Genomic DNA, 144,170 nt, shown 5'->3' on the forward strand with positions numbered 1-144,170 from the left:
ATTACAAACAATAACCATCAACAAACACATCATACGTCTTGGTGAAACTTTGGTTTCCCTGGCATAAAACATTTCTACTACAAAATATACCTTCACGAATCTTATTAATTCTAACAACACCCATTAGAACCACCCCGACCGGCAATGCTGAGCTCATCCAACGCGATTGATCTAACTTGCCAGCGCTGTTTGAAGGTATTCGTATTAGAGGAGGAAAACTTACTGGCTTAAAGTGTTTGTGTCGATACTCGATTGATGTGATAAAACAGTTTCGATTCAGGTTCAATATCCAACCAGCCAGTATTCAGAACAGAACACAGACAGACATTTCCACGGTTGGCTCTGTTGTCTGATGGTGGGTCGTGTCAATACGTTTTTGTTTCAATTATAAAATGAGTCGTTAAGGATTACAGTAATACAGAGATGCACGTGCTCAAAAGATACTTTTGCGAAAAGGCGCACCAAAGTTTGCGCCGGGAGAAGCATACGTCTTTGTCAGGCATATTTATGTATGTTTCCTTGTAATTTAACATTCTCTACAGTAGTTTTGCCTTTGTAGCATTCAGTGAGTAAGGTAAATTATATTTGCAGTATTTGTTTAAAGGAAGTAGTAAAGGTAACATGATATAAATGAATGAGCGAGCACTTGGGCTCGAGCTCACGGACATCGGCTCAGGAAGCAATTGACTTGCAAACTGAGCTCTATCACAAGCCCATTACCGTGCTATTGATGATCATTTAATATGTTGGTACACCAAGGATTCAAACTTGTGTTAGACTCACTCAACCCTGTCCGATTCTAAAACTTCAAAATAGTTGATCCGTGCTCGAACAAAAGTTAATTATGTGGTGAAAATGCTTCTTAAAAACTACTACCTGCTCATTTTCAACACCTGTAATTTTTCTTCTAATCTTCTTCTATCCATCTATAGTTTTCAAATCTTGAAATGTTCTCCCTATGAGAACATAACATTCACCGATAAGGCCGTAAACATTAATTTCAAAACAAAAATCACGGTGGGGGGGCGGCTAGGGTCTAACGGGTAAAAAAAACACCATTTTCACGAATTTTTTTTTGAGCTATCGTTCAAACAAATGTATTCAAATTTTTTGCATTATACAGAGCATTGTTAAAAGAACATTTAGTATTTTTTTTCGTAGAAAAATATTGAAAAAATGAGCCGGTGACGGAGCACTTTCGAGGATGCCTTTTAGAAAACAGGATTTGCGGTGGACACTGTATCTCATCACAGAATCATCTGAAGTCAAAAAATCAGAGCAAAATATTTTTAATTGGTTGGTCCGAAGTCTACATGTGGTGAACACGTATACTCCGGACGGACGTGTTCACCACATGTAGACTTCGGACCAACCAGATTTCATTGTATAGGTTAAGGTAGTGCCACCTCTATCCCGGTACTACTTCTCCTAAATAATGAAATGTTGCAGGGTAAAGTATGGTGTACGTTAATAAGTTTCCTCGCAAAAATGCTCTTTCGCTCTTTTCAACATCTGTAAATTTTCTCTTCACTTCTCTATTCATCTTTATCAATTTCAGAACTACTTTTCACCGATATGCCGAAAAAATAAATTTACAAAATGAATTAACTGTGGTTAACTTATCTTAAAAATCATAAACTATCTGTTGACTAATTTTTGCCATATTAGTTCTCATTTCACAGTTTGTTAGTATCAGACAAAGAAAATTCTAAACGTTTGTCTAATACCCTAGAATCATTTGTTAGGTAAATACAGTATTTTCAGTCCTTTTTAAAAAATAATTACTGGATAAATACTAGTCATTGGACAGATATTAATTTCTTGAGAACCAATGATCAAGATCCATTCAGAAGATAAATATATCTTTTTGGACTCTAGGGATCAATTATACCCATAACATACATTATTGAAAACTTCTTCTTAAAAAAAAAATGAAAGTTTACTATTGCTTGGAAATATGGCTCTATGAAGTTCATACTGTACTCTAACGATTGACATATTGGAATGAATATTTATATCACATTTTTTTCATGTGAGAAACATTTTAAAGTAATAAAAAGATGTGGCCACCCTAGTTGCTTACATAATCGAACCGTCAGCAGCAATCATCATCAAGGAGAAAATTTGGCGGTCTTCAATCATCAAAATGATTATTTAAACAATAGCCTTTGTACCACACTTTTTTTTGTAAATTCTTTATTTGAAACGGCTCGTACCTTTAGGCTTTAAGGAGCCAAACTCGTTTTGTTTGATTACAATTGTGTGCTTATATCTAGTTCACTTTTAAAGAAAAAAGAAGATAGGGAAATATGAAAATAAAAAGAATTATAGACAAAGATCAATAGCTTTTAGGAAAAGGTATATTTCAAACATGTAGTCCAAGTCTATGACCGCCAGCACATCTCTCACTGGAACATAGGGTGGTTTTCCTCGGGCCCGAAGGGATTCTATCAAATTCGTTCTGGCGACAAGATGGACCTCGCACGACCAAACAATATGCTCGATGTCGTGGTAACCTTGGCCGCAACTACACACATTGCTGCCAGCAATATTCAAACGATAGAGTACCGCGTCTAAGGAATAATGATTGGACATGAGACGGGAAAATATACGAATAAAATCTCGACTCAGGTCCAATCTATTAAACCATGGTTAAGGCTTACCCTTGGGATAATCGAGTGCAGCCACCGACCCAACTCATCCTCGTCCAGGGGCGGTCCTAGAGTTGGCTTTTTGGGGGGGGGGGGGGGGGTGATTTTCCAAAATTTCAGAAATCAGTCGATGAGAAGCATCGTAAATATCTGGTGAAAAAATGTTTATTTTGAGAAACAGAGTGAAGGATGGAGGAGGGTGGGGGGTAGTTTGCAGTTGCAAATAAGACTTGTATTTTGTAGGTTTTTAAACTTTTAGGTTTGTAATTTGAAAAATTTGAAATTATAGAAAAATAGTGAAAACTTTTATCAAATTTCCTCAATATACTCATTTTGATACCCTTTTATAAAACAATCTGCGAATCTAAGATGTTCACTGCGAAAAAGTGTTGATAAAAAGATAACTTTCGTAATTTTTACATTTAGTAGTTTAAAAATTATAACTTTAAGAATTCTTTAAGGAATTTTCCGATATAAATGTCATTTCATAAATGAAAATTAAACATACATTTTCGTAGAAGAAAATGTAAAAACAAAAATTTTCAAGTTATCCACAATATTATTACTGAGAATCTTCATATCAGGGTAAGACCCTGAAAAGTGTTTGTTAATAATTGCTATGAATTAAAAACTGAATATTAAATTATTTTTCTGAAGTATTTATTATCGAATTATTACTAATTCTTGCTCGAATTCCTCATTTTTTAAATATAAATTTAATTCTAAAATAAGAACATCAAAATCATATTCTTAGGTATGAAGCTGGAACTGAATCAAAAGAAAAAGTAACTCATTTGCAACGAATTATTTATGAGAAAAGTGAAAAATCGTATGTTTTCTTCATGCTCTCAATATTTTCAAACTTTTTCAAAATGTTTATCTATATATATAAAAATGAATTTCTGTCTGTCTGTCTGTCTGTCTGTCTGTCTGTCTGTTCCCTATAGACTCGGAATCTACTGAACCGATTTGCGTGAAACTTGACAGGTGGAGGTATTGGAGGCAGGAGAAGGTTCCTATTGTGGTTTGAGACCCCTCCCTCTCTTATGAAGGGGGGGGAGGGGCCTCCCAAACAAAAGACAATTTTTTGCATAACTCGAGAACCAATCAAATAAATGGTATCAAATTTGGCATGTGATGGTATTTGGGTACGAGGAATTTTTCTACGAATATTTGGTACCCCTCCCTCCTCTCAGTGAGGTAATAGGAAGGGGGGAAGGGGGTCTACCTTACAATTTTTCATATATCTCGAAAACTTATCAAGATATTGGAATCAAATGGGAAGGTATTTTGATACGAAAAATATTTCAATGATTATTTGAAATTGACCCCTCCCTCTTTCCAATAGAAAGGGGGAGGGGCCTCTTTTATATTTTTTACATAAATAAAAAACTAATAAAGCAAATGGAACCAAATTTGGCATGGGAGGGTATGTGGATATGAAAAATATTTCTATGATTATTTGAGAGTACTCCCTCTTTCCAGTGAGGAGATATAAAGGGGGGAGGGGCCTCTCTTATATTTTTTTAAATAACTCAAAAACTAATTAAGCAAATGGAACCAAATTTGGCATGGGCGGTAATTTGGGAACGTGTTATGTTCTAATGATTATTTGATACCTCTTCCTTCTTCCAGCGGGGTGAAATGAAAGAGGGAGGGGAGTTTCATACACTTTTCCCTGCATAACTCGAGAACTACAACAGCTAATGGAACCAAATTTGGCTTGGAACGATATTTGGGTAGGAGAAATGCTTCTATGAATATTTGGTATCCCTTACTCCTTCGAAGAGGTGGATGAAAAAGGGGAGGAGAGGTATCCCTTACAATCTTCAGTATAACTGGAGAGCTAATCGAGCAAATGGAAACATATTTGGCATGTGAGGGTATTTGGATACGAGAAATGTTTCTATTATAAATGTTAGCCTCACCTTTTTATCAGCGGAAAGATATAAAGGGGGAAAGAGGGCTTCCATACAAATTTTTTTTATAACTCTAGAATTAATCGAGCAGATGTTATCAAATTTGGTATCATAAAGTATTTTAATTTGCAAAATACTTTCATGAATATTATGTTCTCCTCCCTCATTCAATAAGGAGAACTTTCTTTCAAGTTTATGCATTACTCAAGAATTTACTACGCAAATAAAACCAAATTTGGCATGGGATGATATGTATTTAAATACTAGAAATTTTTCTGTGTGGAACAATTCCTTTCTTGCAGTAGGAGGATAGAATTGGGAATATAGAAAGGGAATAGGCAAGCATATATTTAACTCTTTTTTTGCCAAATCCGAAAAATGGACAAAACTTAACATGGAAAATTATTTTGGTATGATTCTATGATTATCTGGCACACCTTCCAGTGAGTAGGTAAATAGGAGGAGGGAGGTGAGCCCAATACAACACAGCTTAAAAACTTATCAACCAATAGAACTATATATGATATAAGAGGATTTTTGGGCTCGAAAAAATGGGTATGATTATTTAAGACTACGACCTCCATTCATCAGGGGATGATGGGAAGGACAGGGAGGCTCTCTTATCAGTTTTTAGCATAAACTCCAGAATAAATCAAGCAAAAACCACCTTATTTTATAAAATTAGATTGTTTGCGTAAGATTAATTTGAGACCCTCCTTTTTCAAGGCGAAGCTTAAAGAGACAGAATAAAATTATCAGAACTTATAGATCAAGATTCAGAAAATTAGTTTAAGTCATCTTTGAATTGCAATTCATGGCAAATTATAATCTGATACAAAATAATGCCAATAAAACAATAAAAATTTGAATAATTTCCGAAAATATCATATGTTTTTGAAAGGTGTAGCAAAGCACACCGGGTCAGCTAGTATAAAATAAAAACATATTAAATAAAGAGTTAATTTCTGAAATTTAATACTATTTAAATATTTCAGTGAAAATTCATAATGAATTGCAATTGAAATAACCAAACTTTCAGATTCAGAGTGGATTTTTTAACCTAAACTATTTTGCTGGATATCTACTCAACATTTTAAATATAATTGTGTAGATGAGCTCAAAACAGCGATATAATTGGGGTGAATCTTGAAATCCAGCCTTGTTGGTCAAAAATTTGAAAAATGTCTTCCGAATGTTCAACTTGAGCGATTGCCTTGTTTCCAAGAAAATAGTCAGGCATGACGGAATAGTCACCTGGGGAAAGTTAAAACATTGTCAAGCTTTTGGAGCCTATGCTTTAAAAACTAATTTTGGAAATAAATTTCTTAACTCAATTTCAGATTTTATCCATAACCTCTAGTTTTAGAAGTTGTATTTTCAGTATTTTTCGAAAATTGATTTGATATCATTAGAAATGTACCGAAAAGTGCGAACGGCTGAATAACGACTATTGGCCCTTTTCAAGTATTCGGTGAAACGAATATTCTGAACATGAAAAATCGTAAATAAGCTTAAAATCTGTTCAAAAGCACCGTCTGCATCACCTAATCTTTTGCAAAAATACCATTGTGAGTAATATATTTAAAGTGATGACAGGATTGATGAAAATATATTTCACTTTTTGCGTAGAAATCAAACAATTGCTCTTTCAGCTTTTGAGCAAAAGTACTAACCAAAGTAGGTGAAAACCCAATTTTTTTTGTGCTTTCTATAGAATTTGAAGCATAATTGATAACAAGTTTCAACCAATAATCTAATTTTCACAATTTTAATGTAATTTTGTATTACCATAAAATCCCCATGATTGAATTTTATTTTTATAATTGAAATCATAATTTATCGTAACCATTTCTTATTTAATTAATTTAATTTTGAAAGATTTAAATTAATTTTAAAACAATTGAACATTATCAAATTTGTTTAATTGTGATAACAGCTCGAAATGTATGAGGCCCTTCGAGCCAAATGGGTATAAGAGCATAAATGCTAATAAAATACGTTAAGTATCACAGTAAATAAGCTTTGAAAAGAAAAATAAATGATTTATTTAAAAAAAAGAAAGAAACTTATTTTGAGAAAACACATTTTTAGTTTTGATGTGTTTGGCCATTTTACATATATTTATCTAAAATTTTTATTTCTTTTTCAAATGTAAAGGTATGTAAACTACAATTCTAAATATCTGAAAAGTTACCAAATATAGTTTGAGTTATGAAGAATCGTTTTATATTAATAAATCAAAATCGATCATTTTTGTTGCGTCGAGGAAAATACAATAAGGACTCATTTTTTTCAAAAACGTTCCAAAATAAGAAATTATTAAAAAAAAATTCTGAAATTGTAATGTATCTTTCTTGCTTAAATTGTCTATACAGTTTCGTTATCTTGAATTCATAAAAAAAAATGACTTAAGAGAATCTCAAATTGGGATGCATTCTGTATAAATCGGAGCTTGCAATTAAAAATAAACCAAGAAATGGAAATGTAGATTTAGATGTAGGCAACAAAAATCGAATCTGTCTAGGTGAAGGGGGGTAAGGGTTGCCAAATGTCAACACTTGTGCACGGAGAGGGAGAAGGGGGTAAAAATCTCATTTTTCTGCCCACGTGGTATCTGAACGGCCCCAAAGGCAATTTAGCATTCAAAGCTCAAGTCTTTTTTTACTTCTAAAAAGGATCGAGATATGTTTATCCATCAAACAATGAGACAAATCGATCTGCCATAACTCGTTAGATAATAAAGTTATGTTCGAAACAAGTTTGCAGGTATTTATTGAACATATCGGCTATTTGGTGAACATTATCAAAAAATGATCAAACTACAGCTAAAGTTTTAACGAAGTAAGACTGAAAAAAATATTTTTAACTAAATACTTAAAAAGCGAAAACAACTCATTAAATACAACGTGTCAGTTTAGCGCTACGTCGTTTGATGACAGGGATACGCATGAAATTAAATTGCATGTTTCGCATGATCCCAAACTTTTTGCCGATACACCATACCGAGGGGTGAGCCCAAACTTTTGATCGATAACTTAAGTAGCTATTTTACAGGGTGGCTAGCGAACCGGGAAAACCGGGAAAACCGGGAATAACTTTGGAATTTCATCACGTCACCGGGAAACCGGGAAAAAACCGGGAATTTCGGCACCTCACCGGGAAAATTGACATTTTTGAAATTTTTCACGATGTTTCAAAAATATTTTTAGAATTATTTCAGAATTTAAGAGTATTTTTGAGAGTCTCGATATAGATTTATTTTATAAACGCTTATTTTCGTTCATTAGTAAAATAAGTTTTTATGTTATCACTTTTTTAACTTATTGCGGAGAAATAAGAGTTATCTCATTTTAACTAATTGCGGAGAAATATGAGTTATCTCACTTTTTCGCTCTCCGCAAGTGTGCTACACTTACGAGCATAACTCAAATGATATTAATTTAATAATGAAACTATTATCGACAAAACTAAACACAAAACTGAACTTTTTTTTTCTCTCTTAAAGAGGTTTCAAACTTAACCAGGTTCTCTTTCATAGAAGGTCAGCAACATACAAATTATTTAAAGTGATCTAGAAATTCAACTATTCAGTATGTATTTGATAAAAATCCACCTGACACCAGTTGATGCATCAGTTTGAAGTTTTCTGAGTAAGTTTCGGCTGTCGGCTGTACCAGTTTCAGTTTCGACGTAAAGTTATTCAGTGTTCGATATACATATTTTATAAAATTATTTTATGCCAAAAGCAAATAGTTTATCAGCGTGAGACGTTTTTAAGCAGAGTGAATTTTTAATTAATTCTACGTTTAGCTGTTGCTTAAAATTTCCGAAATCTAAGGTCTTAACCTTGATAAAAAATAAAATCTTACACTCAAACAATTAAACCTCAGCCCTGTCTTATACACGATTTCTATATTTTCACGAATCTTTAGTTCAAATGACTATTACTATAGTTATTCATTGTTTTGTTTTAAAAAATCATTTTTTTCAAAAGCATGTCTTTGGATTTGAACAAAAAAATATAACTGGATTTAGAAAATAATTAAATTTTTTCCTGCAATCTGATGATTTTCAAGTTTTGTAAGACAAATCCTCATTCAAGTTGTTTTTATAGTATGTTTCGATGTATTGTTAACATATTTTCATTCAAATTATACTTTTTTTCTACCTAGAACTCTATAGAAATTCTACAAAATTTATATTGGCCGAAAAGTACTACATTATAGTTTCAAGATCAATTTATCCGGACTTTTTTTTATAAAATTTTTGAAATTGTTGAGCAAATCAACGAATAGATGCCCAGTTCGTAAGATTTGTTAAAAAAAAAAAAATTTAAATTTGAAACCTGTTAATTTGAAACGAAAAGACATAAATAATTTTTGGATACAATTATTAGAAATTTGAAGCCTTTTCTATTGATTTTTTTATTCATAATGATTTTAAATAAAAAACGGCTATAATAAATATCGGAAAAATCATCATTTATAACCGGGAAAAAACCTGGGAAAAACCGGGAAATACTTTGGAATTTCAAAACGAAAAATCGCTAGCAACCCTGATTTTATCTGTTCGCACTTTGCAAATTTCTAGCACAAAATTTAAAAAAATGTTTGTTTTGACATTTATGAAAAGAGATTCAAATGCAATTCGAATTTTTGAATTTGGTCCACCCAACTCTGAACTGATCGAGAAGAAATATAAAGTGCGATTTTTTGGAAATTTTCCACTTTTACGCCATATTTAGGTCATATTAAGTTAACATATAAGTTTTTCCAAAAACATACGAAAAAGGCTTTGATCATCGACTTTAGAATGAGATCAAAAGAAATGCAATATGTCATAAGATGACTGAGATATGACCAAACAATTTTTTTGTTTTTGAGGGGGTGATCCCAAACTTATGGTCGGTAGCGTATACGATCAGCAAATTATAATTCAACGCTATAAGTACCTCAACAAAAGTTATTTGGTACAATTAATTCCAGGGAATTGCAGGTTACAGCTATTTTAGTTTGGCGGACCGACTTTTTTTCAAGTTTAAGCTATTAAGTGATTAATAAATTCTTTTATTGAAAAAACACCCCCACGGAGTGGAAAAATTTGAGAATTCGAAAGTACACCTACTAAGAAAAGTTCTTAGTTTTTATATAAAATCCAGCGTTTGCGAGTATTTCGTAACGGTTTTTTGCCGCTTGGGGGGGGTGATCACCCCGATCACCCCCCCCCATAGGACCGCGCCTGTCCTCGTCCCATTTGCGCTGCCAGTTGACAAGAGAGTTTCTTCGAACTAAAAAGTAGAATTCGTTGAAGGCGATTTCACTTTGGTACGTGTCGCCTTCCATCGCCCCCACCTTTGCCAGAGAGTCTGCCTTCTCATTACCCTATATTTGTACCACACTTTGCTTGTATAAATTTTTTGGCCTTCTGCCAAGCACATTGAGAAGAGGAGTTTTAATAAAGTTTGGACTATCGTGCATGTCACATCTTTTCACCACATCCGAAAGTTATAAAGATCTTCAAATCACATTTTGTTAAGTTTTTCAACATTTTTTAGATCAGAAACCACTGGACCAAATTCTACAGAATTTGTTTTGTAGAGTTACCGAAAAAGTTGTGTTGAATTGTGTAGGTTTCACGGTTTCATCATAAAATTCATAACACTTGTGTTGTGCTTCTTTGCGTAACGAGATATCTCGTATTTGGTACTTTTCTCAATGTTTTGGTATTTTTGTTGTTTTCTTTTTATTTACTAATAGGTATTGGTAAACCTTTTTTAATTAGAAACTGAAGCCATACAGAGCTGCCAAATATTCGGTAAATATTACGGTTGAGGTTACATTTTAAAAGCAAAAATTTATATCAAAGCATGAAAATATTCATAATGTTACAGTGTTTCTCATACATTGGTACCCACAACACAGGGCTGGAAAACAGAAAAATTGAAAAAAAAAATAGCTCAAATGTCAAATCAGTCTGATTAAATCACCGTTGAGTGAGAAGGTAACCAATTTTGTTTGCTGAAAATAACCATTATAGAAACTCTTTTAGGTCTTAAAGAAAGTTTTTAATTGAACAGGTTTGTGAATTTTCTAAAACTGAGCATTCCTAAAACCGTATGATCGATCTCGGTACTATTAGTCACCCTGATGCGATACTTAAACGCCCTAAAGTATAGTATCCAGCAGACCCATTTAACCTTTGCCATAATGTTGCCAAGTTGTTTGTTCTATTGTTAAGTGTGTGTAATGTTTTTTAATTCGCGGGAAAAGTTAAGATTTTAAATGGGGACGAAATAAAATTTCTCTTTCTGCTTTTTGCGAAACAACAAGTGTATTTTGTTCTTCCGAAATGGTCCACCACAACACCATAGTTTTGTTGATTTTGTTTGGCTCCGGCATAAATTTGTATCTTAAACGATTACAACTCTTTTCGAAAACTGCTCAGTTTTTTGTCGAAAAGTTAAAAAAAAAATGCCGCAGTGAATTTCTATTTGATTCACCCAGCCCACAACATGTGGTAACTGGTAGCTCGAACTACCATAACTAAATTGAACACTGGAAACCTTGACAAGGCTTGGCTACTGGACCTAGAAACACATCAGGGTATACTCAATGCTGCCCTTGGAGCATTCCCATACCACAACTGGTATTTTGCTCCTGACTCTCCTGAAAATGTTTTTGGATGCCATGACAATGTTCCAATCCAAAACAGTCGAAATAAAAGACCAAAAAAAAAGAGAAAAAAAAAGAACGTAGATCGTAGTGAAAATAGAAAAAAAAAACCCAAAAGGGAATACAAACAGGTTAACTTTCAATCTTTGAAAAACAATGCATTTGAAAGAGGCTCCTTTTCTTTCCGTCTTGTATCAATAATTAAAAATCTGTGAAGCCGTAAGGATAATTAATTCTTATCATTGATCATTAATGATCATTAGACTAGTTCACTTTTCGGCTTCTTTCGCTGATCACAATGCCACTTACAGGGTTTGATCCTCATCCGTTTTCATGTACTCTGGCCAATGTCTAGCTCATTTTAGTAAGTTTCCAGTGTGCGCTAGGAGGAAAAAAAAATTCTTGGAAATTATCGAAAATGTGCTCTAGAAAGCTTTTATTACACCCAAAATAATTTAGAAATTATTTCTACGGTATTTTTCACGTAAACTAAGATTTTGATGAATTATATCGATTCTACGTGAATTTTGTAGTAACCCCAGTGTAACAAGGACGCCCCGGTAGCAACTTCTTTATTTCCACATAACTGACTCATGAATTTCACGTAAAGTCTAAGTGGATGATTTCTAATCCGTTTTGTGCATTTTTCTCCAGCGTGTGGTGGTAAATTCAAATCAGAATATGGAATTGTGGTCCGTCAGCTTTGTTCCATTTTGTGAAATTTTTTGAAGCCGTTGTGACTGTTGTCATCATGATCGGATATTCAACTGTTTAAGGTTTGTCGGATTGGTAAGTGATAAAACTCTTAATTGCAATCCGCTAATTTTTGTTTTTCTAATTTCATTTTTCTGATAGCAATGGCTCTGGATACAAGTGCTTTTCCGTTGGAACTGAAGATGACCTTTCGTTCTTTGGTGGGTCTGTTCGAATAAGAGGTTCAACGGAAAACCATTTACGGAACAACAGACAAGGTAAAATATATTTTATTCAAATAATATTTTTTATTATTAATGTATACTTTTCAATTTTTACAGGATTTAAAAAAGAAAGCTGCGTTGTAGGATGTCTAAAAATAAGTGTTTCCTATACTTAAAAAGTGTAGTGTTAAGATGTGCAAAGGTAGTAAAATAAAGTTTATTCACAACATTTAGCTTTTTTTAATCATTATGAAAAAAAAAACAAAACAGGAAAAAAACATCCTTACTTTCATTCGGATATTAAAAACATTTCTCGTGGCTATCATAAACAATCCGCGTTGAACTGACAAAAAATTCACGTAAAATGTATGTGCGTTCCATGAAGCATAGGGACGCGTTTCTTATAGGGACGCGTTCACATATCGATTTCGTAGCATCTACGTGAAAATCAATTGGATAAAAATGTTATTTTGAGTGTATATAATATGAAATGAAAAGCAGTCTTATAATCTGCGCCTCCTAAGCCAATCTGTCTTGCTACCAGAGGCCGAATCAGAAACAGTTTTTCGTAGCAGCAACCATAAACATCCGCGCTCTTTGTGCTAACTCCACCAACTACGCCATTGTCGTGATTTTACGATTTTTACGAATCTCAATTCAGAGATTCACTCAAACACGTCTGCAATGACTAACTTTGTTTTGTTTGTTTTGACTAATGTTGTCAAAAACTATTCAAACAAAAATTTTACTGTTACCAAGTGCACACATAATATTTTTGAAGCATTTTGATGATATCACAGGACGGACTCGATTCTACGTAGACTCGGTTATCCGGTGTCTCGATTATCCGTGATTCGATTGTCCGTGTATTTTGACTCGATTATCCGTTCAATTTTTTTTCAATTTCTTTAACGTTGAAAATCAATTAAAAACGATTGATTTTGGAAAAGTGTTAATATCTGTTCCATCAATTTTTGTTGAATTGATATAAGTCGCCCCTGATAAACACCAGCGGAATATCGTCCTCGTCGTTGAAACCGGATTTTCTGAGAAGCAATTTTCCTAATTTCTTAATGGAAGATCTTAAAAAATACAACTTTGATGTTAATATGCTAAAAATTTTCGAAAATTTCTCCAGGACGAATCAGAAAACGTTGCACCAGTTTCTACCGATAATCAGATTTTATCACCTGAATGAATATGTATGAATGTATGATCCATCGGCTGGAGTGGAGCAATGCTGTGAGATTTGAGGGCATCAAAGATGTTGAACCGGAGGACTGGTTCCAGCATAGATGTGTCCATGTGTGATAAGAGTTACTCCAATCCGTAGACGGGACAAAATTCTCCGGTTGTTGGAGCCTGTCGTGTCGATTCCAGTTAGAGTTGAACTTTTGATTCGCCTTAGAAAGCAGGATCTGTTACTCCGCCAAGAAGCCTCATGCCAGCATGCAGCTCAGTTGAACCTCACCCATGGTTTGATGTCTTTGCCGGGGATGTCACTGGATGGTTCGTCGGTGTTTGTTCTTCCCAGGTTAGCTAATTGGTCGGTGGTGTTATTTCCGGTAATTCCGGCTTAACCGGGAATCCAGCAGAACGGTATGTTATCCTGCTGCCCACCCAATGCACAGTGGGGATTTTTGATCAAAAAAAGGTACCTATTTCTGTGACGATCGCCTAAACTGTTCTAAATTTTGGAAAACTATCATTTCTTATGCAAAAAAACACGAGGAATCGAATGGTCTACACCGCTTTCTGATAAAATGACACTTAAGGTCTCATTTTGCCCGATTTCCCCTATTTTTTTGGGTGCAAAGTTATAATTCCGATTGTAGCCATCTACCTTGCAACCAAAAAGTCATACAAACCATACTTATTTATGTAAAAATGTCAGCTGAATCGATTGGTGTACTCCACTTTTTGTTTCTACTACGACAAGTGGCTCATTTTGCCTCTTTTCCCCTAAATTTAAGATTTTTTTCAAAGAAATGCCGTCAAACAAAGTGTAATCCAACAGTTTTTCATCATGAATGATCATTTTTGGTACATTTATTCATATTCTAGCTAATCGCGTCACTTTTTTGTACTAGAATGAATATAAATGGCAAAATATCCCCAACCTCCCCTAGCTTTTTTAAATTTATGCATAAATTTCACTGTAACAATTAAGCGATTCACATACCAAATGCAAAAACCAAATGATTTAGTGTAAAATTTGTCGCTGAATCGAGTGGTGTACACTGCTTAGTGCTCAGCTTACGAGAATAACCGCAATCACCCCGATTTCCCCTAAAATCGAGCGATATGTGAAAAAAAAAATCATTATAACAAATGACAATGCATCATAAAATGCACAAAAATGATTGAATCAAGTGTAGAACTTATTGCTGAATCGAATGATGTACACCGCTTAGCGTTCAGTTGATGAGAAGAGCCTTAATCACCCCGATTTCCCCTAAATTCATTAAATTTCTTGGAAAAATACATTGTTACAAACGAGAATTTAATTTAACAGATACAAAAAACATTGAATCGTGTGTAAAACTTATTGATGAATCAAATGATGTACACCGCTATGGTGAAGTTGACGAGAAGAGTCACAACCACCCCAATTTCCCCTAAGTTCATATAATTTCTTCGAGAAAAAAATGTAACACACAAGTGAATTTGAGTTTTACTGTCGACTCGATGAGAAGAGCCTCATCATGTTTAAACCAATATCAATTATTAATTCAACAAAATATTTTTCAAATTTAGGGGAAAAGGGGGTGATCCAGGCTTTTTTCTTCATCTTAACGTTCAGCAGTGTAAATCTTTCTGTTCAACAATTAGTTTTTCACATGGTTCAGTTATTTCTGTGCACTTTCTGATGCATTCTCAAAAGTTACAAGATTTTTTTTCTTAAATTGCAAGTATTTAGGGGAAATTGAGTCAAATAGGACATTATTCATCAACAGAATTTAAGCGGTGTCCATTATTTTATTCAACAGTTAGTTTCACATATGATTTAATGTTTTGTACCTTTTTCGATGCTTTCTCATTTGTTACTACGATTTTTTGGTTCATATTGTATGAGTTTATGAATGAATTTAAGATAAATTGGGGAAAATAAGACTTTTCTTGTCAACTCAGTGCTAAGCGGTGTTCTTCATTCGATTCAGCGATAAGTTATCCACTTAATTCAATGTTTTTCTCATATGTTCATTTGCATTTTCGTTTGTTACAATGTTTTTTCCAAGAAACTGCATAAAGTTAGGGGAAATTGGGGTGGTTGTGACTCTTCTCGTCAACTTCACGCTTAGCGGTGTACATCATTTGATTCAGCAATAAGTTTTACACCCGATTAGGGGAAATCGGGGTGATTGCGGCCTTTCTCGTAAGCTGAGCACTAAGCGGTGTACACCACTCGATTCAGCGACAAACTTTACACTAAATCACTTGGTTTTTGCATTTGGTATGTGAAACGCTCGATTGTTACAGTGAAATTTATGCATAAATTTAAAAAAGCTAGGGGAGGTTGGGGATATTTAGCCATTTATATTCATTCTAGTACAAAAAAAGTAACGCGATTAGCTAGAATATGAATAAATCTACCAAAAATGATCATTCATGATGAAAAATTGTTGGATTACACTTTGTTTGACGGCATTTCTTTGAAAAAAATCTTAAATTTAGGGGAAAAGAGGCAAAATGAGCCACTTGTCATAGTAGAAACAAAAATTGGAGTACACCAATCGATTCAGCTGACATTTTTACATAAATAAGTATGGTTTGTATGACTTTTTGGTTGCAAGGTAGATGGCTACAATCGGAATTATAACTTTACACCCAAAAAAATAGGGGAAATCGGGCAAAATGAGACGTTAAGAGTAATTTTATCAGAAAGCGGTGTAGACCATTCGATTCCTTGTGTTTTTTTACATAAAGAATGGTTGTTTTTTCATGCAAGGCGTTCTTGCCTGAATTGGGTACCCTTTTTGGCTCGAAAATCCCCACTGTGCAATGTTTGGATGAGGGGTGGCGCATTGTTGTAAGGATGCTGGCAGAATCGGTGAAGATCACGTTCTTTTGATTGCTAGAGAGACACTCATCAACCGCAACTGCTAAAGCGTTACCTGATTGAAAAGCTTCGAAGTAACTATCCGCTGTGAGTTTTTCCTCGAATGTCCAGTCAATCGAGAGGGGACTTTGGGGCCAAGACTTGTCGGTGATTCTAGGCAGCTGTAATGGAGTGGCATACATGCATGTAATCTTGAAATGTATAACATAAGTTGCACTCTAAATCCCCATCTTAACATATTGTCTAGTATGAGCTTTCGCCACGATCTGTCAAAAGCTTTTGATGAGTTCAATACTGCTAAGTTAAAATGCTGCCGCTAGTTAAATGGCGAATGGATGATCGATTCTAGCTTAGAAAAATAGGTCTCATTGCCCTTGCCGCTTCGATATTGGTTTAAAAGTCCTCTTTTCCTAATTCAGTGATAAATTGTCCACCTGTCTACTGTTAGCTTTACCTGGCGCTTTTGGGATAGGAACGATCAAACTAGTTTTCCATTGCTGAGGTATTATGACAGTCTGCCAGATATTGTTATCGTTATCGAGGAAAGTGAGTTTAGCTGTGATAGATAAGTTCTTAAGAAGACGATAACCGATTTGGTCAAGGCTAGCAAATTTTCCATGACTTTTGTTCAGGGCCCATTTTAATTCGGAACATCTGTGACATCAAAGCTTAGTTCAGTGGCTTCAGCTGAGGCTTTTAGTTTTTGAAACTGTTTAGAGCATTCACTGGTGGCAGATGTTTCGTAAATGTATTTGGCAAAACACTCAAAGACTATTTCAGGTTGGTTGGTGAAATTACTGTCGATCTCTAAGAGTAAAAAGTCGAATCTTTAGCGCTAGGCTCCTCTTAATCAAGTCTAATAGAGCTAAAATTTTACACAGGCCAGTTTGTTGAGCCACCAGTGAATAGATGGAAGGCTCGAAATAAACAGATCGCAAGCGACTATAACTGGAAATTTAAAAAAGTCTTGAATTAACGTACATGGCAACCGTCAAAAAGGTTGATATAACGAGTTCAAAATCCGGTTCCTATTGATACACAATAGGAAGTTGCAAAAAAAAGTTTAAAATTTTTAAATCAGTTGACTCAATAAGTGACACTAGAAAATCAATATTAGACACGCATCAGCAGCTGGGGGGCAAATTTATCGAGTTTATCGTAGTCCATACATTCGATGCACCGCGTTTGACCGGTTTTGTCGAACATACACACTTTCCTGGGTGATGTTCGTGGAGCCTCCCCGTCATCAGTCGGCTTGCTGGTTGGAGCATACCCATTGAAGTAGTTGTGTATAGTTTGTGTATTCGTCCTCCAGGCCGGCGGCGACCATGGAGCCGGTTTGTCGTCATTGGAAATGTAAATGTGTGCTGGTGTGGTTTGGATATCGTCCAGCCCCATACAGTTTGCATATTGTATTGAATTGGATATGGTTTTCCTTACTAACACCGAAGCATAAACCACCCTACGTACTACACTGAACTGTTCGTCGTTAGTTCTGTCTGGATGGCCTCCCAACGGCCGACGAAGGTGGAAAGTGTTGTTGATCGCGCGCTTTCATGCCGCTCGCTCGTTAGTTTGTTGGGTGGGTTGGCTGACTCAGTTCTCCGGGAGACTAGTTCAGTTTTAAGTCGACATTTGGTTCGTTCGTTCGCAGTTTGTTGGAGAGCTCTGCCGGGTGTTTCGTTTTTTTTCCGTTCGTTGGACCGTTGTGTTAGTAGTCAACTGTTTTATGTTGGCCCGGTATCAGGCGTAAAGTTTTTCCCCGTGTTTTTTTTCCACACTCAAAGGTTATCCGTACGGTATTGTTTTCGCAATGCGTTTTCCCTTTATCGAAGGTTCTTACTTTCCACCCTCGCGTTTTACGTGGTTATTGGTTGCAGGCAATTTGGCAGCGCATTGATTGAACAGCTGCTGCTCTGTGGTCGCGAGTGGGGTTTTGATATTGTGGTGTTTATGCAAAGTGTTCATATGACAACGATTCGTTGACTACGTCGAGTCAGTTTGATAGCGTATTTTCTGGACGTTCAAAAATACAGGTGGGAATCGTGACCTGGCTTAGAACGGATTGTGAAGTGTTTGCTGTAGAAATTTGAATATGCTATCTTTACATGAGTATTGATTCAAACGTATCGTGCAAGGCGCAGAAGAGTTCCAAGTTTTATTTTTGAAGTGAGATAAAAGAAAAAATCAAATCCAGGAATGATAAACCTCACAGAGTTCTAACAAGTGTTTGTGATTGCACCGATATTGGATCTAATTGATGAGCTTGAGGGTGATTGCCACATTTCTAAAAAAACAACCTAACAAACTCGAGAAAGCGTCGTCGAATAGTAAGTCTGCGGGCATATCGCACAAAAAAGGGTGCAACAGGAAAAGGTGTACCGTAAACAGCAAAACAAAAATAGTTAACTACAACGATTAAAACTTGAGGTAAGACTTGTGGTGACAATTTAATTTTTTTTACCAAGAGGGAAATGTTCACTGGGGGGAAAATAGAACGGTGGCAAGACTTGTTCGAACAATTTGCAGCAAACCCCATCGTTCGTTCGTTTGCCGGAGACAGTAATTACGCGAGCGCCCTTTACCCGAAGTGTATGTAAGGTAGTTAGTAGCTACCTATTAAAAAGTGCTAGTAGTGCACTTCGTCATCCGTGCCACCTGGCGCCTTGTAAATGACTAGAATGCGATTTCGCAAGGTTGGCCTCGTAACGCTCATTGTTGGTTATACACCACAAAACGAATGTTGTTGTCATACATATATTATTTTTTGCCTTATGCTGTTGTGGTTATGCATTTTGCTTCATTTATTTTTCTATGAATAGGGCTTTGTTTAAATAACGTTAAAGAAAATTGGTTCATGTTCACTACTCATAATAATCTATTGAGAAACTACAATATTTCCTGTATGACGGAAATGTAGGCTATTTTCAACAAATTTTTCTCTCGTAATCAGTGAGTACTAATTCAGAAAGCTATGCTTGTTTAGGCTCATACTTATGATACGTACACAGGCAGATCTTGTCAGCATACCGGTAAATAGTAAAAATACATTTATTGTTTACACTATAACTAACCAGTTAAAATTAATATCAACATAAAACTACACAATTCTTGAAACACTTCAAATTCGTCTTAGGAACACGTTCCTTGAGACGTTGAAATCGGAATGTTCGGAAAACCGATTAAATTTTTTAGAATGCCGATAAAAGCGCTGTTAGCCCCGTAATTGTTCACACGATTAGTAAAGTAGAGCTGCAGGTTTTGGTTTCGTTATCCTCGGAGTCGTACGCTGAGAGGCCTTTAACGCCTTTAACAGTTCGGGGCAGTCGATTATAGATGTGAAAAGGTCCGCGACAACTAGAGCACGAGTAGCATTTCGGCGAACTTGGAGCGTATCTAAGCCTATGAGACGGCAGCGCTTTTCATAGCTTAAACGAAACGGATCTTGCCAGTAAAGGTGTCGTAGAGCATATTGCAAGAAGCGCCGCTGGATAGTCTCGATTCTTTCAGCTCCGTTCTGGTAGGAAGGGAACCAAACAGCTGAAGCAGATTCGAGAATACGTCTTTGAAGTCTTTGGCCATACGAAACAAGAATCCCAGGCTTCGAGAAGCTTTGTCAATAACATAATTCGTATGAGTCTTGAACTCCAGCCGTCGGTTGAGAATAACGCCCAGATCGTTGATGTGGTTCACCCGGATGACGGTTTCGTCTCCAAGGGAAGAGCATGAAGAGGGTGCCGCACCAGCGGTGAACTGCTGTTGCAGGAAGTTGATGTCGTCTTGGCCGTTTATGGTGTGAAAAAGTTTCAGGTCATCGTCATAAGCGAGCTTTGTACCGCCGAGGAGCGAGAGTACATCGTTAAAATAGATCACGAAAATGATCGGTCCTAAATGACTTCCTTGGGGCACTTCTGAAGAGGCAATGAACTGCCTAGAAAAGGATTCACCAGTACGAACGGATAGCATTCGTCCCATTAAGTAGCTCCGAAACCACTCCAGTAGAAAACCACGGAAGCCTAAACGTTCGAGTTTTGTGATTGCAATATCGTGGTTCACCTTATCGAACGCCGCAGAGAGATCTGTGTAAATGGCGTCAGTTTGAGTTTTCATTGCAAAGCTGTCCTGTACGAACGATGTAAAACTCAGTAGGTTTGTAGTCGTGGATCGTTTTGGCATGAACCCGTGCTGATCGTTGGAGGAGTGATGCTTGCAAAATGAGAAAATTGGATCCAAAACAACCAATTCAAACGTCCTACATGTGTCGCTGTCAAGAAACATGTAGGACGGAAGCCCTGGTTCTATCCGTTGATTTTTTACGTGCTTCCAAAAAGATTTCGGGTGGGTCTCGAAATTCCTTTGTAACCGATTTAGATAATTTAGAATGCTACGCTTACTGACTTTTTTATAAACAGAGTTTAATTTGCGGTATTCTCTCTTAGTGTAAGGAGATTTGTGCTTGTTGTGGTCTCAAAGTGCACGTTTCTTGGCCGTCTTCAGTCGCCGAAGTTCCCAGGGAGCCCGCAGTTTTGAAGCTACCATACGTTTTGGTACATGGAGAACAATAATTTAGTTGAGAATGTTTGAAAATGTCTCAGCAGCTGCGTTTGGATCAGAAGGATCGAGCTCAACTTCCCATTCGATGGACTCAAGGAAGAGGGAGATAGTTTCAAAATCCACGTTCTTAATCTTGATAGAAGGATGCCGTTCTCTACACGGGAGCATTAGCCTTGCGGCATCGAAAGAGCCGACTAAAGCCGGATGATTTGGAACAGCTTTCACAAGGGGATCGGGAACTAAGTCACTCGTCGGAATCCTGAAACCTTCGTTAACGAAACAGAGCATACGTCCGTTTTCATTTTCGATATTATTTATCTGACGTAAAGTCGCTGTATTTAGGGCGTTTAAGTATACACTTGAAGATGCCTAGAACGCTGAGCGCACAATGTTTGGGAACAGAAAACCACTTCGGGAGGAGCCGAAGTCCGGGCATGTTGAAGTCGCCGATGACGAGTGTGTCATCCTCAGGAGAACAAAAAAAGCTGACTTTAGACTTTAGGCACGTACTCTACGCATAGATAGAGTTTCCGATTACCGAGATCAATGCGGGTCCAAAGAAGCTCCAGATCGTCCCAGGAAACGTCTTCGATAATCAAAGCCGGGAGTTTAGATCTAACGGCAAGTAACACTCCAACACCAGTAGATTTTTTGTTGAAGGGGGCTACGATCGCAACGAAACACTGCATAATCTGGACCAACAATCTGACTGGAGAGGATACGGTCATTAAGCCATGTTTCGGTAAAGGCAATGATATCGTAGCAGGAGCACGAAGTAGCAAGCAAATAATCGATCAGGCAGGAATTGACACCTCATATGTTCTGGTTGAAAATGCTGATAGAGTAGTCTGACTCAGATGCAGTACCGGAAAAAAGATCGCTGGAAAGGCAGATTCTATCACGCAGAAAAGAACTGTCTATGATATCCTATTTGCCTGATAGCGCAAGCTGTAGAACTCCTTCGCCACATACAAACTTAGAGCTGGGAAGACTGTTGACGCTGGCAGGAAGCAGCGCGACTGAGTCGAAGGGCTCCGAGGTCTCCCAAGGGCTCAGATCTATGCGTCCTGGTGTCGGAACCCGGGAACCATTTGAGGCACTTGTAGACGAAATATGTTGGTTGACTTCGTAGGATCTGCGGTTAGGTGAAAATTTATCACACTACGAGAATGTTCTAGAGGAAAATGAATACTTGCCTGGATGAGTAGGCTAGAGGACCTCATCGCCGCATTCGATGAATTTACTATTCATCTTATCTTGGCTCACTGTGAAAAATTGAACGCAGAGACGTCTGGAACCAGGAGAGGAGGATTCGTGGAAAACAGTACCATACGTTTCCATTAGAATGAAAAAGTTTAAGTTTCCTCCTGGATGGAAATGTGGTATTTCCACACAGAAATTCGAAATTAAGCACAAACAATATTTTTTTCTTTAATTGAGATTTTTTTAGTTATTTCAGCATATTGTCAATCTGAGTTTCTCATCGAATTACTGTTCTAAATTTTAGATTTCTGCATGCCATAATGTCTGGTCAATATTGACCTTGGTTATAGCGCCATTACTCGCTCTTGAAATACTTAATTGTAAAAAAAATGTTTTTTTTCAGAAATATTTGAACATTTTATCATTTTAAAATCAATAAAACACTGAATGGGCATATGTGATTAAAAACAGTCGGTAATTGCAAAAAACTTACTTGAATTGTTTGACTGAATAGTTAGATCAGTTCACACGATTCCTCAAAAAGAAATTTGACAAATTTCCCACTGCAGCTCAGCAAATGCGAGAAATGACCTTTGTTTGAAATGAAATTGCATGAGGCTTCTTTCTCCAAAAATATTGTTTCACTTTTATTTTGTCAGTGGAATTTGTTTCTCGACACTGTTAATCATTTCAACAACCGGAATCTCGTTCAGACATAAAGTTGACACCGGTCCTTGTAAGACAGAATATTTTCACAACATTCGGTTCGGTTCACTGCAATTAATGATCGACACCATTTCCACAACAATTTTCCTCTTTTGAGCTTTCAATCTTTGAGAAATCAAATCAATTTCTTCCCATTTGAGAACATTTTTCGCAGCACGAAAAAAAAACAAGTGTTGACGCTTCAGCACACGCCTACTCTTCTTCGATTCTGTATAGTATTTACCAAGGGGGGTACATAGAAGGTGATACGATCTCTCACATTTTAGAACCAGCCATGTTGATTGCTTCGTTGCGTTTGTTTACCTTTGATCCATAGGATAGTTGAGATCTAAGCTTGCCTTCCCTTTTTAGCACACTGCTCATTTGTAAACAAAGATAACGAGCATCACCCCACTTCACCGCGCTCTCCACGCCTACTTACTGTAAAAGTCAGAGAACCTAGTAGTTCAATGACCTTGGTATTTACTATCTTGTTGTGTCAAAATATTTTTTGAAACCAATTTTGATGGAAAATTGTTCGAGTTGTGTCATGTTGATTTTGTATGAATTTTGTAGCTCTCTGTCATCAATTTTCATGTCATTCTGCCAGTTCATACGTAATAGTTTTACAAAAAAAACTCCTCCATTTTTATTTATAAGATACTGAGATTTATCAAAGTCGATTGTAAAGTTTTGGACTCTATTTTACCAAGCTGTGAAAAAAAAGTTCTTAGATTTCTTAGTTTTATTAGTTATCATACTCAATACGCTTAGGGCTTGTGATATAGCTCAGTTGGCAAGTCTGTTGTCTCCTGAGCCGATGTCCACGAGTTCGAGCCCAAGAGTAAACATCGAACACAGTTGTACCGGATAAGTTTTTCAATAACGATCCGCCAACTGTAACGTTAATAAAGTCGCGAATGCCATAAAGATGGTAAAACGACTATAATCGAAACAAAAAAAAAAAAATACTCAATACGCGGCTTCAAATATTAAAACGCTCCTTGAAGCCGCTCAGTCGTCTGCAGGAAACTTTCCAGTTGACCGAAAAAAAAAAACGTTGGCGTTTTCTGAACCCTACTTAAGTTCCTCTTAAAAGCCGCGTAACAACTTTCAAAAGAGTGAAACCTGCGACAAGAAGGCAAAATAAGGGTTTTACTTTACCTTTAATCGTCGATTGGCAAAACGCCAACAGGGAGTAGAAGCACAAACATGAAATAAAAGTGGGCGCGCGTGGATGCAGCAAATAATCCAAAATGTTCAAACAAAACAAAAACAAGATGTGCTAAGTTGGAGCGAGAAACCCGAAAACAAAAACATCTGCTCTGGTTAAAGCTTTTGCTTATTTTCATCTGCTCGCTAAGTTTGTAACGAATTCAAGGTCCGATGAAAAGCCGGTCCGGCCCCAGGCTCGCATCCTTTCCTGTCCTTTCCCCAAGGCTCGTTGCGTGGCAGGCAAGCCAATCAAAACGGCGCACTGCATTCTTGGTCGTTTAGCCAGTTGCAATTTAAACCCGTTTATTGATTTATCTGTGGGTTGTTTCGCTTATTTTTCCTACGGTTTCAATTCGTTAAAGAGGTTCTTAATCATGCTTCGAGCTATTTTATGGTGCATTTCCGATTACCTTTTAATCAACGTAGGGGACAAAAATGAATGTTGCAACACAATCTGATTTTAAATTAGAGTTTCTTGAAATATTTTCAGGAAAATTAGTGGATGAGTACGATCTTTAAAAAACGAACACACACATATAGGATCTCAGTGAAACTTTATGTTTTTTGACGAGATCTAAATTATACCTATGACTTAAGCGTACATCTTTCAAGGATATAATGGCTAGCATCTGTTACTGTTACTGTTAAATCATTAACAGTAGCCAGTGGACAATAACTGTTAGAAGTGTTAACAAGTATTGAAGAATTTTGGACCTACTATAACGCCTTATGGAATGCATGTCTGCTTTGAGAACCTATAAATTTTTTGAAACAATCCGACAATCCTCATATCAACAAGATGGACAACTATCAGAAGTCAAATTTTGACCACATTTTTTTCTCTCATGTCATGTAGTTTTTATCAACTCTTTGAGATCGCTTTTCCATCAAAAAAACGAACACCGGCAGTCGTGAATCACGAGCCACCTCAACTCGGAGTGACCTTGACGGACAAGAGAGGTTATTATTCGGGGGGAGCTACCGGACTACTCTCGTTCATGTTGTGCGCGATTTGATCATGCTCGTTTTTATGTAGGTAGTCGTTTCCACATGCATTGTTGTTTCCTTGAGTAATAAAGTGACTTCTCCCATGTCATATCGGAAGTTCATTGTTGGGGTTTTGCCTGCTAACTTGAGCTTAGACTGAACGATGATCAAACAAACTAACCAAACTAGAGCTTTTCGAAGTGTTGGCCAAATCTGGAACATTACTGAGATAGATGGGCAATAGACATATGTCCTTACTTGTTACTGTTTAGCTGATATTTTCGAAAGATTTACATTTTAATGAGGAAACTTATTGAACTATTTCACTGATTAACATTTTAACATATTCGGAAGAAACGGTAGACAGAAGCAATGGCCAAAATACGCGCAATCAGAATCTTTGATGAGGACCAAACACATATTTTACTTCCAAAATTTGATGTGCAAAAAACTGTGGAAAAATGTATTTAACTTGGTTCTCGGATATATTGTCTCTGAATCCTCAAACCGGTATTTTCGTCAACATCAGCGCCGGCGACATTCCATGTTGGCCAAACATCTATCATATATCCTTTAGGTACACAAATAACACACGACGTATTACAGGACACGACACTTTACGTTCTTACTAACGGAAAAAAAGGAACTAAAATTACCTTTTTGTCGACCGGTTTCGGGCTCGATGTTGCCCATCTACAGGACGATGTCCGACTGATTCCGCAGAAGAAAAACACTAACACAGCATCATACTATCACGTAGTATTTGTCGAAGAGGGGTTGGTTTTTATACATTTTTGTTTGCCAAGTTGAAAAGCGGCGAAATGATAGGCGCGTCATCCTCGTTCATTAAAGGCCTCTCTGAAGTCGTGATGTACATCGATTCCCAGGCATTTAAATGTGACGCTTTTCGAACACATTTTTTGAATTTCACCTTTTCCCAATCTATGGAATGGTTGAATTCTGATGCATGGGCGGCTACACTGGATTCGTTGGATCTGTTGTTTTCTACGGCGTTTTTATGCTCCTTTATCCGTGTTTTAAATTTGCGCCTTGTTTGGCCAATATAGACCGCCGGGCAGGCCTCGCAAGGTATCTCGTAGATACCAGATCTTTCCTCCGGAGGCACCTTATCCTTTAGTGAAACCAAACAATCTTTTAGGGTGTTGGAACTTTTGTAAGCCACTTTCAAACCGTGGTTGGAGAGGATCTTCCGAATGCCATTGGTCAGTGGTGGGTGGAACGGCAAACTGACCCTTTGGGATTCTTCCTTTTCTGGTTTGAAAGTGGTGGCATTACTTCGGAACCTTTTTCTTTCGTGTTTGCGTAGGATTTTATACACGAATTTTTCGTCATAACCGTTCAGATTGGCCGCCAATAAAATCCTTTCTTTTTCGCTTTCAAACTCACTGTTTTCCATCGGTATGTTGAACAAACGGTGTGCCATTGAATGAAACGCAGCTTGTTTTTGTGCACCAAAATGATTTGAATCTACCGTTATGTAGCGATCGGTTGATGTCGATTTTCGGTAATTTCACCGTGCTATCATCTTTTCTGGAGATGAGCAGGTCGAGAAAAGGGAGTTTTCCATCCACTTCTTTTTCGACGGTGAATTTGATCGAGCTGTGTTGGCTATTCAAGAGCTCAAGAGTTTGTGGGAGATATCGTTCTTTAACTGTGGCGAAGATATCGTCGACGTAGCGCCACCAAACTCGGGGGAAAAGTTTTTCCCTTTTTTCGAGATCGCCTTCAAAATCGCTCATGAACAGCTCAGCGAGCAAAGGGGAAAGTTTGCTTCCCATACTGAGGCCAAAGGTTTGCTTGAAGAATCTCCCCCGGAATATGAAATAGTTTTGGTTCATACATACCTCAGCTATGGTCACGTACGCTTCTATACAATTAGAACGTAGAAAACAACAGATCCAACGAATCCAGTGTAGCCGCCCATGCATCAGAATTCAACCATTCCATAGATTGGGAAAAGGTGAAATTCAAAAAATGTGTTCGAAAAGCGTCACATTTAAATGCCTGGGAATCGATGTACATCACGACTTCAGAGAGGCCTTTAATGAACGAGGATGACGCGCCTATCATTTCGCCGCTTTTCAACTTGGCAAACAAAAATGTATAAAAACCAACCCCTCTTCGACAAATACTACGTGATAGTATGATGCTGTGTTAGTGTTTTTCTTCTGCGGAATCAGTCGGACATCGTCCTGTAGATGGGCAACATCGAGCCCGAAACCGGTCGACAAAAAGGTAATTTTAGTTCCTTTTTTTCCGTTAGTAAGAACGTAAAGTGTCGTGTCCTGTAATACGTCGTGTGTTATTTGTGTAGTTAAAAGTTCTTACGTTGGCACAAACCACTAAAATGAGTATCCTTTAGGTGTCGGAAACAAACAAAAGAAAGGGTTGCCGCTTGCCGAGGTATTACCCCAACCTGTATACACATCTCAGGTGGCGATGGAAATCCCGTGCTAAGTGTTAGTAAAAGTTTTTTTTTTGTAAACATTGTAACCATGCCAATTCGTGACGTCAGTTGCATTTTCGAACAAACAACCATCATCGCTGTACCAGCGGAAACTAGAGAAAAAAACCTTTGTCAACTGCTGTTTACGATTCTCGCCTAGGATACATAAACATCCTGGCAAGTGACGTAGGCTTTGTTTACCTTTTTACTTTTTGAATAACGAGTTCTGTAATAGTGTGCGTTCATCACCTTCTTTGTACCACATTGGTATTACCCCATGAGGGTTCAGAAAAGCAAGCGAGGTATTCTACTCTACAATCAATATCTTAAATTCTTAATCAAATTTTGATCATTGAGTTAGGTTATTCATGAGTTAAGATTGTTAGACAATGCCAAAACCTCGAAAACTAATCCCGGGTTATGAATTCTGCTTCAGTTAATCAATTTTTTTTTGCTTGTTGATAGAAATTTGTTTCTCAAAATTAAATTTTTAAATAAGATTATACTCATTTCAGAGGTTCTAGTTCGTTATTATCAAAATCTTAATTGCATTTCAGTTTTAATATTTCGGATTCTGTATCCAGTTTGGGATTTTTGATTTTTGTTTTGAATCATCATATAAAATTGAAATCAAAAGCTGTTTTGTAATCGATCAAATTTAGTTTTGCATTTCATTCAAAATCTTAGGTTTTGTTTGATTTTTAATCAAAGTTTATAAACTAAATTCTTCAAAATCCCATTTTTTTTAAGTTAAAAATTATTTCGTTTGCAAAATCCAAACATTATAAAGCTTCAAACTGGCGATTCAGAATTGAAAACTTGAATCAGATTCATATTTTTAAATTCACATTTTTCTGAATTTGCAAGTCGTATGGAAGTTATAATAAAATAATAAATGCTGATTGAAACCCAAAACATCAGAAATAAATTTATAGGTTCATGGTTGAGAGTCTAAAACAAATACCAATTCTTGGCTTGTAATGGAAATGCTGATTTGGAATAAAAATTAAGGAATAGTTTTTTTTATTTCTTTTTCAGAAATCTCATTGAAATTCGAAAACAACTCTAAAATTCAAATTCTGAGTACAGGTGCAGAATGAAGGTTTAGAATGAATATTCAAAATGTACATTCAGATTCAGCGTTGATGAGTTTCACAATCAAAATTAAATTATCAAAATGACTTTTTCGCTGGGGAATTTATCTTGTAAGAGATCGAAAGAGAGATTTCGAAAAGAGTTTTCAAAATATCAAATTCTTCATCAAGTCATTTTGAAAACATAATTCAGCTAAAAATTACAAATTTAATGTAAAATTCGAGTTAGTTTTGTCATTTGTTTAGGAAAATGCGATTTAGATTTTTCTTAAAATCATCCACAGGTTTTCATTGAGGAATTGATTTTTGATGAAAAATATTTTCTGTTATTTTCCTAGAAACAAATTGCAGGAAATTACATATTTTTGTGTATTGTTTAACATTACAGTTGCAGTTTTTTCACAAGACAAATTTCTAAAAGTTGGAATGAGTTTACAAGAAAAATATTAAACCATAAAATTTCAATCTTTTACTTTTACTTTAAAAAAACTTATTTTTTTTTTTAAAGGTTTCTTTAAAAAAAAACTTTTTCTATGCTTAAACCAAATGAGAAGCTAGGTTCTTTTTTATTTTTATTATTCGTTCATTGATTAAGCAAAAATATCGTAGTAAGAAATTGGTCACAAAACGAAATTGAAATTCCGATTTCTCCGATTTCTTTTGAAAAGCGTTTTGAGGCACCCCTAAATCAAGTTGTACAAAAAGAAAAAATCCGAAAAAATGTAAATTGTATTTTTGGTCCGACCTATAATATTATACCATCTATAGAACTTTTCCAAAACTTCCGCTGAGCTTTATCTTTCAACAATCTCTCTGCAAAATTTCAATAATAGGATTTGCGTCGTTTCTTTGATATTGCAGTTCGAGTTGCTTTTGGACTTCGATTATTCGTACAATAACTGTATTTCAGGTCATACATATTTTAAAAAGCTCAAATTTAGCGAAATAATAGTGCGACGGTTGATCTATCCTACGCAGAAAGTTCGAACAAAAATATCATCAGTGGAGAGTTAAGGAAGATCAAAGTTGAAATTACAGTGCGTGTTCGGAAGGGACTTTCTTACGATCTGTGCTCCGTGAAATCATCGCTTCAAACACGAGTATGCGAAACAATTTCAGTATATATTACATCTCAAACTGTATGGATTATGAATTCGTTGAGAATAAAAATTTTGTCAATGGATATAACAGATGATGGATGATGGATATAAGAAATGATCAGTGTTTTGTGCAGAAAATTTGATATTTTGATCCCTAAAGAAGGGGTTTTAAATATCGAAACCTAGGACTGATATGAATTTAGTGAGAAACTGGACTGATTTACCGATGATAAATTCAACAACACGTATGTATACCGTCGAAAACTCAACATCAAAAATGGAAATTACCTTATTGACCTCTAACTCAGAAAATTATGTCATAAACATCACGTTATTTTTTCAATAGCTTTAGTCATGTAAATAGTGATATACCTACATGATTTTTTTTTAGATTTGAAAATTGCTTATTGTACATAACTTTCTTTAAAATCTTTTACAGTACGTTGAGATCAAAAATTCACACTTATACACACAAATACACAGACATCGTCAGAACGTAGAGCTAATTCGAAAGGTACCTATAAAGGTGTATGTCTAAGACCCGTAATTAATGATCTCCAAAACCGATCGATAACTATATCTCTCTGTAAAAATGGCAAAAAACATTATTTTGAGACTAATTGTGGTCATGTTTTTTACAACCTCCTGGCAACTTGACGTTTCCCATACAAATCGCGTGTGCCAGTTTTTTCTGGTTCTCTGGTTCTGTCAAACCGAAAATCAAGCAACTTAACATGTCGCATTTTCTTTTGGTTGATTCAATAAATGAAAAAAAAAAACGTTACGAATTTGAAGTTTATAGCTTACCCAGCCAACAATTTGGTAGGTATATCAAAAGATATACGTACGTCTATGTCGACACAAATCATCGTACATGACGTTAGAAAAAAGCATATACCTACCAAAAGTGGAGGCAATATACGTACATGTTTTCGTTATTTTCAGGTTTACGACATCGACAACATCATATGTGATGTCATTTACGATGTTAGAAATACTTTGGTACTTTATGTCGCATTGGCGTCGTTTTGTACGTTACATTCAAGGATTCGATTCATGCGCATTTACGATGATGGGAGGATTGACAGTTCCATCCACACTTTTTACGACTTGAAGCGATATGATGATAAATTGGCGATTTAAGTCACCCTTAATGCGAGGTGTGTTGAACTCTTGTACGACTTGAAGCAATCTGACGATGAATTGGCGATCTAAGTCACCCTTTATGCGAGGTGTGCCGAAATCTTGTACGACTTGAAGCAATATTGTTTATTGTCGATATAGATGTACGTATATCTTTTGATATACCTACCAAATTGTTGGCTGGGATCTGTCGATGGATTGGCGATTTAAGTCACCTTTTATGCGAGATGTTTTGTACTCTTGTATGACTCGAAGCAATCTGACGATGGAATGTCGATTTATGTCACCCTTATGCGAGATGTGTTGCAGTCTTATACGATGTTCAGAGATTTGAACATCGATTGACAACTTAAGTCGCATTTTATAAGATGTTTGTTGTAAGCTTGTACGATATGATGCAATTTGACATTTGATGGACTCTATAAACGATATTTTATGTGAGTTGGGATGTACTCATGTACGATTTGTATCATAAAACGATTTTGCGGACCATTTTATGTAGCATGTTATGTGTAATATTGTGATTGAAATACGATGCTAGGAAGAAATAAAATTAATTGATGATTTTAACTGATTTTTATTATAACTAACATTGAAACTACATATATTTTCGTAGGTACCGCAACCGGGCATTGTCCCGCTCGCTACTTTCTTAACTGCCACCGCCTCCATGCCTCACTCAGGATCTTTGACGCCTTTTTCTATCGGGTTTACAGCGGAAATTGCCGGGCCACAATTCTGTCCGTGAGCCTAGTAGGGGAGAGTAATCCTGTTATTTTTTAAAGGAAAATGTTAGTGAGGTTTCTGTCCAACGTTGTTTTTCCAAAACTTACCTTTGTCATTTCATTTCATCCGTTTGCTTGTTTGCTTAAGTCGTCAACTTTCACAAAACTCAAATGCTGATACAAAATTGCAAGCACGATCGCAAAATTTCAATATCAAGTTTTAATATCCTGATGAGATGTGGGCGAACGTTAAGTATCTGTTAATACGAATCTGATTTGATCGCATTAAATATATATATATATATATATATCGTGGGTAAAGTGACCGATTATACGATTATAATTATACTTGTTATAATATTTGTAGCTATATCGGAAAGACACGGTGTTAATTTGTCTACTAATGTGACATTCAGTAAACATACAACGTGATACGAAGATGATGCTTACGTAGTATTCTTTACGAATTTATTCGAAGTCATTTACGATTTCGATTCGAAAGTAATTTGTGTACCAATAAAATGCTTCTTAAGAAATCTTATGCGATCGTTATAAGATTTCATTTGACATCGGTGGAACTAAATACGACTTCATCCAACATATCGTAACTAAGTCGTATTTCATTGGGATGTTGCCTCTTCTACGATGAATGAACGATATGGTCGAATGGTAAGTGTACATATCTTCGATTCCGATTTGAGTTGCATCTATATACGAGTTCGACGATGATTTCTTTTACGATTTCATGTTGGCTGGGTAGTTTTATGTAAATTTTATCTGTTTTCAAATGTTCAGTCCAAATAAACTAATAGGACGTCAATTTGTGTGTTCTTCATTAGGTTTAAAACTTGTGAACTGATCAAAATATTTGTCTGATATCCGGTAGTTTTTTGGGACAAGTATCCCCCACCGAAACGATAGAGGGCAATCGTCGTCAACACATGTAAAAAACAACGTCACCACGACAATCATCAAGTAATTTTCATAACTGCGATGCATAAGAATACTTTGGAATGACAAAAAAGTCACATTATAGCAAAACTTTAACCGTTAAATGGACAAATTGTCCCTATACAAGAAGTAAATAGATAGAATATTGAATGAAAATAATAATTTCGGTTGAACATTCTTTCCTGCATTCGAAAGTTATGAATTTGCCTGTTTCGCACCATATTTGATGATATGCCCTTTCCATGTTATGACTCGAAAAGTATGTAAACAAGCGGTACACATGCGACATCTGCGATTTTCAAACAGGCACACGAAACTCGGCCAAACTGTCAAGTTGCCAGGGGGTTGGTTTTTTACATTCGATGACAAAGAACAGAACTGGTGCTGATAGCTTTAAGTTGGTGCTAAAATTTCTATCAATCCGCATTACTTAGCTATCAACAATAATAGGTAATATGAGAAATTTAAATATTTTTGACCATGTGTTACATGTTTTTGTCTGAATGGCACCTGTTTGTTCCCTTATTTCTCGTTCAGAAAAATGTGTTTCAAAACAAGCCATGTGGTGATTGCTCGATCAGTACCAGTTTGTTCGACGAAATGGGATATCAATTTGCGATCGAGGCAATAATATAACCGCAAAATGTGATTCTTTTCGCAATGTGTCGCGAATTGGTCGACAAACCAACGACCGCCGCCGCGAGTCATCTTTGCTGAAGCCCTGACTATGCTAAATAAGTGTAATATCTCCCCCAGAACCGCGACTCGATCACATTTTGCAGCCCCACGGCTTCCCGAAAGCCAGTCAATATCTTTCGCCTCAAACCGAGACCTACTTGTTGAGCTTATATCCGTTCGTTCAGATAGAGAAGGTAGTTTGGTTTCGAATCAGGTGACTTTGTGGATTGGATTGCACACAGATTGCTGCTGCAAACAAGATTCTGTTGCACCAGCCAGGTCTCACAAAGGCTTCGATCTTCAATCTTGTACCGATCATCCCACACACGCGCTAGCTGTATTCCATCTTTTATAGAGACGCTTTGTCACTGAGTAGGACACTGGCTTTGGATTCGAGACTTCCAACCGTGTCAACTTTGTAGTTTATTGCATTGAAAAAAAGGTTTTTTTAACTCTTAACTGATCGAGTTGATGTAGTAAAACTTCTATGGTCTGAGGATGAATATCCGCCTTCACGTTTTTAACATTTCTTCATTATAAAGCCAAGATTAAAAAAACATATTCTGTACAATTATTCTCATCAATTGATGTATTCAATTCAGTTTCGTGAGTACTTAAATGCTATCTATTCTACGGATTTGATACTAGAGATAACCCATATAAAACTGTTAACTGTACGTCAACTGAAAACGCCTGTTTCTAGGCAACCGATAAATTTTGGATGCAAAAAATCAATATCAGATAAAATGATGTGCCATTTGAAAATAACATGATAACCTTAACTATCCTTCAATTGGCAATTCTACCCTAGCACAGCTAGAAGATGAAAAAAAAGACTTCAGATGAAGCTGGACGTGCTGATGGCTGCTCGAAATTGAACTGTGATGTTGTTGCCGGATTAAAGTGGGTTTCCCGATCAGGCCGAACGGATGTCGGTATTGAGACAGATTAAAATAATTACCACTCTTAAACGAGAAGTTCGTGCATTTTTGCGCTTTGTATCGGCAGCCATAAACAGCAAGATGACCAACAAAGGTGGAGCGAGTAAAAAATATGTCTACCTCAAACAACGGACCTGAACGGTCCGAATCTTTGGCATCATCTCATTCGTTGGTTGTTGGTATGATCTTGTTGATTGTTTTCTTGAGCAATCTAGTGTACGTACAATGAGAAGAAAAACTGAGGAAGGGTTTTTTTTATGATGTCTCCAACTTGCTGAGCTAGGTGTGTTTCTTGATGAGTCAAGGGCAATCATCCACGGAACACAAGTCTTTAGACTGGCAACGAACAAAGAGTTAGGCTCCTTCTAAGTACCTACGTTTATTTAATGTGTTGAAAAACACCACCTATCTGAAGCAAAAAACCACGCAATAATTAGAATAATTATAGTCGACCAATCTATAAAGGGCTTAATGCTCACCCTTTTGTTTGAAAACGGTATATCATAAAATATTAGGATTGATTTGGAATCACTGTTAGGACTCTCTATCAAACTCACTCAAACGTTACCCGAAAAGCTGCTGTTAGTTTCTCACGAAAAATTCATTTAGGTACCTATTCCTTCCCGTGTAAATTGACAAAAACTACACAATTTGAAATGCTTTTCTCGAGCTCAAGCGCAACTGACAGTTTGCAGTTAAAGAGTCAAACGTAGTCCAATCGATTTCACCTGTTTGAAAATTCGTCGTTCAATGTGTTTTTCCCCTTTTTCGGTCAATACTATTTGCACCGTTTTGAAGATTTACGGTTTGTGATGATGTACTTGAAAATTTTTGAACTTAAGTCGAAATAAACTCAGTACTTCAATTCTCAAACTAAAGGGTGATACGGTCAAAATTTTGTCAAGGGAAAACGCGTATAAATCGGTGAAATCGTTTATTTAAAAAATCAAATTAAATTTCTTTTTCAAGTTTAATTAGTATAAAATTCAGGAAAAATATTCAGTTAGGCTTCCGCTTTTCCAAATCCGAATTGCCGGGCCTTACGCTTAACCCCTGCCATCAGATTTTGTACAGCCACCTTGTCCACCTTCTTCGCCGCAGAAAGCCAGTTTGCCTGGAACTGCTGCTCGTCCTTAGCAGTTTTTTTGGTCTTCTTTAGGTTCCGCTTGACAATAGCCCAGTATTTCTCAATTGAGCGGAGCTCTGGCGAGTTGGGAGGGTTCTTGTCCTTGGGAACCACCTGCACGTTGTTGGCGGCGTACCACTCCATGGCCTTTTTACCGTAATGGCAAGATGCCAAATCCGGCCTAAACAGTACGGAACAACCGTATTTCTTCAGAAAAGGCAGTAGACGTTTATTCAAATACTCTTTCACGTAAATTTCTTGGTTGACTGTCCCGGAAGCTATGAAAATGCTGCTTTTCAAGCCACAGGTACCAGATATTTCTTCGCGAACTTTGACAGTTTCATGTGCTTGAAAATATCTGCTACCTTTCCACTTCCTTTTGGCCGTATAAAACTTCTGTCCCGGAAGCTGCTTGTAGTCGACTTTGACGTAGGTTTCGTCGTCCATTACCACGCAGTCAAACTTCGTCAGCATCGTCGTGTACAGCCTCCGGGATCGCGCTTTGGCCGTCGTATTTTGTTTATCATCGCGATTTGGAGTCACTACCTTCTTGTAAGTCGATAGTCCGGCTCGTTTTTTGGCTCGATGCACGGTTGTGTAGAGAATAATAAGACAAAAATAAATACTAATTTATATTCATGAACAAACCTATTCCAGTTCACGATGTTAAACATGATTAGGTAAATCGAAATAAGCGTTTGATAGAAAGAGAGAAATGCTCTCTTCGTTTAATCACGATAGAGTAGGGAACATGGAAAATTGAACGGGATTCTGTTAAGTACTTTTGGCTCGAACGGTTGTGTATGAGTTTGTTTTATTAAATTTAAAAGAAATTCACTACAGGTTGTAGACGAAACACCCAGCTTATTTGCTGCATCTCGGAGAGAGAGGTTAGGGTTTCGCTTGAAACTACTGGCAACTCTCTTTGTCGTCTCAGCGGCTTCCGGTTTTCGATTTCCCCCCGATTCGGACTTCCTGGCTGTCGACAAACGTTCCCCAAACTCTTTAATTACATTTGTAACGGTTGATTTGGCAACTTTTAATGATTTGCGTGCGAGTAGCTCGGATTTTTGCGATGCGCGAGCAAAATTTTGAAACGCTGCTCTTCTTCCTTGGACGGCATTTTGATAACTAAAGAGTGAATTCCAAAATCAAAATAGAAGCAACATTCTACACACACAAACACTTTCAAAATGAGGGGTGTTCAGGTTTTTTAAATGCAAAATTGAAAGAAATACGTCAAGTTGATATTGACCAAATTTTGAGAGTATCACCCTTTATTGACACATTTCTCAGCTTATAAACTGCATATCCACGGAACTAGAGGTGTTATTCAAGATCTGTCAAAAGATTCGATTTCAGGACGCCAAAATCTACCAAATCAATCATTAAAACATAATTAAAACGCTGTTTCATATAAATTAGTTTTATTTCATATTTATTCGTTTTTGAAATGGTAAGACGTTTTTTATTCAAAAAACTTTTTCAAATGTTTAAAAAAAGTTATCTTTGTATTTTGTTTTAACTTTAAAATATATCTACCAAAATCTATAGGTTTATCTAACTATTAAATCTGCGCTTGAAAATTCATAAACGTTCACTTATTTTTATTAAAGCGAATTTCAAAAATGAACTTTTTTAGATGTTTATTTTAATAACTGGAATAAATCTATATATATATAAATGAATTTCTGTCTGTCTGTCTGTCTGTTCCCTATAGACTCAGAAACTACTGAACCTATTCACGTGAAACTTAGCAGGTGGGGGTATTGGAGGCCGGAGAAGGTTTCTATCATAGTTTGGGACCCCTCCCCCTAACAGGAAGGGGGGAGGGGCCTCCCAAACAAAAGACATTTTTTTGCATAACTCGAAAACCAATCAAGCAAATGCTATCAAATTTGGCATGGGGTGGTATTTGGGAACGGGAAATATTTTAATAAATATTAGGTACCCCTCTCTCTTTTCAGTGGGGTAATAGGAATGGGGGGAGGGGGGTTACCTTAGAATTTTTCATATAACTCGAAAATTAATCAAGATATTGGAACCAAATTTGGCATGGGTAGATATTTGGATACGAAAAATATTTCTATGATTATTTGAAACACCTCCCTCTTTCCAGTAGGGAGATATAAAGGGGGGAGGGCCCTTTTTTTAATTTTTTACATAACTCAAAAACTAATTAAGCAAATGGAACCAAATTTGGCAAGGGCAGATATTTGAGAACGTGACATGTTCTAATGATTGTTTGAGACCCCTTCCTTCTTCCAGTGGGGAGAAAGGAAAGAGGATAGGAAGTTTTATACAATATTTATTGCATAACTCAAGAACTACAACAGCAAATCGAACCAAATTTGTCATGGAACGATATTTGGGTACGAGAAATGCTTCTATAAATATTTGGTATCCCTAACTTCTTCAAAAAGGTGGATGAAAAGGGGGAGAAGAGGTCTCCCTTACAATTTTCAGTATAACTGGAGAGCTGATCGAGCAAATTGAACCATATTTTGCATGTGAGGAATTTATATACGAGAAATGTGTCTACTATAAATTGAAGCTCCACCTTTTTTCAGCGGAAAGATATAAAGGGGGAAATGGGAACTTCCATACAATTATTTGCATAACTCGAGAGTTAATAGAGGATATGAAATAAAATATGACATCAAAAAGTATTTGATTACAAAAAATACTTTTATGAATAATAAGTTCTCACTTCTCCATTCAATGGGGAGACATAAGGGGGGATGGTACTTCCTTTCAAGTTTATGCATAACTCAAGAACTTACAACGCAAATGAAACCAAATTTGGTATGGGATGGTATTTCAATACGAGAAATTTTTCTATGCCAAACAAATTTCTTTCTTGCAGTGGGATGATAGAATAGGGAATAACGGAAGGGAAGAGGAAAGCTTACATTTAACTTTTTTTTACAAAATCCGAGAAATGGACAAAACTTAACATGGAAAATCATTATGGTATGATTCTATGATTATCTGACAAAACATCCTCCTTCCAGTGAGTAGGTACATAGGAGGAGGGACTGAGCCCAATACAATTTTGTTAGCATAAGTTCTCAAATTATGCTAACGAAGCCAACAAATGGAAACAAATATGGCATGGAAAGGTACTTGGTTACGAGATATTTTTCTACGATTGTTATAGACCCTTACGCTTTACAGTGTAGAAAGGAGAAGAAAGGAGGGGGTTCTATATAAATTTAAATCAAGAACAAATCAAGCAAAAACATCCATATTTTATAAGTTGGATTGTTTGCGTACGATTAATTTGAGACCCTCCTTTTAAGGGCGAAGCTTAAAGAAATAGATTAAAATTATCAGATCTTTAACACAAATTTAAAGATCAAGATTCAGAATATTAGTTTAAGTTATTTTTGTGTTGCAATTCGAAACTCCAGCTGCAGCTCTCATTTAATAGCGGTTGCATATGAATTATATTATAATTTTATTTAAAATTATGCCAACAAAACAATGAAAATTTGAATTAATTTTGAAAATATCATTCGATTTTGAAAGGTGTAGCAAAGCACACCGGGTCAGCTAGTTCAATATAAAAAAATAATTTTGAACATTCAAAATTAAATATTTCATTCTTTTTATCAAATTATCTTCGACTTTGATTACTGGCAGTAAAAATTAAATTGATTTATCTTTTCACCAAAATCAATTCAATCGTTAACTATGAGTTTGAATAATTTCTCTCAAGTTCAAAATGGAAATTTATTTCCTAATCGAAAATTCACATTTTCAATCGTGATTAAATATTTTTTAAATTTGAGACATTACATAAAATTTTTCTATCAAACCTTCAATTGAAAATGAACAAAAGAAATGATAACTAAGATGTTTAATAATTAATTACCAATTCTTATCATTTTGCCTAACAATTTTAAATCATGGATAATTTTTAACCTGATCTAAAATTTTTCTCTGAATTTAGATTTAATTTCTTGTTATTTTTGATGTTATTAGATTTTGTGTATTCTATTTCTGTGCACTGATTCTTATGTCCGAAGCTTTAAATTCTAGTTTTATTCAAAATGTTAATTGGGATTCGATTTCTAGTGATTTGGAAGTATTGGTTTCACATTTGTAAAATAGACTGCTTAAAATTTTATTTTAAGCAAATTTCTAGTTCAGAATAAGGAACATCATTTAGAATAATTTTTCAATGACTAACCTGATCTACGTTCATTTTTTTCGGTTGAATGAAATGTTCCAACAGAAATAATTAAGTGATAAGTATATTGTGAAAACGTATAAAATAAAAGCTGAACTCATGGAAATATTTAAAAAAAAGTGCTTTAATATATGTAGTGAACCTACTTGGCCGAACAATTATTCTGAATCAAAGCAATCGAAATGGTTGCATTAAAGAGAATCTTTCGATTGCTTTGATTCAGACAAATTTGTGAATTATTTGAATTTTTTAATTTTATTTTCATTCGCTAGTTGCTTTGCTAGTATCGGACCATCGACCGTAGCACGAATAGTCAAAAAAACCGACTAGACCGCACGTAATGCTACACAGCAAAAAAAGTGTTGTGACATTACATCAAAAACGTGCACATAACTTGAGTCGCAAATGCTACACAGAAAGAAAAATGTAATCTTACATTGCACGTTTTCACATCATCGCCACGAAAAATATGAAAAAGAGTATAACATTTTAAGGCTAAGATGAACTTTACATGTCACCGCATGCGAAATTCAGCGTCAACGTCAGTTTGCCAATTCTTTTTTTGTTTTCGTTCCTATTGGATTCCCGACGAAGGCGAGCTTCATCAATTAGCTTGCAATTTCATGTAAAACTTAGCGTTCGCAACGTTCGACCGTATTTTGTTGTACCTGCTCTTGTGCTGTTCGCTTCTGTTCGAATCGAGGTGGTGCATGCTGAGTTTTAAAGCAAGTAAGTAAAAAATAAAACTTAATACCCTTCTAATTATTGTGGTATATCAAAAGGTCAATTTTATTTGTTCCAGAAAAAATACCACTTGAATTCAACGAAAGCTCGGGCTACCCCAAGTGCATGACAACTTATTTTCCTACCAGCGTGTCAATTTCCGTTGCCGTCGTCAGGGGAACAGCACCAAAAAAAACTGGTATTCGTGAAAATTTATTGAATACCAATTTTTCTTGTTAGGATCAAATAAAATGTATGTGTAAGATATTAAAATTTCTTATCGACAAATATCGATGCTTTTCTTATTGGATAAACAACCATACCAAAAAGAATTATTGGAAATGCAAGTTTACAGTAAACAAATCAGTTGAAGACGATGGGAAGTTTACATGAATTAAGCCGTATTGATACATGTAAATACCCGATTCCCTTCTACCCATGCAGTTGCATGTAATGTTACAAGGATTTTTCTAACTGTGTACCTAATATTACATCATTTTGATGTTCAGTCAAAGGATGTAAAAAATTACACAAACTCGATGTCTCGCAGTAGACAAACTCAACCATTCCAGCTGATTTGTGAAAAGCTTCGGATGTTATTTAAAATCATTATTTTGGATGTTTGAATGAGAACTATCGACACAATTCATAATTTATTCTAATTTGCTTGGTCATAGGATTTAAATTTACCACTTAAAAGCTAAGCAAAGCATGAATTAAAAATGAAGCCCGGAATGAAAATAAACAAAGAATTTATTGATAGTGGAGATTACAGATTTATTTCTGGTTTAAACCATTGAAAGACAATTCTTTAGGACACTTTAAACACATTTGACTTCACTAACGCTTCGTCAGCCGGCTATTAGAGCAAAACCAGGAAAGAATTGTCGTCATCTATACGATGACCGTATCACAATATAGAACTCTTTTTTTTTAATCCGGACACAGGGCAACACTCTCTGCGTTCAAGCTTTTGCTATTCTGACGATGAGCTGGAACAGTTTTTTTCCAAAACAGATACTGGCGCTCCGCTCACAAGTTATTGAACTATTTGAATCGACGTCTATAGCTTGAAATTCAATACAGGTTTTTCTCCTTACGATATTCTAATTAAATACAAGCTCCAAACCATTATCGTATCGCTGTTGTCGTTGTCTTTCTGTAAAATATACTGAAAATGGAGAAAAACAGAAATTCACAAGTAGCAATAAGTTTGCTTAGCTTTTTATAAATTTTGATATAACTTACTTGCAAAACAGATTCTCCGAAGCTCAACATTCCGTTTCAAACATTTTGATGTGAAATTTTCTCTAAATATCAATTGCTACAAACATTGACTACTTGATGTAATATTTCATAACCGGTTGTGATATTACACTGCATGACGTGTTCATATCGTGTACATCCTTACGATGCAATATTATTACGAAAATCGTGAATAATACGTTAGTTGACCTACATCCTCATAAATTACATCGGTCTGCGTTACATTTTTTTTGCTGTGTACAATACCGAGAACCGCATCCATCGATAAATGTGTCTCGGTTGTATTTGAAACTTTCCTGAGCGATCACATTTCATCTTTTTGTTCGTTCGTACTGCAAGTTTCCGCTTGTGGGACGAACCACGCTAAATAGGCCTACTATTGTGTGGTGGTTGCTACAATTCTATCCGCTATCAACCACTGCAAGGTAGTAGGCCCGTGAGGAACAAAACGATGAAATGTGATGAAAAGTTTTTCATCCGTTCCGCTCATTTTCAACATCTTTCATCTTATTCTAATCTTCTATCCGTCTATATCCTTTCAATTCTTGAATATTCTTTCTCAAAGAATATACAATTTTCACCGATATAGCCGATCAAATAATTTCATAAAACAAATTTACGGTTATTAATTCTTCATTTCGAAAACTTATTTGAAAACTTTATCACATGTTAAATACTTGAAATCAATAAATTTATCCTTACCCCCGTTGCAGTTTTTTTTATAATTAAATTGTAAGTATTTAAAAAAAAGTAAACCTTTGAATCTATGAACAATCGGATCACTGCAGCCAAGATTACCAAAAACACACAAATTTTGAACAAAGTTTCAGTAACGTATATATATATTTTTTTAATTTTTATTTAGAGTTTATCATCGTTGATTTAGTTTTATTATTTATTATATTACTACTTTACTATGTTATGTTTAATGTTAAAGCTTTTCTTTGCCGAAAAAGTTATAAATATTTTTCTTATGTTAATATGTTCAAATCATTCACTTTAACATCATCCAACATATTCATTTAAGCTTGATATGGACTTTAAATTTTTTTGAAACGATATTTTTCAACGCGTTAAAATTGATATAAAGTCGAACCATGTTAGAAGAGCTTGCGATTTAGAAGAAAATCCATGTACTTATTGGTAATCAGAAATAGTGCTTACTTTTTTTTAACTGTGATTAGTTAGGTCCAAAAAATGTTTAAATGACAATAGAATAGACATTTTCAATGAAAAAATCATCACAATTCTCTCGATGAAACCATTTGCGCATTCATTATTCGTGAAAGTGTCGGTCCTCCATGGACTTATAAGAAGAAGCTGAATGCTAAACGGGTTTAATTAAGACCTCTTCGAATGGAATCCGAGTCACTAACTGCATTCGGCTAAGCTGGCCGGTGGCGGCCGTTTAGCAGATCGTCAATGACGTCTGGTTCTTCTTAGATTCCGCACAAGCAGCTATCGCTAGGTGCCTCGGAACACTTACCATGCTCAACGTATTGGTCAAGTTTTAATGGTTAAAAGTTCAAATAACTGATGACTGAATTATACACTTGAAGTGTCAAATAGAGAACTGCAATTGACCATTAGGTTGCAGCAAGCAAACAACAACTCTCACTCACTGGTTTTATCCGGCAAATCCAAATATGGCAGCACAACACCGGATGGCATTGCCCGATTTGCCGATAGAAAGGGAGTTTCGATTCTGCGATGATTCACCAACTTCGCCGTTGGTGTGTCGTCGTCGATGATGATTAAGTTGATTTATTATTTTTATTATTTAGTAAATTTAAGTTGCCGACTTAATGTGGTTCCAATTTTGTAAAAGAATAACGAACGGTAGTTAGACAAACTTCATAAGATCATTGTTGAGAGCGTCTCTCGAGATTGGATGTTACTATCGACGAATAAACCAAACAAGGTTTAACGTTTTATTCGCTGACTACCTTGGCCTGGCTGTCGGTTTCGATGATTCGTTGTTTTTTAACGATCACTTGCCGGAGTACCAGAAGGGAATCCCATAAAGAAAACTAACGATGTTCGTACATTTCGTTTCGTAGGCGTGAAAGTGACCTACTTGAATTCACCAAGCTGCTTGTCCGGAGAAAAAAACAGTTTAAGTAGAGAACAGCTAGCCAAAGCCTTAAACTGGTTGTCGAAAGCTGAGTTAGTTTTGAGATTTTTTCCATTGAAAAATCATCGAAATCCACTTTTTGCCAAAAAATATCGGGATCTTTACATTGTTTCTGAGCAAACATCCGTAAACACTTCAAAAATTTACAACCGAATTCAAGAGGACATTCAAACCAATAAACTTGTTAAAATTATCGATGATAAAATCAATTATGACTGGGCATTGCACAGTGGGCAAGCAACCATGAGTTGTCATCGAGGGCTCGTTTCACTACGCCGCACTTAGAACTTATCATCTTCTAAGTGATGTAAGCAAATAGTTTCACGTTCCATGAGGCACTAGAAGTGTGAGAGCGAATCTGAGATGATTTTCGTTACTTTTTCTACCATATCACACCTTTTTTTTTGCTCAAACTGAAATCTCTAAAAAAAAGAAACAGTTGGGCAGAAGCAATCAAAAAATCATGGGCGTATTCTTGCCAGAGAGGCTCTTCCAGCAAACTTTCAATCCAAACAACAACAGCACCATATGGAAATTTCAACTTAATGATGATGGCACCAGCAACAACCACAATAACAATAATGATATTGTTAACGATGTGCTCCGGTAAACTTGGCTACCACATGAATGCATGCATCTCTAGTTCTACAAAACCCGAACCGGTGTGTGGTGCGGTATTGCTGAAATATTATACCAATAGGCTAGCAGCTAGGAGGAGCAGAATTCATCATCATCGTCTAACCAAATGGCAAAAGTTCTGTTATGGCTGCTCATCAACTGGAAATGAAAAGAAATAACACAAAATAAGTCGGTATAAAGTGAAATGTGAGATGGAGGAATAGCTCCACGGATTGATCGCGTTAATGGAAGATATGCTTGAAGCTATAGGTATGTGATTTATTGTTCGAGTTCAGTCAAGCATTTCTGAAAATGATGTTTGAAACGCCCAATGACCTGGGAGAGTGTTTATAGTCGAATCATTATATTCCTTTTTTATTTGGTTTTTTTTTTCAGTATAATTGGAACTAATCCATACAATGTTCGTTTGGTTTCTAAGAAAATAACTGTTTCAACTTAGACCTAAAATTTGGATTTTTCAATAATCTACATATGATTGTTTGTTATATGATTTTAATCGCCGTAATTTTGTATGATTATAATTTTATTGGATTTTTGGTTTATCATCGCGATTGTTTATACTTCGAAGTTATCGAAGTATGGACAACTGGTAATTTGTTTTGATTATTTTTTAAAACTCACCGAAAAACGTCGATAACTTCGAAGTATGATTATAATTTTAATGGCATGTGCGGCGGAATGAAAACTAGAGAGAGTTTTTTTTTTTATAGAAATTTGAAAGAAAGGTGGATAGACAGGCATTAGTGCGCCAATAGGAGAAAGCTTGATAGGTGTTGAAATTTTAGGCTAGAGGGCATTTTGATGAAAAGCTCCCATGAATTGCTCCCGCCTTTGCTCTACACTAGCTAACTATACATGAGAAACTCAGAAAGAGAATTTCCATGTATAGCGAGCCCAGTGGTTTGAGAGCGTGTTTTTACGCACACTTCAAACGAGCAAAAACGTAGCAACCCATGGGCCTACTGAGCTTTTCTTATGCGAAAACAGTTCTAGCGACGTGGCCATTTTTTCAAATTCGCTGCGAATAGTTGCTACTTGTCGATTTTTTCGCATTTCACATTTTATCTATTCCGCGTTCTTACTTTGTGTGTTCTTACTTGTGAAATGTGAAAAAATCGACAAGTAGCAACTATTCGCAGCGAATCTGAAAAAATGGCAACGTCGCTAGAACTGTTTTCGCATAAGGAAAGCTCAGTAGGCCCATGGGTTACTACATTTTTGCTCGTTTGAAGTGTGCGTAAAAACACGCTCTCAAACCACTGGGCTCGCTATACATGGGAATTCTCTTTCTGAGTTTCTCATGTATAGTTAGCTAGTGTAGAGCAAAGGCGGGAGCAATTCATGGGAGCTTTTCATCAAAATGCCCTGTAGCCTAAAATTTCAACACCTATCAAGCTTTCTCCTATTGGCGCACTAATGCCTGTCTATGCACCTTCCTTTCAAATTTCTATAAAAAAAAAACTCTCTCTAGTTTGAATTCCGCCGCACATGCCATTAAAATTATAATCAATAATCTACATATGTCCAACAACTTTTAAACTTTCACGAGATAGATACAGTACCGTTCATAATTGTATAGAAATATAAAGCAGTTCTATCGATGTGATCAAAAGCTACGCGAGGTACAGTATTTCAGGCATGAACCTAAAAATGCGATTTCTATAGAATTTTGGACGATTCATGAGAACAATTTCTTTTCCATCCATAAATCAGTCAAAAAAATGTCTGACAAAAGCAATACAGAAAAGAAAAAATGGAATAAATGATTCATTCGTGTTTTGAAATCAGAATCTAACGATATTGATTTTAAAAAAAAAACGAACACAAACACTTACAGGATCTCAATGAAACTTGATGGTGCCTCGAAGAGATTCCTTTTTCTTAACTCTAAGCGTACATCTTTCGAGGATATGATGGCTAGCATCCTACAAATGCTAAAACCACCAACCCACAGAAAGTGTACTATGTATGCCGAGACCGGGATTCGATCTCATACCCGCTGGCTTGAAACTTGAAAGCTATCCTCTACGCCACGGGCTGCAGCAAACTTCAAAAACTGAGTTTTTGAATAGATTCACTGGTTGGTGAACTTAAAATAGGATTGAAATTCTATAGAAATCGCATTTTTAGGTTCATGTCTGAAATATTGTACCTCTCGTAACTTTATCGATAGAACTGATCAAAAATTTCAGACATGCTAACTTTGTGTTTCAGCAATCACTCTGCAAAATTTCAATAAAAAGCGTAACGTAGTTTTTGAGATATTGCAGTTTGAATTGTAAAACGCCAAAAAGTCCGATTCTCGTAGAATAACTGTATCTCAATCCACATAAATTTTAGAAAGCTCAAATTCTAAAAAAAAAATCATCAGAGTTGTAGAAGTTCATTCAGTCGAATTGGCAGTGCGCATGCTTTCAATTTCTATACCTACAATTATGAACGGTACTGTATGTTGAGAAGTGGAGACTATATTTTGATAGCATTCCAAAACATAGTAGATAGACTGCTAATGGGGTACGACTGATATTACCATTTATATTAATAGAAGCTAGCTCTTAATTGACACTCGGGTCAAAAAGATGAAATCGACAGATAAATTAATGACTGTTTGTTAACGTGGTGTGAAATATCCATATGAACTAGAATCACAATTCTGGAGTTGAAATAGTTCCTTATTTTACTTCAAAACATCATGCTTAGTTACTTAGAGCAAGTTCACTGGTGTTGGGAAAAAGTGGTAGAAATTTTGATATTTGAAAAATTCTACCATTCAAAAATGTTTTCAAGATCTTTGGACGTTGTGTTTTTTTACAGTACTGTTTCTATCTCAGCCGTATGTGATAGAAATATTGCTTTTTTTTGCATCACAGCATGCGAAAATACAACACCTGTTGTAAAAAAAACTTGGAGGTCACCGATCTTGAAAATGTTTTTGCTTGGTAAAGTTTTCAAAATGTGCTAAAAGTGAAAAAATTTCTACCACTTTTTCCCAACACCATTGAACTTACTCTAAGGCAGTGGTGAGCAACCTTTTGAACCCACGGGCCAATTCAAATTTGAAACCTTGTCGGCGGGCCGCACTTAGAATAACATTTTGTTTTATAATTAGCAGAGCTTCGCGTCATTTTTTATAACTACAAATATTTGGCGAAATAAAATCTGAAAAAGGAAAGATAAAACGAATTTATATGTTCAAAAACAGAAATTCAACACGACTTTATAAATACCCGATAAGGAAAAGGTACATCACTAAATCTTTGTCATTTTTAAATTCTCTCAATTTTTTAATAATGCTTCTTTATGAACATTCATTCTTACAATATTCTTGTTGAAATCGATGGTACTATTCGTCATCACTTTCATTCAAAAATCTTCAGGAACTTACCACAGTGATAAGTAAGAGTGTGAAAAATACATATTTGATGCGTTGGTCGTTGAATCGCTACTTGACTTTCTGTGATTTTTTTTTTCACAATTCGAACGTGTCCTTAAGGCCTAGATTTTTTTCCGTTGAAAATAAGATCTTTAAATTGATGTTCTGCATTGGATCATTGCTTTGGGATGTTGAGCAAGGTCGTCGAAATCACAGAAAAATGTTCAGTTTTAAATATTTCAAGCAACTTTCAAAACTACCTTCTTGATTCTTAAATTTTTATCCAGATTTTTATAATTTTTAACCTTATTTAGATATCATTGGGATAGGATTTCTAAAGCTACATTACGACTTTGGTAATGTGGAATACGAATCATAAGTGACGTTACTCAATTTATCGATGTTTGTTATTAGTTTTCTATCAAATTTCTGAAAAAAAAAACCACATCAGAGATAATTATCAAAGACCTTTTAGGACGAATCACAGAATTTCAGATATCTATTGCTTTAATCAAGAACTTATAATTTTTTTTACAAAGCTACCGATGATGCTGGCTGATTCATGTTGATAAAAAATCTGAAATCGTTCACCCAATTTTTGTTATTAAACTTTCGAAATTTTCTTCAATATTCAGAAATCAAAAAAATATTTCTCAAGGTTTTAATTTTAATTTCTTACCAGTAACAGAACAAACCTTTTTGCCGAATTTGATAGAATAATTTCAAATAATATTTCAGCTAAGCATAATTTTTATCATACAACGTTATTTACGCTTGGAACGAAAATAATGGCTGCACTAACGAACTTCGAAATTCCTTTGATCATGTGAGCTTCCGTTTTTTTTGCTTTTCCGACTCACTTTAATGGTTTTTTTTTCAAAGCATTAGGAGTTCAATAATTAGGAAAAATGTATCATGAGTAAAGAAATAACTCCAATATAACTTTATGCCAATAAAGAATATCGCATTTATGCCTTGAACAGAACATAATAAATGCTTGAAATGCCAGAAAAAAAGTTAACAATCTGAATGATTGTGGGGCAAAAGCAGATAAGTGCATATTTGATCAAGTCATATAAAGTTTCCCAACAGTCCATTGTAGAAAAAAGTTAAGGTATAAAAATTTGAAAAAAGCTTCGCGGGCCGCACAAAAGGGTCTCGCGGGCCGCGGGTTGCTCACCCCTGCTCTAAGGTATAAAACCTCCTCATCACTTCTTTATTCGAATGTTATTTTTTAAATTTTTTTTTCGATGATGTTGCTACGATGTTTCTACAATTTTCTTTTTCGTTTTGATGTTTTTCAAGACACGAATGCCACAAAGTTGTTAAAGTGCCATTAATAACCATAAACTTTTGATATGGGAGTCTCTGTTGTCTCCTGAGCCGATGTCCGCGAGTTCGAGACCAAAAAAAAGTAATGATGCAAAATTAAAGATTTCACAGGAATTCATTGAGGTTCCCCTGAAAAATTGTTTTATTTGGATGCACCCGAATAAAGTTACAAACAAGGCGCAAAACTTCCAATAGCGTCATATTGACACTCAAGAACTGATGAGGGTTAAGCACATCAGATTCATCAGATCCTCCATTTTACCTGTATGATAAAAGAATGAACAACAGGTCAACGACCTAAAGGCATGACACCGTTTAGCTCTCTTGATTATTGGATGAGGTTAGTATTGATCCGGTGGCGTTTATTAGTACCAAAACGAAAAACTGAAAATTTGACCCAAAAATTTTGAAGTGCCATAAATATTTAATAAACCACCGGATTTTCACGCTCGACATGGTCCAACTCGAACAACCAACTGCCACAATTCAATCCAATCCGATTCCGATACGATTCACCGTTTCCCTCGGTGAATAATTCATTGAACTGCTGGATTTTGTTTGCTCATCCGAATTGTTTCTTTATCTTTGACATAAATACCTAGTCCGGACTAGCAGCAGCAGCAACAGCAGCAGCATATCGGTGGTATTTAGGTGTAGGATTCAACCATGCGTACGTTCGTATCTGCTCTACAACATAGTCTAGGTCGGGGATAACCCCATTATTCGGAGACGACTGGCTTAACGCCCCCGCTCTCTTGGGCTTTTGAATGGTTGAAATATGAGAATGGGCATCTGGAATTTTATTTTCTCAGCTGGAAACCCATACCTAACATATGGTTTGGGATTGGTAAATGGTTGTGGGAGAGACCATTTGGCGCCTGTGTGTTTTAAAATTTATTTCATTGATGGTTGTAGCCTAGAGGCTCATGAAGTCTCAGTTAGAAAGCTAACATTGTCAGATCAGAAGGTATCGGAAGTGTTCGTTCGCTGCTTTTCAAGAATTTGATTTTTGAGTTCAAAGTTTTAGACTGTTCCATATATTTAAACGATTTTCACAATACACAAACCCAAAAACTAATTTTTTTATACATTTCTCTTTCTTTTTCAGAAATCGTCTACGCCGACCAGTAGTAAATCTACCAGCTTTTCATTAAAAACCCTACCAAGAACAGCCTTGTGTAACGTGCTCAATTTCTAGTAAATACCAAAAGTGTTATCTTTCTTGGGAATCCGGTTTAACTGGCTTAACGATTCTGACCAACAACGGTGGTCACGAGTGATATTTAAAGGTTGGAGATAGTGAAACGAAAATGATATAAATTTATCGGAAGAAAATGCCAAAAACATCAATGATAAATTGTGTGACCGAACAAAAGACAGCTCAATCCCGCCAAATCCATGACACGTAAAAGATAAAATTAAGTGATATAATTTATTTGCGGGCTTGGTCAGCAAAGTGTTTCCCTTGTTTTGTGTCCGGCATAAGTGGCAGTAGTGATAAGCGCCCGACAGCCTAACAATGTCGGACATTTGTGATTTCGAGTGGTCAAATAACCGCTTCCGGCACAAACTCACCATCTCGGAGCTGAAGGGCTACAACAAAAATGAAAGCACAGACCGAAGCCGGGCATTGATAGCCCTCAAGGAGCTCATCGGAGCCAGTATGGATTATGCGCTCAAAGACAAGTCCTGTTTCCAGGACGATGAGTTCCTGTTCCGGTTCCTGTACGCCCGGAAGTTCAACGTGGACGACGCCTTCCAGTTGATCATAAATTATCACGCGTACCGGCAGAAAAACAGTGCCCTGCTGCAACGACTCTCCGTCCTAGACGAAAACATTCAGCTGGCCCTGCGGGATGGCTTTCCGGGAGTTTTGCCAAATCGGGACCGGCGGGGCCGGAAAGTGTTGGTGTTTTTGGCAGCCAACTGGGACTATTCCAGCTATTCGTTGGTCACGGTATATAGGGCGCTGCTGCTGTCGCTGGAAAAGCTGCTGGAAGATAAGCAGAATCAGGCCAACGGATTTGTGGTGATTGTGGACTGGACTAATTTCAGTTTTCGACAATCATCAAACCTGAACCCGAAAGTGCTGAAGCTGATGATAGAGGGATTACAAGTGAGTATTTTTTTTACGTTCATGTTGCTTCAATGATTCTGTTTTTTCGTTTGGGAATTAAGGGGAATCTTTAAGTTTTTAAGCTTTGATTTTATAACTATAATTTTACAAGAGTCATGGAATATTGATTGTAAAAATGACTTTTCTGTTCAGTCACATTTATTTTTAATCGAAATTGATCAATTTATTTTGAAGAGACTGATAGAGATTGCTAAGTCATAGAATTTCAACATATTGAAGAACAAATGTGAGGTATAACAATTTCTGCTTTACGTTTTTCGTTACACTGCGCACAACTACCATAAAACTTTAAATTTATTTATCAAATAATATCATTAGAAATACAATTATATGAAAGCTGCATATTTTGTCAAAAAAAGCCTCGGCGAATCGGGGAGATATCTCGTTGTGTGTTTTTCGAGGTTCTAAATGTGATAATTTACTAATTTTTTTTTTCTTAAATTTCCATTCATGACATATGGTTTGGAAACTAAAAACTTTGTTTACTTTAAATGAAGTTTTTAATCAACTAAAATTGAGCTGAAATAGTGAATTTTTATTATTCTAATAAGAATAGTTACGATCTTTGTTCGAAAACGTCGTTTCGCCATTTTTCAATTTTCAGACGCCACCAAAATTATAATAAATTATTTTTCTTCATGAGTAGATAGAGAACATTAGTCAATTCCAAGAAGTTATAATTTATGAAAATATGTTAAGTAGTTCAGACACATCCAGAATAGTAATCCGGATCTATATGACCCTAACCGGCTTATTGACCTTTTTTTTGCTGGGTGACACTGGTACCCCTATTTAAACACGTACGTGTCGCCACTTCATCCATATTCGGGTGACGGGTGTATTTCCTGGGAGGCCCCGTCACATCAAAAAGCATGTGACGCTCTCTCACTCAAGTTAGCCGCTCAGTTTAGCCACACGTTACAAATCGTGGAGTTCTCCCTGGTTACTTTCTTGCTCCGAGATTTTCTTTAAGCCCGGCAAGTAAAACAACCTAAATGAGCGTGGCGACGAACTTGTTAAAATCTAAAAAGGAAAAATTGTATAGCTTCTCATTTTAAGAAAAGTCCCCGTTAATTTCACGAATGCTTTCTCTTTAGTATAAGTTTAGGGGGACCCAGGGTAATCATTGCAGAAGTTTTCCTGCATATTGTGAGCTGAATTTTTTTTTTCAAACCTGGCAAAATCTGGGCGTTGCACAGTGGTTCAAATCCCCAAAAAGCCGGAAAAAGGCCCATTTTCAAGTCAGCAACAACCAAAGTTGTTGTATTGGAATCGAATCTCCAATATTCTAGAAACGTTATGATGTATTCAGATATGTTTTAGGACTTTAATACAACTTCTATGAAACAAACATGAACGACAACTTAAACACAAAGAATTAAAAATAGGATTTTTCATTCTCAGCCCAAAACAACTTAAAAAAGCATATAAATCTCTAAAAATATATAAATGTTTATACCGAAGTGATGAATTATAATCTTATTCACAGTTTGGAGATAAAAAAGTTCCTTAATATCATGAACTAATAAAGTTTCGCTTGATTGAAAACCCAAAATTAGATGGCAATAAATTTTCGATTTACAGTTACAAACGCTTGTATTTTAAAAACTATCCATTTGATCGAAAAACTTTCTATGGAGGAAATGAAGGTGTTAATATGACATTTAATATAAAAATATAAAAAAAAAATATTTATCAATGATTTCAAGAAATAATCTTACTTTTTCATAAAATCGCTTTTTTATCTTTGCACACTTGTGTCAGTCATGTATTGATCTATTATTTTTACCACAGAAGTAAAACCTTTGCAAAATCATGATATTTTACACAAACTCATCTGGAAGAAGCATTTGGAATCTGGTTGGAACCTTTTCATGAGTAGGCATCTCGAGAAATTTAATCTCTTAAATCCGGCTTTAACATGAATTTCTTCGTCCATCAGGAAACATCTGTCGCATTGCTTAAAAAACCGGTTGCACATATTGCAATCTAAGGAACTGTTCACTATTAGTTATTTACTTGGTGTCTACTAGTCAGATAACACTTTTTGAATGACGGAAATGGATTAATTGCATTATTTAAGGGGTCTGTATTCAGTTATCCCCGAAAACCATAGACTTTTTACCATATTTAAGATCAAGGGTTCCATTCCGATGCTTGATTTGAACTTCGAGTGGATTCTAGAGTGGCTCCTTATACTTCTTAACCATTCGGTCCAAAAAAGAATCAGAAAAAAATCAACAGTTTATGAGTTTTCAAGTCGACAATGAAGAATTTTCGAGGCGAAAAATGCGCAAAAGGCGCAAATTTGTGCAAAATTATTTTTACCATGTTTTTTTGCCTCGTAAATATCTCAAACACACATTAACTTAAAAATCTAGAAAAAAAATAGGCAAGATAGTCCTTTTCATAACCAACACAACGCTGCTAAAGTTTTGCATATCCGAGCTCTAATAACGTAGCTATCACCGAAATAAAGTGCCCGGATACTAAATGATCATAGCCTTATCATTGAGTGGAACGCTGTTTGGTTTAAAAATGCAAATTTTAAAGTATTTAGACAGAGTAAACCAAGCATTGTTTGCTTCGATACATATGCAAATTCACCTTAAAACATCAGTTTTAATATTTGTTCAACCAACCTACAGGCATTTAGGAGCCCACACTTAATTTTAACAAAAATATTCATTATTAACTGAAAAATATTCAATTTCCCAGTATAAAGCTCAAACCCCGTTTTAGCAATTATTGAAAAAAATAACAAATTTTGAAAAACAATCTAATTTATTATTTTTTCCAACTTTTCGTCTATAATCTTTAACAAAATAGCTCTTTAATAATTTTTTCCAACTTTTTTTGATTTTGAACCACTGTGCGTTGATTTTGAGTTTTTCAACACAATACTAATTTTTTTATCGTAACACGCCAGCCGCGTTCAAATCGTTTTTCAAACTTAAAAAAATGTACCGTAAACTCGGGGAGCTTTGATCAGGGGGGTAACTTTGATCAACATAAAATTTTTGCAGATAATCATCATTAACTAAGTATAAAGTTAAAATATCTGAAAACGTTTTATTACCTTTGAAAGCCTATAAATTGAGTTACCAAAGCTAAATTTTGTTTTTATTAGGAGATTTTTAATGTTGCCTAAAATGTAATTTTAAAATCTCAAAATATATGATTTTTTTTAAGGTTCACACACAAACATCTCTCCTGATCAAATTTAAGCATTTATGAGCAAATGGGTTGTTTAATGTGAAATTTCAACTTTTTTCCTGATTTAGGTATAGTTTAAGTGTTATTTTTATGGTCATTTGATGATAATTTTTGGATGTTGAAAAAAAACAGTCATTTTCCATGAAAAAGCCCGTATAGAAAAAATGCCTAAAAACCCTATCGAATGGTTAAGTTTGAAGAAAACAAGAACATGGGAACAGTGCGAGAACTCAGGGAATTGTATGAAGGTAAAATTTCATTTGTTTTTGAGGCTAAAAAATATTGAAAAATGTTTATAATTTTGCCCCTAAATGTATGCAGCAACATTGTCAATCTTTTGAGTATATTTGTTTTTGAAAGAAAACGTTGAAAAATTCAATTGAGTCCAAACAAAAAATTACTGTTATCGATGTTTTAAGCCTTCTTTGCTAAATGGTATCAAAACAATAAATTTAAAGATGTTGAGATACGACAAAACCATAGTGATCAAAGTTACCCCGAAACTCGAAGTCTGGTTTTGTTACAAACATTTAATTATTACCACCAATGACGTTTGAATTAACTGCAATCAATGCTCAAATACTGCTCAGCTCAGTAAGTGTTTTAAAGCTTTTAGGTGCTACAAAAAAGCAACTCCTTCCAAAATATTCAAAAATGAATAAAAAAAAGTGATCAAAGTTGAATCAAAGCAATCGAAAGATTCCTTTTAATTCAACCATGGTAACCAAAAGTTCCCCATTTTACGGTATATAGAGAAAGCTAGCTAAAATAAACTGATCTTTGAATGCTACAATTGCATTTGGATACAAATTGGAATTGTGATTTTTTTTTTCAAATTGATGCTTATATTTGTTTTCTGCAGATGAAGAACACATGTTCATCTTATTTCGGTTATTTCAATGCGTCCCTGAAATTATTAAATTATTATTATTATTTTAGGCCAATTTGAATATTAATTTTTTTTTAAATAATGTGAAAAATACTAGCAAAATACGTATTTTTTACAATATTCTAGCAATCGAGCCAGACTGTGGTTTACTTTACTTGTCCACTTTTTTTTTTTGAAAAAACCGAGTATGTTAAAAAGAACTGGAATGCTTACCAAACAATAAAATATAGGTACATGATTTCGGGATACTTCTGTTTTAAAATTATTCTCTGCTGGAGTGAACATCCAAAATTCAGCTTATCATCGACTATTCCCAAATTTTTTTTACATAAAAACAATCTCTTAGTTGAATTGCGAATTTAGTTGAGTGATTCATTAAATATAAATATTTCTATGTTTTTTTTATCGTTTTTATCGTTGTCCAGGTTTAAAAATAATCAAATAAATGAAGATTTTGAAGTTTGGTGTTGTCTTCAATTTCATGGTTTTTCTGACTTTTGAGAACTCGAGATCCTTATTTAAGGTACTAGACTTTACTAATCTGATTTTTTCTATAATTATTGATTCTGTGTTTAAGAAAATGTTTTGAATTGTAACTTTTGTCGCATTCAGAAGCAAATTTTGACAAAAATATCTGTTTTTAATATTTGATCTGGTTAGAATCATATTTTGTTAATTTAGAACAGTTATCCATGTTGAATTTTCATATTGTTAACAAATTATATGGAAATGTTTTTTTTTGTTTGTAGATATACATTTCGATTATAAATTATAAGTTTTCAATTCTTGATATTTCTCTGGTAGTAAACTTTATTCTCAATTAGGTATGTGAATAATTAATTTGTGTTTCAAATCTTGATTTGAAGTGATAAATTTAATTTGAGACACTGAAATATGGCTCTGAATAAAATCTAATTTTAGGTTTTGAATTTTACTCTTGAGTTCTTATATCTGGATCTTCAAGGAATTTGAATTTTATCCTTTTATATTATTTTTTAAACTTTGAATTCCTGGTCTGAAATCTTAATATTAGGGGAGATGAGGGCATAACGAGCACCCAGGGCATAATGAGCACTCCTTTTTTCTACATAAGTACGTATTTTCTTAAACAAATTTTCATAAGGACTTGTTTCGTACTACCCACAGTATTAATTTTTCACCAAAAATGAAATATCCTTTTCATCTTTACAGAAATATTCAATAATAACCAGCTAGGTTCCAAGTGACGAAAATATTATAATTTTTGAGCACCACCAAATAAGCTTTTATGACCTTTAAATCATCTTGATCTGAAATGTACGCACTGCAACATGATCTACACATTGTTTCTCAATTTTGAACATCATAAAATTTTTGATTTTTCACTTTAATCTATTTTAAAACGCTTTTTTACTTTAATTTGTTCACTAGAGGCGAACAGAGCACTATCAATGAAGGCATAATGAGCATTTTCTGCCGGGGAATCTAGCAGCAAATTCAACTCGATGAAGTCAACTGAATAATAGAGGCTTGTTTCGTCTGTCGATTTGGCCTATTGGTAAGGTGTCGGAGAGGTAATCAGTAGACTCGAGTTCGATTCCTGTTCGAGAGGATGTTTTTTTTTTGCACATTCCATTCATGATTGATTTTTTTTATTGTTACATTATACGGCTAATAGCATCAAAGCATCATCCGTCAAACAAAACACCAGAAACATAATGTATGAGCGGGGCTTGTGATATAGCTCAGTTGGCAAGTCTGTTGTCTCCTGAGCCGATGTCCGCGAGTTCGAGCCCAAGAGTAAAACATCGAACACAGTTGTACCGGATAGTTTTTCAATAACGATCCGCCAACTGCAACGTTGATAAAGTCGCGAATGCCATAAAGATGGTAAAACGACTATAATCGAAACAAAAAAAAAAAAAAATAATGTATGAGCATGTGTTAATTCTTTGAATTCTACAAACAGACCTAGATTATTTTGTTATTGCTTTGTTTGATGAATCTACGCCTCACCGTTTAGTGCAATCATGATCATGAATGATAAATGAAAAAAAAATCACCTCGACCAGGAATCGAACTCGTGCCTACTGATTACCTCTCCGACATCCAACCAATAGGCCAAATCGTTAGACGATACAAGTCAAGCTGTAGCTCTATTACTCAGTGGACTTCATCGAGTCGAATTTGCTGCTAGAATCCCCGGCAGAAAACGCTCATTATGCCTTCATTAATGGTGCTCGAACTGCCTTGGGGGGTTTCTAATTATGCCTCTACAGTGACTGGTTTTCAGCTTTCGGCAAAAATTTTTAAAATGCATTTTTAAACGTTTTTATCTACTTTTTCAAGTTTCATCCAATTAGGCAATAGAGTATTTGAGTGTCTGAACACGAAACAATGATGTAATTGAAATATTACATCTGTTCTCTATGGTTGAATAAGCGTTTTCCTTAAGGTGGCCATTATGCCCTCATCTCCCCTAATACCACAAGACTACGAAATCATCATCGTTATTTGAAGGCAATCACTGAATTCATTTTTAAGACTCTTAGCACGATTGAAATAGTATATTTTTTCCGGGATGGCATACAAATATATTTATATAATCGGTTCACAAGCGCCCCCCCAAGAAAAATCGCCCCGGGCTCTCCGATGGCTTAATCCGGCATTGCGTCATATAGACTCTAACCGCAAAGGAAGGTTAAACACGAGAAAAATAAATTTGTTAATTTTCAACACAAATTCACACATTTAAGAACACTTCTATTGATCTTCATCTGTAATTCTTTTTATTTTCATTTTTCTTCAAAAAGTGAACTATGTAAATATAAGCACACCATTGTAATCAAACAAAACGAGATTGGCTCCTTAAATCCTAAAGGTATGAGCCATTTCAAATAAAGAATTTACAAAAAAAAAAACAATTCAAAGAGAACATCCACATTTCTCAGTAAAAAGTCGATTTTTCATCATTTTTTTATTAAATGAGTCCATCGCCATGCTTAAATTAACGCTTCAGCTTATTTTTCTCGCCTTTAGTCAAATTAAGAAGTAAATGAAAATATATTTTCAAAATTTTGACCAAATGTGATAAAATATCTTTTCAAGCATTGCAATGGTCTCAGGCAATAATAAAACGACTTTTGTATGAAAACAGGGATGTTCTCTTTGAAGGGTCTTTAAGTGTAAAAATTGACGAATTTTGAATTTTTTTTTCCAGTTAAAAAAAACCTATTTTCCATAATTTCATAGTAATAGTCATAAAATATTTTTTAAATTTATACCCATCCGAGATATGACAGTTTAAAAAGTACAAGATTTTGCTGAAAAAAATTCCTAATAACTTACGAACGCTTCCAGATACAAGTTTGCTCTTTGAGAAAAAAATGTGAGCATTTGGATTTCAACCAAGTGCTCAGATAATTTATTTCTTGTATGATTTCACTCACAAAAATTAGAGCCAGAATACTATTATTTTTGACACATCCCAACATTTCAACATTCAAAAAACCATAACTCGCTTACGAATTATTACATGATAATGGTACCTCAAAAATCGTTGGCTAAAACTTTGTGGAAAACGATTTGGCTCTATCGGTTCACTGAAAAAAAGTTTTTATATGTTAATCATGTCAAAATGACACGCTCTGATATTTGATTTAAGATTCTTAAAGCGCATGGTTAATGAGCATTTTTGCAGAAGACATCATTTGTCTATCTCTTATAGTATTTTCGTAACTATTTTTTTCACAGTAAAATTCCGTCCTTTGATAACTATCAAGAAATCACGAATTTTGAATTTAATGCAACATTTAAAACACGATCAAAACTATCAATCTTATGGTTTGTAACTCAGAAAAAATGAATTTTCCATTAGAAAATAAAATATGTAAATAAGTAACCTTAGAGGCAAACATACCAACAATAAATATAAACCAGAGGCATCCGAAATCAAGATGAAAGTTAATTAATTTTGTAATTTGTAAATTTTGGTAAACCAGATTGAGATTATTCCTACTAGTAAGACAAATTACCTACACAATAATAAATCACAAGTGCCTTTAGTCTTCCTTCCCACTCATGAAAGTTCAAATACATCACACGACATTGATAGCCGTAAACTTAGATTGAAAAACCGAATCAAATGTTACTGTATGTTTTCAGATCATTAGAGAATAAACATCCTGACTCAAGTCTAAGTTCAAATCTTGAACTAATTGTCAGCGTTTTGACATACACTCTTACGGTAGAGCTGCAGGAGCAAAGAGGGGGTATTCAGAACCATAGAATCGTGTGGCTATGTGGCTCCGTCATAAAGGATACTGCCACTGGGATACTGATCCATGACGACGTACGAGGTGACTTATCGAGTACTTCCCAGATACCTTCATCTCATATTTCTGTCTAGTGGAAATCAATGAGGTTGTATTTGTGAGGGGGAGACATTGAGTCAAGGTTTATTTTAGCATGTGGAGTTCAGAGTTGTTTTGAGCTCAAACGATTGGAAGCAAATGTTTAGAATCTGAATCGGTTTTGAATTCTTGCTGGAATTTTTGAACGTTTGGACCTTGTAAATTCGTTTCAATAAAATCTCTACACAAGTGATTCTTAAATGTGAATATCTTTTGTGTACACATCGCTAAAAGTCCCATAGTTTTTGGTTATCTGTTTATTTATAAGAACCGATTTAAAATCATACAAGAATATGATCTAAATTACATCAGTTATATCAGTCGCATCAAGGGCAAGTTCCCTCTATCTTTAGAGTGGTAACAGAATTTTGTGGAGGTAAATGTCCCATCAAGTATAGATATTTAATTTTTGATAGTCTGCCATGGTTATTCAATCATGTTATCCGTAACTTCATATTTGCATCTCTATTTATTTGATGCAATACAAATTGTGAGACTAGGTTCTCGTTCACGCGGAGACTCGCCCGATGTGGACTTACCTTCTCGACGGTCGCACAGCAAAAAAGGAAGGAGTAATCGCGTGAAGTGACAGATAGGTTCCCCGCAGTTGTCATTCGTTTAACGGGCGTAACGGGCCGACGCTGCAGTGCTGCCAGATTATCTGTGAATGATACTTATGTTTCGTATAGGGATGTTCTCATAATATTGCTACTCACATCCTCCTCCCTCTCCGAAGAAAAAGAAGAAAAAAAATTGTATTTAATATAGCGTTTAATGAAACAAAACAATGGCTGAATCTGAATGTTATTCACAGCACAATCACATTTGCAAATCTTTCCTCTCGATTGTGTCCACATAATCTCGCAAGTGCGAAGGTTTCTTTCTGTCTCTTACGGGCCTCTGCAGTGGCTCGGCGACTGACTCCTCCAGACATTCACTGTTAGATGGCTCACTTTCCTCGTCTCTCCAGTTGTGGACTTTCTTTGTCTGTGAAACATGACGATCCATTATGTTTCCTGTTTCGTCTGTCAGGCGAAGTTTGCCGTTCTCCTCACTTAAAACGGTAAATCTTTTAAGAGAGAATCTTGTGTCTCCCTTAGTTTTCTTAAGTCGTTCAACAATCACGTGATCACCCGGTTTTATGCTACACTGCCTTGCCCCACGGCGAATATCTTCTCGCTGTTTGGCCTTCAATTTTGATTCATAATCCACTTTGTCTAACAGTTGATCATCAACGTGAATTACTCCTCTGTTCATTAAAGGTAGACCTCGTTTAACTTTTCTGCGTAGCATTACCTCTTCTGGGGATAATTTGGTAACGCGGTGTTTGGCTGCATTGTGAGATTCCACAGCCGCTCGCAGCTCGTGGTGGAAATTTGTCTTTGACACGATAGCAGCAGACATAGCTTTGTTTATAAGTTTCATATAGTTCTCGACCATACCATTCTGCTGTGGAAAAAGAGGTGTTGAATACACAGTTTGTATCCCTCTTTCTCTACAATACAACTTATATTCCGTACCGTTGAACGGTGGCCCATTGTCACTCTTAATACAATCTGGAAATCCGTCTCTACCGAATATGTCGTCAAGTACTTTCTTAGTCTGGTCGAAGTTTGTAGATTTTACTACTTTTGCTATGAGAAATCTAGATCTGTAGTCAACCACTACTAGAATGTAAATACCTCCAAAGTGAGCGTAGGGGCCATTAAAGTCTATTCCAATAGTTTCCCAAACGTTTTTGGGTGCAGGAATACGTTTCATCGGCGTTGGTTTCTCAGGCCTACCATTGGCGGCGCATACTTTGCATCCATTTACCCAGTTCTCGGCATCCGACGGAATACCCGGCCACCATACTCGTTCTCTGAGAATTGATTTTAGTTTGGCAGCGGATGGGTGTCCACTGTGAGCGATATTCAGCGTTTTTTCTTGGAGGCATTTAGGAATTACAACGCAGCCTCCTTTGTATAAGAGTCCATTTTTCTCGTAAAGTTCGGCCTTCACCAGATCAAACCTTCGTAGTCGTGTTGACCAAATGTCTGATTTCAGTGCTTCTAGGACGCCAGCCAATGTTTCATCACGGGAAGTTTCTTTGGAAATTTCGTCGTTCGTCAAAAATTGCGGGTTACTTGTTTCAAGCACGGCCAACTCCCAGGGGTTCGATTCCTCGCTAAATGGTTCATCAGTTCCTACGTACAACCTCGACGAAGGGTCAGCAATGTTTTCTCTACCTTTCACGAATTCAACCTCATAGCTGTAAGGACTTAATCTTAATGCCCATCCGTCGGCTCGGGTTAACGCCCTTTTCGAGTCCTCTCTCGATCGATTCAAAATAAAGCTCACCCCCTTTGCATCTGTCTTTAATGTGAAATGACGTCCTAATAGGAAATAAGAAAAATGTTCAACTGCCCATACTGCTGCTAGGGCGTCCCGCTGATGCTGAGCATATCTCTTTTCTGTTGGGGTTAATGCTTTCGATCCAAAACTTATAATTCTCCTCTCTCCTTCAGCGGATTCCTGGACCAAGACCGCTCCCAGTGCGATAGGGGACGCATCGGTATATAGTATGGTCTTGTCTACTTCACAAAAGTAGCCTAAGGCTACTGTGGAGTCAACGATATTCTTTTTTATCTGTTCGAAAGCCTTACTATGTACAGGGCCCCAACTCCAATTCTTTTCGTTTGCCACCGACCAGAGAGGGCTTGTAATATCCGCGAAATTCTTAATGTAGGCACTTACAAAGGAAGCTAGTCCTAAAAAACTGCGTAGTTCGGATGCTGATTTGGGTTCTCTGAATTTGCGAACATGGTTGATTTTCGATTCATCTATGTGAAACCCATGTTTATCTAATAGATGCCCTAAGAATGTTATGCGTTGCTTATCAAATTCGCATTTCTCCTGGTTGACCGTCAAGTTATTAGCCTTCAGTATGCCTAGAACTTGAGCTACTTTAAGTCTCAAATCTTTGATCGTATCCGCAAACACGAGGATATCGTCTATATAAATTATAATCCCTTCTAATCCTTCGAAAATGCGAGACATTTCTCTTTGAAATATCTCTGGGGCGCAGTTTACCCCGAACATCAATCGGGTAAAACGGTACATTCCGTTTTCGGAAAGGAAGGTTGTCAGGTCCCTAGATTCTTTGGCTAACTCGAGATGGTAGTAAGCACTTGTCAAATCAAGTTTGGCAAAGTACTGGGCACCGTGAAGTTTCGTTCTCATTTCGTTTATAAGAGGCAGTCGAAAATACTCTCGTTTGATGGCCTTGTTTGGCGCTCTCATATTCACTACCAATCGGAAATCCTCCTTTCCTTTTGGAATTGCCGACATGCCACTAATCCATGTCGGGGCCGTTAATACCCTCTCTATAATCCCCCGAGCCTCCATTTCGGACAACCTTTGCCTTGCAGCCTCCCGAAAGGCAGCCGGGACATTGAAATATGCATTTTTAACTGGAAGGACGCTTTCGTCAATAGTGAATTTGACTTTCACCCCTGGCATTTTCGGGAAAACAGTAGTATTGCTTTTTGATGAGCAGACATTTACGGAAAGACCAACTTTGAGAAGTTTCATCTTACTTGATGTATCTCTCCCCAACAAGGATCGATTGCCTTCCGGTATGACTAGAAATGTTGCCTTGATGACCGGTTTCTCAGCTCCAATTACTTCTATTACAGCCTCAAACGCAGTTTTTATTTTCATAGGACACTTGGTTGCGTAAGCTCTCAACTCGGGAAAATCTAATTGGTGGATTATTTTTAAAACAGCTGATCCTACATTATATTCTGATTCCAAACATTTCCAATCGCTACCCCCAATGACGTTTACATCCGCTCCAGAATCGACTAAAAACGAAATTGGTTCAGATGATCCAACACGACAATTGACAATCGCGTCGTCTACTGGCACATTTCTTATCATCTGATCCTTTTCCTCTGATACCTCGCTTGTAGTTGCATCCATTCGATTAATTCTTTTCCACTGTTGGCAAGTTTCCGTGTAGTGTCCTTTCACGCCACAGTTAAAGCACTTTCTTGAGATCGCTGGGCACATTCCCCCTCTGTAACAATCGGTGTCATTGCAGCGAGCGCACCGCTTTCTCCGACCAGCTTGATTGTTTTCCGATTCTTCAGGCTGGTTCCTGCGCTGATCCTCAAATGGCCTACCATATGGGGAATTGCCGAATCGCCTGCCCCCGGAGAAGTTTCTAGCACCTCTTCTTCCTGATCGAGCGCGAAAATTATTTGGGAATCGATTTCTGAGCACGTTGCCATTTGACAGTGGGAATCGTGTCGGTCTTGGGGATGAGGATACGGCTGAAATGGCTTCCGGCGAAGTTGGGTTATTTACCGCAAAAGCCTTCGCCCTAGTAGCAGCTTGTACCGTTGTTTTGGCATCGTGGTTGTAAAATCTAGCTTGGTTAGCAACTGCCTGATTTGACATGCCCCTTAGCAGTTGCCCTATTATGGCTTTTTCGTCACCTCCAAAACCACAAAGGGTTCCCTTTGCTCTCAACCGAGCATGGAAGGCCACTGCCGACTCGTCGGAGCCCTGACGTAAACCAGCGAACGCGTCCTGTTCGGCAGTTACATCGACTAGAGATCTCAGGTACTGTTCTATGTCGCCCACAAAATCGGGGTAGCAACTCATGCTTCCGTAATCCGCTTTTATTTCAGCTGATGATAAGATTCCTTGTAGCTGATCCCCCATTGAGAGCAAAAGTAGTTGTGCTCGATTCGCGCCCGTAACTCCGTTGAGGTCCGCTGACAGCTCGAAGTTGATTTTAAATTTGCTCCATTCCTCCCAAAAACGAGTCGTTGGTAGATTCTGGGGGAATGGCCGCAAGTGATCCCAACGTATTCCTCTGGAGCTGCGTCCCGCTGCGTTATCAGCCGTTTCTAAACCCTTTGAGTTAATTTCCTCCTTACATCTTGGTTCCTCAGGTTTGATAGACGGTTTGACCTCCTTCTCCGATTGTTCTCGCTCCAACAACCCTTTTGCTATGTCGACAACAGCTTTCTCTAGAATAGCCAATCTAGCGCGCATCTCATCGGTATCCGAAGGGGTATGTATCTCCACATCACTCTCTATTCCCAACGCTTCGGAAGAGGTAGATGAGGACAAAACATCCGTTGCCTCGTCCTCTTCCTCGGTATGAGGACGCACGTATCTTCCCTCACTCATATTGCAATACTGAAACAAAACCAGTTCAAACGCAAGAAATAATTAAAATGTCTTCGAGCTCATGTGTATCCTTTCCGAAGGAAGAAAAGTTATAAACTTGTTTCTTTAAGCGTTTAGCAATTCTACTAGACTTAAATAACTCAAATTGACCATTTTTTTTTATTGATAAAAAATGTTCGGCTTGCTCGTTCCCAGATACACATTTGAAGGCTTTTCTAAGTTGTGCTTTGCTTTTGACCTCAGTTTATAGCCTAGGCGTTCCGTTACAACTTTTAAAACAAACTACAGTCATTCTCAGCATACCTGACTGAATCAGGCTGGAGTTCTGTAATATTATCCAAACGAAACATAATTTAACTAGGTCAAAGTTCCCAATTTTCTTAACTGGTGATTAAGCGGGCCGGATGGTCATTTCAACTGGTTAAAAATTTCTTTGGGACGGGTTGGATGTTCCGTCGCAACCACTGGAAATAAAATTCCCCTTTTTTTTAACTTTACTTTAATTCTACCCAGACAACTTTCAGAACTGAAGATAGTCGGGCTGGATGTTCAATCTCAGCAGTTTATATTTAGCAGCAACATGTTGGATGTTCTATCCCAACCGCCAGGAAAATCAAAAATCATTTCAATGTAACCTAAGCTGAACTTGAATGAAAAATTTAATTGAAAACCGGGAAATTGTCAGTCCCCAGCGGGAAAGTTGTTCCTCCCCATCGGGAAAAATTGTGCCTCCCCACCGGGAAAATATAAGGCAAACTGATCTCAACCGTTCCGGACTCATCTCAATACTTTCGGAGAAAAAAAATCATGTCAAACAGGTTGGATGTTCCATCACAACCATCCGAAGAATCGAAAAATATTCTTAATCACCTCAAATTCTTAATCACCTCAAATAATGTGAACAAGCTAGATTGGATGTTCCGTCACAACCTCCCGAAAGAGTCACAATTGAATTCCGAATTTCGTTCATCCTCCGAAAAAAAAGTATAATGTCAAACAGGTTGGATGTTCCATCTCAACCGCCAGAAAAATCAAAAAATCATTTCAATCCCACCAGGATATCAAGAATTCCGAAAAACCCGACCGAAATCAAAATTGAATACGGGAAAACTTGTCCATCCCCACCGGGAAAATTTTTCATCCCCACCGGGGAAAATGTTCATCCCCACCGGGAAATATGAAAGCAAACTGGTTGGATGTTCCGTCTCAACCGCCAGAAGAATCGGAAAATATTCTTAAATACCTTAAATAATGCGAACAAGCTAGGTTGGATGTTCCGTCACAACCTCCCGAATGAAGACGCTATTGGATTCGGAATTTCGTACATCCTCCGAAAAAAATATAATGGCAAACAGGTTGGATGTTCCATCTCAATCACCAGAAAAATTAAAAATCATTTCCATCCTACCAGGATATGAAGAATTCCGAAAAACCCGACCGAAACCAAAATTGAATACGGGAAACTTGTCCATCCCCACCGGGAAAATTGTTCATCCCCACCGGGAAAATTGTTCATCCCCACCGGGAAAATTGTTCATCCCCACCGGGAAAATTGTTCATCCCCACCGGGAAATATGAAAGCAAACTGGTTGGATGTTCCGTCTCAACCGCCAGAAGAATCGGAAAATATTCTTAAATACCTTAAATAATGCGAACAAGCTAGGTTGGATGTTCCGTCACAACCTCCCGAATGAAGACGCTATTGGATTCGGAATTTCGTACATCCTCCGAAAAAAAATATAATGGCAAACAGGTTGGATGTTCCATCTCAACCACCAGAAAAATTAAAAATCATTTCCATCCTACCAGGATATGAAGAATTCCGACAAACCCGACCGAAACCAAAATTGAATACGGGAAACTTGTCCATCCCCACCGGGAAAATTGTTCATCCCCACCGGGAAAATTGTTCATCCCCACCGGGAAAATTTTCCATCCCCACCGGGAAAATTGTTCATCCCCACAGGGAAAATTTTTCATCCCCACCGGGAAAATATAAAAGCAAACTGGTTGGATGTTCCGTCTCAACCGCCAGAAGAATCGGAAAATATTCTTAAACACCTCAAATAATATGAACAAGCTAGGTTGGATGTTCCGTCACAACCTGCCGAATGAAGACGCTATTGGATTCGGAATTTCGTTCATCCTCCGAAAAAAAGAATATAATGGTAAACAGGTTGGATGTTCCATCTCAACCGCCCATGCAGAAATGAACTCTCACTTCAAGCAACTTCTTTAAAACAAAAAAAAATAAAATGATCTCCGTCGGATCCGTCGCAAAAAAAATTAAAATTACTGTCTCCGGAAATAGGTTAAGTAGATTAAATTTCTCAACATACCTTTTTCCCGACGATGAAGAACAAATAGGACGCCTTTCCACTTTTCCTCCGCAGCACACAACACAAACTCAAACTGGTTTTTTTTTCAGATGGACACCGGGGCACAACACTAACCACTTCGAATAGGAGAAAACTAAAACTAAATTAAATCACTTCAAGTCCCCAGCGGGCGAGTCTCCCTTTTTTCATGCAATGCTTCCAAGCATTGCCGAAAAACCTGTCAACGGTCGCCATTTTGTGAGACTAGGTTCTCGTTCACGCGGAGACTCGCCCGATGTGGACTTACCTTCTCGACGGTCGCACAGCAAAAAAGGAAGGAGTAATCGCGTGAAGTGACAGATAGGTTCCCCGCAGTTGTCATTCGTTTAACGGGCGTAACGGGCCGACGCTGCAGTGCTGCCAGATTATCTGTGAATGATACTTATGTTTCGTATAGGGATGTTCTCATAATATTGCTACTCACACAAATTAAAATCGAATGTTGCATTGGATTTTTTTAGGATTTCCAAACTCTGTTTTCCTGCAAAAAAAAGTGCAATTCCTTCATCACGTTTACTCCTAAAGAAATTTTAAATTACTTATACTTTCATTCTTTTCGTTTTCTCCAGGACTGTTTTCCGGTGCGCTTCAAGGCGATCCATTTCATTGGGCAGCCATGGTACGTAGAAGCCGCCCTGGCCGTGATCCGGCCGTTCCTGAAGGAGAAAACACGGGAGCGGATAAAACTGCACGGTGGCAATCTGTCCACCCTGCACGAGTGCATCGCCCGGGACATTCTGCCAACGGAACTCGGCGGCGAAGGTCCAACCTTCAATCCCCTCAACTGGTACCACGATCTGCTGGAGTCGAGCCAAATTAGCACCGCCAAACCAGCGCCATCTTACGTTCTAAGTCAACCTCAGTACTACACCAAATCGCCTCCGCCACTGGCCACGGTTAGCATTAAAAATACGACCGCCAACGGCCATCATCCAGTAGTCATTAGCAACGATAGCCCGAAGATCATGGTCGGGAACAATAAAAGCGCAGGTGTGCTGGATTCGGATTTCCTGATCAAAAGTACCAAAGCTGCGACGACGGTTAAAATCGGGATCCTGACGACCAAGGCTAACGATCCGGCCGCCAATACTCTGCTGGGGGTTGGGAGCGACACGTGACAAACAGCTCCGACGACGACGATCTTGATGGATCCGGAAAGGCATCACCTTCTCCACGTCCACCAAGCGAAGATCGATTCGATTTCCTGCTGAAGATTCCTGATCTCAAGTTTCATTCCACACCACATCACATCACCCAACAGCAGCAGCAACGAATCTACTCATTCAATCGTGAAAAATATATCACGGTCACTTGTCAGATGCAAAACTGGTCCGATGGCCTGGTCGTTTTTCCACAATCGAGGAACGTTTCAAGTGCGGATATCTAATTGATCCACATGTTCAGAAGTGTTCTTGCCGTTATGGCTTCCACGGATGGCGGCTGCGGTTTCAATTATTAAGGTATGTTATCCATTAGATTAGACCGGTAGAAAATCATTAATTATATCTACTTGGTGGACCGATTTATAAGTCGTTCTTGTTGGTTCAATGTTAGAATGATAATTTACACTCTCGTTATGTTAAGAATCGTTGATAATGGCATTACAACACATTTCCGGAGCAGTTGTTTATTAAAATTATAGCTATAACATCACTATTTAAATATCTGATAAAATAAAATTCGAAATTGAATATCATTTACTCATTGGATCAAATTGAAAAATAATGCATTTACAAAATAACTGCAAAAATGACACAAACAACAGAAAAACCAAAATGGTGAACATTGATATAAGTTTATGAAAACGATAAAACTGTGAACAACCATTGAAAATGAAATAAATTACTAAAAAAATTCAAAAATAAAGAAAAACAAAAATCAACAAAATGATAAATATCAAAAAATATATAAAAATGACAAAAAAGGCATATAAAAAAATTTAAAAAAAATCTAAAAATGTAAAAAATAATAAATAAATGACAAAATCAAAAACGACGATAAAAGCCTTAATTTAAAAAAAAAATGAAAACTATTTAATCGGCTATATCGGTGATATTTTATATTGTTTGAGAAAGAATATTAGAGAATTGAAAAAGTGTAGACGGATAAGAAGATTAGAATAAGGTGAAAGATGTTGAAAATGAGCGAAAGGGTAGTTTTCAATTTGAAAAACTTTTCATCACATTTCATCTTTTTGTTCCACACGGGCATACTGCTTTGCAATGGTAGATACAGATAGAATTTAAGCTACCACCACACAATAGTAGGCCATGCGTGGTTCGCCCGACAAGCGGAAACATGCAGTGCGAACGAACGTTTAAGTTTACAGATAAATTTACGGATAAATAAATTTTCATAATAAAAAACCGACAAAAGTAACATAAATGACCAAAAAACAAAATGAAAAAAATAAAACAAAACAACAAGATTAAAAATATATAAATGACAAAAAAATGACAAACATGACAAAAACAATTGAAAGACTCTGACTCTGAAAAATGAAACAAAATGACAAAAATGATAAAAATGACAAATGACAAAAAAAAAAAAAAGAAAATCAAATAAATAGCAAAAACCAAAATGAAAAAAAAATCTCAAATACATAGAATAATGACAAACAAAAATGCATTTTTTTTTAAATGACAAGAAATGAAAAAAATTACACAAATGATTGAAAAAATAATAAATAAGGAAAAATGTCAGAAAAGATGATAACATCGAAAATTATGAAAAAGACATTAGGATTGAAAAGATCAAAATGGCAACAATGATACAAATTGAAAAAAATAACGGAATTGGCAAAATAAATGGAAAATTTGAAACAAAACATTACACACATAATAAAAATTACAAAAACAGAAATATAATTGAATGAAAAACCGGCAAGATTTAAAAGTAAAAATTTAAACTATTGAAAACATTGAAAAAAAAAACAATTACAAAAATATCGAAAATTTAAAAAGATTTGATAATAACAAAAATGGCAAAGATAACAATTTTGCTAAATGCTTAAAAATGACTGAGTTGGAAAATATAAATAATATAATAGAAATAGAAAAAAAATCATAATAACAGAATAACAAAATTTATTAAATTAACAAAAATAACATGCATATGTGGGATTCCAAGTTTCTTCAATCTGTTTCGGAATTTCGATACGTTTTCTGAAATGTACATAAAAACGGTTTCTGAATAAAGAAATATGAGCCAAGTATTGAAATCGATTTCAGAGCCCTCAGTAATAAATCTACAATTTTGATTCGGATGTTTTAAGTTTCAATAATTGATCTTTATTTCAATTATGTTTTTCTTACCCAACTGGCAAATCTTAATAAAAATTAAAATATTTGAATGAGGAATCTATATCGCATTTTTTGTTATGTTTGAAATTTATATATGATTTCAGAATTTTTTTTTCATATTCCAAAAATATCAACTGAATGTGAAAACCCATATTAGTTTCGAACATCATGAATCAAATTGTGGAGGAAATGTGAAACCTAATTCAAACGCTTTTTATTTCAATTTTTATGACGATTGAAACCGAAAATCAAGAATCCTAAACTGGATACATAATCCGAAATTTGAAAACACAAATACAATTTCGATATTGATCCTATACGGAACCAGAATCTATGAAATGAGTTAACTAATTTAAAATGTATTATTCAGATATGAATTTCTATCAATAAGTGAAGAACTTTTGAACTAAAATCGAGTTGAAATCAAAGTAGTCGGCGGCTTCAATTGACGTAAAATTTTCAAGCTCCGCAAATTTTTCGAGGATTTTCCATTTCGTCCCAAAAGTTGTTTTAATAGTTATTTTGTGATTAATTGTTCGAAAATATGTTCAAAGAGTGAGGGATGTCTAGTGGAACACTGACCTCCGGAAGTTTTTTCGAACGTACTTGTACAAAAATGACTAGAATTCCAAATAAAAAACAAAATGAACTTAAAATTACCAAACTGACAAGAATGAAATGAAAACGGGGAAAATTTTAAAATTGACCAAAATGACAAATAATTAAAAAGATGATTAAAAAGATACAAATTTAAAAATAGCACAAAATAAATAAATGACTAAATGCACAGAAATTATAGAATATGCATTCTTCAAAATCCTTGCGTGATTCTCTTCAATCAAGATAAATTGAAGACAAATGAAAAAACTGTCAAAAATATTTAAAATGACTCCAATGACAAAAACAATAAAAATGATAAAAATAGAAAAACAACTGATAAAAAAAGCAAAAAATAATTTTTATTATTTGATAGCAACATTAAAAAAAGAGAAAAATAATAGGAATAAGAAAATTTACAAACAAACATAAAAACAAAACAAAACATGAAAAAATGTCCAAAATTTTAAAACTTAAAAAAAACAGAAACAATGTATTTGTCAAAAATGAAAAGTATAGAAAAAAGACAGAAAAAATAATCTAAACTCACGAGAACAAGAAATATATTCAAATAAATTGACAAAAAATAATTCAAATCTAAAAATGACCAAATTGAAAAAAAATTCAAAACGGGTCAAAACATTAAAAATATGAAAATAATAACAAAATTTACAAATAATGATGAAAAATTACTAAAATGACAAATATTAAAGTTACAAAAAAAAAAACATAATTTATTTATTTATTTATTTATTATTAAATCAACAGATCAAATATTGATCCAAATGATATTTTAAAATTAAAAACTAACAACGAATACAAATCTACACTGAACTTAGAACACTAAGAATTCTTCTTCGGAATAAAACCTTCGAAACGTCAAAATCAAAATGTTCTGAGAAGCGGTTAAAAGTCTTGATGACGCCAATTATTGCAGAGTTGGCCCCGTAATTGTTTAGTCTAACAGGAACGAAGAGCTGAAGATCCCGATTCCTCAAACCACGAGGTCGTGGTTTGTCATGCGGAAAAGAAGACCCAGGCTTCTGGAGGCTTTGTCAACGATATAGTTGGTGTGATTCTTAAAATCCAGCCGCGCGTCGAGGATCACACCAAGATCTTTCACGTGTTGAGCTCGAGAGATTGCATCGTTTCCAAGGAAATAAACGGCTGAGAGCGGGCGTCGTTTGCGGGAAAATGATATTACTACACATTTATCACGGTTTAAAGGTAGGCGATTGGCATCACACCAGGAGGCAAAGAGGTTAAACTGGTTCTGCAGGAAGTTCACATCCTCGGAGCCATTGATAGAGTAGTACAGTTTCAAGTCGTCGGCGTACGCCAATTTTGGTCCGTCGAGGAGTTGCAGCACGTCATTGAAGTAAATTAGGAATACTAACGGCCCTAAGTGACTTCCCTGAGGCACGCCTGATGAAGCTGAGAACTGCCTGGAAAAACAGTTACCCGTACGAACTGTCAATTTACGTCCCGTAAGGTAACTGCGGAACCAGCCAATGAGAGATCCACAAAATCCTAAACGCGCGAGCTTTCCGATGGCAATATCATGGTTCACCTTGTCGAATGCGGCAGACAGATCGGTATAGATGGCATCAGTTTGGGATTTCTTTGCAAAACTTTCATGCACATACGAGGTAAAGGTTAGTAAGTTAGTTGTAGTTGAGCGTTGAGGCATAAATCCATGCTGGTCGTTGGAGAGGTTGTGCTTGCAGAACATGAAAATGGGATCTAAAACCACCAATTCGAAAAGTTTGGCAATAGCACACAGAGCTGAAATTCCTCGGTAATTATTAACATCTTTCCTATCTCCCTTTTTATGAACCGGGAACATGTAAGCTTCTTTCCACAGTGAGGGGAAGGTGGCCTGGTCGAGCGAAGCTTGGAAGATAAGCCTGATAGGAGTAAGCAAAGAAGGCATAAAACGCTTCAGGAAGGTAGCTGGTATCCCATCCGGGCCCGTAGAGAAGGAGTTTTTGAGCTTAGTGGCTGCTTTAGAGATGATTGTGTCCTCGACTGTTATACCGTTTAAAGAAAAGCCCAGTGGTGAAACACTCCTGATGGCGCGATTCAGTTGGTCGTCGGTTATTGAAGATGTATCAAAGATGCTCGAGAATTTATTGGCAAAGAGATCGCAGATTCCGGAGTCAGAGTTCGCTATGATGCCATCTAAGAACATGCAGGACGGTGTTCCAGGTTCATTCCGCTGATTTTTAACGTGATTCCAGAAGGATTTTGGGCTAGTCTTGAGATTTTGCTGAATTCGACGAAGATGGTTTTGATAGCTACGTTGGCAGGCTTTTTTATAGGCGGAGTTGAGTTTGCGATATTCTTCCTTGGTATGCGGCGATTTGTGCTTGTTGAAATTTCGAAGGGCACGCCTTTTTGTCGCTTTCAGTTGTCGTAAAGCTGCTGTAGCCCATGGAGTCCGAGGATTAGCATTGGCGGTGCGTTTCGGCACATGACGGTCGATTACGTAGTTGAGGATGTGCGAGAAAGTTTCGGCTGCAGCATTAGGGTTAGCTAGTTCGAGTTCGGATTCCCAGTCTATAGTGGCCAGTACGCGAGAAATGATATCGAAATCGGCGTTTTTATAGTCCAAGTAGAAGGGTGTGAGTTTATCAGCGGGGTTACACAATCTAGAGATATTAATTGTAACCAGTAAAGCCGGGTGATGTGGGCCTACTTTAACTAGCGGTGCCGGTGCTGATTCGATAGTTGGTAAACGGAATCCGTCATTGGCAAAGCAAAGATCAAGCATCCGGCCGTTCTCGTTTACAACACTGTTGATCTGACGTAAGGTTGCTGTACTCATAGAGTCTAGAATAATGTTCGAGGAAGCCGAAAAAGTGGAGCGATCAGGATCGGGATACAGGAAGCTAGCTTGGCTGGAACACCACTTTATACCTGGCATGTTATAAAGTGGTGTTCCAGCCAAGCTAGCTTCCTGTATCCCGATCCTGATCGCTCCACTTCCATAATAAAAAAAAGGAATGACTAAAACGACAAAAATGGTAAATATATTGAAAGTTAAAAATAGAAAAATATAATAAAATGATAAAAATAACTTAAATGTCAAAACTATCAAACATGCCAAAACGTGACACCGTGACAAAAAATTAAAATTTTTGAAATGACAAAACAAACAATTATTTAAAAAAACGGGCAAAAATGAGAAGAGTCATCTACAAAATAAAACATAAGAAAACCGGAAATGTTTAAAAGTACAAACTTGACAAATATGAATTAAACGACAAATGAGACATAAATGAAAAAAAAACAATTGTTCGAACCTTTTATTCCTTACCTCAAATAACTTGACCGGCATTCATTAAAAAACCTTGCGTGATTCGGCAAACTATCTCTCTAAAACCTTCCATCTAACCAAGTGCCATGTTAAGTTTAGAATGCAGTGCCTTTGCTCTCTGTCTCTGTTGTAAATTTTTGGCACGTTGCGTAGCCATTGTTTAGCGATGGTGTTTCCTCGAGACACCAGTCCTTTTGGTTTATTCCAGCAGTAACCGGTTCGTTGGTAGCAATTGCTATGATAATCGCCATGTGACACGCAAACAATTCCACCCTTCTTGGATGGGTACACGGTGAAAAAAAAGTTAAGAAGCTTTGAAGCGTAAAGAACCAATTACTTTCGGGTTTAACCAGATCCAGCATATGTAGGATTAAGACCCAAAAATGCACTTGAGAAATCAGCAAAATGACATTGTTTTTAAACAAGAAAATAAGTTCAGATTTTGATTTAAGAAGTTATCTTTTTGAAATTCTTAAAGTTGGTGTGATAAAAAATTTCTATTTTTTCATGGTGCACATATTCTAAGGCAATACAATCGAAAAAAAAAACTTAGAATAACTAAATTGTATGTATGGTCGACATTTGCCGCCTCTATTTTTTCGATATTTGTACTCGGAAAGCCGCCAACAACAACACTTCCGTTGACATGGCTCCTCATTCAAGTCGAAGTTTTATTGCTCCACCGAGACTGCGGGACGACTGCGTGTGGCGCGGCACGTGGTTTGGTTGATATAAAATTCCCCAAAAATCACGCAACACCAATTACACTACATCCTGTCTCCAATCCACCCAACATTAGATCATTGTCGATTCCCTTCCTACTAGCTACCTACTGTCGGTAGGCAACAACTTTTCTACCAAAACGAAAAAAAAACGTCACACCTAATTTGTGTAATAAACCAATAATTTCCACTGGTGGCGACTTTCGTCTCGTGGTATCGAAAGGGTGATGTAAAAATGCGACATTTCCTCAAGCTCTATTTCATCATCTATTTAGGTAGGTACCTATCTGACTGTGATGAAAACCTACCGAAATTCTAATCGAACCGAAAAGCTTGTCAAAAGCTATTTCCAAACACTCATTGCGTTGCGTGCCTAAACAGCGGCGTGACAATTCAATTTCCTCATGCTATTGTCATTAAAACCATGATGGTGGCGGCTTAAACTTGACCTTGCTGACGGATGAATGAGATTGGAAGCAACTCGGGCAACCTTTGTGTCGCGTTTAGTGAAGTTTGAGATCATTGCTACTTGACGTAAGCCGATCGACGTAATCTAATTGTCGTTCGAACTTGCTGAAAGAACCTTTCCTAAAAATTTGGAAATTGGAAATTGCAGTGGAACAAATCTTTCAAAAATCAACACTACACATACAGGTCAACATGCAACATATTGTGTTGTAATTTTTCTTTTATTTATGCTCTTATGCTTATGCTCCCAAAACTAAATTTTGTGAACAAGTTTAATAAAAATAATCATAGAAGGTTTTTTGAAAGCCCAAAATACGATTTAAAATCTGCTGATAAATTTTGAAGGTACCTTTTTTAAAGTTTTTTTTTTCTTTTTTTATAAGTATTTCTTAGGTTTTGACCAAATTTGCCCTGATATTGGCCGGATTTTGGTCGATAATTTTGAAATGAAATACCCGGATTTTGCTAAGTTTTTGGATAAAATAGCATGGATTAGTCCGGCCTGGATACGTGCAGAAAAGCTCTACGTGAAACTATGTGAAACAATTTCTGGTAAATCAAAGGCTGAATGAAATTTCAACTGAAAAGGTCAAGAATGCCAATGAATTCGTTGTTTTTTTTGTTAGTGTTTACGGATCTATTAAATTATTAATATACAGTGCTTTGGAATGTAGATATCTCAACAACTTAAAAAACTTAAGGTTTATTGAGCTTGAGCTTGAGCTTGAGCTTAGATAAACCGTACATTTCAGTAGTTGCTTCTCCGTGATTGACAAGAACCATCAAAATTGTACATAGATCCAAATAAATGGAGCTTGGGATTAGCTTACCATTTTCTGTGTACACGTTTCGAAGGTTCCTTATCTTATATGGTCAATAACGGCGCCGGCCACGTCCTTACGGTTCATCGGGGAAAGGGAAGGATTGTTAGTTCGACTTCCGTTGCTACTAGAGACCGAATACACCTCTAAATCTCCACGGTTGTCACAGGAAGGGTGGTTTGTTAGTGGGGAAGGTAAATTAGATCTGGATTCCCTTTGGGAAGGGATGTGATCAAAGCAAAGTTAAATATTTAATGTTCGTCGCGTCGCACACTATCGAGTTCACCGCGTTTTTATTTAGAGCAAATACATCCTAACGTGGCATTGTCATACACATACAATGTACTTAGCACCGGTGCAACTCACCGAATTTTACCGCACCTTTATGACGAGGAGAGCAAAACGTCCTAACGTGGCATTGTCATACACGTACAATGCACAATTATATCGCGCGCTTAAAATGAGAAGAGCAAATGGTCCTAACGTGGCATTGTCATACACGTACAATGCACAATTTTATCGCGCGCTTAAAATGAGAAGAGCAAAACGTCCTAACGTGGCATTGTCATACACGTATGGCACCGGAGCAACTCACCGAAGATTACCGCGCGCTCAAAACTAGAAGAGCAAAAACGTCCTAACGTGGCAATGTCATACACGTATAACGCACTTGGCGCCGATGAAACTCACCGAAGTTTTTCACGCGTTTAAAACGAGAAGAGCAAGAACGATCTAACGCATTATGCAAACGGGGAGGGAAAGAGGAAAAGAAAGGAAAGAAAATACGCATCGGATCGCGCCTCGCTTTCCTGATGTACACTTTTCCCAAGCAACTGAACGTAGGAGGAAATCACCATTTTTGCCCTCTTGCTCCAGCAGCATTAATACACTTTATTTATTAACACCGACGACCGACCGAACCTAATCACGTCAATTTTCACCACGCTAACACACACACACACACACACACACACACACACACACACACACACACACACACACACACACACACACACACACACACACACACACACACACACACACACACACACACACACACACACACGCGCGCGCGCGCGCGCGCTGAATTATGTTAACTTGATGATGATTGAGGATTTTTGAATTTTGTTTGCGTTTTATGACAAATATGTTTCAATCTCTTTACCTTGAAAAACAAATAGTTATATCATTTTTATCACACATCTTACCAGATAGAGAAAAAGCCCTTCTACGATTCATAAAAAGTGTTGATTTGTGGAACAAAATTTAATAGACTTAAGAACTAGTTTGTATAATTCTTTTTCGGACACGAATGCCAAAAGTTGGTAAAATGTCCTAAATTAAATTAATAATAATAATAATAATCACACATCTTACAGACATTTTAAAAAATCATTCCCTAGATAGCGCTAGCTTAAAAACAAAATTACTCACCAGATGTCGGTAGCACAAGGTACGCGAACCTTTTCTAAGCTCTACTAGTGACATCTGTATGTCACTAGCGGATTTTTTTAGAACCACCATGCACTGACGCGTCATCACACAACCATTGCAAAATCGAAAAATAAGAATTCTTAAATTACCTGTTATTTGCGACAATTTAACATATACCTCCATAACCGTCAGTAGCACAAACACTTCAGCCACGCTCCAAATGAAATTATTTATCAAAAGCACATATTTAACACCTGAAAATCGGCTTAATAAAATCTGATACTAAAAAAAACACTTTCAGCTTGAGCCAGGGGTGCCAGCTCCTCCCTCAACTTTGAGTTCGACTGGGCAATCGCAAAACTAAGTTCTGATAGGCACACTCAATACTAAGTTCGGCAGTCGAACTCAAATTTATCCTTTTTATTGGAAAGTTGTTTATTTTCAGGAAATGAAAGGATGGTTAAACAAATTTGTACCCGGATGTTTCTGTTCCGGCACATTGCATTGCAATTACAGAGCGTTGGAAAGTTTTGACACTTCCGATCGAAGAAAACTTCCGGATGTTACTTCTCACGGGAAGTAAATAACATCCGGAAGTTTCCGGACATTCCAAACCGCTCACTATATGATGACAATGACGGACAGAATTTTACGCTGAATTAAAAAACTTAAGGTTTATTGAGGGTTAAAACTAGTTTAATTTTTTTTCAAGATGTTTATCGATTTCTACTTCTTTACTTTAAAGGTTGTAGAAAGAAACGCTTATATAAGAGATAAAAAGCTATCAAAAAGTTAGTAAGAGTTAGCTTAGCTTGATTGACTATTCACATTTACCTTAAATCGATAAAAAGGTAAAAAAGAGTTATGAGAAAAGATTATCTGGATTCCTCAGTCTAGTTGATATCCTTAGTCTAGTAAAAGACAAAATGTGCCTAAGACTGTCCCAAATTTGTACGGGAAATTTAAAACCTGTGAAATGTTATGCGCTGCATACTAAAGTTGATCCTAGACCCAGTACAAGATCTCAAGCCAAATTTTTGCCAGATCGGATCACGGGAGAGGGTCGCTCAACGAGCCTGAAGTTTTAATGGGATTTTGAGACATTTTGTTCAGGAGAAACATAAAAAACCAGTTTTTCATCAATTACTTTGGTTCCCTTTGGCCAATTTCTTTTGAATACGGTTTTTCTTAAAGCCTTAATTATGACTAATATTCCATCCGAAGATTACATTACATTACATTGCTCTTTTGTGCCGAAACTTGAAAAGAATCCCACACGATGCTACAATAAACACTCAAAAATGCATCAAACATCGTGAGTTAGGGTGGCAGCGAAATGCCGAATTCACCGATTTCACCGACAATATACATTTAAAATTAAAAAAAAATCATCTCGATCGACCATGACACTCACTCAAAGTTTGAATTTTGTGATTATAGAAATTAAGGAAATCAAACGTGCTACATAACTTTGAAATCTGTTGTTATTTGAAAAAGAAAAATTGGCTGAAAATCAACTTTTCAATTCATTTAGGATATTATGAAGCATGGAGAAGTTAAAAAGCATTAGGGAATCTATAGAAATGAATTTCTGTCTGTCTGTCTATCTGTTCCCTATAAATAGAATCGGAAACTACTGAATCGATTTTTGTAAAATTTGGCAGGTGGGGGTATTAGAGTACGAGGAAGGTTCCTATCCTCCCTCACACAGGAAGGGGGGAAGGGGCTTCCCAAACGAAAAACAAATGTTTGCATAACTCGAGAACCGATCATGCAAATGGAACCAAATTTAGTATGGGAGTGTATTTGGATCAAAAAAAATGTTCCCAAAATGATTTGGTACCCTCTCTCATTTCAAAGATGAAATAGGAAGCGTGAAGAGGGGCTCCCATACAAATTTTCGCACAATTCGAGAACTTATCAATCAAACGGAACCAAATTTGGCATGTGAGAGTGTATGGGAAGGAAGAATATTTCAAAGATGGTTTGAGAATCCTCCCTCCTTCCAGTGTGGAGATAGAAAATAGAGACTGGCCTCCCGTACATTTTTTTGCAAAATGCGAGAACTTATCAATCAAATGGAACCAAATTTGACATGGGTGGTTATTTGGGTACGATAAATGTTTTTATGATTATTTGGGACTCCACCCTCTTCGATTGGGGAGATACAAGGGGGCGGAGGAGGTCTTCCATACAATTTAATGCTTTATTCGATAACCGATTATGCAAATGAATCCAAATTTCACATATGATGGTATAAGGCTACGACCAAGTTTCTACGATGTTTTGAGACCCATCTGTTTTTCCACTGCACAGTGGTCCAAAAAGGCTGAAAGTGGAACTTTTTTCGTAGCATCTCTGTCTTTTATCTTATCTCTTAAGTGTCTTCAGAACATGTACTTTTTCTAACATGCTTCATAACTTGAAAGCATCAAAAGTTAGTCAAAGTCCACTATAAAATAATTGAAAATTCTAACTTCTTTATTTCAATAGATAGAGCTTTACTTTATACTAGAAAGTTGTAAAATACGTGAAAATATGAAACTTTGTTGAATACATCAAAACTTTATCTCTTTTCATAGCAGAGTTATAAAGGTTTTACTTTGAAAGTTATTAAAAATTTGATTTTTAAACCTAACTATAGTTAGATGAGGATTTACATGAATAAGATGTCCTGAACATTTGTTGGGGCATTCAAATCACACGTTTTGCACAAAATTTCAACATTCTGCGACATTTCCTAGCCAACTTATTGCAACTTTGAGTTTAATTTTTACTCAACTTCACGAGCGCTTATTGCAAAAACGTGCTAGTGAATTTTTAAAACTAATAAACCACATTGAAGTTTTGAACTAAGTGCAACAAATTGATGTTGTTGTCATTAGTCTCCACGCGCTTATATTTGATCACAATAAGCATATATTTGATGTGTTTTACGTGTGTCCATACAAAAAAATGGAAAAACTGATTTCCAGGCTACGGAGATGCTACACAAATCGAAGGCAGAAGCGCAGCTGAAAATAATTTTTGCATGAAAACACGTAAAACACATCAAATATATGCTTATTGTGTTCAAATACAAGCGAGACAAATGACAACAACACCAATTTGTTGCACTTAGTTTAAGCTTCAATGTGGTTTATTAGTTTTAAAAATTCTCTAGCACGTTTTTGCAATAAGCGCTCGTGAAGTTGAGTTAAAATAAAATTGAAAGTTGCATTAAGTTGGATAGGATACGTCGTAGAATGTTGGAATTTTGTGCAAAACGTGTGATTTAAATGCCCCAACAAATGTTCAGAACATCTTATTCATGTAAATCCTAATCTAACTATAGTTAGGTTTAAAAAACTAACTTTTAAACAACTTGCAAAATGAAACCTTTATAACTCTGCTCTGAAAAGAGATAGAGTTTTGATGTAAGTATTCAACAAGTTTTATATGTTCACGTGTTCTACAACTTTCTAGTATAAAGTAAAGTTCTATCTATTGAAATAAAAAAGTTAGTATTTTCAATTTTTTTTATAGTGAACTTGTCTAACTTTTGATGCTTTCAAGTTGTACGTGAAAATCAGCACCTTGGTCTATCGGATGCAGAGAAGGTACTAGAAATGATTCTATTGTTATTAAAAAAAACCCTTTTCACCTTCAAAAAAAAAAAAAGAGTTCCGCACAAATTTTTGTATTACTTGAGAACTTATCCAACAATTGGAACCAAAATTGAAAAGAAAAGTATTCGAGTGTGTTTCGAAAAATGTTTCTATTATTTTAAAAGAGCCACTCTATTCAGTACAGAGCCGGAAATGGGGGAGGTCTAGTCGCAAAGTTTTTAAAAATTTTCAAGCGATAGAAACCATTTTTTACAAGAGAGGTTTTTTTTTATTCAAGATTTCTCCTTCTTTCAGAGGAGAAAGGGGAAAAAAGCTCTCATTGCACACTGGTACAGAACATCAATCTAGCGGAACTAAATTAATAGCGTCCAGGGATGAAAAGATAGACTTTTGATGTCTTCGACAACATTGCTAATATTACAAGGCACATACTTTGAAATAAAATATAGAGTCGAGGGGTCTACCGACAGCAAGATAAAAATGCTAACTTTTTTTAAGCATTTTAGAGCGTTGGTTTCTTCTATCAAATTTTTTATGTTAACAAAATACATAACTTTGCTGAACAAGTCAAAGTGCTACAATTTCATTCTAAGAAGGTACAATGAAATTTAAAAAAAACCTTGAAAACCAGTTTTTTAAATCTGAAACGTTTTAGGTAAGAAAAAACAATGTGTTCGAAACAAAGATGAAAAAAGTTAAAATCTACTGTTTCTTTTCCGAAAATCGACTTTTTGAATTTTGTTTAGGATACCATGGAGCATGGGGAAGTTGAAGAGCATTTGAGAATTGGCTTATAAAATTATTCACAACTCACTCCAAAGCACACATTGTTTATGTTAATTTTTGTTTGTTTATTTTATTTAACGACCATTTAACAACTTAGGTCATTCTGGTCGGTTGTTTATGTTAATGTTTGATAGTTTACACTAGGATGGTCTTGAAAAAAAAACATCAGTTAAGCATTTCAAGCAGCAAGTTTATCACTTTAAGATTCCAATGCTTACAACATTAATTAAATTGACTAAAATTACTGTCTAAATAACCGACAAAATATAAAAAAAATATATATACACTGTATCAAAAAATTGTCCGTACAGCACGTACCTTGACATCCAAACAATCAAAAAGTGCACTTTTTCAGTCAATAAAAATACTATAATGACATCATTCGCTGCAGAAACTAGTCCTTTTTGTAGATCAGTATTAGAAATGTTTATAAATTAAACCTTAAAAATAATCCAATTCATTTTGTTTAGAAAGTCCCAAAAACGACGTCAAAAATTTGTCCGTACACTGAGGCCTTTGTCAAATATTAGTCAAAAAACAGTTATGTGTCAGTCTGTTAAACGCAGAAACGTGAGTTGAATCTCAGCAAAGACAATTTCCAGTGGTCTGAGCGATAAATACGGTAAAATGAACTTTATCTAGCATAAATCAGTAGATTTTAACAATTTGAGGATTAAATTAACAGGAAAATGTCTGCTCCTAACAAAAAAAAATACCCATAGACATCCGGAAACTGATTGTTGACCTGAAGAATGACGGTAAAAGCTTGTCCAAAATTTATTTATTTACTTGTCTTCGAATTACGCATAGAATAGTAAAATGGCCATGATCGTCGGTTCAGTATGTCCTTCAGAACTTTAAGAGGACTAACTCCCTGGAGACTAATTGTATAAGCTGATGGTTGGTTTGATCGTATTTTCGGGTCAGAACCAAACAATCATATTTATATTTCTGTAGACGCGTTATATGACTGATAAATCTATTTATTTTTCCGTGAATGAATGTCAAGTTTCCCCACCCCACACCATTGCATGGCCACTACCGTGCTTAACTATCGGTCGCTAATTATTCGGATCCAATTTAGTATTTGGATTACGCCATACTCTTACATGTACGTCAGACCCAAAAATATTAAATTATCTTTCGTCAGTGAATGTGACGTTCTGCCAGAACTCTTCCGGTTCCAGGACATACTTTTGAACGTATTCCAGCCGCTTTTTCTTATTTTTAGCAGATATAAACGGCTTCTTAAGAGCAACACGACCTCGGTATTTTTTCTCATTAAGTATGTTTCGTACCGTTTGAGGATTAACCTGTTTGTTTTCAAAATTCTTCAGGCTGTCAGCTAGTTTTGGAGCACTGGTTTTAGGATTCTGACGATTTCCCTGACAATGATGCGATAGTGACGATCCGTAAGCTTCAGTTTGCGGCCTCTTCCTGGAGTAGTCTCCAGGGAGTTAAAAGAAGACTAAAGTTCTGAAGGACATACTGAACCGACAATCGTGGCCGTTTTACTATACCTGCAATTTCGGACAAGCTTTTACCGTCATTCTTCAGGTCAGCAATCAGTTTCCGGATGTCAACGGGTATTTTTTTTGTGAGGAGCAGACTTTTCATGTTAATCTTTGTGGATATAATTAACAGGAAAATGTCTGCTTCTCACAAAAAAATACCCGTTGGCATCCGGAAACACGAAAATCTACTGATTTATGCTAGATAAAGTTCATTTTACCGTATTTATCGCTCAGACCACTGGCAATTGTCTTTGCTGAGATTTAACTCATGTTTCTGCGTTTGACAGACTGACATATAACTGTTTACTTGACTAATATTTGACAAAGGCCTCAGTGTACGGACAATTTTTTGACGTCGTTTTTGGGACTTTCTAAACAAAATGAATTAAATTATTTTTAAGGTTTAATTCATAAACATTTCTAATACTGATCTACAAAAAGGACTAATTTCTGCAGCGAATGATGTAATTATAGTATTTTTATTGACTGAAAAAGTGCACTTTTTGATTGTTTGGATGTCAAGGTACGTGCTGTACGGACAATTTTTTGATACAGTGTATATAAAAGAACACTAAAATAGCAGAAAATAAATGAATTAAAATTTCCAAAAAATACTTAAATCACAAAAAAGATAAACATGACAAAATTATAGTTTTAACCTCATTACCTCGTTTTTCAGTGTTTTTTTCCATTTTTGTTTTTTTTTTTTAGTTTCTGTCTTTTCGGCTAGTTTTGTAATTTTTGTCTTTTTCTCATTCGTGTCTTTTTTATCATTTTTTTTAATTTTTTTTTCTTGCATTTTAATTTATTTTTTGTTGTTTTTTCATGTTTGTCATTTCGGTAATTTTTTGTATTTTTTTTGTAGATTTTGTCGGATATATCATTTTTGTCAGTTTTGACTTTTTTTGTCATTTTTGACACGTTTTTTTCCATTTTTTTTATTCTCCGCATTCTTGTCATTTGTATTCCAATTTCTTTTGAAATTGGTGACATCATTGATAGTTATTATAACAATGTTTAAAAAAACTTTTGTTTAATTTTTTGCGGGCAACGAAATCTTATAGTCATAATGATTTCTACTTAGAACGCATCTTTCCTTCAATTTATACATTTTTTTATTTTTCGAACCACCATAGAAAAAATATAAGGGACTACCTAATGAAAACTCAAGTACAGATGCCTTATTAACAGGAAAATTATTTATAAATGTGGTAATGAGGACAATAATTATTCTTAGTCGCCGTTCTGAAAAGTCGACCAATTTTTTTTTAATGTTACACTTCACCCACAAATAAGACTTTACTCCAATAATGAACTTCCTTGGAGATGAAACTATCGGCATCAGATTCTTGACCGGACCGGCACTAACAAGCTTTCTTATAACTTATAACTTATATTCTATTTAAAAATGGAGCCGTTTTATTTGCAACACCATAAAGTATAAACGGACGGTCGGGATGAAGTGAAATTTGGTATCCGAGGGTTTTTTTTGAGATGGTTTATAAAATAGTTTAAAAAATCTCACTTTTTATGGAAGAGGATTTCCATACATACTCAGCTTGAAATTTAAAAATTTTCTAACAATTTTTGAAATTAATGGTATAAGGAAATTTACCGGGTTAACTAGTACCTTATAACAATAAATTTTCGTTTGCTAACCAACTCAGATGGTGCACTGTGTTAGATATCGAACTGGCAAGCCGAGATAAGATGTTGCAGTGAGTTCGATTCTCATTGTTTTTTTTTTTTGATGAATTATCCCATAGCATGAAAACACATAAAATATTTTTCTTGTTTCGCTTGAAAGAAGTGGTTATGCATAATTTTGCTTGGGAGCTCGAGTCTTTATACCATTTGTGCTTTTAACATCATATCATCTTTGGCACAGTACACTTTTCAGCACATTTTCGGCACAGAGATGTGCTAAATTGGCGTTGGATTTTTGCAACCTCTTATATGGTTGTAGTACGTTCAATGTTTACAAATCTTTTTTTTTTTTTTTGTAAATAAGGCTCTGTTAAGAATGTTTAGAATACGACTATTAATGATAAATGAAGCATCATTCAAGAATACCGAATATCGTCTCTAGAACAAGACAAGCTGAGATGACAATTTCCATGCATGTTTGAAAGCTGTCACAGATTGATTTTGCTTTGCAGAATTCCCAGACATATGACGCCAAATATGATCTTGAAAGCCGATTGAGTACGCTACTTTTAAATAGAGGCCATCCCCATCTAAGGGAATGGGAAAACGTGCAGTGCAACTTTGTTTTACTTCCACGAGGTTGTCCGTGACTAACATCGTCGTAGGAATTCTGAGTTAATGTTTAAAGAAAAATAACTTTATGTTATGAAATTTTATTTAAAAAATGCAAGAAATTGGATTGAAATGAATATCTGATTTACTGTTCACATAATCAAAACTGTTTAAGATTACATCGTGTGGTGGCTTGGTTACATCTTATTACATCATATTTTAAAATCTCAAAGATGTCAAAGGAAATAGGCCCTCTCATTTCGGTTTGTTAACCAAAATTTAACCTACAGTTTAATTATACCAGTTAGTGACTAATAAGCGCAAGCCGGTAATAATCATAAACACCGCTCTATGTATTCACTCACTGGCGTCGTCACAGCTGCCGTTCATCTTTCGAACAAGTCTGTTGGTGGTGCGGGTAGCCTCTTGCAGCCTGGTTTCTGGAGAAGGTCGTGGCATAGCAAGAAGGCTTCCCCAGACGGCAACGACGACGACGACATCGAAGGCCGAGAAGAGGATGTTGGTATGTTGAGAGAAGCGAAAAGAAAAAAAAACTATCTGTACCAACAACATAGCTATCGGTACGACTTAATGGAGGAAACTGGTCTTATTAAAAATAGACGGATGTGAACCAGTCTATATCGTTAAAGTTGACTGACTCGGTGAACTTATTTTTGCAGTGCACTGCAGGGTGAAAACAAATGAAATTTTGTGAAAACGCCAATTATAATGATTTTTTGCAGTTGAAATTTCACTAAAATCATCATTTTTTTTTGTTATATCACTTTTGGAAAATTCTGATAGTTATGGTTTAGATTTAGATCATAACATAACATAACATCATAACAAACTTTCAGTATTCACCAAAAATAGCTTCTAGACTAGACTTAAATAATAAGAATGGCATAACAGCAGTGTCGGGCACAGATTTCAACATCAATAACATCGTGAAGATAGATCCTTGGAGCCTTGTCTTGAACTTTTTTACTTCTCCGAAAGAAAGCCTAACGGGTTTAAAAACGTTTTGTAACGGTCGCCATGTATAAAAAAATTAAAACAAAACTCTTAAATGTTTAAATTTGAATTTTTGACAAAAGCTCGTGGTACCTAGTCTCTGGAAACCTACAATTAAATAAAAACACAATTTTTTATTCCATCAACCAGAAAGGAAACGGCAGAGAAAAGCATCACTTCGGTCACAGTTTGTTGCTGCTGCTGCTGCTGAAGCTAGTCGGGATGCAATTATTCACCGCCTGATGGCTCATTCGTGATCTGGCAGCAGCGAGCAAAAGGGAAGTCCGAAGCGTATCCGCGCTCAGCATTATTTACATTTAAATTGGGCAAACGGAAGGAGGGAACAACAATAAAATGCCGAAAAATAACAGAAATACTTCGATGATAAAAATTCGTAACGATAAAAATCACTTTCGAAAGTGTGGATGACATCCGTACAAGGCATCAGCAGGTGGCACCGTTGATGATTTTATTTTTTTCTGAATTTCCTAAAGGTTATCGAGATTTTGAAACAAAGAAATTCATTATAAGTAAAACACGTGAAAAAATGTCGGTGAAACCATAGTTGCCCTTCTCGTCTGGTTCCATGCTGTACGCTAATATTAATTGAAGGTAGTTTTCTTACTTTATCAAAAGTTGTCGCGTGCACTGCACAAATGTAACATAACATACATACCTACCTACTCCAAATACATGTATAATTAATTCCAAGGTCAGTGGGTATGAAAATAACGGGCTTGGAAAAGTAGTGATTAAAAGTTTAATCGAGCAACAAGTACCCAAGAAGCCTCGTCCAGCCAGAGTTATACTTGATTTACAAGAATAAGAAGGCTAATGGAAACTGCGGAGGCGAGGTTTATGGAGACTAATTAGACCTGTCCATAACGGGCGACGAACGGACGCCTGCAAATCGAGCGTGAATTAATGGGAAGGTAATCATCGATCAACAATGTTGATGTGGTCTTTTAATGCTGTAAAATTTTACGAAAATTGATCTCTCGACTTTCTGACAACTTTTTGTTTGTTCGCTATCTTAAAACTCACTTGCCAGATTATCCAAAAATAAGGCACATGTGAACATCACGTGAAAACCTAACTTCACAAACGGTTTTATCCATTTTCATCGATCTTATTAAGAGTTGTACCCTAAGGACTCTATTTCCCGAAAACAATTGCCCAGAATGAAGAAACCTCATAATTTCAATCATCAGAAAGAACTATTTCTCAGAATAGCATAAATCTGTTTTTTCTACTGTTTAATCCAATAATTTTTTTTAAATTTCGTATGAGTCAAATTTTAAATTAAAGATAATATTTTTACATGAAACACCTTTTTGAAGGTTTCCAACTAAAAATTTGGTAAATGGTGCATTCTGGGGATTTTTTTTTCTAGGAATTGATTCATTCCGTGGTTTGGTTTTTTGGGTATTAAAGCTTAGTTCTTTTAGAAATGGGACAGTTACGAATGCCTGTATCTAAAAAACCATTCGTTTGAACGAAATACTTTCTATGAAGAAAAAGAAGGTAATGTTATGATCTTTTATGAAAAAATTTGAAAAAAAATATTTACCGTTTTTTGTTTAAGAAATTTCTACTTTATTCGTGGTATCTCCCATTGGCCGGCGCACACTTTTTTCAGTCATGGTATTGATCAGTTTCTCCAACTTATACTTCGTAAAATCTATATTTTAGGTGGCTTCACCCTCCTTCTTCAATTTCTGATACTTTTTGGTCCAATACTTCTCTGGAAACTGGAAACTGGAAGCATTTTAGTGGATACAGTTGTTTTGAAATGAACAAATTTGATTATTTTTTACCACATTTTTGAACGTTTTTTTTCGGTACCGGTTTTACAGCTTAAGAGCTTTGGAACTATCAAAAAATGGATGTTTGAAGTTGGATTTCAATGAGTCATCACTAGGCAACACTATCAGCTTATCGGAGAAAATTGTTTTGGACATTTCAGCGATCTACCCTTAGTTTTTCGTTTATTAAAAATTAAAAATGCTGGTATGAGACTTGACTTCCTTGATGATCCTTAACCGTTGTTGCCGATCATGTGCTTCACTCCAATGCTTGATTTGAACTTTGTGAACATTATTGACAGTGTTTGCATACTTATCCACCACAAAAAGTCAGTAATTCTTTGAATAATCAACGGTTTTGTCAGCTATCAATTTGATAATGACATATTTTAAAGGAAACTGTGCAAAATTATTTTTTTCTTTTTCTCTTGCATCGTACATATCTCAAAAACGCGTAAATTTTAAATTTTGAAAAAAATAGGTCGAATAGTACTTTTTACAGGCAACAAAATGCTGTCAAAATTTTTAATATCCAATAACTAGTTAACGAGCTATTATCAAATGAAAGTGTCCCATTTCTAAAAGAACTAAGCTTTAGTCATCCTTAGAAAAATCATTTTGGGGAAAATCATTCTAGGCCAAAGTTTTCGGGCCTGTATCCCGTTTACAATCGTACCGCAATCAAAGTGTTGCAATTTTTTCGAGCACAGTCCTTAGTTTAAAATTCCAAATTTCTTTTTAACCCATTAGGTTTGTGATTTTAATTTCAACGTGAACACCAAGTTTAACCCAATACTGGGATCAGCTATGGAATGCTAAAAAAAACTTCACTAAGTTTCCAAAAAGCTGAAGCTATACGTTGCCTATAAGGATATATTTTTTTGAATTGTTTTGAGATCATCGACACAAAAAATGTAAAAAGATGGTGTAAAGGTAAAACTGTTTCAGTCACTCAGCGACGAGATAGAAAACAATATTTCTAGATTTTTTGTGTCCATTTGTTAAAAAATAAAAAACAAAGCTATTTTATCTTAGAAAAATATTTAAAAACAAAAACACATTTTCCAGGATAAAGATAGAATATGTTCAAAACAGTTTCGAAAAAATTAAAAGACACATTTTTGTAGAACTAATTTCGAAAATTATTGCAACTGGAACTAGATACATATGTATATGATTAATTTAAAACTCGCATGAAACTCCCACAAAATGGGTATTGGGTGAAATGGCTGAACAAGTAGAAGGCGAATTTCGCTTTCTGACGCCATCTTGAAATCCAAGATGGCGGCTTCCACTTAAGTTTAAAATGCTGTTAACCACTGAAAATCCCGTGAAACCCCCTACAATATGAGTAGTGGGTAAAGGGCTACACTAAAAGAAGTCAAAAATTCGCTATTTGACGCCATCTTGAAACCCAAGATTATGGTTTCTGCTTGAGTTTAAAACGCTGTTTAACACTAAAAAGCGCATAAAACTGCTACATAGGTATTGGATTAAAGGGCTAAACTAAGAACAAGACGAATATCGCTACCTGAAGCCATCTTGTAATCTAAGATGACGGCTTCCACTTAACTTTAATATACAGTAAATAACTTAAAATCACATGAAAGTCCCACAGTATTGGTATTGGGTGAAACGGCTGAACAAAAAGAACCCTAATTTCGCTTTCTGATGCCATCTTGAAATCCGAGATGGCAGATTCGCTTAGCTCTAAAATGCTGTTAATCACTGAAGATCGCATGAAATCCTCACAATATTGGTATCAGATAAAAGGGCTAAATTAGAAGAAGTCGAATTTCGCTCTTCGACGCCATCATGAAATCCAAGATGTCGGCTCTCGATAAGCTCTAAAATGCTGTAAACGACTAAAAATCTCATGAAACCCTCACAATATGAGTATTGGGTGAAAGTAGAAGTCGAATTTCGCTGATCTTTATCTTTGGAATGCTGGAATGGTTGAAAATTTTATTAAAATATTTCAGTGATTCACAACATCTTCAAATTAAGCGGAAGCCGTGGTTTTTGATTTCAAGAAGGCGTCAGAAAGCACAATTCGACTTCTGCTCGTTTTGCCTTTCACCCAATACTCAGCTTGTGGGGGTTCATGCGATTTTTATTCGTTTACAGCATTTCAAGTTCAGCGGAAGTCGCCATGTTGGATTTCAAGATGGTGCCAGATAGTGAAATTTGACTTCTTCTAGTTTAACGCTTTGATACCTTTATTATTGTGCAATAGCATATTAATGGTAGGAAGTCACCCTTAGCACGGGGTTCGAGACACTGACTCATTCGGCCAAACTCTGGCACCCTGCTGAGAACGGAGACGCTGACGCATGTGTAACGAACGAGCCTGAAAGCAACTAGTGTGCGTGACGCATCACTCAGTAGTTTCCGTCTATTTACAACATGCTAATCGAACCGGTACCACACAATCATAAATGCTCTCTCAAATCATCTAGCGCCATTGTGCGTGTGCGTGCGTGTATATAGTCGATTATATAATCAGGCACTGCACAATTATGTGGGTTTCAAGTGATTATAATAATATACAGGTTCGAAAGGAAAAGCCGAAGCCGCCATCTTGGATTTCAAGATAGCGTCAGAAAACCAAATTGACTTCTTCACCCAATACCCATATTGTGGGGCTTTCATGTGCTTTTCAGTGATATACACTAAAGAGCATAATTATCTTAGGCGGAAGCCTAGAATTCGACTTCTTTTTGTTCAACGCTTTCATTCAATACCCGTATTAAGCTTTCACCAGTTATATGTGGTTATATACATGTTTGAAAAGAAAATATTTCAAGATGGTGTCAGATAGCGAAATTCGACTTTTTCTCGTTGATCCTTTTCAACTAATATTCATATTCCGGAGGTTTCATGCGATTTTCATCATTTTCAAGTTGAGCCATCTTGGATTTCAAGATGGTGTCAGACAACGGAATTCAACTTCTACTCGTTGAGCCCTTTCACCCAATACCCATGTTGTGGATGTTTCATAATATCTTCAGTCATTGAAAGCTTTGAAAAGAAAAGCGGAAACCGCCATCTTGGATTAATTGGCTTTAAGCAACAATTTTTTACTCCTACTAGTTGGGCCCCTCCACTCAATACTCATATTGTAGAGATATTCGTATCACTTCCTGGAATTTGAAGTATTTCCAAGATTTTACTATTTTTTTTATTAAACACAAAAATACAGACACTTATCGTGCGCAATGAAAAATAACTAGCAAAAACCAAAACAAATTCGAGTTTGACAGATCTATCGCTGGATTTTCAGCAATTCAAAAAAAAGTGCTGGAAGAATCAGCAAGACAGAGAATGTTTGCTGGTTTCCAGCAAAAATTTGGACTGCTGGACGTTTCCAGCATTTTTTTGTTGTTGCTGGAAATCGAGGCAAAAATTTACTGTGAAGACTAGTGCAAACAAAAACTTGATTGATTACGATTCAATATAAAATGCCACAGTGTCATAGATGACCATTAGAGTGCCCCAAGTGACCCAACATTTGAAAAAGTTATGCGCTGCAGGCTTAAATTGATCCTGGGACTAGTACAAGGTATCATGCCAAATTTGGGCCAGTTCGGATCACTTTTAGGGGTCGCTCAACGAGCATAAAGTTTGTATGGGATTTTGGGACATTTTGTTAGGGAGGAACATGAAAATCCAGTTTTTCATGAATAGGTTTGGTCATCTCCAGCAGTTTTTTTTTGAAAACGGTTTTTCTTAAAACCTAAACTATGACAAATATTTCATCCGAAGACTGCATTTCGATTCAAATTAATGAAGACATAAAAGTTATAAAGCTTCAAAAAATAGTTATCTTTTTAAGGGTGATATGCAGCTTATGCATATTACGAGGATCTCTCGGGTTGAATTTTCTACATGATTTTTTTTTTATTTTACGGGTGAAGGTGACCTAGAATCGAACTCATGACATCCATTGATCGGACATTTTTTTCAGAAACTCTACTTGTGTAGATGCTTGTAGCATCAATCAATGCTAATGTGCTTTGTCCTAATGCCACTGTAGTGCTTTCATAGTGCTAAAAAGCATTAAGGCAAGCTTAAGTAATGCAAATTTACTGCTAAGAAAATATAGCATTTGTCATTTTGATTTAGAGCTTCCTATGTTGCATTTCAAAAGCATTGTGCAAAGCTGATCAAATGCAAGCTGCATTATAAAAAAGTGGTATAATTTTAATATGATAGCACTCGAAGGGCTGTTATAATGCAAAATTGGGCTTGATGTGCTGATATAGTGTAATTTAGCACTTGAAGGCTGGTATAAAGCTATAAAAATGCAAAGCTTTAGTGCTTATGGTTACTTGGGTTGATTGGTAGGCAATGTCGTCAGTGAAAATTTGTTCAGAGTGCCAAGTCTGTTTGTCTGTGGTGTGTCCTGTTCTGACATCTTAATCGAGAACTGTCACCTAATTTTATTACAATTTTAAAATCAAGCACTGCGTGCTTTTATAAAACATGCAAAAAAGTTTGAAACAAACTTCTTAGTTTATGTTTTATTAGAGTTTTAATAGAGCGTTCAGAACTGTTTTTAATCAACTTTTACGTTGCAATGGATGTAGGTATGGGACAAATTTCATCATCGAATTTTGAAACCGACAATAGCTGTTTAAAATTTGAACTCAATTGAATTTTATTTAGGTGTGCCTCAGTTTCGAATTTCGATTGTTTCTACCTTCAAGAGATACCTGAGGGGGACCAAGGAAATAACATAAAAATGCAAAAACGTCGAGATCTGTTTTTATCGACTTTCTAGAACTGTTCTCGATTGTTATGAAATGTTTAGAGTTGCCTTATAAAGTAAATCATAAATCGTTGCAAACGCCATGTTGAATCTCTTCAATATTTATAGAACAAACGAAATTTTTCACAAGAGTGGTTTAAAAAATCATTTTTAATTACAAATTACACCGAGTTGAAAACAAAACGAAAAAATGATTTAAAATAACAAAAATGACAAATGGACAAAATTTACAAAAAAATCATCAAATGAAAAAATTACAAAAATGACAAAAAGAATACATATTTGTTAATTTTTCTCATTTGATTTATTTAGCCTTTTTTGTAATTTTTATCATTTTCAATTTTTGTCATATTTGACATTTTTGTCATTTTTGCATTTTTTAAATTTTTGTCATTTTTTATCATTTCGAATCTTTTTTCTTTTGTCATTTTAACATTCTGGTAGTTTGTGTACAGAACAATATTCAGTTACATATTTAAAAACCCTATAGTTAAGTTTAAATTAAACAATAGAAAAGGCGAATCTTTATCAGGCAAGTCTCTTTATTAAAAAAAAAATTAAAAAAAATCCAACGAGAACTAGGAAATAAGAAATAATGAAGAATATTTGAAAAGCAGAGAACATGCATGATTTAATTTCTTAACATCTACGTCATATACACGGTAATCGGAAAACTTTCGGTAAATTATTTTACCGATCAATTACATACATATTTACCGAACTTGTTGTTGTTCGATAAGAATATTCAGTTAATTGACCAACATTTCTGAAAATTCGTTTAAAATATCCTAAAATTCTGTATAAAATTACCGAACTTTCGACAATTAAAAAACGTCATGTTGGTTAAATTTCGACAATTTTTTAGGTAAACATTGCAGTATTTCGGTAATAACAACTTTCTGTTCGTAGATTATTCGGTAAAACGTTAACGAACTGTTATTCGGCAAAAACGAACGAAATTCGGCAAAAAAAACGAACTGTAAACATACTCCGTATGTTGTAAATTCGTCAAAAATTACCACTGCCCGTTTACTGGGTACAAACATGAATTTTAAAAGGCTTATCGAAAGTAGATATTCATTAGTCCTTTTCTTCTAACTCATAACGAGAGTCGTTGTTCAGTGACTGTCAACTTGACTAATTTATATTTTCTCGCTATTCCAGATCACCTTCCCCCCTTGCCTGGACGATCAACAGCCACAAATGGCCGCTCCTCAATCGGTACCTAGGACCTACTAATAACGGATATCTGCCTGTCATCGTCATCGTTGCACCATTTTTCAACTGCCGGTCTTGGCGTATCAACTTAATGCAGAAAGCTTTCCTAGGAGAAGGATGACAAATTTAATAGTGGGTACGACTTGTCGAGAAAGCCACAAGGGCATTGATTTGCTCCTCCAGTCTGATCGTTTCGCTAGACTCATTTAATTCTTACTAGGCGGCACACTTAATATCTGCGATAGATTAAAATAGGGGCGATCGTGTAGGGTTAAACAAACGAGCTTATTGAAAAAAAAACTTAAATCCAACTCGAATAGACTAGGTGTATTAGATGAATGCATGCTTTATTTTTCCTTCTAAAAAATCAACCACCCGTAATATTTATCGAAAGGTTAAGAACAAACAGCGAGCTCAACTAACTACAAAGTGATAGATTCTGTAGAGGTAACTTTAAACCTATAGAAAATATTTTCCTATTGAAAGTATCGATTTACTTACTAATTGTTGGACTCGAGAAGTTTCCCACTTTTTTTGCGCATATCGCAGCTCGATTTATCATACAACAAACTTTCCGGAACTGTTAGAATTAGTTTGTGCAGTATAAAGGTAACAAAATGACAAATAGGATATCGGCATTTAATCTTTCAAATGTATTGAACCAAAATCGAATGATTCAGATTTCGAAAATTACCTAGATTTTAAGTAGGAATCAACAGCTTAGACAAGGTTAGAATGTAATCCGTCCAACTGATATACAATTAGATATATCTCAATGTGTTAAGTCAAAATAAGCTAAGCGCTAGCTTTAATTGAAATTTTTTTTTCCAAGTTCAGCTTTCACATAACTGTGTAAATACTTAACTTTATTCGCAGCATCACCACAAACAAAAAATAATCCAGTAAATTAAGACGTCTAAGTTATTGAACGCTTTATCTGCTAAATTGAAATTTACAAACAGTTGATAGGTATACAATTTTCGGACACCATTATAAGCGCAAATATAAAAAAAAGCATTTCTCGAATATAACAGCACTGTTTTAGTCTTCAAAATTGAAAGAAATTCCCGGCTGGTGGAGGATGTTAACAAAAAAAGTCATTCAACCATGAATTCGTACAAATTTAACTCTCAAACGTTAGTTTCCCCCTTAAATGTAACATCCGTCTCACATATTTAACTCTGATATTTTTAGACCATTCTGAAGATTTTCAAATCTTTAAAGTAAAGTTGAGGACGAGGATTTGTAGCTCAAAACATCCTTAATTTAGGATTCCAGATTTCAAATTCAAAACTCATCATTCAGATGCCCAAATTAAAATCCCAAAATTTGTGCTCACAAAACGACAGAATTTTTAACACAATTTTATTGCAATATTTTATGCGTTCAATATTTAAATATATGCAGAATTTATTTAGAGGTTGCAGTAGGCGTTGTCCGGGTGCATCAGAAATTCAGAATGACTTCAACCGAAATGTGTTTCATTGACATTTCTAGGTTTTTTTTTTCAACCGAAGCTTGGTCTCACTCCTGCTGCTAAACAATCGATATAAATCATTTGATCGACGGTATAGGATAACAACCGAATCTGGCCATCATTGTGAATGTTTACCAATCCGAGCTACGAAAGCTGGAAGTAGGTAGGTATCTTCCTCAAGTTCTTCCGCAAGGCAGGCGTGTGCTCATTTTACAGCGGAAGCCAAATCCAGGTTTTCGATGTGGGCGCGCGTGCACCATTAACTTCGGGACCCGATGACTTATTGTACAAAACTGGTAAGCACTAAGCAGTAGGTATTATAAAGTCAAATCTACATAAATCGGATGACTTGCTACCGCAGTCAGACACAACACAGCTCAACACTGAGCTGCCGGGGTTCGTCGCTTCCGGTCGTTTGACTCATTTCGTTCAGTGATTGTTGTTGAGCGAAAAAGTTAGAAGACGTCGACAGTCACACCTTAACGTGAACTTTGTTTATGGACGAAGGCCTGATCAGCTAATGTATATTGGAGAAGGTAGGACGTGAATATTCATCGAGCACAAGGAACTGTTCATTTCTTTCGCCAATGGGGTTCGTTCGCTACGGTTGACCGGAGAATGGGGTCTCTAGAAGTTCAGTCGAGAGCCAAACGGTTGAATTTTCGGCAATAAAAAGAAGTCAATTAAAATCTACTCCACTGCGTTTGTTGCCCTTCGAATGAAGTGTTTAAAAGTTTTTAAATTATTACGAAATTCAAGATGAAAGTCATGATTCTTTGAAAAACGATTTCAACATAAAACATTACGAAATATTGAGAATTTAGTTTAGGTACTCTGTATCGATATTCAGCATCAGAACTAAAACTTAAACTGAGAAAAGATAAAATTGAGACTCATTGTTATTCAAAACTAAAATCAATGTTTTCATTAGAATTAGTATATCTTATACTATAAGATCCTAAGAAAAACATTCAGATTTTTAATTTGACATTATGACCACTTCAGGTCAAAAGAAACCAAATTTAAAAATCGTATTCGAACACAACAAAAAAAAAAGTATTCGAACACTTCAGAAGAATTCCTGGTATCAATCTGAACACTTAAATCAAACAAAATGATGGCTGAATGCTTCTAGGTTTGAGATAAATTTCGAAAGTCTTATTTTACATTGATGATGATAAAAATTAACAGCTAATGATTTTTAGTTTATTTTATTTTCAGGAAAAATTTAGAAATTTGAACTATTAAACTAACTTTGAAACCTTCAGTTGATCACTTTTTAATTAATATTTTTGAATTCTATTTGTTTTCAAAATCTCAATTCTTAAATGTCGTAATAGGCACTTTAAATAATCCCAAATTATACAAGGCAACAAAATTCACACTTAAAATAAAGGGAAAAAACTCCTAAAGGCAATACATCAAATATTTTGTACACTTTTTTGGCAAAACTATAGAACATTACAAAGATTTTAAAATTAAATATTTTAACCCTCTTAATGCATGAACTTTTTTAAAAATGAGAATAGCTGGTTCAGTGAAAAAAAAAATTTAATTCGAATAAAACAACTGAACAGATTTGAAACCATTATTTCGAGTCTTACAAAAGTTGTAGCCCATCAAAGTGGAAAAATATTTTTTTTTAAATTGCTGATTTATTTCATTACGATTTTCCAAATTTTCCTCCGACAATTGGTCATACGGTGCAGAAAAATGTTTGTGATTGATTGAGATTAGGAAATGTATTAGTATTTCCAAATCTTAAGAAACAACAAACGGTTTTGCAAAAACTACATTTTTCAGAAAAATTAATAAATTTGGGTTTTATTACTTATTTTAATTACTATTTTAATAAAAATACCAAGGCAAGGACCAATTTCTTTTAATCTCAAGAATATATCCTCGAAGACGAGTTTTTTTCTTAATTCAGACCAAAAAGTGATAACATATATTTCATTTTGTAAATTTTTCACAATTCTGCTAAGTACCTGACTTTTGAAGACATGTTTAAAAAGATTTTAAGCAAATATTTCATATTGATTTTGATATTTCAATCTATTTGTGTTCGGTCTTCAACAATGTTGTTGCATGAGTTGAAATCTTCAATAACAAATCAATTTTAGTTTTAATGTAGGCTAATTAGTTTATTAGTTCTCAAAAATAGATTCTACTCAAAACTGGTCATTTTGCATAATTTCATACAAGAAAAATAATAGAAAAAACCTGACGACGGATTTAAATTCAGGACGCCAGAAACTTCCAAAATCAGGGGGATGAGGGGATGAATAACGCGAAAGCGTTAAAATCCCAGAAAAAAGAATCAAAATTCAAAGGTCAAAATTCTAAACTCAGAAATTTGAAATCTAGGAATCAGGGGCTCACAATCAAGTATTTTGATTTCAGAATTAAAACTTCAGATTCAAATAAAAGATATAGAATGCAGAATTCAGATTCGGAATTCACATTCAGATTCAGAATTCAGATTCAGAATTCAGATTCAGAATTCAGATTCAGAATTCAAATTCAGAATTCAGATTCAGAATTCAGATTCAGAATTCAGATTCAGAATTCAGATTCAGAATTCAGATTCAGAATTCAGATTCAGAATTCAGATTCAGAATTCAGATTCAGAATTCAGATTCAGAATTCAGATTCAGAATTCAGATTCAGAATTCAGATTCAGAATTCAGATTCAGAATTCAGATTCAGAATTCAGAATTCAGATTCAGAATTCAGATTCAGAATTCAGATTCAGAATTCAGATTCAGAATTCAGATTCAGAATTCAGATTCAGAATTCAGATTCAGAATTCAGATTCAGAATTCAGAATACAGATTCAGAATTCAGATTCAGATTCAGAATTCAGATTCAGAATTTAGATTCAGAATTTAGATTCAGAATTCAGATTCAGAATTCAGATTCAGAATTCAGATTCAGAATTCAGATTCAGAATTCAAATTCAGAATTCAGATTCAGAATTCAGAATTCAGAATTCAGAATTCAGAATTCAGAATTCAGATTCAGAATTCAGATTCAGAATTCAAATTCAGAATTCAAATTCAGAATTCAGATTCAGAATTCAGATTCAGAATTCAGATTCAGAATTCAGATTCAGAATTCAGATTCAGAATTCAGATTCAGAATTCAGATTCAGAATTCAGATTCAGAATTCAGATTCAGAATTCAGATTCAGAATTCAGATTCAGAATTCAGATTCAGAATTCAGATTCAGAATTCAGATTCAGAATTCTGATTCAGAATTCAGATTCAGAATTCAGATTCAGAATTCAGATTCAGAATTCAGTTTCAGAATTCAGATTCAGAATGCAGATTCAGAACTCAGATTCAGAATTCAGATTCTTGTAAATTTATTTTTCGGCATTTCGGTGAAATGTATATTCTTGAAGAAAGAATATCAGAAATGAAAATTGATAAAGATGGATAGAGAAGTGAGGGGAAAATTTTACAGATGTTGAAAAGAGCGAAAGAGCATTTTTGCAAGGAAAACTTATTAACGTACACCATACTTTACCCCGCAACATTACATTATTGAGAAATTATTACCGGGATAGAGGTGGCACTACCTTAACCTATACAATGAAATATGGTTAGTCGTTAATAAGTTTTTCTCGCAAAAATGTCCTTTCGCTCTTTTCAACATCTGAAATTTTTTCCTCACTTCTCTATCCATCTTTATCAATTTTCAGTTCTGATATTCTTTCTTCAAGAATATACATTTCACCGATATGCCGAAAAATAAGTTAACAAAAATTAATTAACGGTGGTTAACTTATCTTAAAATTTAGAATTCAGATTCAGAATTCAGAATTCAGATTCAGAATTCAGATTCAGAATTCAGATTCAGAATTCAGATTCAGAATTCAGATTCAGAATTCAGATTCAGAATTCAGATTCAGAATTCAGATTCAGAATTCAGATTCAGAATTCAGATTCAGAATTCAGATTCAGAATTCAGATTCAGAATTCAGATTCAGAATTCAGATTCAGAATTCAGATTCAGAATTCAGATTCAGAATTCAGATTCAGAATTCAGATTCAGAATTCAGATTCAGAATTCAGATTCAGAATTCAGATTCAGAATTCAGATTCAGAATTCAGATTCAGAATTCAGATTCAGAATTCAGATTCAGAATTCAGATTCAGAATTCAGATTCAGAATTCAGATTCAGAATTCAGATTCAGAATTCAGATTCAGAATTCAGATTCAGAATTCAGATTCAGAATTCAGATTCAGAATTCAGATTCAGAATTCAGATTCAGAATTCAGATTCAGAATTCAGATTCAGAATTCAGATTCAGAATTCAGATTCAGAATTCAGATTCAGAATTCAGATTCAGAATTCAGATTCAGAATTCAGATTCAGAATTCAGATTCAGAATTCAGATTCAGAATTCAGATTCAGAATTCAGATTCAGAATTCAGATTTCAGATTCAGAATTCAGATTCAGAATTCAGATTCAGAATTCAGATTCAGAATTCAGATTCAAATCCAAAAAGTACGTTCATTAGTAGAAGTTCAGTTGGAAACATATCGGATTATTTTTGCTTTTTCTCAAGTGTCATCGGTCGTTTTTTGATTCAAGTTTCGGTCGATTGGGATAGTGAACTTATCCAAATTTGAATTCAAATCAAATCGCTCAGCTTGCTGAGTGACAAACGACGATTGGTTGAAGTTTAAGTTCGGTGTTTTTTCTCCTCCGGTATTGGGTGACTTGCAAAAACGCCGCTATAAACTGCAGTCCTCAATAAAAAAATAACATCGAATCTTAAGAAGATAGTGGTGCGACTTGGGATATCCCCAAACGGGGCTATCACTAATACGGTGGCCCATCGCGTATGGGCGAAAAGAGTGCGAGAGAAAGGGCGCTCAAAGTTCGAATTAAGCGCGTGTAGCTTTGAAGAGAGTGAATTTCGTGCGGGAGATCGAAAGCTCCCAGCGCGTGTGAGTGGGCTATTCCTTCCCACAAGTCTGTGCTCTTGGTGTAGCAATAGCTAGTTGAGTGCGGAATTAAATTGCATAACGCTAGGCGTTTTCTGCTTGTGTTGATCCGAAGAAAAAAAAAAACCTCTTTAGAGGTGTTGTCTCCTGGCAGTGGGTTAATCTAAAGGAAACGGAAATTTGAATATTTCTGGGGAGGGTCCCTATTGTCTTGGTGGGGTGTTACAGAGGCCTTCCATCATCTTCTCCCAACTGCATTGGGGTCCCTTTGTGATTGAAAAAGAAGAAAATAGAAAGAAGAAGAAAGTTTTAAACATCCGGCGCCATGACTGGCGCACCCCCCGGGGGTGGGGGCTCCACAGCAAGTGTGGATTCATCCCCCATCCCCCCCTTTATGCGTTCGTCAACGTTTGACGGCCGCAAAATCTACTTAAAAGTGAAACGCCCAGGTGAAAATACAGAACCGCTTCCAAACAACCCGTTCTGGTTTGCTTCACTTATTGAGAGCAAACTTGGAAAACCATTACGCAAGGAAGTTGAAATGTCGATCGACAGCAAGGGGCTGAGCTATTCTCTCAGCACATACAACATTCAACTGGCCGAGGAATTAAAAAAGATCAAACAACTGGACATGAATACGGAAATTGAAATTTTCGACCACCCAGCATTGAACAAAACTTTGGGAATGGTGTATCAACCTGAAACAATGGATATTCCAGAAGCGGAAATACTTAATCAGCTGAAAGGTCAAGGGGTTACTGCTGTGCGGAAAATAACAAAATTTGTAGAAAAAAAACAAATTAACACTCCGTTAATGGTTTTAACTTTTGGCAGCACTCGTCTTCCCAGGGAAATCTTTTTTGGCTGGATGAAAGTGTCTGTCAGAACGTACTATGAAAGCCCAATGATTTGCCGGAATTGTCTCGAATACAGACATACAAAAAAACGTTGCAACCAACCTACTCGTTGCACTCGTTGTTCACAAAACCATTCGAACATGGAAAATAAATGCGAGGAGAAATTCCGATGCCCCCATTGTCCAGAAGGGGAGAACGAGCACTCCGCGGCGGGGAGGAAATGCCCTCTGTACCGCCATGAGGAAGCGGTCATTCGTTGTAAAACGGATGAGTCCATTTCCTGGGCGGAAGCCCGGAGAAAGGTTGGCTCGCTCAATGCTAAACCTACTTATGCATCGGTCACCGATGCGGACAGTGCTCGAAAGGATAAATTGATTGAAGCTCTTACGGCAAACGTCCAAAATCTCACGGAAAAAATAGAAATTCTCCTGAAAGAAAGGGAAAATTACTCCAAAATCGAGGAAGAATTTCTGAACTACAAAGAACGAGTGAAAAAATTTTTGAAAAACAACAACATCTCACCAACAATAACTCCAGTAAAGGACAGAAGCCAGCCCAGCACACCGCTCAACCAATCTGGAATGACAACCCCTACTTCGAGTCAAAAACAACCAGAGCAACAACAATTTCACACAGAATTGCAGAAACAGTTGCAAAACACCCAGAAGCAGCAAAAACAAGAACCAAATAAACCAAAACTAGGCTTTCAAGTACCAAAAAATATCCCGAAAAAATCAACCACACCAATGATAACGAGACAAACAAGTAAAACACAGCAGAAAACTCCTGAAACCACCGATCACAGCGGTAAAAGAGGGGCACAATCACCTTTAGCTGATAAAAAGAAGAACAAGAATATTAAGCACGACAACGAAGAAGATGATGATGAATACAGTTCAGAGGAAAGCATGGATCACAGTTCTCTCGAACAGCAAGAAGAAAACGAAACCACCCCCCAGTTTTTTCGGAAATAATATAACATACACAAATACACAACAAATACGACAACCTATCACCGAACCAACAACCAATGTTCTCAGCCAGGAAAAATCACCACCCCATCTGAGGCTCAAGTGGCGTGAGTATCAGTCACTGGGTAATATGTGGAAGGGGATGGTAGCCATCCAGGACGCAATCCTCATACCTGTCGATGGTGAACCTCCTTTCACAGCCCAGATGGGTGCAACGTCGCCCCAATGTGTTCGCCCCCACAACGACATGCAGATTCCCAGATCATCCCAAAACATGCTAAGTCTAACGAACCCCTTTCCTACTTCAACTACACCACAATGGGACCCAGGAGAAGGGACTAGCAGAGGGCCCGTATCCAGAAACCTAACAGCTACAATGAGAACAACTCCACCCGCAAAAGCATCACCTCAGCCTACCAGGTCTCGAGGTCAACCATTCATCCTTCAATGGAATATGAGAGGTTTCTGGACGAACGAGGCTGAACTGACACGAATGATCTGGGGTAAATTACCCCTCTGTTTAATGCTTCAAGAAACTCTAACAGAATCATATAATACGCTGATAAAAAGAAACTACAACATATACAAATCAACCTTTACCCCAAATGCCAGAAAAGGACACGCTGTAATGGGAATTCTAAAAGCAGTGCCACATGAAATGGTTGAAATAGTTTCTCAGGTCCCCGCAGTTGTGGTCAAACTCTTTTCTCCCATTAAAATCACTCTTGTGTGTATCTATAACCACTTTAAAAGTGGCTACCACACAAGTACAGCGAATGCACTGGAAACGCTGTTTCAAGAAATCACACCTCCTTTTCTCGTGGGTGGCGACTTCAACGCTCGTCATTTTACATGGGACGATGCTACAAACACAATGGGCGAAAGAGTTGCTATGTGGGCCGCACAAAACGAAATGGTGGCATTGAACGACGGATCAAAAACCAGATTTAGTCCTATACAGAACCAACAGGACACAGCTATAGATGTAACTTTTGCGTCATCTACCATCATAAATAGATTCAAATGGTCAACTCTCTCGGAACCATGCAACAGTGACCATATACCAATCTTTGTAGAGCTTGATGGTCCATGTCCCACAGTACCTGCTGTTAAAACATGGAAACTTATGGAAGCCAACTGGGAAAAATACCAAACTGAGATAAGCGACGAACTCCTTATCATCCCTCGTCCTAACGTGAGGAATATAACAACAACCATTTTCGAAACTGCCAAACGTTCGATACCGCGTACCACAGGGAACACAGCACCAAAATATGCTCCTTGGTGGACTGAAGAAATAGGTTCGAAAATAAAAGATCGGAAGAACAAATGGAAAATTTTGAAGAAGACCAACAAGACTGATGCTCTGTGGTCGAACAGAAACGAGGAATTCCGTAAAGCTAGGGCTGAAACAAGAAAATTCATTAAAGAAATGAAAATAAAATCCTGGGAAGACTTTGCCAGTTCGTTCAACTTCAATACTCCGGTTTCGAAAATGTGGCAGAATTTTGGGCAAATCACTGGTCGCAAGTCAATAAGAACAAGAAGAATGACAATTGAGGGAAAATATACAGACGATCCGCACATCATAGCCAACCATATTGCTGACAGCTTTCAAAAAACTTTTACTACAGATTATCCGCCAAGTATTCAGTACTCACCACGTCCCTCCATACCCGCCAACATTCGCATTGATCGGAACTTTTCCATCAATGAATTGAACGCTGCTCTACAAAAGTGCTCTGGGAAATCTTCAGGTCCTGATGAGATCCCTTATTGCATGATAAAAAATATGCCCCCCGAAGCCAAAGTGGTTCTCCTTGAAATGTTCAACGATTTATGGAAAAATGGAGAATACCCCCAAGAATGGAAAACTAGTAAAATTATTCCTATACCTAAGCAAGGAGGAGGGCCGGAAGAAGTTGAAAATCTTCGGCCGATTGCACTCACCTCATGTTTAGGAAAAGTTTATGAAAGACTGATAAACCGAAGATTGCAACAACACCTGGAAACCGAAAAACTACTCCATCCTAACCAACATGCATTCCGAAGTGGAATGGGAACCACTAGCTACCTGAGTAATCTCAAAGATGTCCTCACTGAACATCGGCATGAAAAACTGCATTCGGAAATAGTATCGCTAGACCTCGCCAAAGCTTTCGACCGCACTTGGCGCCCAGGTATTCTAAAAGCTCTGGAAAAAGCCAAAGTGGGAAACAGAATCTACCAAGTAGTATCAAATTTCTTGAAAAATCGATCGTTTTATGTTGCTGTAGCAGGAACACATTCATCTATCCGTCCTCAAGATACGGGAGTCCCACAAGGATCAGTGTTATCACCGACCCTATTTATCCTTGTGATGAATGGGATATTTGAATATATCCCCAGAAATATTTCTGTGCTCATCTACGCAGATGACATTCTATTGGTTGTTGGAAGTAAATTCATAGCCGTATGTCGCAAAAAATTGCAGTTTGGAATTGATTGCATCCTGAAATGGGCGGATAAAAACGGTTTCACAATCAACGCACGAAAAAGCACATTACTGCATATGTGTTCAGGAACGAGAGGAAAAAGGCACCGCTTTTACCAACAGAAACAACTGACAGCAAATGGGACTGAAATTAAGCGTACAAGATCTGCAAAAATCCTGGGCGTTGAAATCAATCAAGCAGCAAACGCAAACACCCACATTCGAACCCTGAAAAAAGAATGCGCTCGTAGAACCCGATTCCTGCAAGTTTTAACCAGCTTAGGAAGTCGTGAAACACTTTTAAAAGTTGGTTTTGCCACAATCATTTCGAGACTTTTCTATGGCTGGGAAATATTTGAGCCTCACGAAATATTTGAATTAGAAACGGTTTACAATAACTTCCTCAGAACGGTGTCTGGAGCTTTCTGTACATCCCCTGTAGAATCGCTTTATACAGAAACTGGAGTACTCCCATTCAAATCTCTGGTTACTCTAAACTGGGCACAGAAGGCTACTTGGATAGCCGAAAGGAAATACGAAAGCGAGAACTTCCTTCTGAACAGGGCAAATAGTTTATTTGAAGAAATAACTAACCAACGACTACCGCATATACTAAAATTAGCATCAGAAACCACCAGAAATTGGGATGAAAAACCACCCAAAATAGATTGGTCCTTCAAACGCCAATTCAAAGCAGGAGGAAATTGTGATCGAGCAGTTGCTATTTTTCGCTCAATGAAGAGTAATAAATATCTTCACATGGGAGAGTGCTACTCAGATGGATCTTTAGCTAATGGCAAAATAGGTTTCGGAGTTTTCAACCCATCAGCAGAAGATGTCTCTATGCAATTACCAGAAACTTTCTCTATTTTCTCGGCGGAAGCAATAGCGATATACTATGCCATGAAAGATGCCACAACACAAACTGTGCTATACACGGATTCAGCCAGCGTTTTGAGTGCATTAGAATCCGGGACGAAACACCCGATAATCCAGAAAATCCAAAAAAGCTGCAATCTGGATAAAATTACCTTCGTGTGGATCCCAAGTCACATGGGTATAAGCGGCAATGAGAAAGCAGATAACCTCGCGAATATAGGCAGAGAAAGTGTCATGCTCTCAATGGGAACACCCAAAGATGATGCATTAAAATGGATAAAATCGAAAATCTCGGAGCAACACAGCCGAATATGGAGGAGAAACAGAACAAACAAACTTAGAGAAATAAAGTCAACAACCGGAAAATGGATAGATGTAACAAACAAAAAAGATCAACGCATCCTTACGAGACTACGAATAGGACATACCAGAATGACGCACGATTATCTACTGAAACATGAAGAACCGCCGATGTGTGGCCGTGGTTGTTAATGTGAAACACATCATTTTGGACTGCTTGAAATACAACATCCAGAGAACGGAATTGATCAACGGTACAACGCTAGAAACAGTGTTAAGAAATGATAAAGAAAGTGAAGAAAAAGTGTTAAAATTCATTAAAAAGTGTGGAATAAGTGAAATTTGACATGTATGATATTTTGAATTAATTTTTCGGAGGGTGAAAGCAGCTGGTTAATCCCTCAATAAATAAAGCGTACAAAAAAAAAAAAAAAAAGAATTCAGATTCAGAATTCAGATTCAGAATTCAGATTCAGAATTCAGATTCAGAATTCAGATTCAGAATTCAGATTCAGAATTCTGATTCAGAATTTAGATTCAGGATTCAGATTCAGAATTCAGATTCAAAATTCACATTCAGAATTCAAAATTCAGATTCAGAATTCAGAGTTCAGATTCAGCATTCAGAATTCTGACTCAGAATTCAGGATTCACATTCAGAATTCAGATTCAAAATTCAGATTCAAAATTCAGATTCAAAATTCAGAATTCAGATTCAAAATTCTGAATTCAGAATTCAGATTCAGAATTCAGATTCAGATTCAGAATTCAGATTCAGAATTCAGATTCAGAATTCAGATTCAGAATTCAGATTCAGAATTCAGATTCAGAATTCAGATTCAGAATTCAGATTCAGAATTCAGATTCAGAATTCAGATTCAGAATTCAGATTCAGAATTCAGATTCAGAATTCAGATTCAGAATTCAGATTCAGAATTCAGATTCAGAATTCAGATTCAGAATTAAGATTTCAGATTAAGAATTTAGATTCAGAATTCCGATTCAGATTCAGAATGCAGAATTCAGATTTAGAATTGAGATTCAGAATTAAGAATTCAGATTCAGAATTCAGATTCAGAATTCAGATTCAGAATTCAGATTCAGAATTCAGATTCAGAATTCAGATTCAAAATCCAGATTTAGAATTCAAATTCAGAATTCAGATTCAGAATTCAAACCTCAGAACTCAGAATTCAGATTCAGAAATCAGATTCAGAATTCAGTTTCAGATTCAGAATTCAGATTCAGAATTCAGATTCAGAATTCAAATTGAGAATTCAAATTCAGATTCAGAATTCCAATTTAGAACTCAGATCCAGAGTTTAGATTCAGAATTCAGATTCAGTTTCAGAATTCAGATTAAGAATCCAGATTCAGAGTTCGAATTGAGGATTCATATTCAGAATTCAATTCAAAAGTACATTTATTCATAATCAAACCATCAAACCTCAGAAAATTCTTCATAATTAGTTCGAGTTTGTCTCTTAAAGTATTCAAGAGATCGATTTCAAAATATAGATATATTTTTTTAACAACAATCATTTTAAAATCGTTAATAAAATTTTTAAAAAGAATGTTGTTTTGTTTCTGATTTCAAACCTTATAGCTGTCATCAGCGCCTCCAAGCTTTCGATTAAGGAAGCTCCTATTTTATAGCTTGCTAAAATCAAGACTGGAAGCACCTGGAAGCTCTGAAGCGCTCAGTAATTTTCTTAAAAAGGCGATTTCAATGATATAGCTTTTTTTCACCCATGTTGTGCACTAACTACTGTCAACTTCATGTAAAAAACTTAGTGGACAACAGTAGAGTTTAAAAATAAACCCTATAATATTCATACCTTCTTTCAACGCTTCTTGCTCTATCGGATTTCTAACTTCTTCTAGCTGTCATTAGCGCCTCCAAACGGTCGGTTAAGTAACCATTCATTTTATAGCTCGCTAATAGCCGGCCATGACAGCACAGAAGAGCCGATGTGTTTCGGAATCGCATCACAACAAACACCGTCATCGCAGCTGATAACGCGTAATCAAAACAAAATTCGTCGGTCGATCGATGGTCCCTCGCGATTTTACTTGAATTTTGAAAGTAAATTTCCAAATTCCGGGGTAAAATGTCGCTGCTCAATTCGTACGAGTTGCGTGCCTTCGGGGAAAGTTTCAGCATTCCGCTTCCGCTAATGGTGAACGTGCTAATCGCGTTCGGGGCATACCATGTGAGCTACAGCTTAATACCGAAGATGAAAACCATGTTCCTGGCTGCCAATCTGGCCGGGGTGGACATGAACAAAACTTCCAAAACGAAAATGTAAGATTATGGATTATTGGTTTTAAGATTATTGATTTAACTTTTTTTTATTGGGTTTTTGCAGACCGGAAGCATTTGGGGTAGTAATCGGCTGCGTATTTCTGATCTCACTTTTCCTGTTCATCCCGGTTCCGTTTATGGGAAGCTTCTCCGGCGAGGCTTCCGACAAATTTCCTCACGATAAGGTAAATATGATGACAACAGTTTGTCATCTGAATATGTAGTCCACCACAGTTCTGGACAAAATATTCGTTTCAATTCAGTAAGATAAGAAAAATTTTGATAAAAGCGAAAGCATAGCAAAGTTGACTAGCCTAATGATTTATATTTTTTTTGTAGTTCGTGGAGTTTATCGCGGCCATGCTCTCAATCTGTTGCATGATATTGCTTGGATTCGCCGACGATGTCCTGAACCTCCGATGGCGTGACAAATTGTACCTACCAACGGTAGCTTCCTTACCTCTTCTGATGGTATACTACACCAATTTCAACTCCACAACCATCATATTACCGAAAATAGTGGCCAAAATTCTGGGCTTTTCATCGCTCGATATCGGTGTGCTGTACTACATCTATATGGGCATGTTGGCCGTGTTTTGTACCAACGCGATCAACATACTGGCCGGCATCAACGGGCTGGAGGTGTGCCAATCGCTGGTGATAGCCGGTTCGATTATCGTGTTCAATTTCGTCGAAATCTTTGCCGGACACTGCAAGGAAGCGTACGAATTTTCGCTGTACATTATGATTCCCTATCTGGCCGTTACTCTGGCGCTGTGGAAATACAATCGGTGAGTAAGATAGGTATTTTCTTCAATGATTTGATTCAATTTCGCGACGTAGAATTCATGGGGTTCTGATGAAAAAGGTTTTAAGCAGAAAAGAATTTGACTTAGTTGAAGTTGATTTCATTGCGAATAATTCTTAACAAATTGTTTGAAAAGTTTATAAATTTAAACCAATGTCAAAATTGACCAAATTAACGAAACTGGCAAATTTGATCAAATTGACAAAACTGTTTAAATTATTAGGATTGTAAAATTTGACAGAACTGTCAAAATTGCCAAATTTTGATGAAATTGCTAGAATTGACCGAATTTGAAATTTACAGAATAATTTTACAAAATCTTAACAGAATTGACAAAACTATAGGAATTAAACTGATTTAAAAAAATGTCTACATTTATCAAAATCGCAAAATTAAACGGTCAACAAAAAATGGAAATTTGGTAAAAAATTCTGGACCAAATTTAAATTTAGGGTAAAGTTTTCAAAATTCCAAAATTGTTAGAACATTTTGGCCACATTGACAAAATTATTTTAAAAGGGTTAAAATTGATCAAGTTTGACAAAAAAATATTGTTCAAAGTGGCAAAACTGCAATTAAATGATATTTATTTTTTTTACACGGAGTTATTTTTTTAATTTATTTGAAAAATTTAAAGTTATAAAAATATTTGTAGCTGTCAAAACGGTTCAATCTTTGGGATTGTAAAAATTGTACTACTTGTTGAATTGTAATCTAAAGTGGTCTAAACACAGATTTGGAAAATTTTCGAAAATTGTTATGAACATTATTTTTTATCAGGGATTTTCTTTCAAATTTAAATGAATATACTAATTAAGGATTGCAACTTAATAGAAAATTTATTGTTACCAAAAGCTGAATAATAAGGAAGCTGAAAAATCACAAAATATAGCGCGAATATTTTTCTTCTCGTTAAGTTGAAGCCAATTTATTTAAATTTGAAATCGAAATCATACTTAGATGAATTTAGACGAGCGAGCTACATACATTCATTCTTATATTAAAATATCAATCATTTTAAGTCAGGTATGCTTGTGAGTGGAAATATTTTCAGATTCTCACTCAGCTTAGAACGAGTTTTGTCCAAAGAAGGTTCCTAATTGTTCGATTCGTGGTTTCAATTAATTTTACCTAAAAATATTCATCCAATCATCAAAAATTCAATAACTTTGAAAGAGGCAAATTCAAAAATTTGCGAGTTAGGCTCAATTTTGTTTTTTTTTTCTTCTTTTTTCAATTACTATCTAATATAAGATGTTTGATGCATTCATGCCGAGATTCCAATCGATTAAGTTCCAACGCAATGCGCACCACCGACAAGCTCGAATTAAATATTATTATTTTCTTCTGTGATGATTTCATGTTGATGATTTATTTTTTTCTGTTTCACATTTTTGGCTAATCCGAACGTTAGTTTGCTTGTTTTTTTTTTGTTATTAAAGGGAAGATATCGGGATGGTTTGTGGCTTTTACGTAGTTGTGCTGCGATGATTATGATAGGAAGAGTATTAAGTTTTTTTTTTTGGTTGTTGCTTTGAATTGATTATGTCATTTTTTTTACAACTGTGTTGATGATGAAAGATTCGTGTTTCTGGTTTTCCGGAGTAGGAAGAACATCTAGCTAAAGTATTCGTCATCAACGACACTGTCCTCCCAGCGAGCGAAAAGATTAATGACGACATTGTCGAACTTCCAACTGTTGTTGCGGACGTACTCGGGAGCGTAGTATTTGTCAAGATGACGTTGGAGTTTCACGAGGTTGGTATTGCCGTGGAAGTGTTTCCCACTGGCAATCAGATTCTGAACGTACTCGACGTTCAACACCGTACCCTTCTTAGGATCGGGAAGATACAATGATGATTGATTAGTTTTACTAGAGCTAGTATTGACTAAAGCTATGAATTCTAAATATTTGACTATATCTATCGGTTGGTAGCACAGTCGACAAAACCAGCCACCGTAATGATTCAGATCACCAATTAGCATCACCGGTTTGTCTATCCTGAGCAGAGCTTCCGGATCGGATCGATATGCTTCATCTACGTAGCTTAATTGACAGGCGGCGCTTCCTAGGCGAGTGTGGTCCGGATGCTGCCAGAAAAATCCAAACATGTTGTACTTGAGCCGGAACCGAACTGGCTGTGGCCAATTGTCGTACCACCGGAAGTAGTTCACTGCCCTTCGGTTGAGAACCTCATCAGTCCGACTGTACAGCAAAATATCTTCTGCCCGCATATCACTACTAGCAATGAACTTCTTCATTTTTCGAAAGATGTTCCTCCCGCTGCACGAAGCATCTTCCAGCAAAAGAATTTTATTTTGGTTTTGCTTCAGAAAGTCTACCCTTTCCATGTGTTCTCCAATGGAGTACATATCACTTTTCAAAGCTCCGAGCCCTGCCGCCGGAAGTTGCCTATCACACAACACAAACAAACTAACAATATCTAGCAGTTCCATTATCTGCATTTCGAGCACCTCCACGCTGATGAAGTTGGTATCGATGATGTAGAAAACATTCTTCGGTACCTTTCGGGGTGCTGCGGTCTGATTTCTCGGTGGTATCCGCGAGGCGACGAACGCCCTCCACAGCGATTCCGGCTGACCACAGTCCGGTCCGTGCCACTCGGGCAAACAGCGACAGCGCCCATCCGGTAGCACTTCATTCTCCTCCGACTCTGCTCCTCCTATAGCTACGTCTAACTCTAACTCTCCTGTTTCGGATTCAGTCTCATTGGTAGTTTGCTGCTGACGCCAACCCATCAACGCCAACGTCTTGGTGGGTGCTTGTATACTGTTTCGCTTCCGCGGTGGCTTCCCGCGGGGAGCCTGCGTTGGTGGGAAGTGCGTTCCCTCGATGAAGCACAACCGTTGCTGCTCCCGGTCCCCATCATGGTACCGGATCGATCTGGAAGCGGAAGATGATGAGATAAGAAATTAATGTATGCATACATTATTGATTGGTAGCTTAAAATTATTGTAGTTCGAGGAGTTTGGATCTTCTACAACGTCCACGATGAAATTGCTCTAACTTTTTAACCGTTGAGTAGAATTTAATGAAAATTTGAGTGGATTTAGTTCATAGTGCATTGTTTACATCCTGCATGTTTAAAGTCCTATGATCAAAACTCGCGGAAATGGAGTCGAAAGAACAGCTTGTGCGTGATAAAATCTTGTGCATTCATCACGAGAACAAGGATCTCTCGCATCGTTCCATCGCTCAAACGTTAGGAATTGCAATTCCGCAGTGTCGCGAGTGATTAAGCGCTTCGAGGAACGATTGATCACCGATCGGAAGCCCAGAAGTGAAGGAAAAAGTATTCCGTACAACACCAAAAATCGCAACCGCGTAGTTGGGGCCTTCAACCGAAATCTGAACGCCTCCATTCGGGATGTGGCTAAGAAGCTGCACCTAAGCCGAAGTTTTGTCCAGAAGGCCAAAACTAAGGCTGGGCTTCGAACGTTCATCGCGGCGAGAAGCAGAACAAGTCCGCCAAAACCCGTGCCAGGAAGTTGTACCTCAAGATGCTGACAAAAGTTGAATGCTGCATCATGGACGACGAAACATATGTCAAGGCCGATTTCAAACAGATTCCGGCAACCTGTTTTTCACGGCCAAGGATAAGTTCAGCGTTCCGGAGCATGTCCGCACTCAGAAGATGTCCAAATTTGCGAATAAATCCCTGGTTTAGCAAGCCATCTGCACGTGCGGGAAGCAGAGTGCACCTTTCGTGACCCAGGACAGGATGAAGCGGCTGTTACCTCTTCTGAAGGCCCACAACGTCCCAACAATCTTCTGGCCGGATTTGGCCTCATGTCACTACTCCAAGGACGTGCTGAAGTGATATGGTCAATTTCGTGCCGAAAATGTTTAACATTCCGGAGCTCCGCCCCATCGAGAAGTACTGGGCGATTATGAAGCAGCACCTTCTTAAACGACCTAAGGTAGTGAAGATAGTTGAGGAACTAAAGAAAGTATGGGTTTACATGCAAAAAACGGTTGATTCACAGGTTGTTCAGAATCTTATGGCCGGGGTTAAGGCCAAAGTGCGGGCATTTGCGTATGGACTGTAAATAAAATTCTTGAAAATTTGATGGCACTTGGATGAAAACTCGAATTTTCCGAATTCATTTTGTGTGTGGCAGTTTCATCGTGGACGCCCTTTATAAGCTCTAAATACCACTTTTAGGTCATCCGAACTTTCATTTCTAGAATAGATGCGTTTCCAGAGTAAGCACTACAAGCTTAAATTTAGCAAAGCACGTCACATGACTCGCATGGCTATCGGCCGATGTGTACTCCGTATTTTGGATCTGTTGAGCTCTATTTCAAGGGTAGAGCTCTGGACAGCAAAAGACGTTTCTTGCTACTCTTCGGACCATGCCAGTTCGGCTTAATCCATGCTAATGAGTCGCGAAACTTTTGACGCACTATCACAATAGTATTTGACATACGCACCAAAACTAAAGCAATTGTCAACCATTACTACGAGGTATTCCAGCTGCTGCTCCAACAGTAATTCCCTTCATGTGAGCCACAACTCTGTTGTTGATCACGAGTAGTACTTCGGTTTTATGGTGAGCTATTTGAAGTTCCATTCTCCACTCCTTCCATTCCGATGCCAACCCTTTCTACAGACACCTTTGCAAGGTCTTCTACCTGCTCGATTGTTTCGCCGGTGATCATTAGCACGATATCGGAATCGGCGATATCGGCGCTTACTGGTAGTTTCAGCGTTAACACCTCGTTATACATAGTCTTCCAAAGCACAGGTCTAAGTATGGAACCCTGTGGAACACCCGCTGTTAGGACAGTAGATCGTAACCCGGTTTGAATAATCTTTTGTTCCTGTTTGGTTTGAACTGCATTCGCGTACTTGATTGTGTTGCTGCTAGTGTGTGTGCCATTCGTTGGGTTTTGTTGATCGGGATCTTTTTTCAGCACTGTTGATTCTGCTGTCTGAAAACACCTCCTCTTTCTTTCCAAGAGAAAATTAACTGTTGTTTTGAAATTTCAACCAAAAGTGGTTGGTTTTTACTTTATGATTTATCAAAAAGCGGACATCGATGATTTTTTGAGGCGATAGCTTTCCCTATAATAGCTCAGCTGTGATATTCGAGCCACTTCAACTTGACCAATTATTCCTTTTTGATTCAAGTTTGTATGACAACCTATTAGAATCGAGGTACTGTCCCGTAAGAACAGTTGATCTTATTAGCTGTCTTCCTTCGTTTTTGTTTCTAATCCTACGCACGTACCAGTTCCAAATTTTTTTGTGAAATTCTCCCAGTACTTATATCTAAAGAGAAGGCTTGAAAAACCTTCTGGCTAAATGAAACTTTGATTTCAAATTAGTCGTTGAATTCCTTTGAATTCAGCCACAGTATTCGAGCCCAAATACACTGAGGTTTTTTTTAAGCGGTATTTCGTCCTGCGTAAAAAAAAACGCGTTAATTCGAAAATCCGCGTAAAAAAATTGCATTAATTCGAAAATCTGCGTAAAAAAAACCGCGTTAATTCGAAAATCCACGTAAAAAAACGCGGTAATTCGAAAATCCGCGTAAAAAAATCTCGTTAATTCGAAAATCCACGTAAAAAAAACCCCGAAATTCGGAAATCCACGTAAAAAATCCATTTTAATTAAAAAATTCGCGCAAAAAAACACGTTACTAAAAAAACGCGTAAGAACCATAATTATTTAAAAATTTGCGTACAATGATAGTTTATCTTTAAGATAAAAAACAAAATCAATTAGATTAATAGAATAGTAGAACATAGTGAGGCTTATTTGACAGTGTGGAATTCAGATCGTCTAATGCCTCATGTCTCAGGTCTCATGTTCCAGGTCTCAGGTCTTAGGTCTCATGTCTCAGGTCTCATGTCTCAGGTTTCAGGTCTCATGTTTTATGTCTCATGTCTCAGGTCTCATGTCTCATGTCTAAGGTCTCATCTCTTATATCTCAGGTCTAATGTCTTAGGTCTTATGTCTCAGGTCTCATGTCACATGTCTCAGGTTTCAAGTCTCAGGTCTCATGTCTCGTGTCTCATATTTCAGGTCTCATGTCTCAGGTCTCAAGTCTCAGGTCACAGATCTCATGTATCACGTTCTTAGTCTCGGAGCTAAGATTTTCCCAACTACAAAAAGATTATAAGTGTTTTCGATGGAAAAAGTCTTAGAATATTTTCTCTGAAAAACCGCGTTAATTCGAAAATCCGCGTAAAAAAAACCGCGTTAATTCGAAAATCCGCGTAACAAAAAACCGCCTTAATTCGAAAATCCGCGTAAAAAAAGCCGCATAAAAAAACCGTGTAAAAAAAAATCGCGTAAAAAAAAATCGCGTAAAAAAATTTCAGTGTACTTGTATTTCACTAGCTACTTGCTAGCATCATCGGGTTATCGACTCGATCATTATCATTCTTCCAGAACTTTACCCGCAAAGTTCTCAAAGGAGCATCCAATCAAGAACGTTGATGTTCTTTTTCTCTGCTATCAAAAACGCAAATCGTTCCCACGATCTCGAACATTTTTCCCTACACATGTTCCATCTTGCCTACATCAATTTTGCCACAAGAAAGATTCAAAATTATTCCTCACGAATGAAGCCAATAAAACAACGAGCACACTCATTAGCATCAATTTTCTCATACAAATGTGTCACAAACTATAATTGAAGTTAGAAGGCAAAAAACCATATCCACTCTTCGCATTCCATTGCATTTCGAGCTCAACATCCGCACCAGACATGGGTGACTTCAAACCGAGAACGGAAAAGATGAATAATAATAATCTTTTTCGCACACAGTTTAAATTTGGCGAACGATATGCTCTAAAGTGTGCGCTCGTTCTTCTCCATCTCCTTTCTCTTGAAGTAGCATGGCATGCGAAGGCGTTTTCCAGCTTGAAGCACAGCTGTGCAGTGTCTGTAGGTAGCTACACACATTTTATTATAGACACACACCGTCCTTCGTCGTCGTCTTTTCAATCGATATTTTTTGGGGCGTATTTCACCTGATGGAAATCGACCGACTTTCGAGGGTTCCCCGGTCGAATAAATGGCACGCAATCGTTTTCCCTTGGGAGCAACCTAGGTTGAAAATTACCTGAAATATTTATCCTGATGGGCCGGTTTCGGAAGCGTCCGCACTCGGAGCGGTTTGAATCGGGGATGCCGGATCCGGGTAAGGCCCCCAGTTGCTGCTGCTGCCGACGACACTGTCTGGTTTTTGGCCTCCGACGAGGAGCTGCGATTGGCTATGAATTTTACGTTGAACCAGGTTCCGTCTCTTTGCTGGTCATCCTGCTGCAGGTGGCCTGCCAGGAGCGTTCCGAAGGCCAGGAACACCGATATAAGGAAAATCTGCAGCAGAAACAGACCCCATAGGAACAATTTGACGTCTAGCTTTTTGCTGGTCAGATACATTAATTTTCTGTTGGCTGCTTGTTTTCACAGACCGATTACATTTTCGGGGGGTTTGTGCTCCTAAATAGGGACAACCTATCGTTTGGATACGGTGGACATTTTTTCTCTTCAATTTAGTATGAATTGCCTAAGGAATATCGAATTTCACTGAACGATGTTCGCTTCCAGGGCACTAGTTCACTACAGCCGACCGAGCGCAGTTGAATGAAAATCGCGAATGACTCATTCGTGGTAGCGTAGCGAGACACGAACTCTATCCTGGCCAGGCTGAAATCGATGGAAAAGGAACAGAAAAAAACGTAGAACGTGTCAATTTACGTCAAATGGAAGCAAAAAAAAATTACTTACCTAATTGATTCATCGCTATTCAGAATTCGTACAATATAACGGGTTTAATGTTTAGATTTCGATATGTAGAGACGGTCTAAAACGACCGCCACATGCAAATTGAACTCATCTTGCGTTTGATGTCTTTTCTAGTAACACTATCAGGTGTTATCTGATTACAAAGATTCTACAAGGTGGAAGCATTCCACTGTCTAAATCTGCTGCTCTGCTACAGAACTAGAAAATTTTCTCTGTTGACCTTCATCTCGATCTTTTTGAGGTTCACTCTTTGAGGGCTTCGAGTTTGCTCAGCAATATAATTCCGTCAGCCAGGTCAAGATCGTTTATCTGCTCCAATGATGACGGATTTCAGTGTAGTTTTGGTAAGGATAGATTTAGTTACGATCTCGTCCTTCACAACTCTACCGCATTTACGGCCCGCATCGACACTCACTAGTATTTTAAGAAACTGATGAGGAAAGGATGAAACTTTTCCCTTTCCTTTGTTCTTTATTCTTTTGACAATCGCCCGATGCTAGCCTGGCCACAAATGATGTGAAATGGCAGATTGGGACAAAAACAGTCCTGTTTTTCAACTGTGTTGGTTTTATGGCACAAAATATTACATTCTATAAAAATATACCATAAATGTGCATTCAAAATTTTATACCAAACTAACCCACGTTACGCTTTGCCCGTTATCTAATTTCAGATACCCATCACAAGTCTTCGTTGGCGACACTTTCAATTATCTATCCGGCATGACCTTTGCCGTTGTCGGGATCCTTGGGCACTTCAGCAAAACCGTGCTGCTTTTCTTCATCCCTCAGATCGTTAACTTTATCTACTCGGTACCGCAACTGTTTCGACTGATACCCTGTCCCAGACATCGGCTTCCAAAGCACGATCCCCGGACGGATCTGCTGAACTACAGCAAAACTCAGTTCCGGGTTGCGGATCTCAACATTCTGGGAAAGCTGTGCTACACCCTGTTCAAGCTGCTACATCTGATCCGATGCGAGGAATCGGAGGACGGTACGGTGACCTGTAATAATTTCACCATTATCAATTTCGCCATCCTGTTGACTGGGCCGATTCGGGAGGATCGGTTGAACCGATTGCTTATTGTCTTTCAACTGGCATGTTCCGCCTTTGCCTTTGCCATACGCTATCCGTTGGCGCATTTCTTTTATGAAACCAGAAACTGAATGCGATAAAGTCGGCATGCTTCTAAAGCGTTAAAGCGATTGCGAATGGTAGCCAAAGTTTTGTTTTGTAAATTCGAATTTAAGCTAGAGTAAAGTCCAAATTGATCATCTACATGAAGTGTAGTCATAATTTATGATGACAGATTTATCCATGGAAATAGTCATTTTCGATTCAAATACTGCCGAACATATCGAGGCATCAATCTAGAGAGCACTGCAGTTTTAGATAACGATAAATTTTTACCTCCGGATATTTCTTACGTTACGCGGCCCTCATTAGATGGGAACCGATGAACGGAAGAATAATCGTAGCCAGATTTAGAACACGGGTTAGAAATCTTACAATGCTCCATTGTTATGCTCCAACTGACGTTGCCGACTTGCAGGAGAAAGAGCAGTTTTACAGTCAACTGAACAGCGTGGTAGAGAGAATTCCGAAGGGTGACATTCAAATCCATTTGGACGACTTCAACGCAAAGATTGGCTTCGGCAATCAGGACCTTGAGCGCATCATGAGCGCCATGACCTAGGACAGATGAGCGAAAACGGAGAGCTTTGTAGAACTTTGTGACAACAACAACATAATGATCGGTGGATCGCTCTTCCCCCATCGACCAGCTCATTAGGTCACTTGGATATCCCGAGTTGGCCGATCAGAAAATCAAATTGAGCACATCTGCATCAGCCGAAAATGGAGAAGGAGCCTTCTTGATGTCCGCAACAAACGAAGCGCAGACATTGCATCTAACCATCACCTCGTCCTTGGCGAAATACGACTGAGAGTTACGCGTGTCCAACGGCGCGAGGAGAAAGTCGGATGTCGATACGACGTCCGCCGGTTGGAGAATCCAGAGGTAAAAAAGGCATACGTTGAACAGCTAGAATCCCGAGCCTCGGAGCTGTCGACAGACGGAACAGTCAAAGAACAGGGGTGTGGAATCAAGAATGCCTTTATCACGACGAACCATGGTACTCTCGGTAAAGTTCGTGGAAGAAGAAGTGAATGGATGTCGGATGAAACTTGAAGGATGGTCGATGATCGGAGAAAGGCGAAAGTCGGAATTGAGCAGGCATGTACCGGGTCAGCCAAAGCAGCCGCCCGCTTACGATATGCGGAGCTGGAAAAGGCAGTTAAACGAGCTTGTAGACGAGACAAGAGAGCCTGGACAAACTCCCTAGCCGAAGAGGGAGAAAGAGCCGCCGCCATTGGAGATATCCGATTATTATATGATATATCTCGCCGATATGATATATGATGATTAATACGTCCAAGACGAAGTATATGCTGGCCTGCGGATCCGAGACCGACCGAACCCGGTTGTCCAGTAATAACAAGGTCACGATCGACGGCGACGAGCTGGAGATAGTCGAAGACTTTGTCTATCTCGGCTCACTGGTGACTGCAGACAATGACACCAGCCGTGAGATCCGGAGGCGAATTATCAGCGGAAGTCGTGCCTACTATGGACTCCACAAGCAACTGCGGTCGAGAAGACTTCGCCCTCGCACGAAGTGTAACCTGTATATGACGCTCATTAGACCGGTTGTTCTCTATGGGCACAAGACTTGGATATTGCTCGAGGAGGACCTGTGTACACTCGGGGTATTCGAGCGACGAGTGTTAAGAACCATCTTTGGCGGCGTACAGGAGAACGGAGTGTGGAGGCGAAGGATGAACCACGAGCTCGCGCGACTCTACGGCGAACCCAGTATCCAGAAGGTGGTGAAGGCTCGCCGGATACGCTGGGCGGGACATGTTGCGAGAATGCCGGACGACTGTCCTGCAAAACAGGTGTTCGCTACGAATCCGGTAGGAACAAGACGAGCGGGGGCGCAACGAGCGAGGTGGTTAGACCAAGTGGAGCGTGATCTGGCGAACGTGGGGTGCCCGAGAAATTGGAGAACAGTTGCTATGAACCGAGTGAATTTTAGGAATTATGTTCGTCAAGTTATGTCGTAAGACGGTATACTATGTAAATAAAAATAATCTCGCCGCCTTAGTGGTGCAAGGACTAATGCAAGAATGCCGCTGAAAGACCGAGCAGGTCAGCTGCTGACATATCGAACAGATCAGCTCAAGCGTTGGACTGAGCATTTTGAACAAATCTTCCGAGTTACAAATAGCAATGGCCAACAGAACCCGCAGACGACGTAAACTCGGAAGCGCCCTCGCTGGCTGAAATAGATGCGGAAATCAAGGACATGAAATCCAACAAAGCGCCTGGAATCGATTGCATTCCTGCTGAAATGCTCAAAGCCGACCCTGCCCTGTCAGCACAAATGTTACACCGTCTTTCCGCTGACATTTGGGATACTGCAACATTCCCGGCTGACTGGATGCAGGGTATCCTCTTAAAGGTCCCGAAGAAAGGAGACCTGACAGAGTGCGATAACTGGCGTGGCATAACTTTGATTTGTACAACCCTCAAAGTACTCTGCAAAGTGATCCTGAACAGGATTCAGGAGAAAATCGAGCTGGATTCCGATCCGGACGATCATGTGTGGACCCCATCACAACGCTACGAATAATACTGGAACAAATCAACGAATTCCAGGACTTTCTTCTGCTGGTGTTCGTTTATTTCGAAAAAGCATTTGACCGACTGAACCACGAAAACATCTGGGCTGCTCTTAGACGACGAGGGGTCCCAGAGAAACTAGTTCATCTCATCGAAGCACAGTACGAGGCATTTTCGTGCAAGGTCTTGCACGACGGTGTCTTGTCCGAACCAATCCCGGTAACTGCTGGAGTGAGACAAGGATGTATTTTGTCACCGCTGCTTTTTCTCATCGTAATGGATGAGATCTTGACTGGATCGATTGACTGTAGACCAAACCGAGGATTGCCGTGGAATCCTTCAGCAATTGAGCAACTGGACGACCTTGACCTGGCAGATGATATTGTTTTGCTCGCCCAAACACAACAAGACATGCAGAGCAAACTCGACGACCTCACCGAAAGCTCCAAGGCAGCAGGTCTCAAAATCAATGTCGGAAAGACCAAGTCGATGGAAATCAACACAGAAAATCGTTCCAATTTCGTGGTAGCTGTACAACCGGTTGAGACAGTGGAGTGCTTCCAGTATCTTGGTAGCCAGATTACGCCTGATGGTGGTACCAAGAAGGACATCGAAACCCGGATCAGAAAAGCTCGATTTGCGTTTGCGAGTCTCCGAAACATCTGGCGCTCACGCCAGATCTCTCTACGAACTAAGATCCGAATCTTCAACTCAAACGTCAAATCCGTATTGTTGTACGCGTGTGAAACTTGGTGCACATATGCGGTGACGACGCGAAAACTGCAAGTTTTTGTGAATCGCTGTCTGCGGAACATAATCCGCGCTTGGTGGCCTGGCAACTGGATCTCAAACGTTGAACTTCATCGCCGGTGTCATCAAAAAGCGCTAGAAATCGAGATTCGGGAACGTAAGTGGAGATGGATTAGGCACACGCTGCGAAAAGATGAAAACGAGATTTGCAGAGAGGCGCTTGACTGGAATCCAGATGGGCATCGAAGAAGAGGCAGGCCCAAAAGCTCGTGGCAGCGAAGTCTAGCCGCTGAAATCCGCACAGTTGACGAGAACCTTGGCTGGCAGCAAGTGAAGACGCTGGCTCCGGATCGCCAGCAGTGGAGATCTTTTATCTCAGCCCTATGAGTCGGTCAATCGGCGCCGGACCCTTAGGTAGGTAGGTAATTCCGTTGCGATCAAGGATAGGCTTAAATACTTGATCTGTGATTTTGCGAAACCACCAACTACCAAGTCATCAATGTAACCAGAGATGCCCGGTAGGCCTACCAGCATTTGCTGAGAGGCTCCAGGAGCTGTTTTTACCCCAGGCAAAAGATGATTATAACGATAGAGGCCAAGGTGAGTGTTTATCGTTAGTAGGTGTCTGCTGCTTTCGTCGACCTCCACCTGCAGAAACGCAAATCGACAAATCGATTTGGCTGAAGACGGTGCAGTTTGCCAGTTTCGCAAAAATATCCTCCGGCAAAGGAAGGGCATACTGGTGAGGTAGCAGAGCCGTGTTGAGATTTTCGCACCACGACGATAGGAGCAGCCCAATCGGAGTAGTCGACTGGAGAGATGATTCCTATTCGATCCAAGCGATCAAGTTCGTTGTCTACGGTAAGCTTATCGCATAGGCTAAGGGACGTTTCGGACGGAAGACGGGAACTGCGTCAGGCTTGAGGTGCAGATGGATTTGAGTTTTGTTGCAGAGTCCGAGTAGCTCTTGGAAGATAGCAGGGAAGGTTGCTTATAATGATTCCACACTGTCACAGCAACGGGTGATTAGATTGCAGGAATGGACCATAGCTGGAAGACGTTCATCATGTCGATGCCCAATAGGTGGAGTGGGCTATCAACGACGTGGAATTGAGCACGGCGTTTTTTATCGTGGATAATGGCGTCAAAATCGAAACGGGGAAGCAACCTCAAGTGATCTCCGGATGCCCATTCCGCTGACCTGAACGACCGAGTACCTGGCGGTTGTTTGGAGGGAAATGACGCTAATGTCGGAGCCAGTGTCCAGTTGGAGACGTACATCAATACCGTCTAGCTAAGCTTGAACAAAACGACGGCTATTATGTAACTTATTTACAAGGATACTCACCGTTTTTGTGAAGACTCGATGACGCTTGTTGTTTCGACTGAAAAATTTCCGATTATGCCTCGCTGTTGAGCAATACCCTTCACGATGGCCTGTATTGCCACAGGTGCTGCACTTGTGTCCCTTAAAGTTGCAATCACGCACGTAGTGCATGGCTCCACAGAGCCAGCACTGAGTAGAAGGTAATTTTTTGTTGGAACTGTTTACCTTTGGATGCGATATTGCGATGATGATGACGTTTCAACTTTTGCACCGCGGCTGGCGGTGTAGCTTCAATCATTGCGATATCTCTTTTGAGGGATAGAAGACGCAGACAATCATCGGATAGCTGCTCGAGTGTGACGTCCCGTCTATCCGCAATTTTACACAGAAAACGAGGTCGCACCTCGGAATCTTTGTGGCAGATCTCTTGCCGGAATTTTGTAATTGCAGCAACCTTGCTGCCTTGCAATCTGTGCACGAAATGAAAAGAGTGCGTCAGATGCGAATCAAGCCATTATTAAAGAAAAACCATAAACCTTAAGCTTACCTTGATGTTTCTTGTGATATGTTCACATTCGGAACATCACGCTCCTCCTCTCGGCGCTGCGTTCTAGAATTCCTGGCGTCCACTTCCGGCGTCCCAAATCTCTCCTCACTGTCCGTGGCCGGAATAGGAACCTGCAGCAACTAATCCGGCGTAAAAATCCCTTCAGCGCTCCAGGCTGGAACACTAACTTAACACGCCTTGATGGGCGGCAATTCCCGGCATCAAACACTGGCCTTTGCTCGGGGCCGGATCGCAAGCCTTTTGGCGCTGGTGGCCGAATGCGCAGATGGTCACTTAATCAGCATTCAGAAACACGACATCCACTTATGGACATTGCTCGGGATCGGAACACGAGCAACGTCGCTCTTGGCACTAGTGGCCGAAATAAGGAAAAAAACAGCACCCTAATCGGCACTTAAACAACCGACATCAAATTCCCTTCGGCGCTCGTGGACGGAACACAATCAACCGCTGACCCGGTTTTGTTCTCCGGGGTAATTTCCCCAACGGCGCTAGTAGCCGGGGAATAAAATATAGTAGGCAGTAGTGCCTGAAATGATGTGCAATCCGCTCCGGCGGTGTTGGTCGCAGCGCACTGAGGGTCACCACAGTTCACTTCGAGATGAACAGCTCCCTCAAGTGCTGGCCGAAATTGACTTTTCTTCGGCAGTGAGCACCTTTGAAGCGACCTAACACCGGTGACGTCCCGCAAACGATGATCCAACGCGGCGACGATTCCACGTGTGTGTGGAAAATACAACACTGCAAAAAAGCCCTCGCTGGATTTCGTCGGATCTTCGATGGGTCGATTCGGAATCAAAGGGGTTCCTTTTCTCTAGCACTATCCGGAATTCCTGTGAGCAAACGGGAGATAATTGCGGTTAGCTTTTTGTTAATGAAAGTTTGCTAACCGTTATCCGTCTTCGGATTCTGAATGACGGAATTTTTATTTCCGTTAAAAATGTCATCGGACATTCACTTACCCGATTCTCGGAGTGTAGACGGGTTGTTCGCTGCGGACCACAATTCTTAAATTGGCGTTTTTCAAACTCTTGGAAAGACGCGTCGGTAAAACGTGTGTAGCATTTTCCCACTTTTTTCTGTTTGTTCGAATGTCACTTGATATGTGATAGACAGGTCGGCGCGTCAGGAGGTGTAGTCCTCGTTAGGTTGTTTCTCCAGACGTAGGCAACGATAACTGCGATTGAGCACGGATTCAGTGGAACCGAAAATGACTTTTAATTTGTCCAATGTATCTGTGAAGGTAAAATCTGTTGGTTGCCTGGAGAAGATGATACTTACGTAGCACTCGTGCTCCGCTGCTTCAAGTTTCCGCATGAGCAGGCGATCTTTTGCTGGATCATCAAGCCTTGCAGCATCTTTTTCGAAGAAATCATCACACCTCCCATACCACGTGGCGAAGGTTATCTTGCTCTCCGGTTCGAAACGGAATTCCTTCACGTTGTTGGCCAAAGAGTCGAGAATGATTTCCAGATTGGCAGGCACATGAAAATTCGGTGATAGGATGACAACCTACTGTTATGTATTCGACCTTTAGTTCAAAATCCCTTTCGCTTACTTTTATAATAAGAGAGAATAGATCTCTCAGCATGTTGTACTCGGTTTGGGATGTTGATCAACTAAAATATACCAGTCAGTGTTGAGCTAGACATCAACCTATAAACGCGTTTTATTTAACGTCTCCGAAACATCCAGTAAATGGATAGTAAGTGCCTTTTAATTACTAAAGTACTTACACATAAATTGACGACGAGGGAAAAGTGTGGTAAATTAGAAATCCACTTACCGCGTTAGTCAGTTTTCGTGTTTTACGAACGCATCTGTAATCCGTAAAAGGCGTGTGATTGCGAACAAAAGCTTTGAAGAGCCATAGTTTAACTGTGACAAAGCTATATTAAATCAGAATCTGTTAAGTGAAGGAAGAAGAAAGCCATTATTCTGAACAGGCTGAGCTCTAAGAGCAAGAGTGCTACATCCCTAAGCTTGCCGAAAGTCGGTGTATAGCTTCCCAGGAATTACCATTTTGTACAACGTATCAAGCTTGCCTAAGGAAGGTTTATAGCTAGTTGGAATTCATCGCCATTTCGAGTTGGGTTTGCAGTGAATAGAGGGACCTCGCCATTGTTCGACTCTACAAGCGCCAAGAGTTCGCCTAGTGAGTTTTCCCAGACGGTCTCCTGAGTGACTTCCCGAGAGAGTTTTCCGAGTGAGATCGATTGAGCGAGAGGTTTATCAGCGCAACATAGAGAGCGAAGGTTGGTGAGTGATTGTAGAGAAGTCATCAACTAGTACTGGTGAGTAATTCCGTGAATTTTATGCTTTTAGTTTCTCACAAAATTAGCTCTGTTTGAGATGGCTAACGTTCAGGCAAACATAGTGGGATCCATGGAACCTTATGTTCCTGGGACATTGTTCAGCCAGTATGCTGAACGTTTTGAGCATTTTTTTTGAGTTTAATCAAACTCCTGACGATCGCAAGAGATCTCTGTTCATAACTTTGAGCGGTCCAGTGATATTTAATGAGCTTAAATTGTTATATCCAGGACAGAATTTGAACACTGTCAGCTACATCGATATGATTGCACGTCTTAAAAGTCGATTTGATAAAGAGGATACAGATGTGGTTCAATGTTTTAAGCTAGAATCGCGAGTTCAAACGGAGGATGAAACAGTAGAGAGTTTCATACTTGATCTTAAATTAATTGCTTCTCAATGTGATCTAGGCTATTACAAGGATAAAGCCATAAGAAACAGAATATTGGTAGGGATCAGAGATAAGGACTTGCAAAGAGAACTTTTAAAACAAGATCGTCTAACCTTGCAATCAGCTGAACGTATAGTGACCCAGTGGGAGTTAGCCTCAAACAGAGCCAAAATACTGGGTAGCAGCTATCAACAGAATTCAGCTGTGAGCTCAGTGAGAGAAAGATTGGGCAGAAGGATGATTCACGGTGGTAATAGATACCAACCAACAAATGGAAGAAATGTTGATTATCGTAGTCGCAGTAGGAGTCGCGGGGAACAAAGGACTAGGAGAGTATCTTTCGACGACAGGAGCAACAGCAGAAGCCGAGATCACAGATATGCTAATTTGAATTGCAACCGTTGTGGTCAGAAAGGGCATATTAAGAGGCAGTGTCATGTCTTCATCGGCAACAGGGCAGGTCCTAGCAGAACGGAACGCGTTCAGAGCGTTGTTGTCCCGGCTCCTTCGAATAATACGATTAGCAATATTAATCAAGCGCTGACTCGACTTAGAGTAGAATTGAGTGACGATTCTGAGGAGGAATCTTCTTCAGGTGAATATTATTTATGCATGTTGGTATCGAATGATAAGAGGACAGGAAATTCTTCATGTTTAGTAAATGTTGTGTAGAAGGACAAAATGTAACTATGGAAGTAGATACTGGCTCAGCTGTGTCTGTAATGGGGGAGTACCTGTTTCAAAAACTTTTTTCTGTTAACATCTTTAAAAGTAATCGGAAATTAGTGGTAGTAAACGGGGGTAAACTTGAAATACTTGGAGAAGCAAATGTGCGGGTAGATTTGAACAACCGTAGAGAAAATTTACCTTTGGTTGTGTTGAAAGAAAATATGCATCGATCAAATTATAATTTATATCCGCTTTTAGGGAGAGAGTGGTTGGACGTGTTTTTTCCTCAATGGAGAAATACATTTATTTGTGAAAACCCAAGTGTAAAAAATGTTACAGTATTTCCTAACAAAGATTTCATAATTTCTGAACTTAAGAAACAATTTTCTAATGTTTTTGAGAAAGATTTCTCTCAGCCTATTCGTGGATACGAGGCTGAACTTGTACTGAAGGATGATAAACCAATTTTTAAAAGAGCTTATGACGTTCCATACGGCCTCAGAGAAAAAGTGTTAGAACATTTGGAGAAATTAGAAAAGGAAAATGTGATAACTCCAATAGAAACTAGTGAATGGGCTTCTCCAGTTATAGCTGTGGTTAAGAAAAATCAAGATATTCGTCTAGTTATAGACTGTAAAGTGTCTATAAATAAATGCGTTATTCCAAATACATATCCTTTACCTGTGGCACAGGACATTTTTGCCAAATTGTCGGGTTGTACAACATTTTGTGTATTGGATCTTGAAGGAGCTTACACTCAGTTATCCTTATCAGAGAAAAGCAAAAGATTTATGGTGATAAACACAATTAAAGGGCTATTTACATACAATCGGCTACCTCAAGGCGTATCTTCTAGCTGTGCCATTTTTCAAAGTACGATGGAAAGAATTCTAGATAATATCGAAGGAATTTCTGTATACTTAGACGATGTTTTAATTTCAGGACGGAATGATGAAGAGTGTAAGAAACGATTGATACTTGTACTTAACCGTCTATCGGTTGCAAACATAAAGGTAAACTGGCAAAAGTGTAAATTTTTTGTGTCTGAATTGTCGTATTTGGGGCACATTATATCAGATAAAGGTTTGAAACCTTGCCCTGATAAGCTAGCAACTATAAAAAATGCACAGATACCAAAAAAAAACAACAGAATTGAAATCGTTCTTAGGGTTGATAAACTATTATGGAAAATTTGTGCCTAAGCTTGCACTCCAACTCTCACCGCTTTATAGTTTGCTGAAGAAAGATAATAAATTCAAATGGACAGATGATTGCCAAAAATCCTTTGAACTCAGTAAAAGTGCCTTGTTGAAATCTAAAATTTTGGCTTTTTATGATCCTTCAAAGCCCTTAATTATTATAACGGATGCATGTAACTATGGATTGGGAGGAGTTTTAGCGCAGGTTGTAAATGGAGAAGAGATACCCATTAGTTTCACATCTTTCTCCTTGAATAATGCCCAAAAATCATATCCAATATTACATTTAGAGGCCCTTGCACTTGTATGTACTATCAAAAAGTTTCACAAGTATCTGTACGGTCACAAGTTTACGGTGTACACAGATCACAAACCTTTGATGGGAATTTTCGGTAAAGAGGGAAAAAATTCGATTTTCGTTACTAGATTACAGAGATATATTTTAGAATTGTCGATATATGATTTCAACATATGCTACAGGAAAGGGGAAAAACTTGCGAATGCTGATTTCTGCTCTAGATTTCCTTTACTACAGAACGTTCCACAGAACCTTGATACAACTGTAATTCAAAAATTGAATCATGGTTTAAACAATGTGCCTTTAGATTATTCAAAAATTGCCAAGGATACAGAGACAGACGATATCCTGAACCAAGTTGCTAAGTTTGTTAAAATTGGTTGGCCACAAAGCATTGAGAAGCAATTTAAAAATATGTTTTCAAAACAAGTTGATTTAGAACTTTTTAATGGTTGTTTACTGTTTCAAAATCGTGTTGTGATACCGAAGAATATTGTACCAGAAGTATTGAAATTATTACATGTTAATCATTCTGGTATAGTGAAAATGAAGCAACTTGCAAGACAAACTGTTTATTGGGAAGGCATAAATGCAGATATTGAGCAATATGTTCGAAATTGTCTGACATGCTGTAAAATGGCACCAGAACCAGCAAAAGTAAAAGATTCAAATTGGATTCCTACAACTAAACCTTTTAGCAGAATACACGCTGATTTCTTTTATTTGGGGCAGAAAATATTCTTGATAATCGTTGACAGCTATTCAAAATGGATCGAGATTGAATGGATGAAACATGGTACAGACGCAGCAAAAGTTATAAAGAAATTCGCTAAATTTTTCTCAAATTTTGGGTTGCCAGATAGCGTAGTAACAGATAATGGTCATCCGTTTAGTTCACAAACATTTATTAACTTCCTGAAAAGCCTAGGGATTGAAGTTCTTAAGAGTCCGCCGTACCATCCTTCAAGCAATGGTCAGGCAGAAAGGATGGTAAGGTTGGTGAAAGATGTATTAAAGAAATATTTGTTGGAACCAGAAATCCGATCTTGGGATACAGAAGATCAATTGAATTATTTTCTGTTCCATTATAGGAACACATGTATAACTAATGAGGAGAAATTTCCTTCGGAGAAAATATTCAAGTATAAGCCAAAAACTCTTATAGATTTATTAAATCCAAAAAATCATTTCTCTAGAAATATTCAGATAAAACCAGAGGAATATAAACAACGAAAGCAGTTAACTAAGGTCAAGAATAAATCAAGTGACAAGTTTGATAGTTTAATACTTGGTGATAAAGTTTGGATTAAAAATTATAGGCAGCATGAGTTGGCTAAATGGATAGAAGCAACATTTGTTAAACGGATATCCTTGAACACATTTCAGGTGGCGTGTGGAAACGCGACTACAAACGTCCACAGGGATCAGTTGAGAATTCAGAATAAGCTGCCAACCCGCCAAAATATTCTAGTGCCAATTGTATCCAATAAAAGGAAAAGAAAATTGTCTCTAGATGAAGAAGAGGATCTTCTAGGCTTTGAATTTGAAAAGGATTTAGTTAGTAATCAAGATCAAAACTATGTTCGAAAGGATTCTAACTCGGAAACCATTAGGAGATCAGCACGAATCAAAAACAAAAAAATAGCTTTAGGAAATCAATGAATTATATAATCTTAAGAACAAATGAATTAAATACCATCAAGACGCCATTCACCGCCCAGTTAAGCGGTTTTTCAACTTCAAACATGTGTAATAAAAAAACGACGGCAGATTTTTATTCGCTTTCTTTTCCAATACATCCCAAAACTGCTCTACTTTAAATAAAAAATTTAGTAGAATGCGAAAAATGTACGCTTTTCAAAATAATTAACTAAACTTTGGGGTGTTCAACTGGCCCTATTACCGCCCACTCGACTTTTCCGGGTATCGATAATGTTTTCTCAAGGAAAAACTATAATAACAACACGGAAACTGTTCGTTTTAGTATTTTCCATACAACGAGCTGTCAAAACCATATTTTGGCTCTTTAGAGAATACATTTTGTGATTTTTTTCCGCAAATTTAGTACAAACTTTAACAAAGTGCGTTGACTGACAAAATGATGATTCCCGGCAAACAACCTCAAGTAATCGGTTACTTTCAGCGATAAAACATCATTTTCTAACATAATCAAACTAAATGCTTCTTACAATTTACACATTTAACGCAATACAGACCCCGTTCGTTTTTGGCAACATTCGATTTTGGCAACATTCGATTTTGGCAACATCCGATTTTGGCACATGTGCCAAAATCGAACGGGTTTTAGAAGCGACCTTACCTTTTAGTTTTCTCTATAACAGGACCAATATAATTCAGACAAATATCAAAAAAACGTTTTTACGTTCAGAAATGGTGATAGAATACAACAACAAAAACAAAAGTTTTTTTAAAAAAATATAAAGTACTCAAAAATTACAAAAAGATGAAAATTTTTAAAAAATCAAAAACAAATACAAACAAAAGACTAAAAATGACAAAATCATCTTGAAAATGATAAAGAATGACGAAAACAGCAAAAATGACAAAAAAAAACAAAGACTATAAACAAAACAAAAGTAGTGAAAAATGCATCACAAACATGAGAAAAAAATCAAAAATGGTCGGAAATTGACTTAAAATACCGTTAATGACAATAAAAATAGTTATTTTGTAAAAATAAGAGAAAAACGTTTCAGAAAAAAAACCGTTCGATTTTGGCAACATTCGATTTTGGCAACACAAAATGTTCGGGCATGTTGCCAAAAACGAACGGGGTCTGTACATGCGTTAAAAACAAAGAAATTGTGCATGACCGGTCATTAGGAACCCACACTTTTTTTATACACCAATTACCGCCCATCACTAAACGCTTCAAAAAACAACAACTATTGAAAAAATCGAAAATTTTTTGATGCAAATCTATTCTACGAAAATAAAACTATCGTTTCAAGTCGATTTTAGGTCCAATAGGTACTATCTAGTAGACAAAAACCCTTTTTGCCCTAGGAGTACAGTAATGCCTAGTTCGCTAACAGGCGTCGAATTCAATAATTTGACCGGAAACGAAAAACCAAATATTTTATTTCTGGCTATAGTTAGCATAATTAAGTGATGTTTTTTCAGTGAAATGGTCGAACAATGATGCCGACACAGAACACAGGTCTTATATTTGGAGAAAACATCTCAGTTTTTTCAAAATACACACAAAAGGGTGATTTTGGGCGGTAAATGGTGTCTGGGCGGTGAATGGCGTCTTGATGGTACTTTTTGTAGTTATGTAAGCAATGTTTAAAAGGGGGAGAATTGTTATGTATTCGACCTTTAGTTCAAAATCCCTTTCGCTTACTTTTATAATAAGAGAGAATAGATCTCTCAGCATGTTGTACTCGGTTTGGGATGTTGATCAACTAAAATATACCAGTCAGTGTTGAGCTAGACATCAACCTATAAACGCGTTTTATTTAACGTCTCCGAAACATCCAGTTAGTGGATAGTAAGTGCCTTTTAATTACTAAAGTACTTACACATAACCTACGAAAAAAATAGAGAGTTTAGGGAAAGTTCGAAGTTTCTACAGTTTCGCTTTTCATGCAATAAAAATGGGCCGATTTCCTTTCCGGTTTTTGATCCATTGTTTCTGTTTGTTTATTTCCCATAGATGTAGCTGGTTCAAACTTTTTTTCTGGGCTTTTTGTGCTTGCCTTTCTTTTCTATAGACTCCTGGAGAACAGCTTCGCTTGTTAGCATTTTTTTTTCGGGAAACGGTTGCACTATCTTACTCGTGAATTCTCACATACTATACGTCTCATATACAATTCAAAACTTTCAGTTCTCATTTGCTTATTCAGTTGTGGGTGTTTTGTAGAGTTCTATTTTACCATCATTGGTTTCCGTTCAGTCGTACAGAATATTGCCCTTCTTTATTCTTTACCTATTCAACACGAATTCCGCCCTTTTTTGCTGATTATATGATGTGGCCTCAGACATTTCGATCAAATCAAAAAGGTTTAGGTACTTTTATGTTTTATGATGAAACTAACAGTTTTTTTTATGAATAGCAGAAATTGAGGGGACGAAGCAATTCCAAAGACTGAACGGAAACCCATCAACAGTTTCAACTTTTAAAACTAACATAATAATGTAGGTAATTTATCTGTCTAGAGATGATTTCATCTTTCATGAATGATTGTTTCATATGTTACTCGAATCTCTAAATTGACCGATCTGCTGCTGCTTTCTCAGCCGTCTGGTTTCATCCGCGATTTACGCGATATTGTATTGCATACGTACTGTTTGGTACTACAAGGTTGTGTTTGTGTCTTCCGTTTTGATTATAGTGTTGCAAAGAAAAGAAATCACCTTTACTCTCTGTTGTTTGTGTCTATTGCGTTATGAGTTCACTTCGATTATTTAACAAGCTTTTCTTCTAAGGGTTTGGACCGAATATTTTTGCTTCTGTAAAAACCGAAATATAAACTTCCGTTTTGTTTTTTGTTTTCTTTTTTTTTTTAATTTTCTGTCGATTTTCAAATATATCGGTAAAACAACATATCATTTTGTCACAACTGTCAACATCAATTTTCAACTATATGGAGATAAACTGCTAAACTATCAAGAGTTTATATAGTTGGAGAAACAAAAATCATTAGTAATCACAGTTTGAAACCAAAATGAAAAAGATGTTAAAGGATTGTTTTCAATATTACAGTGATTCGCTAGGTTGTTTCTAAATGGTTTAACATTTTTCCGTTTTCATAACTTTTTGTGTTTTTTTTTTCAATTTTAAGTCAGTTGCTAATATTATTTGTTTTTTATTCTTCTCCTTAATATTCATTACACATTACTTTTATGTATATAAATATATGAATAGTATCTCAAAAATATATAAGAATTTTCATATTGTGTTTTTTCCGTCAACTGACATCTTCAAAGTGTCCTTTAAGATGTTGCTCAAAAGTGTTTATTTTTCAATTTTTTTTTTCATTATTTATTACTGCCTGTTTAGAGCTAATTTGTAGTGTATGTTTTGTAAATTTCAGTGTTCAGTTTTCAGTATTAAGGTTCCTGTACATTCTCGAGCTGTGTATTGTGTTTTGTGATTAATAAATTTCAACCAACCAATGTAGATCGCAAACGATCATCGATCGGTTGATACAATTTCTGTTATGATCACAGTTAACTATATATTTTAGTCACTAATAGCATTGATTAATCAACATTTTACAATTTTACAAAAATATATACTTATTTGTTTGAGAATGGAAATATGCTTCCCTATATGCAAGAACTACGGATGAAAGATTTTGCAATGTTTTCTTTTTGACTAAATCAAGTTGATGAATATGTGAAAAGGGGGGTTATTTTGTTACCTTTTATCATGAATCAACAAACACGTGTATTTTGGAACAATAAGAGTTTTCACTACAATAAACAAGAAGCGTTTTTTTTCTGTAACTATTTTAAAGAGTAAAAAATTTAAATTTAAACCTTTTTTTCAAACAAGCCTCCACAATCAAGACAGGATGACAAACTTCAGTGTTCAACAACATTAAGGAATTGTGTTTCACGTTGCCAGTGGTTACCATTTTAATTTAGGTATTTCATATAAGTTTTAGGGTTCTATTGATGTGAATTTGTACAATCTAGGTAGCCTCTGATGAGATGACGATGTACCTACTATGTGTTTTAGTATTTTAACAGGATGGCTACGGCTTAACCGCGGTTTGACTATCTTGTTATCTTTTGCTCATATATGCCTACTGAGTGAGTGGTGAGGAATCGTTGAATTAAAAACAAACCCTAGTCTTGTACTTTTTTGTGTGTGTTATACTCTTTGCTGACTGATCGAAGTTACTAAGGTTTTTTTTCAATTAAAAAACAGACGAATTATTTTTTAAATAGACTAACAACTATGATCAGTTCGTAAAACTTAAATGTACTATTTTGATTCAAGCTTGTGTATTTATTTTTTGTATCTGCTGTTGTTATTTTTATTTGTTATTATTATTAGTATTAATGCCTATTGCAAGTGCTACGGTATTTTATGACACTCCGCCTCCGCCTTGGTCTATGTTGTTTCGATTTTATATATTCCTACTGTGTATTTTGTTTTGTGTATGTTTGTGCAACATTCTGCTCAGAGGTTTAACAAATACCGTACATTATGCGAGATGTGATTTCTGGTTTCTCCTTTCCTTTGTGTGATGCTGCTAAAACTTGGCTTGAGGAGCGTAGAAGCATTTTGATTTTAGTTTAATAATTGTTTGATTTGATAAATCTTACCTAATATGATAAATGTGGCTTTGAACCTAACTGATGTGATTTCATATTTGCTCGAATCACACATTGTTCACGGTGTGAATATTTAAGGAAACCGATTTCAAGAAATTTTTAAGTATTTATAGAACTAAGACAGAAACATCAGTTATTTCTCAAAGTTATAAGAGGGTGGAAATCAAAAATCAAAAGTTCAACTATTGGTTTAAGTTTAGGTCAAGGAACGAATGGAATAATATTTTCAAGGAGAATTTAGATTCGTCTGCGTCAATTTTTGTTTCTTTTTTAGAAGTTTCATTTTCATCTATTTTTTTCTTCTAGTGTTTACGATATTTTGAAGTCAATATGTAATTCACATTACTTATTGCCAAGAGTTTCTCAAACCTTCAACTCCTTCTGTATAAATACTTTTTTCAACTTGCTGGATTGGTTTGTTCGGTTCTTAAAAAAAAGTGTTACTACAGCGGAAGTTGTCACTTAAAAATTTCTTTTTTTTTTTTGAAAACCGAAGACCTTTTTTCCATAATTTTGAGGTACCCGATTCGTTTTGTATGTCCCTAAGAGTTTATAGATTTTTGTTGATCTTCTGAAAGATATAAATCTCCGAAAAAAATTTAACTACACATTTTAACCTACCTGTGTTTGATTTGATTTTGATCAATTTTGTTTAGCTTGTTCTACGAAAAGCGAATTTTGATACCGCCTGGTTTTTGTTTCTGAGATTGGTTCAATTTTGCCTTACTGATTGATTTGTACTATAGTGTTTCCCGTTCGTTATTATTGAGTAATCTAATTTTTCTTTTGTTCAATTTTGCCCATTACTTATTAATTTTGATATTGATTTCGAATTAGGGAAGGTTTACGTATACTCAATTTTAGCAAGTACCTGTGTTAGTGTACTTCAAATTCTAATGCTACTGATGAAGCAACCAATCGAGTTAAGCCGAGTGTTCAGAACAGAAGTAAAAGATTGATATCGAGACTAGGAAGGATAAACCGGTGCTGTACAGGCTTTTGTGTTTACAGATAGAAATAACATAAACATTCAACTTTGGTTGATCGTCATTCCATGGAACCATGCAGACCAACAACCACCAAATGGTCATTATAAATAGAAACAATAGTAACAGATGTATAGGAAATATTGAATTAGAATAAGTTAACAATTTAAAATATAAATAGGTATGATTTAAAAAATGGCATCACATAGTTTTCGTTTAGCATAAACATAAGAGCACAAAAGAAATATCAACCCTAACACGTATAATTAAAGACGAAGGTGTCCTTTTGAAGGTTCACCGACTCGTCCTAGCAAGAAAAAAAATACCACTTATATAAATAGTACTGTCACTGGTACTAAGAGTACTGATAGTAAAACAATCACAACAGATCAAGCTTCAAACAGAACCATGCATGTGTTTTGCGTAAGGAATGTTTCCATTATTGTTTCGTTTCGAAAGTCGGGACATCGATCTAGGATCTTATTCCCTGCGTGCCCGTTTAGAACGGGTATTTGCTTCGTTCTCCCCGGAAACGAGGCCGGTACCGGCTGGTCCGTTGCTTCCTGCGTTCCGAGACTTTTTCCCTCCCACCTGTACCTGGCTCTGAGCCGTAATTTGTAAAGAGATCGCGTTCGTGTTCAGTTTCTCTGTCAGCAAAAGGTCCTTCAGACCTTTCATTTTTTGACTGTACAAAGTAATCATCGGTCGCTTAGGGCCACCATCTTCCGAATCCACCAGCTCTAGCGATTCCTTCTTCGGTTCCACTTTAACCTTACTATTTTCTTCCTTTTTACAAGACTTTTCTTTCTTACCATTTTTAACCGGACCGTTAATCTCCGTCGTTGTTACTTGATCACCATCCTCGGACGTGAACGGTTGCCCACCACCTTGTAGTAGGAAATCCGGATTCAACAACTTTTCACCACATTTACCCACCAAGGCTTCCAATGATTTTGGCAGGGTACTGTCCTTATCTTCTTTCTTCACGCTCTCCAAATTCGCGTCCACTTTGTTCACGATATTGTTGTTATTGTTCATGCTATCATGACCACCGTTAATACGACACACCAGTGACCGCGGCGATTGTTCACCACACTTGATGATCACCTGCGATCGAATGTCATGATCGAACTTGGCAATCGTCGCCACCAACGGTTTTGCCCAACCGATGTGCAAAATCGGAGTCAAACTTCCTTCTTCCCACATGCAAATACCATCGTAAAAGCGTAGCAAATTCGCAAAGCAATGCGAATCCCTCAGGATACTTCTAGCCGAATGGCCGGAGCTTTCCAGTTTCATCACCTGTGGAATCAACTCATTCGCAATGTCCAAAAACTCCTTGTAGATTTCCTCGTCATCTCTTGAATAGTTATACCTACAAAAAAGAAAATCACTGTTAGTGTTCTGTAACGAACCGGCCAAATTGGGTCCTACGCCGTTTGGCCTAAAGTCATTTGGCATAAAGCCGTTTGGCATAACGTCGTTTGGCATAAAAGTCGTTTGGCATAAAATCATTTGGCATAATGGTCATTTGGCATAATGGTCGTTTGGCATAATGGTCATTTGGCATAATGGCCGTTTGGCATAATGGTCGTTTGGCATAAAAATATCGAAACTCATAAGGTAATATAAAATGTTGCTTAAAATTAAAATACTTTAGTTTTTTTTTCACTTTACCGTCTTTCTAGGTTTAGGCCTCGTGTTTCTAGGTTTATCCAAAGCTAGGGACAATAATCCCCTTGTTCGGTTCGCATGCCACATGCCCAAAGAAAATGCATTATTTTATGCCAAACGACCATTATGCCAAATGACCATTATGCCAAACGTCCATTATGCCAAACGACTATTATGCCAAGCGGCCATTATGCCAAACGGCATTATGCCAAACGACTTTTATGCCAAACGGCATTATGCCAAACGACTTTTATGCCAAACGGCGTTATGCCAAACGGATTTATGCCAAATGACTTTATGCCAATCGGTATACAATCGTCAAATTGGACCACCCTGTTGAACAAAAATGGCCCAGTAATAGGTACATCGCCATGCTGCTAGCTTTAACGGCTTATGCATAGGGTCGATTCACATTTGGTCCTTGGTTTGACCTTTTGTTTTTCCTAACCAGCCGTCCTACAGTAAGGAACTAAGCGGTTAAGCCACCCGAGTGACCTGTGTCAGAGGCTCATAATGGACAAGTTTGAGGCCAGACTGTTCGTGTGGATAAGAAGGTCTTTTATAGTTTTGTGTCGAAGTAAAAGTAAGTTATAAGTTATGTTTATATAGTTTGGTATATCGTTTGTGAATTAGAATGAGTGTAATCTGATGCTATCACAAAAGCCGTCAGGGGCTATTCCTGGAAATTGGTCCTTCGAGCCGGATCTATTTTTCAAGAATAGCCCCTGACGGTTTTTGTGATAGCATCAGAAAAATAGGGATGGATCAAAAACACTCATTCAACTTCACAAACGATAAAGTGAGCTGTATAAACTTGACATAAAACTAACTACAGAACTTCTAAACACAACTATAAATATTTTTCGAAACCACACAAACTGTGGCCAATCTGCCTAAGCCCTTTCGATTCAAAAGGGTGTTTCAATTTGAATTGTTCATATCAAGAAGAAAAATGACCATGCCGGTTAAAACCCTTTCTAAATAAACAATCTAGAATTAAACTGTTCTTTCCAAAAACAGTTAGAAAAGCATTCCCAACTTCACTTACAGTCTGATGACATCGCTGCTGTCGGCCCAAGAAGCAAACGCCTCCCGGTACATATTCTTGCGGTAGTAAAACCCTCCCTGGTAGGTGTACGGATAAACGTGATGGTTCCTGTAGTGAACCTGAGCCGATCGAACCGATTCATTGTACAGGTCCTCGCAACTTTTCCGCCCTGGAGTAGGCGATACTTCCTCGAGCTCCCCCAGACAGCCCAGCGCCATGGGATACTTCTTTAGATGGCCCATATCGTACAGTTGCCAAAGGAGCTGCTGCTGCAAATCTGCAACCTCCAGACAAGCACTGGTGGCCGTCAGCGATGGATTGATAGCCGAAACGATTGCCGCTACCTCCATGTACCGACTACACACCACCGGATTCCCGGCTACATACAGCCAGGTCTGCGATTCTACTCCGGGAGCTACTGACTGTCCACGCTTGTCTTCGGCCCCTTTGCCGTGCCAGGTCACTTCGATCGTTTCCTCTCCAGTTTTCCCGAAAACCACCCAAACGTGATCCTCGGAAATGGCCAGATGCACATCCCGATAGCCTAGCATCTGACAACCGGCCACCACTGCAAAGGCCACCCCAAAACAATCCAGCTTACTGCCACACAAATAGCTGTACAGACTCTGTAAGTGGGCCCGATCCTTGTAGGAACTCCTTAACAGTGAGTTCCAGATTATGTCGGACACCTGTAAGAAAAAAAAACCATTATTCAACCATAAAACCCAAAGCAACAAAACAATACCTTCTTAATAATTTCCCTGCTAGCGAACTTCGAGTCCATGGTATTCTTCACCAGCAACTTTTCAATGGGGGACAGTACCATTTTGAACTTCTTGTACAAACCCTCAATGACGTCGTACTTGATGACCGGGAAATTGCTGATCACCTCGATGTGCGGCTGCTGCGAATCCGGACCGTGTTTCTGCTGTGACGTCCCAGATCCAGACCCCGATCCCGCCGCCGAACTCTCCAACACCTTGGTAGTCAGCGAGTGTTCAATCAGACCGGTCACGATCGAAAGCAGCGTCAGGTCCGGTTCCTCGTCCCGGTTGTTCAGCTGCTGTCGGAACAGCCGGATCACATCCGGAATAGTCCGGAGCGGGAACAACCGGATTACTTCGTCGCCGAATTCCGTCATTGCCACTTGTTGGGTTCGAGTTTCGGTCCGCCAAGACGGTTCCGCGTTGCCGTCGTCCGGGGTAATTGTTCCAAAGCCCCGAAAAAACTTGCGAAACTCGGAGAAAAAATTTCTCCGCACTTTTTCACGTACGTCGCCGCAAAATTTTCTTCATTTGACGTTTGTGGTAGTTTTTTTGGATGTTTTTTCGTTTTCTTTGTGGTGGCTTTTGCGCCACTTGTTTTGTTGGCCACTTTTCCTTGCGATTTTGTTTTGCGCATCTTTCCAAAAACGATAGGTAAATTTATAGCACGCTAAATTCGGAGAAATTTATCGTTTTCTTGATTTTATGGCGCACCTATGAGACTGTTCAACAGAGAAAAATAAAAAAAAAATAGAATTGATTTTTTTATAAAAAGACTGCACCTTGCTTTAAATCATAAAACAAAACAAATTTAATGTTCATCAGTTATCCTAAACATGAAGATTCATTATGCTGGTTTAATAATTTAAACAAGGTTGATTATGGCTTTTTTGTATTTTTTTTTATTTTGTCATTTTTGAAATTTTTGTCATTTTTGTAATTTTTGTCATTTTGCAATTTTTTCTTATTTTTGTTATTTGAAATTTTTTAATTTTTCCGATTTTTGTAATTTTTGTGATTTTTCGTCATATCATTTTGTCGTTTTGTGCTTTGTTATAATTTTTGAAGTTTTAAAAAATTTTGTAATTTTTAAAAAATTTTAATTTTTGAAATGTTTTGTAATTGTTGTATTTTTTTTGTAATTTTTGTATTTTTTGTATTTTTTGTAATTTTTGTTATTTTTGTAATTTTTGCTAGTTTTGAAATTTTTTAAATTTTTGTAATTTTAGTAATTTTTGTAAATTCTTGCATTTTCTTTTAATATTTGTAGTTTTTGTAATTTTTGTAATGTTTGTATTTTTGAAGGTTTTTGTATTTTTTGTAATTTTTGTAATTTTTGTAATTTTTGTAATTTTTTTAATTTTTTTAATTTTGTAATTTTTGTAATTTTTGTAATTTTTGTAATTTTTGTAATTTTTGTAGTTTTGTAATTTTCGTAATTTTTGTAATTTTTGTAATTTTTGTAATTTTTGTTGTTTTTGTAATTTTTGTAATTTTTGTAGTTTTTGTAATTTTTGTAATTTTTGTAATTTTTGTAATTCTTGTAATTTTTGTAATTTTTGTAATTTTTGTATTTTTTGTAATTTTTGTAATTTTTTTAATTTTTGTAATTTTTGTAATTTTTGTTATTTTTGTAATTTTTGTAATTTTTGTAATTTTTGTAATTTTTGTAATTTTTGTAATTTTTGTAATTTTTGTAATTTTTGTAATTTTTGTAATTTTTGTAATTTTTGTAATTTTTGTAATTTTTGTAATTATTTTTGTAATTTTTGTAATTTTTGTAATTTTTGTAATTTTTGTAATTTTTGTAATTTTTGTAATTTTTGTAATTTTTGTAATTTTTGTAATTTTTGTAATTTTTGTAATTTTTGTAATTTTTGTAATTTTTGTAATTTTTGTAATTTTTGTAATTTTTGTAATTTTTGTAATTTTTGTAATTTTTGTAATTTTTGTAATTTTTGTAATTTTTGTAATTTTTGTAATTTTTGTAATTTTTGTAATTTTTGTAATTTTTGTAATTTTTGTAATTTTTGTAATTTTTGTAATTTTTGTAATTTTTGTAATTTTTGTAATTTTTGTAATTTTTGTAATTTTTGTAATTTTTGTAATTTTTGTAATTTTTGTAATTTTTGTAATTTTTGTAATTTTTGTAATTTTTGTAATTTTTGTAATTTTTGTAATTTTTGTAATTTTTGTAATTTTTGTAATTTTTGTAATTTTTGTAATTTTTGTAATTTTTGTAATTTTTGTTATTTTTGTAATTTTTGTAATTTTTGTTATTTTTGTAATTTTTGTAATTTCTGTAATTTTTGTAATTTTTGTAATTTTTGTAATTTTTGTGATTTTTGTAATGTTTGTAATTTTTGTAATTTTTGTAGTTTTTGTAATTTTTGTAATTTTTGTAATTTTTGTAATTTTTGTCATTTTTGTAATTTTTGTAATTTTTGTAATTTTTGTAATTTTTGTAATTTTTGTAATTTTTGTAATTTTTGTAATTTTTGTAATTTTTGTAATTTTTGTAATTTTTGTAATTTTTGTAATTTTTGTAATTTTTGTAATTTTTGTAATTTTTGTAATTTTGTAATTTTTGTAATTTTTGTAATTTTTGTAATTTTTGTAATTTTGTAATTTTTGTCAATTTTATCATTTTTGTCATTTTTGTCATTTTTGTCATTTTTGTCATTTTTGTCAATTTTTGTCATTTTTGTCATTTTTGTCATTTTTGTCATTTTTATCATTTTTGTCATTTTTGTCATTTTTGTCATTTTTGTCTTTTTTGTCTTTTTTGTCATTTTTGTCATTTTTGTCATTTTTGTCATTTTTGTCATTTTTGTCATTTTTGTTATTTTTGTCATTTTTGTCATTTTTGTCATTTTTGTCATTTTTGTCATTTTTGTCATTTTTGTCATTTTTGTAATTTTTGTCATTTTTGACATTTTTGTCATTTTTGTCATTTTTGTCATTTTTGTCATTTTTGTCATTTTTGTCATTTTTGTCATTTTTGTCATTTTTGTCATTTTTGTCATTTTTGTCATTTTTGTCATTTTTGTCATTTTTGTCATTTTTGTCATTTTTGTCATTTTTGTCATTTTTGTAATTTTTGTAATTTTTGTAATTTTTGTAATTTTTGTAATTTTTGTAATTTTTGTCATTTTTGTCATTTTTGTCATTTTTGTCATTTTTGTCATTTTTGTCATTTTTGTCATTTTTGTCATTTTTGTCATTTTTGTCATTTTTGTAATTTTTGTCATTTTTGTAATTTTTGTCATTTTTGTAATTTTTGTAATTTTTGTAATTATTGTTAATTTTATAATTTTTGTCATTTTTGTCATTTCTGTAATTTTTGTTATTTTTATAATTTTTATAATTCTTGTAATTTTTGAATTTTTGTAAGTTGTGTAATTTTTGTAATTTTTGTTATTCTTTGTTTTTTTTTTTGTAGTTAATTTTTGTAATTTTTGTGATTTTTTTTAAATTTTTGTAAATTTTGTAATTTTTTAATTTTTGTTATGTTTGTAATTTTTGTAATTTTTGTAATTTTTGTAATTTTTGTAATTTTTATAATTTTTGTAATTTTCGTAATTTTAGTAATTTTTGTAATTTTTGTAATTTTTGTAATTTTTGTAATTTTTGTAATTTTTGTAATTTTTGTAATTTTTGTATTTTTTTGTATTTTTGTAATTTTTGTAAATTTTGTAAATTTTGTATTTTCTGTTATTTTCGAAATTTTCGATATTTTAGTAATTTTTATTATTTTGGGTATTTCCGTTAATTTTTTAATTGTTTAAATTTTTGGTTTTTTCAATTTTGTAATTTTTTGTAAATTTTGTAAGCTTTGTAATTTTTGCTATTGTTTATAAGTTTTGTAATTTTCGCCATTTTTGTAATACATGTTATTCTGAAGATTTTGTATTTTTTGTTAATTAAGTTTTTTCATTGTTGTAATGTTTGTAGTTAGGAATGATCCCCAAACCAGCTGCTCTTCCTCCGATCCAGAATTGGAAGTGAATTGTGATCAGAGCAAAAATAAAGAAACCCCCATCTTCAGTTATGCGAGTCAGTGTAACTCAGCCACTGTCTCGCATGATAACTAGCGTAACATTTCAAAAGGGCGAAACTGCCAAATCAAGCGTAACATTTCAAAAGGGCGAAACTGCCAAATGTAAACAAATCGATTTAACAGTCATTCCGAATGCATGCGGTTGCACTTTACCTATCAAACGCGGTTTCATCTTAAAACTACTTAAAACTTTCAAAAAATTGATAAAATTCAATTGGGCGAAACTTCATGTTGATGCATTTTCGTTGGAGCGTGAAGTTACGCCTATTCAAAATGGAGTGAATTTTTCTATTCGTGTAGAGCCAAAAGACGTAACTGAGTTGACCGTGTGTGACAAAACGGCCTAATTAGTTTTTGCGTGTAGGATGAATGGGCGTAACTTCAAAACCAAAACAAAAACGGCCGATCAATTGGGCGAAACTTGCAGGCGTAACTGAAATCAAAAACAATAATAGGGCGAAACTCGAAAATCTCTGAAATTACGTGAAAAAAGTTAAAGTTCTTGATAACCATCGAACAATAAGTGAATATAATGCACATTTTTTGATTTTGTTGAACAAAAAGTGGTCGATTTTATAAATAGGATTTGAATAGGTGTTCCGAATTTTCAAACACGATTTTCTCGTTTCGAGCTAACTGCTAGTTTCGCCCTTTTTAAATGTTACGCTAGAAATGTAAACAAATCGAGTTAACGGTCATTCCGGA

The 144,170-nt window shown here is 36.5% G+C and overlaps 5 protein-coding genes across 5 annotated transcripts; 3 read left to right on the forward strand and 2 right to left on the reverse strand.

The window, feature by feature from the left end:
• Window positions 1-17,788: 17,788 nt before the first annotated feature.
• On the forward strand, window positions 17,789-95,633 carry LOC129746918 (clavesin-2-like). Its single transcript, XM_055740851.1, has 4 exons — window positions 17,789-18,648; window positions 49,878-50,885; window positions 67,534-68,424; window positions 94,549-95,633. The coding sequence occupies exons 2-3, from the start codon at window positions 50,289-50,291 to the stop codon at window positions 68,080-68,082; spliced, it is 1,146 nt and encodes a 381-aa protein (XP_055596826.1). The 5' UTR covers window positions 17,789-18,648; window positions 49,878-50,288; the 3' UTR covers window positions 68,083-68,424; window positions 94,549-95,633.
• Window positions 95,634-96,256: 623 nt separating this feature from the next.
• LOC129747093 (UDP-N-acetylglucosamine--dolichyl-phosphate N-acetylglucosaminephosphotransferase) lies at window positions 96,257-118,701 on the forward strand. Its single transcript, XM_055741108.1, has 5 exons — window positions 96,257-96,375; window positions 108,455-108,825; window positions 108,890-109,010; window positions 109,165-109,616; window positions 118,092-118,701. Exons 2-5 carry the CDS (start codon window positions 108,632-108,634, stop codon window positions 118,585-118,587), a joined length of 1,263 nt encoding a protein of 420 aa, XP_055597083.1. The 5' UTR covers window positions 96,257-96,375; window positions 108,455-108,631; the 3' UTR covers window positions 118,588-118,701.
• LOC129741467 (uncharacterized) lies at window positions 102,038-106,712 on the forward strand. Its single transcript, XM_055733204.1, has 3 exons — window positions 102,038-102,855; window positions 102,938-103,371; window positions 103,414-106,712. Exons 1-3 carry the CDS (start codon window positions 102,038-102,040, stop codon window positions 106,710-106,712), a joined length of 4,551 nt encoding a protein of 1,516 aa, XP_055589179.1.
• Window positions 110,546-117,293, reverse strand: LOC129747092 (beta-1,4-mannosyl-glycoprotein 4-beta-N-acetylglucosaminyltransferase). Its single transcript, XM_055741107.1, has 2 exons — window positions 116,733-117,293; window positions 110,546-112,538 (listed from the first exon to the last, which is right to left on the reverse strand). Exons 1-2 carry the CDS (start codon window positions 117,050-117,052, stop codon window positions 111,251-111,253), a joined length of 1,608 nt encoding a protein of 535 aa, XP_055597082.1. The 5' UTR covers window positions 117,053-117,293; the 3' UTR covers window positions 110,546-111,250.
• Window positions 118,702-132,258: 13,557 nt separating the features above from the next.
• Window positions 132,259-139,954, reverse strand: LOC129745725 (menin). The gene is made up of 3 exons (XM_055739042.1): window positions 139,387-139,954; window positions 138,642-139,330; window positions 132,259-137,294 (listed from the first exon to the last, which is right to left on the reverse strand). The coding sequence occupies exons 1-3, from the start codon at window positions 139,780-139,782 to the stop codon at window positions 136,400-136,402; spliced, it is 1,980 nt and encodes a 659-aa protein (XP_055595017.1). The 5' UTR covers window positions 139,783-139,954; the 3' UTR covers window positions 132,259-136,399.
• Window positions 139,955-144,170: the final 4,216 nt, after the last annotated feature.

The sequence above is a fragment of the Uranotaenia lowii genome, chromosome 2 (genome assembly GCF_029784155.1).
Source record: "Uranotaenia lowii strain MFRU-FL chromosome 2, ASM2978415v1, whole genome shotgun sequence".
Classification (NCBI taxonomy): domain Eukaryota; kingdom Metazoa; phylum Arthropoda; class Insecta; order Diptera; family Culicidae; genus Uranotaenia; species Uranotaenia lowii.

Coding starts and splice junctions, on each gene's coding strand:
- LOC129746918 (XM_055740851.1), top strand. CDS start 50,289: ATGTCGGACATTTGTGATTTCGAGTGGTCAAATAACCGCTTCCGGCAC. Junction 50,886..67,533: donor TGATGATAGAGGGATTACAA/GTGAGTATTTTT, acceptor CGTTTTCTCCAG/GACTGTTTTCCGGTGCGCTT.
- LOC129741467 (XM_055733204.1), top strand. CDS start 102,038: ATGGAAAATAAATGCGAGGAGAAATTCCGATGCCCCCATTGTCCAGAA. Junction 102,856..102,937: donor GAAAACGAAACCACCCCCCA/GTTTTTTCGGAA, acceptor CAATGTTCTCAG/CCAGGAAAAATCACCACCCC. Junction 103,372..103,413: donor ACTGACACGAATGATCTGGG/GTAAATTACCCC, acceptor AAACTCTAACAG/AATCATATAATACGCTGATA.
- LOC129747093 (XM_055741108.1), top strand. CDS start 108,632: ATGTCGCTGCTCAATTCGTACGAGTTGCGTGCCTTCGGGGAAAGTTTC. Junction 109,011..109,164: donor ACAAATTTCCTCACGATAAG/GTAAATATGATG, acceptor TTTTTTTTGTAG/TTCGTGGAGTTTATCGCGGC. Junction 109,617..118,091: donor GCGCTGTGGAAATACAATCG/GTGAGTAAGATA, acceptor ATCTAATTTCAG/ATACCCATCACAAGTCTTCG.
- LOC129747092 (XM_055741107.1), bottom strand. CDS start 117,052: ATGTATCTGACCAGCAAAAAGCTAGACGTCAAATTGTTCCTATGGGGT. Junction 112,539..116,732: donor CATCAGGATAAATATTTCAG/GTAATTTTCAAC, acceptor TTCCGCTTCCAG/ATCGATCCGGTACCATGATG.
- LOC129745725 (XM_055739042.1), bottom strand. CDS start 139,782: ATGACGGAATTCGGCGACGAAGTAATCCGGTTGTTCCCGCTCCGGACT. Junction 139,331..139,386: donor GCAGGGAAATTATTAAGAAG/GTATTGTTTTGT, acceptor TTTTTCTTACAG/GTGTCCGACATAATCTGGAA. Junction 137,295..138,641: donor AGCAGCGATGTCATCAGACT/GTAAGTGAAGTT, acceptor TCTTTTTTGTAG/GTATAACTATTCAAGAGATG.